Source organism: Oryza brachyantha, chromosome 3 (genome assembly GCF_000231095.2).
Source record: "Oryza brachyantha chromosome 3, ObraRS2, whole genome shotgun sequence".
In the NCBI taxonomy this organism is placed as follows: Eukaryota; Viridiplantae; Streptophyta; class Magnoliopsida; order Poales; family Poaceae; genus Oryza; species Oryza brachyantha.
Genome location: NC_023165.2, coordinates 20,451,421 through 20,593,128, shown reverse-complemented (window position 1 = coordinate 20,593,128; position 141,708 = coordinate 20,451,421). Strand labels below are relative to the sequence as shown.

At 41.1% G+C, this 141,708-nt stretch overlaps 13 protein-coding genes and 2 non-coding genes across 26 annotated transcripts; 10 read left to right on the top strand and 5 right to left on the bottom strand.

The window, feature by feature from the left end:
- Positions 1-6,850: 6,850 nt before the first annotated feature.
- LOC102700698 (probable translation initiation factor eIF-2B subunit delta) lies at positions 6,851-14,075 on the top strand. Its single transcript, XM_015834505.2, has 7 exons — positions 6,851-7,265; positions 9,692-9,832; positions 9,922-10,289; positions 11,181-11,925; positions 12,016-12,112; positions 12,197-12,251; positions 13,488-14,075. The coding sequence occupies exons 1-7, from the start codon at positions 6,920-6,922 to the stop codon at positions 13,548-13,550; spliced, it is 1,815 nt and encodes a 604-aa protein (XP_015689991.2). The 5' UTR covers positions 6,851-6,919; the 3' UTR covers positions 13,551-14,075.
- A 247-nt stretch (positions 14,076-14,322) lies between these two features.
- Positions 14,323-17,731, bottom strand: LOC102717415 (pyruvate dehydrogenase E1 component subunit beta-4, chloroplastic). Its single transcript, XM_006650279.3, has 4 exons — positions 17,452-17,731; positions 17,244-17,332; positions 17,057-17,103; positions 14,323-15,505 (listed from the first exon to the last, which is right to left on the bottom strand). The coding sequence occupies exons 1-4, from the start codon at positions 17,549-17,551 to the stop codon at positions 14,533-14,535; spliced, it is 1,209 nt and encodes a 402-aa protein (XP_006650342.2). The 5' UTR covers positions 17,552-17,731; the 3' UTR covers positions 14,323-14,532.
- Positions 17,732-20,783: 3,052 nt separating this feature from the next.
- Positions 20,784-24,964, bottom strand: LOC102717139 (expansin-B12). 3 transcript variants are annotated; one of them, XM_015834827.2, is made up of 7 exons: positions 24,106-24,399; positions 23,909-23,994; positions 23,717-23,760; positions 22,213-22,358; positions 22,007-22,119; positions 21,566-21,786; positions 20,784-21,393 (listed from the first exon to the last, which is right to left on the bottom strand). In XM_015834827.2, the coding sequence occupies exons 1-7, from the start codon at positions 24,161-24,163 to the stop codon at positions 20,955-20,957; spliced, it is 1,107 nt and encodes a 368-aa protein (XP_015690313.1). In that variant the 5' UTR covers positions 24,164-24,399; the 3' UTR covers positions 20,784-20,954. The 3 variants fall into 3 exon arrangements, with proteins under 3 accessions (XP_015690313.1, XP_040377976.1, XP_006650341.2); XM_040522042.1 differs by lacking the exons at positions 23,909-23,994; positions 24,106-24,399 and adding exons at positions 24,540-24,611; positions 24,716-24,964 and having other exon boundaries at positions 20,787-21,393; XM_006650278.2 differs by lacking the exon at positions 24,106-24,399 and having other exon boundaries at positions 20,787-21,393; positions 23,933-23,953.
- A 12,613-nt stretch (positions 24,965-37,577) lies between these two features.
- On the top strand, positions 37,578-37,716 carry LOC121054044. Its single transcript, XR_005811511.1, has one exon. It is a non-coding gene; the product is annotated as a small nucleolar RNA Z247 (small nucleolar RNA).
- A 5,727-nt stretch (positions 37,717-43,443) lies between these two features.
- On the top strand, positions 43,444-44,472 carry LOC102700419. Its single transcript, XM_006651568.2, has one exon. The coding sequence runs from the start codon at positions 43,444-43,446 to the stop codon at positions 44,302-44,304; it is 861 nt and encodes a 286-aa protein (XP_006651631.1). The 3' UTR covers positions 44,305-44,472.
- Positions 44,473-47,599: 3,127 nt separating this feature from the next.
- On the bottom strand, positions 47,600-51,597 carry LOC102700133 (proline transporter 1). The gene is made up of 8 exons (XM_015834803.2): positions 51,132-51,597; positions 50,530-50,719; positions 49,699-49,923; positions 49,356-49,450; positions 48,967-49,156; positions 48,737-48,861; positions 48,443-48,658; positions 47,600-48,274 (listed from the first exon to the last, which is right to left on the bottom strand). The coding sequence occupies exons 1-8, from the start codon at positions 51,135-51,137 to the stop codon at positions 47,894-47,896; spliced, it is 1,428 nt and encodes a 475-aa protein (XP_015690289.1). The 5' UTR covers positions 51,138-51,597; the 3' UTR covers positions 47,600-47,893.
- An 8,062-nt stretch (positions 51,598-59,659) lies between these two features.
- Positions 59,660-65,866, bottom strand: LOC102716581 (beclin-1-like protein). The gene is made up of 11 exons (XM_040522686.1): positions 65,665-65,866; positions 65,367-65,547; positions 64,732-65,084; positions 64,342-64,512; positions 63,642-63,766; positions 62,841-62,889; positions 62,259-62,417; positions 62,034-62,119; positions 61,350-61,421; positions 60,339-60,488; positions 59,660-60,003 (listed from the first exon to the last, which is right to left on the bottom strand). Exons 2-11 carry the CDS (start codon positions 65,521-65,523, stop codon positions 59,826-59,828), a joined length of 1,500 nt encoding a protein of 499 aa, XP_040378620.1. The 5' UTR covers positions 65,524-65,547; positions 65,665-65,866; the 3' UTR covers positions 59,660-59,825.
- Positions 65,867-70,825: 4,959 nt separating this feature from the next.
- LOC121053960 (probable glutathione S-transferase parA) lies at positions 70,826-71,946 on the top strand. Its single transcript, XM_040522665.1, has one exon. It carries the CDS (start codon positions 70,870-70,872, stop codon positions 71,572-71,574), a length of 705 nt encoding a protein of 234 aa, XP_040378599.1. The 5' UTR covers positions 70,826-70,869; the 3' UTR covers positions 71,575-71,946.
- A 3,765-nt stretch (positions 71,947-75,711) lies between these two features.
- LOC102716303 (ornithine aminotransferase, mitochondrial) lies at positions 75,712-79,725 on the top strand. Its single transcript, XM_006650276.3, has 10 exons — positions 75,712-75,863; positions 76,581-76,689; positions 76,843-77,073; positions 77,426-77,585; positions 77,668-77,723; positions 78,202-78,354; positions 78,528-78,625; positions 78,805-78,885; positions 79,003-79,236; positions 79,361-79,725. The coding sequence occupies exons 1-10, from the start codon at positions 75,712-75,714 to the stop codon at positions 79,503-79,505; spliced, it is 1,419 nt and encodes a 472-aa protein (XP_006650339.2). The 3' UTR covers positions 79,506-79,725.
- A 521-nt stretch (positions 79,726-80,246) lies between these two features.
- On the top strand, positions 80,247-85,150 carry LOC102699854 (putative hydrolase C777.06c). Its single transcript, XM_015834892.2, has 11 exons — positions 80,247-80,378; positions 81,216-81,604; positions 82,833-82,968; positions 83,073-83,200; positions 83,289-83,436; positions 83,525-83,630; positions 84,009-84,076; positions 84,183-84,218; positions 84,437-84,546; positions 84,634-84,730; positions 84,808-85,150. Exons 1-10 carry the CDS (start codon positions 80,247-80,249, stop codon positions 84,689-84,691), a joined length of 1,311 nt encoding a protein of 436 aa, XP_015690378.2. The 3' UTR covers positions 84,692-84,730; positions 84,808-85,150.
- A 2,495-nt stretch (positions 85,151-87,645) lies between these two features.
- On the top strand, positions 87,646-92,724 carry LOC107303790 (wall-associated receptor kinase 2-like). Its single transcript, XM_040522697.1, has 3 exons — positions 87,646-88,618; positions 89,538-89,720; positions 91,436-92,724. Exons 1-3 carry the CDS (start codon positions 87,646-87,648, stop codon positions 92,722-92,724), a joined length of 2,445 nt encoding a protein of 814 aa, XP_040378631.1.
- A 3,450-nt stretch (positions 92,725-96,174) lies between these two features.
- Positions 96,175-121,713, top strand: LOC102699578 (putative hydrolase C777.06c). 10 transcript variants are annotated; one of them, XM_015835583.2, is made up of 18 exons: positions 96,175-96,480; positions 98,647-98,739; positions 98,817-98,909; positions 99,027-99,153; positions 99,568-99,718; positions 99,808-99,942; positions 100,028-100,125; positions 100,196-100,265; positions 115,393-115,618; positions 115,999-116,134; positions 118,436-118,563; positions 118,655-118,793; positions 118,884-118,989; positions 120,259-120,326; positions 120,414-120,449; positions 121,093-121,202; positions 121,322-121,364; positions 121,496-121,713. In XM_015835583.2, exons 9-17 carry the CDS (start codon positions 115,446-115,448, stop codon positions 121,323-121,325), a joined length of 900 nt encoding a protein of 299 aa, XP_015691069.1. In that variant the 5' UTR covers positions 96,175-96,480; positions 98,647-98,739; positions 98,817-98,909; positions 99,027-99,153; positions 99,568-99,718; positions 99,808-99,942; positions 100,028-100,125; positions 100,196-100,265; positions 115,393-115,445; the 3' UTR covers positions 121,326-121,364; positions 121,496-121,713. The 10 variants fall into 10 exon arrangements, with proteins under 10 accessions (XP_015691069.1, XP_015691068.1, XP_015691067.1 ...); XM_015835582.2 differs by having other exon boundaries at positions 121,449-121,713; XM_015835579.2 differs by having other exon boundaries at positions 96,179-96,480; positions 121,303-121,364; positions 121,449-121,713.
- Positions 121,714-123,180: 1,467 nt separating this feature from the next.
- Positions 123,181-126,777, top strand: LOC107303789 (wall-associated receptor kinase 2-like). The gene is made up of 3 exons (XM_015834502.2): positions 123,181-124,175; positions 124,647-124,829; positions 125,289-126,777. Exons 1-3 carry the CDS (start codon positions 123,227-123,229, stop codon positions 126,527-126,529), a joined length of 2,373 nt encoding a protein of 790 aa, XP_015689988.2. The 5' UTR covers positions 123,181-123,226; the 3' UTR covers positions 126,530-126,777.
- An 818-nt stretch (positions 126,778-127,595) lies between these two features.
- Positions 127,596-127,692, top strand: LOC121054023. Its single transcript, XR_005811490.1, has one exon. It is a non-coding gene; the product is annotated as a U6 spliceosomal RNA (small nuclear RNA).
- Positions 127,693-137,199: 9,507 nt separating this feature from the next.
- On the bottom strand, positions 137,200-138,878 carry LOC121053903 (protein kinase PINOID-like). The gene has a single exon (XM_040522403.1). It carries the CDS (start codon positions 138,772-138,774, stop codon positions 137,386-137,388), a length of 1,389 nt encoding a protein of 462 aa, XP_040378337.1. The 5' UTR covers positions 138,775-138,878; the 3' UTR covers positions 137,200-137,385.
- Between the last annotated feature and the right edge of the window lie 2,830 nt (positions 138,879-141,708).

Genomic DNA, 141,708 nt, shown 5'->3' with positions numbered 1-141,708 from the left:
CCTTGTTTAGTTCCCAAAATTTTTTTCCAAAAACATCACATCAAATTTTTAGACACCTAAATAAAGCATTAAACATAAATGAACCAAAAAAAACTAATTATACAGTTATGAAAGAAATCTTGAGACGAATCTTTTGAGCCTAATTAGTCCATGATTAGTTATAAGTGCTACAGTAACCAACATGTGCTAATGACGGATTAATTAGGCTCAAAAGATTCGTCTCGTGGTTTCTAGGCTAGCCATGAAATTCGTTTTTTCATTCGTGTCCAAAAACCCCTTCCGACATCTGGTCAAACATTTGACGTGACACTTCTCCCAAATATTTTCTCAATCTAAACACCCCCTGATGTCGGAAGGGGTTTTCGGACACGAATGAAAAAAAAAATTTCAGATTCCGCCTGGAAACCGCGAGACGAATCTTTTGAGTCTAATTAATCCACCATTAGCACATGTTGGTTACTGTAGTACTTATGGCTAATCATGTTCTAATTAGGCTCAAAAGATTCGTCTCATAATTTTCCTCATAACTGTGTAATTAGTTTTAATGTTCATATATATTTAATGCTTTATTTATTTAGATGTGTAAAGATTCAATGTGATGTTTTTGAAAAAAAAAAATTGAGAAACAGGGCCTAAGAGAACAATAATCTTAATCCGGTACGTATAGACGGTACATATAGACCGAACAGTTCACTATTGATGATCAACGTCCAGCCGGAGGCCGGACGACTTTTAAGGACAGATCAGTATACATATATATAGACGAGGTGATGCACAATTTAGCTTTGGTCTAGGTTATTGCTCAAAATATAAATTTTTAGCTTTATATTTAGAGTTGATTTTATGGTTTTTTTCTAACTTTAGCATTTAGATCGATACAAGCACGTATATAAAAGTTTTATTTATAAATTGTTTTTCATTCTCAAATACATTCTTTTATTTTTTTTTTCTTCCCTCTTCTTCTAAACGCTCTAAAGATGACCCTGTTTGATTGACCGATCGATCCTGACAAAAGGGATCGAGACGCGGCACACATCTATCACGTACATTGTTCATGTCTGCTGTGCTGCGCGTGGACGCCGTACGTTGGTCCATCGGTCCAGTCGCTAGCAGCCTAGTCTTTAGACCGAGAAAATTTTAGAAAGAAGTGTCACGTCAAATGTTTGGAAGAAATTTTTGGACACGAATGAAAAAACGAATTTCACGGCTAGTCTGGAAACCACGAGATGAACCTTTTGAGCCTAATTAATTCATCATTAGCACATGTTGGTTACTGTAGCACTTATGGCTAATCATGGACTAATTAGGCTCAAAAGATTCGTCTCAAGATTTCTTTCATAACTGTGTAATTAGTTTTTTGATTCATCTATATTTAATGCTTTATTTAGGTGTCCAAAAATTCAATGTGATGTTTTTAGAAAAAAATTTAGGAACTAAACAACGCCTAAAATTGTTAGCCCGTTGCGCAATAAAAATATATAAAGCCAGTCGACCTCTGCTTCCAACTTGCAGCCTGTTGCAAGCATGCGTACATGCAAGTTGCTGTACCGGCAGCCAAAAGCTAGCCTTGTAACATTACCATCTCGCAGTACGCACGTACCACTACTTGCAGCTAGCACCACACTACAGTACTATGCTGTCCATGGCGATGGCCGGCCGGCCGAGCTGATCGAGACGACGGCCGGCCCTCTTGCCGTTAGAGGACACGGAGGAGTAAATGGGCGATGTGTACTGGCTGCATACATATATGCTGCTGGCACACATATGGTGAATACATGGCGACAAAGGCTAGATAGATAGATAGCTGCCGTAGTCCGGCCATCAGATGATAATTTTATCCATGAATATAGGTACCTATGGATACCCGACCCGACGGGTATGGACGTGGGCATAATTTTTTTGTCCATGGGCATATCCGCCTGTTACCTGACTATCTAATGGGTAGCGGCCGGGTTTTAATTTTTACCCGCGGGTAACTTGCGCCGACCCGAATATTTTTTTTCTCCAATTGGCCCATATAAAAAATCATATATATTTCATTGTGATACTATGGTTGGGTAGTAGTTCCCTATTTTTAAGTGTCATACTATAATTTTGATATCATTGTTCTTTTTATTTTTATTTATAATTTTAAGTTCATTGTTTCTTTTACTATTTTTTATGTATATTGGATAAGAAATTAAGGATATGTTTTATTTCAAAATATCCACCGGGTACCTGAGCGCCCGCCGGGTATGGATATGGGTATAATAATTTGCCTGCTAAGCAATTCGGGTACGGATCGGGTGTTTATGGGCGGGTATCGGGTCAGGCATGTTCTTGCTCCGCCCATACCCGACCCGACCCATTGTCATCCCTACACCAGACCCGGATAGAAGATGTGGTAATGAGCTTAACTTTTTTGTTTATAAAATTAAATTACCGGATTTAAAATAAATTAAAAATAAAATTTTAATAAGTTTTGAGCAAAAATTTTTTAGAGATTAAATATGATTAGGAAAGAACCCAAGCACCTTGGTATACTACCACACCTAGGCCTGGCCGGCCGGCATCATGATCGAGAGCGTAGCTTGTCTCCAGTTTATGTGGAATGTGAAAGGCAAGCAATGAGTTGAGTCCACTCACTACAAAAGGCTAATGTGATTCCACGCAGCCACGTTCTTTGGCAATCATTAATTAAATTTCTCGGACAACTCACACTCTTGTAGAGAGCATCGGACGTGAATGGGTTTCGCAATTGCGGATAGTTCCTTTCCAAATTTAAGGTCTTTTTGCAGGGCCAACCAATTCATATCACATAGATGACAACAAGATTGAATAGAGTTTTTAGATAACAGACTCATATGAGCCCTGCTTTTACTGAAAGCAAAATATTGAATAGAGTAGCAGGCTGATCAATGGCCAGTGAATCGAAACGGCCACTCTCAAGCTCCCACAAGAAGGGAGTGTCACATTCTAACACATATTTGTTATGCAGGTCTCTTTTTTTTTTCACACCCTAACCCTTCAGGGTTTTAAATCTCTCATATAATCTGCATATAAACACTTTTTAATTTCAATACAGGCCATGAGTTCGAAAAGAAGTGTGGAATTTCACATATATTAATTGCACGACATTTACAAATTTGCCACTTATTTCTATATTTTTACAATAATGCTATTTGAATGATAGTACTAGTGATATTTTATACTTTTCTAGTGGAACTTCCTGTGTTTTATTTTCAGTACTTGAGACTCGAGTCTATATACCTATATTAATTACACATCTTCTAGGAGCTTATATTTTAACTAGAAAATTCTAGCGTTGATTAGATGGATCATATTACCACATATATACATCGATATTTAATTTCGTAGGCTAACTTAAAATTCTATATATCTATTCTGCACAATACGGAAAGGCAATCCAAAATAAATTACAACAAGGGTTTTTAATTCTAAATATCCGACTTGTTAAAATCTATACTCCTTTAAAAGAAGGCAATGGTGGTGGTGGTGAATCTGTCACCCCACTACATATCTGTTTTTTTTACCAACTACTCCATGTCCTTTAGTGTCAAAAAATAGTCTTTCTACATATTATTAATATCTCTAGAATACAAGTTTACCGCTCTCAAAGAATCTATAAAACATTTGATGTACCATTGCAAAATATGAGTACGTTGCTAGTTAACATGAAAAGGCTACGAGACACCAAACCAAACAACTTTATATTTATTAAAGATGAAATTTGGAATCATTAACTCATGAAAATTCTTTTAATATTTTCATGCAACAATTAACAAATGTGCAACGCATGTGTTGGCAGCTTAGTATATATAAGTTATAATATAAACCAAGAGGTATTATATATTAACCTCAACATTTTAAATGAAAATACTAATATCAAACCATGAGTATACACCAATATGTGTAGTTACACACGAGTCCCAACGGCTTTGCTTTGCCTATCGACGAAAACCACGCGTCAAAGGAATATATATCTTCTAGCTTTTTTTTTCTTCTAGTTCTCTGTTGGTTGACAAGAAACATGTAGACTCTGATAGTGACTAATTTCCGGGAAAAAATACATGCCTTTTTAAAAGTTGATAGCACATATATATATACTGTATGCATATATAGCCAGATCTCATGAAAATAGCTAGCATTGGTATTGTATTTTTAATGCGAATTTCTATACGTTCTAGCAACGATGGGGACAGTGGATTAGAAATATCTCCGGGGCACTATGTTCTTCCAAAGATCAAGAAATAGACTAGCAGGCCATGTCAGCTGGGAGACACGTACGTACACTTGTGTATATATCATCTAGAAATTGGACAAACATATATATAGTGTGAGGCCCAAACAGCATAGGATATGACAGATTCTACCTTCCTGACGTAATTAATCTGGACAAAAATGATGCAATCGCAGCAGCATGGACCTGATGGGCTTTGGGCATGGGAGAAGCTTAATTCATACAGATGCAGACATGGCCGGTGACAAATAATGCAGACAGGCATGCCATCGAAACTTGCCAAGCTAGGCATATATTGCTGAGTTGTCATTCAAATTTATTTGCGTCCATTTAAAGGCCACTTTATCGGAACGTAGTGGAGCCCCCGAGGGTTAGATTCTAGAGTTTCACCATATATATACTTCTTATAAGAAGTCGTTTAGCGTTGTAACCTTATCCGATACAGTAAAGATATTTACTGGCCGGCACCCTTGGTTTTTTCTCTCCTGCTTTAGGAGGGTTTTTCACGTTATATCTCGTGTCTTCTATTATTAATATATCATTGTTCATTGTTTATTTGTCAATCGTTTTCTAACATATATATTTATTGTATCCGTCCCATGACAACTACTCCACTCCTTAATACTACCTCCGTTTCATAACGTAAGACTTTCTAGTATTGTCAAAATTCATATGGATGCTAATAAATCTAGATATATATATATAAATAATATACATTGATATATAAATAGATCTAGGTATAGCCAAAACGTGTTATAATATGAAATGGAGAGAATATTATAAGATGCGCGTTTTGATTATATTTTGATTTATCTGTTGATTGATCAATACATTTTATGCATGTGTCGAGTTTTATTTGGTGTCCCTGTGAATAATGTGAAACGGATATAATGAATGAATTAGAAAACTATAGTTACTTTGGGATGGAGTGAGTAGATAATTAACTCATATAGGTAGTGTTACATGTATGTGAGCAGTGTGTTTTCGTAACCGCTATGACTTTAGGGTTTATTGGGAACACAGAAATTAATATAATTTCATATGATCGAGTCAGTTTAATTCTCGGATTCGTCGGTACAGGGCAAGTCATATACTTACGTGTGCAAAGGTATATATGTACGTGCATGCACGAACAATGGCATGTGACATGCTGCACAAAATTGTGCGTGCGTATATCTGCACGTATGGCTATATATACTGCAGATCTCGATGGATTAATTGTTCACGAGTGCGTGCATGGACCATGCATTCTTGCACGCCTGATCAGAACCACATTCATTATCCATATGTAACTATGACTACACACCATTTGTTTCGTATCGTAAGTATTTCCAACTCATCGAAGGTTCGTCTATAAATCAATATTACATATATTTTGTATATATACGACTAGATTAGTTAATATTTATATAAATTTATTGACAGGTTCATCTATTTTTATGGCAAGACTTTCTAACTTCATTAACAAATCAATGTTGTATATATTTTATATGTGTGTCTAAGTAGATTCAATAGTATTCATATAAATTTAGATATATTAAAAAGTTTTATACCATAAAACGGATATCCATCGAGATTCGAGAGCTATATCTAGCTGGAGTAGATATGAATAGGATTATCCAATAGTAATGGCCAGCTATATCCATCGGAATTTTTTGAATTTTAAATTTTATTTATTAAATAATTTATAAATTTAATTTTGTATTTGAAAAAAATCACAAAACCAACCTCCTGCCGCCCTCTAGGAAAACGGAAAGGTTACGTAGCAAACGGCCACTCGATCACAAGCAACGGTCAGAAACGGCGACCCAGCAAATTTTGCATTGAGACCCTTTCCACCATCTGTAAGGGTGGCAAGGACCTAAGTGCAAAATTTACTGTGCCGTTTAGAAATTTTACGATTTAACTGTGGCTTGATAGATATATGGATAATGTATGTAATTATTTAATCAATGGTACTACTTAGCTCAATGGTCATTGTTCATCTCTTCCATCTAGGAAACCAGGGTCAAATCTCCTTATAAGAGCATACACTATTTTTGCCAACCCAAGAAAAAATCAAAGAAAATATGCTCTTGCAAGGATTTGAAACCAAGTCTCCTAGGTAGAATAGTGAGACAATAACCACTAAGCTAACATAATCTTTATGATTAAACAATTACAGAGGGCGGAAATGGCCTAAATGCAAAATTCGCCATGTCGCTGTTTTCGGCCGTTTGCCACGTTACCTTTCCGCCCTCCTAGAGGGCGGCAGGAGGTTAGTTTTATGATTTTTTGAAATGCAAAATTAAATTTATAAATTATTTAATAAATAAAATAAAAAAATAAAAAATTCATATCCATCGAGACGTTCACCGTGGCCCACTCTGTTCGGCCCAATAAAAACCGGGCCTATTGTCGGGCCAGCTACAAACTGGGCCCTGGCTCTCGTTGGGCCAAAACCGTACTGGGCCAAGCACTGGAGGCCCAGGCCCAGGCCCAGGCCCAGTGGCCTGCCAACGCAACGCAAGCACACGTCACCGACCACCTCCCATCCCCGAGCCGATCCCCACCCCGCCCTCTCTCTGCTCCAAAGCCCCGCAAACCCTCACGCGAGCTCGCCTCACCTCACCCGCCGGCGGCCGGCCGCCGCCGCAGCTCAGGTCAGCTCCCCTCCCCCCGCGGGCGCCCGGCCGATCGATGGATCTCCGCAGGCCGCCGCGCTCGTCGTCGGGAGGCGTGGAGCCGAAGATTCGGCAGGTGGGGTTCGTCACCCCCGACGTCCCCTCCTCGGGCCCGTCCGCCGAGCCCCACGCCGCCGCCGCCGCCACCGCTGCTGCTGCTGCTTCGGCGGCGTCCGCGGCGGCGCAGTCGGGGGCGTCTCCCCCGGCGTCGGACCTCTCCCCGGGCTCGCTCTCCCCCGTCATGATCCCACCCCCGCGCCACGCCGACCACCTCGCCCCCGGCTCGCCCTCCCCCGCCGCGTCCCCGTCCGAGCTCGGCGACGACGAGACCTGGTCGCGGGCGCCTTCTGCCCCGGAGCTCGGTATGCCCTCCCCCGACCTATCCGGTTGCAGTAATTTCGCCGCGCTTTCTGCGAATTGAGGTGGCGGCCGTTGTTAGGATGCTGTCTGTGAATTCGTGCAACGAACTGTTACGAAATGCTCTGCTTGAATTGTTTTGAGGAGAATTTCATATGGTGAAGCATAGAAAATTAGAAACTGAGCTCTTATAGCTCTGATGGATGAGAGGGTGCTGCATCTGCATAAATACCAACATGAGCTTTATGAAAGCATGACAGTTTAGTTCTACATAAACACATAGTATTCAACTCAGCTGATGTCCCGTTACTAGTACTAGGACGTTGGAATTCACCTGAACTGAAGTGTTACAGTAAACCACTGTTGGAAAGATGTAGTACCAAATATGTTTAGTATTTCATCATTTCAAACTCAGATGTGTCAAAACTATTGTTTCTGAAATACTATCTCCAGTATTTTTAATGACATTGGTTACTTCAAAGCTGAACTAACCAACGTCATTTAATTTAGAATGGAGGGAATACATGTTTTTTGAGGAATAAGCAGTGTAGCTTTGTTTTACTTTTCTGTGCCTAAACTCTGATGTGTCAAATCAATTGTTTCTGAAACATATGTTATTAAGGAATAAGCATTGTAGCTTTGTTTTACTTTTCTGTACTTTGCTACATCCTTCTATTTCACCAAGCTATAGTTATACTGCTACTTGCTAAATTTTTAACAAAGTCTTATGGTACATTAGATTGCATATATGTGGTCTGTCCAGATTTTTAGCAAGAAATAGCTACATTTTGGGACGGACAGAGTATATTATTATGAGTGAACTTCATATTGGAGTAATTATTTCCAAAGTTTCACTTTAGACCATGGCACAACCAATGTTTTCACTAGAGTCTTTTTACCTTCGGTTACACATTACATCATTGTATCCATCTCCACATTCCCTGCTTCCACCCATCCACTGTCTGCTCCTAGATCGAGCAGATGCCAATCATCTCCAGCTTCGGAACCGACATTGGGTCAAGCCAGTGGATTGGCACAGCACCACTAGCTTGGGCTTTTGGGAACTGCAGGAAAATGGTGCTGAAGAGGATCTTACATGTCATCATGCATCCCCATCAAGCTCAAGATCTCCCTACACCATCCTAGCACCTGGAGCTCTGTCTATGCTGCCCCCTGAGCTCAAGCTTGAGCTCCGCCTGCCCTACCTTTTAGCAACTGCATGCTTGCGCTCGAACTCCACCTTCCCTGCCCCATGCTTGAACTCCACATGCACCATCATGAAAGTGGCACCTCATCAGCCTACACCGGAGCTGCTCCTTTTCTCTCCATCCGCTGCACTCTTTATTCTTGCAGCAGTAGTGGCAGGATCTGGTCTGGTGCTCAATCTTATCATCAAGCTCGTGATTTAGGTGCTTGAGCTTGAGGGCAGCAAGAGATCGTGCAGCTAGACTACTAGAGGCAGACAGGGAAGGGAAGTGAAGAGAGAGATGGTGGGGATGGGGAGTCTTGAGGAAGAAGAGAGAAGATGAAGAAGGAGCACACCTAGTCTGGCTTACATGTGGGCCTCTAGTCCAAACTGCATGCTCAGGCAACAATGGCTGGTCTAAAGTGAAAATGCCTGTGACACCTAGTCCATTGTGAAACTTAGGTAAGAAACCTAGTCTAACATGCAATTCACTCTATTATTATTTTTATTAGTGACTGTTAGTGACAGGAAAGCCGCTTTTATGTTTTTTTGCACAAGGACTGCCAATCCATCACATGTGACACATCATTAATTCAAGAATCGGCATTGTTCCATATTGGCTATGTCCTGTGGGTTATATCTCGAATTTGGGTTCACTTCAAAACATTGTGTATATCCTCTATACAAAGTCACCATCTTTGTCATTGAGGCTAGAACCTAGAAGTTTATCCACACACTGTATATCTGTCTCCCTTTCCTTCGGCCTGAGCCATGTGGCCTCGTTCTCTGCAGACTGCAGTAATTGCAGACAAATATACTGATCTAAGATCAATTCACTGTATTGTTAGGTGATGTCTTTGTTGACTGCTAGTGATGTTTGGTTTTATTAGTTGACCGTTGTTAACAAAGGGAAAAGGTAACAACCTGACAGCTATGGACTGTTGAGTTCATCATGGAAATATGTGACTTTTAGTCACTTCATAGAGCTGTGATATTAAGCTGCTATGTGTGAAATGCGATTCATATGGATTCGCATGCACTATCTGGTCCATCCATAGAGTGCTTATATTTGTATATGATATGGGATATTGGTTTGATGTTCCAAAGCTTATATAATTCTCATGCCACGTGTGGGGAAATCAATTTTCCATACAGTGATTCTTTTTATTAATTGCCTCAAGATCTATTAAAATTTATGGGGAAATTTTATTTTCATATGCAATCTGTTGCTTAAATTTGTTTCAGAAGCAAACAAGGGGGATTTGGCTGAAATACGGAGTGACAATGTGCCAGATTCCATTCCACAAAAGCAGAAAACTTCTAAAGCTGAGAGGCGTGCAATTCAGGAGGCTCAGCGTGCTGCTAAAGCTGCTGCCAAGGAGGCAGGTAATTATCTAGTTTTCAGCTTCTGATCCCATTCCACTCTGTTTTTGGGTGTGCCAAATCATAATGAGCACATTATGTCGGAGCTGTAGGATTATCAGGGAAATCTGCAGGCACTGCTTCTGGGGCCAATCCTGCAATGTCCAAGCAAGCAAAGTCATCAAAAGCTTCTCAGAAGAAAGATGTGCCCCAAGCTGCATCTTCAGTTGCTTCTGAGAAGAAGGTTACTGAACGTCCTCCAGAAAGAGATAGGAAGAAAGATGTTCCTCACCCTCGCATGCAATTTGATGATGTGCACCGGGTGGAGAAAGCGAAAAAACGTGCAATTGTTAACCAATCTGAAGCTCGAAACAGAGTTGAATTGTTTAGGCATTTGCCTCAGTATGTGCATGGCACTCAACTTCCTGGCCTTGAATCAAAGTTTTTTCAACTTGAACCAATGCATCCTTCTGTGTACAAGGTAATTGATATGAATTCAACCTAAGTACCTAACAAGAAATGTTATCTATGTGCCATATAAATGCTTATGCCCCACGATTCCAAATTTATTAGATTGGATTGTTTGTTCGTTTGCTCTTTGTCCCACATACAGTTGTTTTGCATTGAAAAGTGAAGGTGTAGACAATGAAGGGTGTAGCATTTCATCTGTCATGAACATAACCAAATCTTGTAATTTTTTTGTGGTTTAGACACATTAAATTTATCTTTTATTTTTTGTCCTAAAAATTCTGTTAATTCTTGTTACGTTGCAATATTGCATGCATCCATCATGATGTGTTACCATTATTTTGAAGCATTTACTATATATATATGAGTGAATATTAGATGGGAGAGCATGGATGAAACAAATTCTCGTTTCTTCATTATTATAAAATGTTGGAACTATGATGCTCTCCTTGGAATAACTGCAGGGTTTTGGAGTTATTGGGTTCTTGACTGAAAATAGCAACCCTCAACCTTTTTCATAGCAACCCTTTGTTTTGGGCATGAACCAAAACAGCCCCATTTTCCTTTCTAGTATTAAAGCATAGCAAGATATCCATGAGATTGTTGAAGCGCTTTGTTACCAACTGCAGCTTCATATGTGATCCTGTGGCCATTGCATTGCAAATATATAATGGTTTATGATACCTGCTAATACCTCCCTGGGTATTATACTGGCCCTATTAAATAAGAAGCAACCCAACCAAAACATGTTATCAAACCCCACAATCTTGATTTTTTTTTTATTACTTTGATGTTTGGGTATTCAGGGAAGTGAATGGATTAGCTAATTTGAATTATACAAGCTCGTTTGCATTAATTTTAGTTTAATCTGAGTAACTCAAAACATGTGTTTGCTATGTTTCAGGTTGGGCTCCAATATTTGTCTGGTGAGGTATCTGGCGGCAATGGCCGTTGCATAGCAATGCTTCTTGCATTCAAAGAGGCAATAAAAGATTACTCTACACCTCCCAAAAAAACTCTGAGCAGAGACCTTACTGCAAAAATCAGCAGTTATGTGTCATTTCTTATTGAGTGCAGGCCTTTATCAATTAGCATGGGCAATGCAATAAGGTTTTTAAAGAACAGGATTGCCAAGTTACCACTCACACTGTCCGAGTCAGAAGCCAAAGCCAATCTTCAATCTGATATTGATCGTTTCATTAATGAAAAGATAGTTGTGGCAGATAAGGTTATTGTCAGTCATGCTATTACGAAAGTTAGAGATGATGATGTATTGCTAACATATGGGTCGTCATCAGTTGTTGAAATGATTTTGGATTATGCTCATGAACTCGGGAGGAAGTTCCGTGTTATAGTGGTAGATTCTCGTCCCAAGCTTGAGGGACAAGGATTACTACGTAGATTAGTGGAAAAGGGCATCAACTGCACATATACGCATATTAATGCCATCTCATACATCATGCATGAAGTTACAAGTGTTTTCTTGGGTGCCTCCTCAATACTATCAAATGGAACAGTCTATTCAAGAGTTGGGACAGCTTCTGTGGCAATGGTTGCTCATGCATTTGGAATTCCTGTTCTGGTATGCTGTGAGGCATACAAATTCCATGAGAGAGTGCAACTTGATTCCATATGCGCTAATGAGCTTGGTATGTGCTATTAACTTCATGCTATGAGAGAGTGCTACTTGATTACATTTTGACCATGCATAAGAATTGTAACGTGGGTTTTTACTCCAGGTGATCCGGATGTCATCTTGAAAGTTCCTGGGAAGGCAGATTTGGGCCATCTTAAGAACATGGCAGATAATGAAAATCTCCAACTGTTAAATCTTACGTACGTCCCTGAATTCCATGCATGACTTGTTTTCTTAGTTCTGTCAATATTCTCTTTGATTGAAATAATTTTGCACATTGATAGGTATGATGCCACCCCTTCTGACTATGTGTCGATGATCATAACAGATTATGGAATGGTAAAACCTTGCACCTTTAATTGCAGTTGTTGATATTCATACAAGATGCATCTGGCTTTTGGATTCTAGGTGCTAGCAATATGATACATGGTTTTTTCTTTGTATATATTTTAGTGACAAAGTACAGTTTGATACTTTTTTCCTCAAAAACTCAATCTTGCAAAAAACATTAATCGAGGCTGTTTGCATATCCTGAATTAATCTATTTGCCTTCTGCTGTTAGACCAATGCCTTCTTTATGTCAATTGCCTTCTGCTGTTAGACCAATGCCTTCTTTATGTCAATTTTGTTTAGATCTTTTGTAAATAGAAAAAAAGGTCTACTTGATCTCTTGAAGTATTATAGTTGGTTTGTTTACCCATGAAATATACTACCTCCGTTTCATAATGTAAGACTTTCTAGCCTTGCCTAAGTTCATTCGTGAATGAATGTATATAATTTATATATGTGTCTAGATTCATTTACATCCATATGAATCTAGGTAATGCTAAAAAGTCTTACATTACGAAACGGAGGGAGTAGAACATAGTACTCTATCCTTAAGTACAAAAGCCGGTTTTGCTATGTGAATGATGATATGGCAAGTGGTATTGTCTCCATCGCAGACAAGTCACACATCAACCCATGTTTCCAAAGAGGCCCAGCTGCTCCCTTCATCCGATTGTTTGGCCAGGGGGGGCACATGTCACCACTGTTGTGCTTCTCAGAGCCACCGTACTATAGTTTTAGCCAAATACAATGCCAAGCCATCCTACTTTCGCTAGTCTGATAATTTCAGTCGTTTTGGACAAGATATAGTCAAACTTTTAAAACCGACTATTAATAAGTTTTAAAATATTTAGTTTGAAGATACTAGGATAGCATGTATAGATGAATCTTAAAAAGTACTCCAATAAAAGCAAACATTTATTTATTTATTCTATATTTTAATAGAAAATCATAGTGAAATATATAGGTTTTGAAGACCGTGACGTTGTCCAAAACAACGGGAATTATCAATCTGGAGGAATTACTAGTTAAGAAAATATGTAATTGAATACATCACCATGCCATTGTCCTTGCCATAGTCCATCAGGACAAGAACGTTTCCAAAACCACTCCAGGGAATTATTTGACTTGTTTTTGATAGTTTAGAATACCTGGTTTTCTTTAAGGGGCTAAATAGACCATTTTAGGTGTGTTATCTGGTTATCTGGTTCATTGAATTGCTGACGGGATTGTTTTTGCTTGTTCCAGCTTCCACCCACAAGTGTACCTGTCATTGTGAGAGAATATCGTAAGGAACAGCTGTGGATATAGATATGTACTGCAGTATGACAACAATTTTGGTAACTGTTGCTGGCCTGCTGCCCTAAGTGCAGGATGCGTGAAACATGTAGTACTGTTTGAGAGCTGTCAGCCGCTGAACCGTTTTTTTTTTTTTTTGAGCCTATCAATTTGTTTGCCACAAGATGGTTCATCCAATTTTGATACCCACCGTGACTCCAATCCATGAAGATTGCACTCTGCGCCTCTTAGGGCTGAAGGGGTTATGTTGGTACTCGTCAAACGTTGTGATGTAACTATATGCCCTTATCAAACTTTCATGCCGTCGGGCAGCTCTTCTTCCGGTTAACCCACTGAACGTGCTCGTGAGTTCGTGACAGCAACGGATGTAACTGGAACCTGAGTTGAATTTGAGGCTGCAGCTGTGACAGTGCTGGCCTGTGGTAATGATAGATTTAATCGCAGCTTGATTTGACCATCGAGCTGTCGGGAACTTTGGTGATAATCTAGGGCATCTCATGGAGATTAAAGGGAAAAACGCAATTCAAGTTCTTGAAGAAATCATACGCTGCCTGAGCATAACTTCGCGATGCGTATAATTTTTTTGAAACTATGGGCACTAAGATAATCAAATACATGCTGATGTTAAAAATGGAGGGAACTTCGGTAATTAGTAGCGAATGATAAAACAGTTTAAATTTCGTAAATCATATTTTCACTCACTCCAGGCTAACATCGTGCAACTCGACCTCGGAACGATTGAGCCAAAGATAATTTGAACACATATATTGACCTGCCTTTTTTGAAAATCTTGGAGTAAACACATGTTTCAACCTAGCATTAAAATGATTCAGTGCACGAATGGATCCTGTTGAGCATATTCTCACAGCTATGGAGCTAAAGTATAACTCAATACGAATAAAAATGGCTACAGGCCTATACCACAATGGATACCTTGCTACATGGGCAAAATGGTGAACGAAAAACTTCCAAAATGGCAATATAAATGGCTGTCTTACTGGCATATTTGCTCAACGGCAGCCACAATCTGGGCAGGCTGCACGACAGTGGCGTCCTCCAGAGGTGCAGCATACGGCGTCGGCACATCCTGCGACGACAAGCACATTATGGGAGCATCAAGGTAGTCCCAGAAGTTGTCAATAATGGCTGATCTCAAACTGGCGCCAATGCCGCCTGTGCGCATGCACTCCTCCACAATCAGGACGCGGTGGGTCTTCTTGATAGAGTTACCTATGGTGTGCAGGTCAAATGGCTTCAATGACCTGATGTCAATAACCTCGGGATCGTACCCTTTGTTCACTAGGGTCTTTGCAGCCTGCATCACATGGTACCTCATCCGAGAGTATGTGAGGATGGTAACGTGCTCCCCGGGGCGCACCATCTCAGCCTCCTCCAGGCATAGCACATATTCCTCATCAGGAATTTTCTCCTTCAGGTTGTACAGAAGGACATGCTCAAATAGCACCACGGGATTTTCGCTCCTTATGGCAGCTTTCATCAGACCCTTAGCATTGTAGGGGGTAGAGCAAGCAACCATTTGGAGGCCTGGGATTGACTGAAAGTAAGACTCCAGACGTTGCGAGTGCTCAGCACCAAGCTGACGGCCAACACCACCAGGCCCTCGGATCACAATTGGGATTTTGAACTGGCCACCAGAGGTGTAATGAAGCATACCGCAATTGTTTGAGATTTGGTTGTAAGCAAGGAGAAGGAAACCCATGTTCATGCCTTCAACAACAGGCCTCAGCCCCTTCATCGCTGCTCCAACTCCCATGCCAGTGAATGAGTTCTCAGCAATGGGGGTATCAAGGACTCGAAGGTCTCCAAACATCTCAGCCAGACCCTTGGTCACCTTGTAAGAACCTCCATAGTGACCAACATCTTCACCAAAGACGCATACTGTTGGATCTTCTTTCATCTCTTCTATCAAGGCCTCACGAAGAGCCTCAAACAGCAAGACCTCATGACTGGAGAAAAAATGAATAAATTAGGAATTTGCAGTTGATTATGTATTCTTTGCACTGAAATGTTATTCATTGGGATAAGAGAATTAGCACAACACATGTCAGAATGGTAATGAATCAGAAAAAATACTACATTGTGAATACCAGTGGCAACTGTCTAGTTATAGGTATCATCCAACAATCCTACAGTAATCGTTACAAAGTAAATGTAAACCAAGCAGAAAATATCTTTTACAATGGTAATTGACAGCTTGAAGCAATTGTCTTATTAGTTTATGTTTCTATATAACAGCATTGTCAGTGACTCAGCTGTAAAATCTGGGCTGCGAACTACAGAACAGTTTGTCACCCTGTGAGAAGCATATTCCACTGAGTTCAATGTCAAAATTTTTGAATGGCTAGAAGGTAGAAACTATCAATTTCCTTCTGCAACCAACATAAATCAAGGCTTAACAATCTAATATGAGTATAAACAAGGAATAGAGCCAGGCATCCACATGGCTTTCCCATGACAAATCCAGTAAAATTATCTTCATTTCTGTAAAAGATATATGTTCTCCAACCAACCTTACATTATTTGTAGTGGCATAGACTAAGCATTAAGAATAGTTAAGCCTTTCAGTGCCAGACCCCCAAGGCATCATTTGCTCAATGTAGTTTGTGTTTATATCTTCAGGTGTATATCAGAACAGGTTACTAGTTATATTCTTCTTTTTCTCCAAAAATAGTTACATTCCAAGAATGAGAAATTGCAAGCTATGGGTGGATTAGATCTATACCGCAGCATCTTTTTGGACAGGTCCTAGTGATATAAATTCTTTCCACCTTTTAAATTTGTATTTTTCAGTCACCAAGTCCATTGCTTAGGTTAGAAATAACCAAAGGGAAAAAACATTAACCATCCTAAAGTCTGAAGAGCAAAGAACTAACTTTTTATAATAAAGCTATAGGGCGTATTTACAGTACAGGCAGGAGTATAAAACAGTAGGCAAGACCAATCAGTCTTTTAAAACGATGCTTCCAAAGTCATTTCCTACTCATTTCTAACAAAAATAAGTCAAGTTATGAATGCAGCCAGCTTCAGAAGTGATAGCTGAAAGCTGATGCGCAAGTCAATTGAAAGTTGTACTTTGTTGATTGAAGTTCACTTGAATACTTGTTTTGATTCTTGAATACTTGTTTTGTTTCTTGAATACTCTAAACAATTCTTCATGACCTGGTTTCAAGCTATATCACTTCTCTAAATTACTTCAATATTTCATACAAGCTTACAGTGAAATTAAACTAACCCATGTATCGGCTTTCAACGAGCAGAAAGGTTGCAAAATAACATTTCATCAGCGGCAGTAATACCACGGTAAGAGCAAGTGCCGCACAACAACACTAAGCCCCTAACCAAATCCTAAATTAAACTGGAGTATAGACCAGCGCACGCACACTAGACTAAAACCAACACAATTCAGCCAAATCAAACCTAGATCAAGCCCAATTCGGTCGAAACTTGTAATAATACAATTACATGTCACAGTAGGTGGTAAGGCGTGGCGCTCTTACCCGTCAGACTTGGAGGAGGCCGCGCTCGCCGGCGAATCCGCCTTGGCCTGCACACAAACAGCACACACACACACACACACACACACACACACACACACAGAGCAGTTCAGTGAAACCAGCAGAGGCCAGCAAGCATCGCAGCAAACGGAAAGTATCAGCTGAGAGGGAGAAGAACATAGCACGCAACTGCAACGGCAGCCCGCGCCACCACCCTGCGCCCCGCCCGCGCCGCTCCCGATCCGGCCGCCGCCGCCACGCGCACGCTCCTCGCCGCCGCTGCAGAGCGGAACGAACAGACACACACAAACACAAACAATTCCCACGGGATCAGCAGAGATCCAGCGCCGCAGACGAACCCCTCTTCTCGCAGGCAAGGCAATCACAAAACACCTTACCCGAGGCGGATCTGTAGCCGGCGGCGGAGGAGGAGGAGAACCCCACCCGCGGGGTGGCGACCGGGGCCGCCGCGACGTGAAGGGAGGTAGCGGCCGCCATTGCTGAAATCGCTGCTGCCGTCGAAGCCGCGGGACGCGCGCTGGCGCTTGTGGATGGATGCTCCGCTTTTTATAAGGGAGAGCGCGTGGAGTGTGGTCTTGGGTGGGTGGCGGCGGCGGAACGGCAGCGGCGGAGAGAACGAGGGAGGGAGGGAGGCGGAGGGTGGAGGCGATGGGCTTGTGGACCGGGTCTGTGGACGGACGGAGGGACGGAGATGGGGGACTTTGGATGATGATTTGCCATGCAGATTCCCAAATACCATTTACTTCGTAAATTTTAACTATTTGTTACTAGTCAGTCTTATAGTTTTTTGTTGTTATTTTTACCTAGTTTTATAGGATTATAACTATACAGGATCTTTTATCTTAATAATAATTATTTTTTAATTGTTAATTTGAATTTAAAATTTTCTAAATTATGTTTTTACATGGAACTTATTTACCTATATTCTAAATTATACTTGTTCATAAAGTCTTTTCTACATAATATTTAATTTATAATTTAAATTCTAGATACTTCTAAATTGTATTTGTATATTGACATTTTCTCTTAATTTACACATGGACCTTTTTTATTTTCAAATCCTAAATTGTATTTCTAATCTGATTCACTGAAATTTTAGTTGTTTACAAATTGTATTTATAGATGAACTCTTCCCTCAATATCAATTTTAATATCAATTGTTTTATTTGTAATAATTTTTAATATTTTTAATATATAAATATAATTTAGAAGTATATGGAATTTGAATTATAAATTAAATATTATGTAGAAAAGAGTTTATAAACAAGTACAATTTATAATATAGGTAAATGGTTTCCATGTAAAAATATATTATAAAATTTTAAATTCAAATTAATAATTAGAAAATAATTATTATCAAAATAAGAGATTCTATATAGCTGTAATCCTACAAAACTAGATAAAAGTGGCACCCAATCAATAAAACCTATAGTACGAGTGGCAAATAGTTAAAGTTCACGACGAAAGTGGCATTTAGGAATGCACCATCCGGAAGGATGGCAAATCATCCAGAGACCCGGAGATGGGTGGATTTTGGTTTCGATCTCAGCCGCTGGATTCCAATCCAACGTTTGGGAATAGCAACAGTGCAAGGACTTGGGATTAAACGTTGTCCCATGTATTTTGCTAGTTGTCACTTGTCACTCGCTCGAAAATTTTGATAATTTAATCATTTTTCCGTCCATTGTGTTTGCTTCAATATATGTGTTTGTTGTCCATGTGCTATTTTTTTTTTGTTACCATTCGATTATAATCAAACGTCTCCCAATAAATCTATCCGATGGATTTAATTTTTTTAAGCGATTGACCAATATAAGCTAGGTTTCTATAATCACGAGTTGAGGAAAAAAAACGGTTTCTATTTTTTAGACAATAGACTTCTGGTCTTTACTTAAAGGAAGATACAACCAATTACGAAGGTCAATTACGGAGGTTACAGTTCAAAAGGCTGCAATTTACAAATCCAAAACTTATTAAAAATAAAAAAAACTACAACTAAGAACATATGGTAATATATATAGCCACATACTAGTACATTATACATGCATGGAAAAATTGAGCGTTTGTACACATGTATCCATTGAACACGTGTGTACGTGCGTACCCTAAAATTGTTGGATGTTCATGTTCGGTTGGATAATGGTTTATTAGTTTGACTCAGAGTTTTGGGATGTCTTAGGTCCTGTTTATTTCGGTTTAAGATTATTATAATCTAGATTATTGAGTCAGGTTATTATAAACTAGATTGTTATAATCTGTAGTAGAATAAACTATGAGTTGTTTCTTTTCTAGATTATTCGAGCCTAGATTATTGGCTTTGTAAGTCCAAAGATAGAGTGGGGTGACATGGTGGGTAATTTTTTATCCAATAAGCTAGAAAAAGCTCGTCTAAGTGAGCTTATCAGATTATAATAAGCTTGGCTCCAGATTATAATAAGCTACTTCAATAAATTGTCTATTTCTTTCAGCTTACTTCTAATAATCTGGATTATAATAATCTTAAGCTGAAAAAAACAGGGCCTTAAATGTTGAAGTTTAGACTCACAAGGTCACATGTTATTAAAACACATATGCCATTACCCTTTACTCATACATACATACGTAGTACGTACGTACGTACATATATATAACTATTTGTTCATATTGCAAAAGTTACCATGAAAAACATATCAAACATATAATATTTATGATAACCTAAAGGTACCTTCTCCGTACGCATACGATGGTTAAAACCGAGTTTATGATAATTATCTGGGTGTGAAAAAAAGACTAAATATTAACAAGTTGATAAGTTAGTTTTCTAAGAAATACCAATAAAGATATTGTTTATAAACAACATATCCTTTTGGAGTTTTTAAAGCATGAGTGCAATCATTCATAATCCTCACCGGCGGCCAAGAAAGTTTGACGGTAAGAACCGTGGGTCAGGAAAAAAAAACCGATGATCCGCATGAAACCCAATAGCTATGGCAGGCGAGGCTATGTTTCTTAATACTTTTCAAGAGCTATATACCACCATAGTCCTTGTGATATGTATCTATGGACCGGGTGCAGGTAAATTCGGTCAGCATGTGAGGGCCTCGGTGTCATCGAAGCTAAGCTGCTAACCTTTTTGGGTCTCATCCAATCCACCCAAGCCAAGTGGCACTTAAGAAAGTATTGTTGAATATTTCCAGTTTTTTCTTAGTGATTTTCTTCTTGCAAAACTGGGAAAGACAGGCATGGGTGCAGTTCTTTCTGTGAAGGGGAAATGGTACAATCTGTCACCGGTAGCCGGCTGTAAAATAGAATTGGTTAGATACTTAGATGAAGGCTATTTTTCATCCAATTCTGTGCAGTTTGCAGTCAGCACTAGACAAATGAACATGGTCAAACGGACAAATAGAAACTTCTCAAGAAAAAACTGAATATATTTCTTCCTAAACATGTGTTTCAGAATTCAGATATGCACTCAAAAAGTTAAATCTTAATCCAGAGATAAATATTTAACACTGTCGAACAAATACTGGTATATTTTTCACCAAAGCATCTCACTGTTTTTCTACTAACGAATTAATACACAGATCTAAAAATGGCAACCTGGTGCTGAAAGAAAAGACCAAAAAACATACCTTCAGAGTTCAGACTTCAGGAAAGAGTAGCTTGAACATAACAGTTCCTTGAACATATTTACAGAGACTGTCAAACCTGAACTACAATAACGGGAAACAAGAATAGTGGAATACTACCTACTCCATTAATCGAGCACATGATCAATCGAAAATGTCTCCAATGCTACGGGCAATACATCATCTGAGCTACAGAGAAAGCACACACGGACTAATCCAACCATGGCTAATCCTACAGAAAGCACCCAAGTTACAGCACATGCCGGTGCACATCACAACTCGAACACCATAAACAACAGCAGCAGAAGAAGGTGACACAGGCCAGCGAGCATCCCGACGGCCTCGGAGCCCCGGCGGCCGCCACTTCTTCTCCTGGCCCCCACAGCCACGCCACCGGGCAGGTACGCCATGCCGGGGCTCCACCCGGCCGGTATGGCGTTGCTGGCGACAAACATCTGGCCGGAGCTGAACGTCAGGCGGACAGAGAACGGGCCCTGCAGGGGGGAGCCGGAGTTGAGCCTCCACACAGCGCCCCATGACTGCTGCATTGGGATCCATGACCCCGGCGCACCAGCGCCAATCTGCATGATGTCGACGGCTGCAAGGTCGCTGTCGCTGTCCTCGTACTCCACCAGCAGGGCAAGGTAGTTTGGATTGGAGCCGGAGTCCACGACGAAGGTTAGTCCAACTCCACTCCAGTCACACTCCACACTGCACTTCAGAAAAGCTAGCAGAGAGTTAACGGACGATTTGTTGCGGTGATGACTATACAAAGGGAAACCAACACAACAATCTAACTAGGGAGTAATCAAATTATTACAATGTTGTGTGAAGCCATGCATGATAGTGTAGCTGTGTCATATGTCAATCCATTGATGCGTACCGGGTGTACTGAATTTGGAGAAGGCCAGCACCACGGAGTTGGTCAGCCTGACCAGGCTTCGCCATTGCACCAAATGCTGTCCCACTCATGTCAAAGTGAGCTGCTTCATTCATGCATTGACCGTCAACTAGCTCTTCCATGCACGGGCCACCAGGCCCTTGGTCAGTGATGACAACTGTTACAGGGATACCGGAACAAGCTTCGTTGCCAGCACACACCACCTGATGAATCAATATTTCAAATGTCAAATGATTAGGAACACAAATGGTGCTCCCTCCGTTTCACAATGTAAAATTTTGTCTAAATTCATATGGATGCTAATGAATCTAAACATATATAAGAATTATATATATTCATCAATGAATGAATCTAGACAAGGCTATAAAATATTACAATATAAAATGGAGGTAATACATTGCTTCAATATTAATGGATACGCACCCGGTAGCATGAACCACATCCCTTGCCTGAGTCATAGATGTATGGGCTACCGGCAGCGATCCTGGATGAGAATGGTGGCCGGTCAACAGCATACTGGTATCCACATGCACCACCTAGAACAAATTTACACGAGACATTTCATACCACATGCCGCTCTGAGTAGACTGAGTATATGTATAGATTTGTTGTGTATCTATTATATATACCTTCACTTCCTGCGCCATTAGGGTCACCATACCATGTAGCAATCCCATTTGACCAACCAGAGAGCTCGCGGCGGAGCTCAATGGATTCGCAAGGTTGGAGGACTGGAGCGAGCACTGTAATGGCAATGAAGTAGAAGAGCTGAAACCTGGAAGACATATGCTGCACTCTGTCACATTATGGCTGATAAGGACTAACACACTTTGGTTTCCAAGGAGAACAAGTAGACAACGAATGCTAGATCATGTGATATGTATTCAATGGGTACTTTGTGCAGGAGGTAATGAAGAACAGGGATCAAGCGAGCTTATATTTTTGGCTTCAGGGTACATCAGAACATAATTCACAGCATTTAGAATTTCACCATACAAACTCTTGACAGGCAAAAATGAAAATGCCATAAATGGGTACCTATTTTCCACAGAAAGTTAGAATGTAAAATGGGCATTAAGGAGATGATAGACTGGAATGGCAATGTGCTCTGAATTAAAGAAAAAGTTAGTGAGTTATGGACTACGGCAGACATGTAAAGCCGTAAAGGAGGTGTGTAGAAAATTTTCAATTACTGATGAACATTGTCAGCTGTTTAACTTGTAGTTCCTATTTTACAACTTTTCACCAATACCCAAGCATAGCACATTAGCACCTACCTTCTAATCCAAAGTACAAAACAAAACACATGCCCAACCGTAATCATGTCTGGAAAGAGGTTTCCAGACCATACTGTTTAAGCCAAAAGGCATACTGATCATGTTATGTTCAAATTATTTTCTCAATAGAAAGATAGAAATGCTTAACCTGCAACACTTTGTTCACTATATGTCCTACAAAATGAACTACGAAACACTATTTACAAAGAACATCAACAAAAGTAACCAAGTAGCAAATCTGGTATAATTAACTCATCTTACATACAAAGCACTGCAAATGTTTAAGAAAACAAGTATGATCAGTGAGTGGACCTAACCAAGACCAAACAACCATGCCTGGCATCATCAGTTTCTTGTTTTCCAGTTGAAGTGACTATGACAAAGGAATAAAGTGCATCCAACCATTGATGCAACCAAATTGCTTCCTAGCAAAAATCAGTTCTATAACAAGCCAAGGACAAGCTCAAAGGTAACTGCATATCTGCCACATTCAGAGTTTCAGACTAAATAACATGCACTATGTAGTCTCCCCCCCCCCCCCCCCCCCTTCTCTGGCAACTTTAGTTGTGCAATGTTAGTGTAGAATTACGCAAAGAAAGATTTGCCTATGAAAGCCATGTGCATAGAAGCTCTCCCAAACAAACAGAAGAGAGAACGAAAACAATATTATTCCACATCCTGATGGATCATGATTTGTCCTGTGACTAGCTGCATACAAGCCTACACAAGGTTCTAGCTAGATACTTATGGACCATAAAGCATCGCTAAGTACATAATTATAATGCAGTCACATATCACCATATATACACCAAACATTTCACATCCACATGACTGAGAAGGCATGCTACATTCTTACCTGTGGGACTCGGAGGCTGCCATGAGCATCGAGCCCACCTTCACCTGCGCACGACAAACACGAAAACGAAAAGGGTTCAGCACACAAGCAGATACAGCTACCTACACAAAACACACATTCACATTGCAGTAGCCAAAGCTAGCAGGAGATTCAGCGAGCGCGGGAACGGAGAGCGCAAAGAAAGGACGAAACTGCAACAGGCGTCCGCTCCACCACCTTCCTGCTGCCGCCGCCACCGCCACCGCCGCCGTCCAGCGCCACCCGCACGCCCCTCGCCGCTACAAAAGTGCAGAGACCACAGAGGGGGGAGCAAAATAAAACCGGCTGGATCCTCGAAAAAAAAAAGAACAGAAAAAAAGAACAGCGAAGAATGGATGTGGAGAGCATACCTGAGCCGGATCCGTGGGCGGAGGCGGCGGAGCTCAGGCTAGGGGCGGCGGACGGCATTGGGGGGAGGCGGGGGAGCCGCGGGGCGAGGGGAGTGTGAGCGGTGGGTTTTTGGCGGCGGTCGAGGGAGCGAGACTGCAGCGTCGAGAGGGAGTGGGATAGAGTTGGACCGTGGTCGGTTGGTCACATTCTTCTCACGTGTCTAAACAAAACAGCATACGAGCTAAAAGGGCTATTTCGCGCACACGTTTTTCTACGAATAAAATATTTTTCATTTTATCTATATAAAGTTTATATGTTTATTTTATATAAATAAATTTTGTATGTATAAACTTATATGTATAAATATTTTTATATTAAATTTATATCTATAATATTTATGTATATATAATAGTGATATCTATATAGATTTTTATATAAAGAATTTGTTCCTAACAAATTTTCGTCCGCCCCGCTAGCCGATGACGATGCCACGGCTGCCCCGCGCTTCCCAGTTGCTCTGCGCCATCTGCAAACAGATTAAACCGACCAAACGCAGCACAAAATTAGCGGCGAATCCAGACGAATCGGGCTCAAACTCGCGTGAAACGAAGGGATCATGGCCGGCATTACCGATTGGGAGCGATCCCGCAACTCAGAGAACCCCCCGAAAGAAAAAGCACCAAAAGGTGCCGAACAGGGTTGAGGGAGGATCCGCGCCCCTGTGGGGGGAGGGAAGGACGGAATGTGCAGTCTATGGTGAGCACGGACGGGGGACGGAGGAGCCGCGCCGCCGGTGGCGTACGGGAGTTGAGCGCTTGCTAGCTCGCCCGCCCGCCGCTGCCCTGAGGGAGGAGGTCCCGCTGCTTTCCGGAGAAACGAGGAGGAGCAGATGACTAGATGAGAGAGAGATTGTTAAGGGAAGAGAGAGAAAGAGGGAGAGATATGTATTGTGAATCGATCTCTTTAGTTACTGTCTGGATGTAAAGATTTTTTTTATCGAGTATTAAATATAGATTGATAACAAAATAAATTGTATAAATAAAGGTTATTTTAAAAAATTTTAAGCCTAATTAATTCACGAGTAGCAAATGTTTAGTGTAACATCACATTTGCTAATCATAAACTAATTAGGCTTAGGGCCTGTTTGTTTCCCAGGGACTTTTTTTTGTCCATGTCATATCGAATGTTTAGACACTTATTAGAAGTATTAAATATAGATATTAATAAAACTCACTCTATATTCTGGTCTATTTCACGAGACAAATCTATTAGGCCTAATTAGTCCATAATTAGCAAATGTGATGCTACAGTAAATATTTACTAATCGTAGACTAATTAGGCTTAAATTTGTCTAATGAAATAGCATTTATTTATGTAATTAGTTTTGTTATCAGTTTATACTTAATATTCCTAATTAACGTCCAAACATCCGATATGATAAGGGACTACAGAAAAGTCTCTGGATCCAAACAGCCACTTAATAGATTCATCTCGCGAAATAGTCCAGAGTATGGAGTGAGTTTTATTAATTATATAATTAATACTTCTAATTAGTATCTCCAAATTTGATGTGAAAGTGAATTAAAAAAAGTTAGAGGGAAATAAACGAGGTCTTAGCACCTATTAACGTGACAGGGAAAGGAATCAACTGAAATATTGTTGATTAAACAAAGAGTTCAAGATGAATTTTGCTTAGCCTAAGCATGCGTAGGCACTCGTATAAATCGAGCATGTAACTAGGATGATTGTTGATTGTATAATTAGGATTTTGTTTACGTTTTCTACTCCCTTCGTTCTTTTACCCGACGTTATTGATTTTTTTCTACGTTTGATCATTTATCTTATTTAAAAAATTATATAATTATTAATTATTTGTTATGATTTAATATATTACTTTATAAATTTTAAACATGACTTATTTATATATTTAGATAAAATTATGAAATATACGGACGATCAAGCGTAAATCCAAAAATCAATAGGATCAAATAAAAAACAGATAGAGTACTTAGAGCATCTCAACAGCTCATCTAAATTTGGTCATCCATATCTTTATTTGGATGACCATCTAAAACAGTTTCATCCATCATATCTCTTTATACTCCACCAGATCATCTATATATGAAATCCTCCCTATCGTAGGATGGAAAGAGAACATTCAAATATGAATTTTTTTCTCTCCTAATATCGATAACATCCAAAAATAGATGATGAGATAAATATTCTGTTAAAGCTCAATTTTTACTCTTCATCCTGTATTTCTAGGATTACATGCTATTTTCCTAAAGCATTGAGTTTTACACCATGATGGAAGGAAAGCATAAGTTTATACTCCCTCTTTTTTTTGACTTTTTGATTTATGATTGACTCTTCGTCTTATTCAAAAATTTTATCCAAACATACAAAATTATAAATCATACTTAAAGTTATTTTAGTAATAAACCAAATCATAATAAAATATGCAGTAATTATATAAATTTTTGAATAAGACGAAGAGTCAAATATAGATAAAAAGTCAACATCGTTATAAAAAATAATCAGACGAAGTATTTAGATTTTGGACAACCATCAGGAGTGGTGAAGCTAGGCCGCTGGACGATCTACCCTCTACCCCACAATCTTCGGTGGCTCCTCAACTTGTGTCTTTAAACTGCCTCGCTCGTCTTGTCTGAGAGTCAGGTTTCTACAATGTGCTACACCATTAATAAGATATAACTTTAAAACAATAACATACAACATCATTATATAAATCTTTTAGTAATCTACGCATTTGTTTTTTTTCAAGTGTTTCATCCATCTAACACTATCGCATGGTCGCTAATTTATTATCCGTTGTAATTTTTTTTATAAGACGAATGGTCAAATGTAAATTCAAAAGTCAACGGTATCAACTAAAAAACCCAGAAAGAGGATATATATATATATATATATATATATATATATATATATATATATATATATCCCTCGTATTTTAATAAATGATGCCACTGATTTTTTTAAGCGTTTGACCATACGTATTTTTTAAAAACTGATGTATTTATTATTTATTGAATTTATTACTAAATATATTTAATTATAATTTAAATTTCGTATATTTGCAAAATATATCAATAGGATGAGTGGTAACAGGTTATTTATTAAGATACATATGGAGTCTTTACATCTCTATTTTACTTAGTGCCTATATGTATATTAAGGGGCCATCTAGTTTTTGGTCACCTGAAACTACATATAAATTTTAGTTACTTTTAGATGGTTTAGATTGCTCCAAGATTCGTGAAAAGAATTATAACCTAATTCCACCTGGCCTCCCTCTTTTCTCCTTGCTTCCTTCGTTGAGACTCACCAAAGCAATTGTGAGTGCTACTACGCTCCGTAATATGCCGCCACCGTCTCACCTGCAACGAAACCATACTTGCGAGGAAGGCCACATAAAACTGTGATGCATGCTCAGTATACTCCTTCCGTTTCTAAATTTGACAAACTTTCAGTTTTTAGCATTTAACCATCTGTTTTATTTAATTTTTAAAAAACTACAAAAAATAGTCACACGTAAAACACTATTCATAATTTATCGTTAAAAAACAAAAAAAATTAATCATATATTTTTTAAATAAGACAAAGAGGATTGGTTTATTTTAAAACAAAGTGTGATCACCGGTCCACTGTTAGAAAACCAGGCGTGTACTATACATATCACACTGCTACTAGTACTATGTGGCAGCAGTACTGCAGTAGCGTACAGTAGAGCAGCACAAGAGCTCTTTCTCGCTCTGGCGTGGACTGGACTGACAGTGGTCAAAGCGTGAAACATGCATGTGCGTGAAAAGACGCAGGGTGAAAACGGGACGGATATTTTCCGCCTATCTACTTATATTTATTCGGAACAAATCGAGTCAGATATTCGGGTATCTAGGATTTTATATGGATTCGAAGTCAAATCTAGATATTTTTTTGATAGATATGAGATCAGGTTCAGGAGAGCAATACTCGACTGATACGGATTATCCTGGATAAAATACGGGTACTACCCGGATTAATACCCGGTTTAGGGGTGACAAGCCGACAATTGCTACTACTGTATGTCAATCACACGTGGAATAGGCCAACCATCTTTAGACTGGGCCGAGCTTGAACAACGTTAGTGTGAAATTTAGGGGCCCGTGGATGTATATTTTCTCTTCGCTTTAGGGGCTGTTTGGGTTGAGAAAATTTTTAAGAGAAGTGTCATGGTAAATGTCTGATCAGATGTCGGAAGAGATTTTCGGACACGAATGAAAAACGAATTTCACGGCTAGTCTGGAAACCGCGAGACGAATCTTTTGAGCCTAATTAATCCGTCATTAGCACATGTTGGTTACTGTAGCACTTATGGCTAATCATAGACTAATTAGGCTCAAAAGATTCGTTTCAAGATTTCTTCCGTAACTGTATAATTAGTTTTTTTAGTTTATCTATATTTAATATTTTATTTAGATGTCTAAAAATTCGATCTAATGTTTTTTTTAAAAAAATTGAAAACTAAACAAGGTCTTAGGCCCATACCCCTCTGTCGCCGAATGCTTGACTGTGTCTGTGTGTACTATTAAAGTATCGATACTTTTGCTAGTTGCTGCTATTTTGGTACTGTTACACGTTACTATGCTGTTGGCCCTGATACAATCGTATTTTGGGTATATATAAATGTTCAATAGCTATTGCATTTGTGGTACGTATAGTTGTTTTGACTTGATATCCGTATAAATATTCGTACCTGTGAGTGTTTGTATCTGTCTTGGTATATATTTGTACCCGTAATTGTATCCGTATTTGATAATATCCGTATTAGATCTGAATTCGATGATAAAATATGGGTTAGGATATGAAAAAGGTGAAATCCGATCGAACCTGACCGTTTTCACCACTAAGTGCAGGTGCAGAGAGAGCAGGCAGAGGAGCCGGTTTCAAGCTTGGCTGGGCGCGTGCAGACCCGCGGAGAGGCCCAACAGCCCGTGTGCTGCTGCGGCTGCTGCTGCAGAGTCCAGAGAGCAAGTGGGCATGGGCTCCATCCATGTACTTGCTGCTCCGTGCTCTCCCCGTCCCACCGCCCGCCGTCGCTGCAGCGCGAGCCATCCAGCGCCGGAGCGGACCATCCATGCGCGCGGTGGCGACTGCCCTCTCTGAGAGCAAGTGTTCAATAGCATAGCTAACTTTTGGCTATAAATTATCTATAGTCAACTTAATAACTAGTTCATACAATAGCATAGACTATCCAACTAATATTCGGTCTCACCTATTATATATATATATGTCTTGAAGTTCATGCTGCAGCTAGCGGCCCTTCTGTCTCCTCTCCTATCTTCTTAAAAATATACTTATAGCTGACTTATAGCCTGCTATTGTACCTGCTCTAAAGTGTGTTTGGTTGGGTGTGCATATGCCTCAATAAAATATGGCTACCAGGTTTTCGATACGTTTGGTTCGTAGACGAAACTAGAGATGATTATCTAGAAAGGGAATATTTGATTAAGATGCCGACAAATTGGCCGGATGATCTCATCCACTTTCACTAACTGGGATTATTAGTGCTTGTTTAGTGATAATTAACATGTTTTTGTCATTAATTAGTAATTTTCCAATAGTGATTGTTTAGTGATAATTAACTTATTTTGTCATTAATTAGTAATTCCAGTTTATATTAGTGTTAATTAATAATGATAGTTCTGTTGTTAATTTATACTAATTATGATAAGATATATGATGACTAATTTATAATATTATTTATAGTAATACAATATGTGTATCTCATACGTCCTCATCCATCCAACCCAACAAAAAATTAGATCATACTATTATCCAATTAAACATAAAACTAGATTACCATATCCCTAAAAATATGGATGATCATATCCTATATTACCTTATCCATAAACCAAACGCATCCTAAACTGTTGCCACCGAAACTGGTGGTGGAGCTGTCATGGTTACCGTGATTATCATGCCAACAAATAGTCAAAAACCGTTAAAAAAAACACTAACCGTGATTATCATGCCCGTCAGAAACCGTAAAAAAAAACACGACAGCCACATATTCCTTTTCTGTTGGGCGATGGTTTCAAAAGCATCCGCGCGATAACACAGACCCTGCTCCACTACACGTATGCGGTGCAGTCCGGCCAGGGCCAGTGTAACGTGTTCGCGCGGAAGGAAGGTTGGATATATGCGACAATTAATGACGACGGTTGACCACGGTGGAAGAGTACGTACCACCAGCCGGCCGTTACAAGAGGGAGAGCGCGTGCACAACGATACTCTCTCCTTGATAAAAAAGATACTTCGTTTTTTTAACTAGTCTAGCACATATTAATACAAAACTAAAATATTAAAATACCATTTATCTTTTTTAAACTTTAATGTAATCGTTTCTGCAAATAGTTATCTCCACTTTAACAAACTCCGATACAATCTAAAATCTTTGTGAGATAAATAAGGTATGCTAAAATAAACAATTTCCGAAATATATCTATCTTGCATGAGATATTACACATTTTAAAATTATGAATATAAATATATGTATGTTCATATTTGAAGACTTAGCGTGTATTCTAAGGCCATCCTGATAGCTATATTTTATGATCCAGAATACAGTGAGTACGTTCTTAATGAAACACGTATGGCAACGAGTAGCAACCTGCGTGCATCCTGCTTCGCACGGTACCGTGGCTAGGGGCCGATAGAGAAAAGCTGGAGTGCAACTAGTCCTACGGCCAAAAGGTTTGCACACGCGTTGGGGGTGAGTATTATACTCCATGTGTGTTAAGTATGTGTGTCCAAGTATGACTACCAAACTATTTTTGCATAAACTCAATATTCCCTCGTTTTTCACGCCCCATCCCGAACTGCTAAACGGTGTATTTTTTGTGAAAATTTTCTATAGCGAAATTGTTTTAAAAATTCAGATTAATCTATTTTTCTATTTTTTATAGTTAATAATTAATTAATTATGTATTAATATATTACCACATTTTCTGTGTCGGTTAAAAACACAGCAGCTAGCGAACCCAGCCTAAGTAGCCCAATCTATCTCCTCGCTCCCTCTCATATCTCCCTACTCACGTTCCTCACTCCTAGACTCATAGTGGTTGCCATGTTGCCAAACCATCCCAATGGTGCTACGCTCTCCCTTTCCCCAGTGTTGGCCAACGCCTACTCTCCCTCCTTAGTCCCTTAGTAAGACTTGGTAGATATTTATCTGGCAGCTTTTGCTGTTTCACACTCCCATAAGCTCGTTTGTATTCAGTTTCTTGAGAAGTTTCATGTTCTCATTGTCAACACATGAGGATGGATCCAAATGAGGCAGCGGATGGCCAAAATGGTGGCAATGGAAGGGAAGGGGGCTGCCACGACAGTGGAAGGGGAGCGGTGCTAGTAATTAAGGAGGAGGAGGAGGCGTGTGGTTCAAGATACGATGGTGGTGGTCCTTAGAACGCCAAATCTAGTCGCGGCTCAGCACTACCAACAACTAATGTGATGAGGGTTGTGGCTTGCTTTGAGTGCAATGGAGGATATCAACACAGAGGGGTAATGGGCAAGCCCCAACATCGATGATTGGATCAAGTTCGTCCAGGATGGAAGTGCTGCATGAAAGGTGGATCAAGTTCGTCCACAACGGAAGCTATGATGGCCAAGCCTCAACAATGACGATTGTAATGGCCTCACCACCATTCTTCTTCATCTATGGCAACCTCTTCACCCTTGCCTTCTTTGCTCTATTCTTCTTTTTTCATGTGCTAATTCTTCTTGTGGATTGAGGGAAAGTCAATATGACAATGTTCCTTGTGGATTTGGGACATTTTAAATGTAAAATTTTGGGAGTTTATTTTTGAATTATAGGAATTTTTAGGATGGAAATGTATACCACAAGCGGCCAATCTAGATTTTTACATTGTTTAATAGCATCACATGCATAAATGATTTTGATAGGCAATTGTTTTAAGACACCCATTTATGAAAATCCTTTCTGTATGGGGCTATTCACCTACCTATGAAAATGCGTTCTTTTCATATTCCTTTAGAGGCGGTTCGCCCAACCGCCTATGAAAAATTGTTTTGAACACAGTAAAAACGGTTATCATAGTGGCATGTGGCCTCTTAACACAAGTTATAATATGTCACCTACGATTAAATGCATATGGGAGGAGAGAAGGATAAAGAGAGAGGAGGATCACCCCTTGCAAGAGATAACCTTTATAGAAGCTTCAAGAGAAAATGAGAGAGAAAGAGTCAATTGGGCAAACAAAAGCTTAAATGCGTGTATTAGAGCCGGTGCAGAGGTGGTGTGTTTACATATGTCATCTCTTATTTAATGAGTTGCTTAACTAAATAAAATTAGAGATAACACTCTATTATTAAACTTGCTCTAACTAAAATTATGGGTATAGGTTATATGTGCGTTAAAAGAAGCTACTACATTCGTTCCATAATATAATCATTTTTAGGTTCTTTAGCATAGACTAAATATGCGAAAAAGATTTTCCTTTAATCACTTCAGTGGTAATTTTTAATTTTGTTTTGATTAGATTCTCTTTCTAAATACCTAATTAGCTCTAAAATCATCGGAATGATTAAAATTATAAGAGTAGAAATTAATACGTATATTGCGGTATGAAATTTGGATCCTAGAAACACTTATATTTAGTGAGAAAGTGCATGTTATATTCATTAAAAAACATTGAAATTACCTAAGGCTGGATTCTATTATTTGAAGGGAAGGCGGGATTTTACATGATTTTACACGGGGGTGCCCGATCAGATTCCATTTCAGCCGTCCGATCGAAATCGCAGCCAAAGGGATGGGGATGACGCAAAGCCAACGATGAAATGACGCAGGCGATCTAACAGCAACAGCAAAGTGCCGAACACAATCATGAAGAGTGGCATGCGACCCAGAGGTTTCAGGCTTTCTTTCAAACCACTCCAAAGTCCAACCGAACACTACCGCTCGGTAGCCATTTACACATGTATTCGTCACTGATAAGCACGTAATACCACGTACTCGCGCAAAATCACGTTTCAGGCTGCGGCAGATCAGGGAACACGGATAGACACGCCAAGAGAAGCCGGGACAAATCGCAACTTTGCAAGCAGAGAGTCTCTAAACTCCGTCTTTTCGTTTCTATTTATGCTTATAATTAAGCTAAAATTTCAATTTTCATTTTCAATGTTGAAGTTGATTTAAAGATTTTTTTTAATCAAAGTTTGTTTTTTAGCCTTGGCTTTTAGATCACTAAAAATACATATATAAATATTTATTCACAAATTATTTTTTATTTATAAATATGCGGCAATCACACTTTTATTTAATTATCTTTTGGTAAAGGCGTAGTCGTGTCTTCCTGACCATGGCATGGTCAGGCAGTGGAAGTTAATTATTGCTTTGTCAGGTGACTAGATCATCTCAGTGAGTACGTCTAGTTCTGTCTTCCTGTACGATCTCCGTCCTAAAATAAACAAATTTCTGAGTTTTTATAGAATTTTTAACTCATCATCTTATTTAAATTTTTTTTATGATTAATATTTTTATTGCTACTACATGTAATAATACTTTACATATGATTAATGTTTTTGATTTTTAATAAAATTTTCAAATAAGACGGAGGATTAAACGCTAAATCTAGAAAACCCAGAAATTGTCTTTTTTGGACGGAGTAATTGGAAAAGAACTGGACTTGGTATTGTTGGGAATCAGGTATTGTCAATCAAGCCTTGATGGTCACTATCTTCAATTTCTTGGTCCAATCCATTATTAATAGAGTGCAGTGTACAGTTTAGTTTTAATACTCCTTCGAGAAAACCAAATTCTAGGTCCGATCTGAATCTTGACATACAGTACGGAACGGCGGAGCGAGTACTAGTCAAGGTTAGTTTTTTTTTCCTGAAAATTGTTTACCTTCCAGTTAATTAAATAATTAATATCCTCAGTTTGGCCCCTCAATAATTTGCCAGGAATTCAGCTTCTACCTTTTCTTAAAAATAGCAAAAATAACGATGAATTATCCATGCATGTCTTTTTTCTCTGTGCATGCCCTGTCGTTTTGTAGTTAACGCCAGCTTACTTAATTGGTCGTCAAACTGTAATCATGTCAGTTCATAGTAGCTCCTCATGTAGCCTTTTACACTTGTAGGAAAAGGAAATTAACCACGAAACCCCAGTAATAATACATGTCTATTAGTCTATACCTTCTAGTTACAAAACGGACTGATTAGTCTCGCAGGAAGATATATAAAGCAAATGAAATGGATTGGCCACAGTTCGATCTACCTGGCTTTGTTCCTTTTTCCGACACTTGATCGATCTTGTTTTTGGTCACTTCCAAAGCTTGGATTTGACCAAGTGTAAATCCCTTGCAACTTTACTACACCACATGTCTAGGTCTGGTGAAAAGTTCAATGGATTAAAGATGAAAGATAATCAGCAAGAGCATGGATAATTATGCATGCGTACTGCTTCAACAAGAGAACAAACCCCTACAACCACAAGTCTAGCTACGGATGGTTAATTCCTTAATAACTGGAAATTAACTATGAGTAGCCGGCTAAGTCTCGGAGCTGTTATTTTTTTCAGCCCGATAAATTCACATTTAGCCACCAACGATCTTCACCGATTTTTTTTTTTACCCTCCATACATAGATCGAATTTCATCTTTACTTGTTTGTGTGTTGGACGTAATACTTTATTCTTAAGTTTTCTCAGTACTTTTGACATTTATATGTTTGAATTGTACTATATAATCCTTCGTTCCTACGTGTTTAGTAAATATTAAAGTTAACGAAGAAATATTCTCCTTCAAACGTCACATTGATTAAACTTTGTATTTTAAATTACTTCGATCGCTCCCAAGCACCGTTTGGCTAAAAATGGTAGGATTGATATGCTAAATGCTTGGATTCTCGTGTATGAAAATTTATGTCTCAAATACTTATATTATGGATAAAATTTAAATTTTAAAATATTTATTTTTAGAGAGAGGGAGTAGACGAGAGAGACGCACATGAATCCGGAGCACAAAAGAAAGTCGACCGTGGAGTGAAAGTGAAACAAGGCATAGAGCTAGCTCTTGTGGTTGGGCATACTGTTGTCCTAGTAGGATGGAACACGTGGCCATACATGAAGATCATTCTGAATTCATGATTCACACATTACAACTACTGTGGGTGACCCCCAATTATTGATGAAGATCGGAAATTTATGAATTTTCGAACATATATATATATCAAGGCATCATGTTTCCATCTCTCTCCGATGCATTTTACTATAGTATTATATTACCAGTAGAACTAATCTCATCCATTAATTTAAAAGGGTATTTTGATAATTTGTTAATTAATTGATTAGTAGTATTTTGTATTTTACTTTTTTGGCAATAAAGATCACAATAAAAAGGACTTCAAATTTCTACTACACCTAATATCATTGGTAGTATAATTTAATCATAGTCGTCCAATAAAATAGATCAAACGATGTGAATTAAATTCTACTGCCTGAGCCTGAGTATTTCTGGTGACTGAATGGTGAGCTGGCTAGCAATCATAGTGAAATAAAAACCATTCTTAGCTGGCAGGGTATATCTCAGAGTAAAGCCTGATGCTTTCAATCAGCTTCGCAAATTCCGTGGAAACAGGAATGTTTTTAAGTTGCTGTGTGCCAGGTGCTGCCATTTAGCACCGTCAGTACGGTGGTGTGTGGGCGATTGATTAAACCGTACAAGGTTTTGATTGGTGATCACCAATTAATTAATGCCCATTGTTGCATTGTTCAGAGCTGGGTATAGTACACACTTGATCACTCCTATGTAGCTGCAATGGTACAAGTATAATTTTCTTATCTAGAAACTACACTAAGGCGAGTCTCATGTAATACACAATAAATGAAGACATTTGAAATTAGGGGAGTTTAATTGTTAGCCACCTAAGAAATACAAAAAATTTTAGTTACTCTTTAGACGATCTAGATTGCCAGATTCATACATAAACAATAACTTTATCTTCTCTTTATCGTTTTCTCCTCTCTATTTGATACGCTTTTGACATACATTCTAGCGAGAGAGCTCATGCGCGAGCACTTCTCCTTATCCCGCAAGCCGCACCCTAGCCTCATTGACCATTGAGCCTCGACCAATCGGCCTCCTCCCCCCCCCCCCTTCCTCTTACCCCTCCCTCCGCCATTATTTTTCCAACTTTAGTGACATGAAGCCCTTGGTCGTCTATTCTTCCTCACCTGCGGTGACTTATATCACTGAGTTTATCTCCACCTTTGCTACCCCTAAATATAACCATTCTTGTTATTGTCTCTCCTGATACTAATCTTGCCCATTATCGAGTGTCCCCGGCAATGACGAAGATAAAGCTACCATAAAGAAGCTCGTTGTCACTGTCGTTGCCAATAAACGGTAGCTGCCACCTCTCTCTTCTCTCTTCTTGCCCTCCTATCGAGCTTTAAGGTATAGCTTGGTGACTAAAATTTCTATCAATTTTACTATCTAAAAAACCTAGTAATCCCCTTTAAATGATATCCGTTCCCAATTAGAAATGCATGGATAAATCTTTTAGCATAGCGTAACATTCTCGAGAGAATTTTAAGAACTATTTACTTAATTACCATGCTCATATATGAGTAATTGCAAAGTGGACAAATTGCACAACAATTGCAAAGAAAAAAAACTTTGCAACACTGTTCCTACTGTTAAACAATATGTTCAGATATATACGCGTATAGTATGCTAACGATCTAATGGCTGTTATGTTGTCTAGAGATATTGATAGATAAACGTTGTAATCAGGTTTAGTTAGAGATATATCAGCCCAAGGTTGTTAGCTTGCGATACATATCATGTACGCCATGATGTCGGCTATTGGCATCACGTATAAATACATGCGGGCGCACCAAGATCGGTGACGACTCTGCTTCTGTACCTCTGATTTCTTTCATGGTATCAGAGCACCACATATCTCTCTCAATCTAATCTACGCAATGGCAAGTTCGTCACAACCTCCGGCCGCCGGTTCACTTGGAGGAATCACGGTCACAGAGAAACTAAGCAAGAACAACTATCTGATCTAGAAAGTTCAGGTTCTTGCGGTAATGCGAGGAGCACGTCTTGATGGCTTTCTTACTGGCGCCACGAAGAGGCCATCAGCAACCATCCTCGTCAAGAAAGATGACAAGGAGGTTGAAGCTCCAAATCCAGCGGTCGATGAATGGATCGCCAATGATCAACAGGTACTTGGTTATTTACTAACCACTTTGAGCAGAGATGTTCTCTGTCAGGTTGCGACCTGCAGCACTGCTGTGTCGCTGTGGAGCATGGTTGAAGGAATGTTTTCTTCGGCAACACGAGCTCGCTCCATCAACACAAAGATTGCCTTGACAAATACAAAGAAAGGTGATCTGGGCATAGCTGAATATGTCAGCAAGATGAGAGTGTTGGCCGATGAGCTAGCAATCTCCGGCAAGCCCATTGATGAAGAAGATCTGATCTCGTATATAATTGCGGGATTAGATGAAGATTTTGAACCAATTATTTCTTCTTTGGTGTCAAAATCTGAATAGGTAAACCTAGGAGAGGTTTACTCACAGCTACTCAGCTTTGAGCAACAAATGAAGCTTCGACAAGAACATTCGGCCAACCTCGTCAACCGTGGTCTTGGCCGCGGCAATCAAAACAAGGGACGCACAGGAAATCAGCAAGCTCAGCAGCAGCAGCCGCGTGGACGTGGAGGCAACAGTCGCGGTAGAGGGGGCCGCAGCAGCAACAACAGCTTCAACCAGCGCCAAGGCAACAACAACATTGATACACGTCCTAAGTGCCAACTTTGTTATAAAAGGGGGCACACAGTGATTGATTGCTGGTATAGGTATGATGAGGACTTTGTGCCTGATGAGAAATATGCAGGTTCAGCTGCTCCTTATGGACAAGATTCAAACTGGTATGTCGACATGGGTGCTACAGACCACATCACCGGGGAACTTGAAAAGCTCACCATCAAAGATAAATACAAGGGACAAGATCAAGTGCAAACAGCCAACGGTGCAGGTATGGTAATAACTCACATAGGCCATTCAGTTGTTAATACTTCATCTCGTCCTCTCTATCTGAAAAACATCTTACATGTTCCCAATGCTAGTAAAAATCTAGTCTCAGCATATCGTCTCATGGTTGATAATGGTGCTTTCCTTGAATTGTATCCTAAACATTTTTCTCTTAAGGATCAACTCACGAAGGAGACAATTCTTAGAGGACGGTGTCGTGGCCGGCTGTTCCCTCTTCCATCTCCATCTACAACAGACCGGCATGACAAGGAAGTCCTAGCAGCCATCACACCATCCCTCGAGCAGTGGCATTGCCGCTTTGGTCATCCATCTTATGCTATCGTAGAAAAGGTAGTTTATAATCATAGTTTACCAGTTTCAGCAGAGTCAAATAAATCTTTAGTTTGTGATGCCTATCAAAAAGGGAAAAGCCATCAGCTACCCTTTCCCAAGTCGTCCAGTGTGTTTAGCAACCCGCTTGAGTTAGTTTACTCTGATGTGTGGGGTCCCGCTCCTGTTGCCGGGAGTGGTAAAAGATATTATGTAAGTTTCATTGATGCTTTTAGTAGATTCACTTGGATTTATTTTCTCAAATCTAAATCCGAAGTCTTTCAAAAGTTTCAAGAATTTCAATGTCTTGTTGAACGTATGTTCAATCAAAAAATTATATCCATGCAAACTGATTGGGGTGGCGAGTATCAAAAGCTAAATGCTTTCTTTAACAAACTTGGCATCTCGCATCACGTCTCATGCCCTCATACCCACCAACAAAATGGCTCTGTTGAATGAAAACATCGTCATATTGTTGAAATCGGTCTATCTTTGTTGGCTCATTCTTCCATTTAAATTTTGGAAATGAGGCCTATCAAACAGCTGTATTTTTGATCAATCGCATGCCCACAAAGATACTTGGCCATACCTCTCCACTTGAACGATTGTTCAAACAAACACCGGACTACAAATCCCTCCGCACTTTTGGTTGTGCATGTTGGCCCAACCTTCGGCCATATAACACTCACAAAATGCAGTTTCGTTCCAAGAAATGCACCTTCCTTGGTTACAGCTCCCTTCATAAAGGATTTCGCTGCCTAGATCAGTTCTCTGGGCGCATCTATATCTCCCGAGATGTAGTATTTGATGAAACTGTCTTCCCGTTTGCTGACCTCAATCCCAATGCTAGTCCCCATCTTCGCAAGGAAATTAGTCTTCTCCCTTTTGATATGCAAAACCCTGAAGATGCACAACTGAATGGTCATGTGAATTATTTCCCTGTTGTTGGTACTAACCTGTCTTCTACAGCAAATTCCAGCGAAAATGCAGGAGGACACATCGATATTTCATGTGAACACACAGCGTCTAGCAACGAGGAGGTCTCCGGCGTCTTTCCTGATGGTGTCCCGACGGCTCACGACATCGGCGCTGACTCCCACGAGGATTCGGTGCCCAGTAGTGGCAGCATCCCGACATCACCGTCTGAGGAATCACCATCCCCTACGCACCAGTCACCCAGTGCCACGCCATCTGCTTCCTCGATCGATGATTTGCCGCACCAGACTGCGCACACGCATCCCCCACCACCGGTGCCGCGATCGTCTGCGCCAGGGAGCGAAGGGAGCCGTCCTGTTACTCGCCTGCAAACAGGTATTCGCAAGGTGAAAGTTTATACTGATGGTACCGTTAAATATGGTTGTCTCACCACTACAGGGGAACCCAGAGATCTATCTGATGCTTTAAATGATTCCAACTGGAAACATGCTATGGATGTTGAGTTTACAGTTTTATTACATAACAAAACTTGGCATCTGGTTCCCCCACAGAAAGGAAGAAATGTAATAGACTGCAAATGGGTCTATAAAATTAAAAGAAAGTAAGATGGCACTCTCGACAGGTATAAAGCTCGGTTGGTCGCCAAAGGATTTAAACAAAGGTATGGAATAGATTATGAGGACACCTTCAGTCCCGTTGTAAAGGCTGCTACAATTAGGATTGTTCTGTCAATTGCTGTTTCTAGAGGATGGACCTTGAGACAGTTAGATGTTCAGAATGCCTTTCTTCATGGCACTCTTGAAGAAGAGGTTTATATGAAACAAACACCTGGTTATGAGGACAAAGTTTATCCTAATTATGTATGTAAACTTGATAAGGCCCTCTATGGTCTAAAACAAGCGCCAAGAGCGTGGTATGCTAAGCTAAGTCAGAAACTCCAACAACTTGGCTTTCAGGGATCCAAAGCAGACACCTCCCTATTCTTTTATAATAAAAATGGACTGACCATCTTTGTGCTTGTTTATGTTGATGACATAATTGTGGCCAATTCTAGGCAAGATGCTGTTCCAGCCCTATTGCAGGATCTGCAAAAAGACTTTGCATTAAAGGACCTGGGTGATCTGCACTACTTCCTTGGTATAGAGGTAAACAAAGTATCCAGTGGCATTATCTTAACCCAGGAGAAATATGTCACTGACCTCTTAAGGAGAGTAGGCATGACTGACTGCAAGCCTGTTAGTACACCTTTGCGAACTAGTGAGAAACTCACTTTACATGAAGGAGAGGCACTCAGCCCCAATGATGCCTCAAACTACAGGAGCGTAGTAGGAGCACTTCAATATTTGACTCTGACTAGACCAGATATTTTCTTCCCGGTAAACAAGGTATGTCAGTTTTTACATGCTCCTACCACTATACGCTGGGCAGTAGTAAAGAGAATACTAAGGTATTTGAAACAATGTACTAATCTTAGTTTAAGCATCAGTAAGTCAAAGTCCATGCTTGTTAGTGGCTATTCAGATGCAGACTGGGCAAGAAATGTAGATGATAGAAGATCAACAGGTGGCTTTGCTATATTTTTCGGAAACAATCTAATTTCCTGGAACGCAAAAAAACAAGCTACTGTTTCAAGATCTAGCACTGAGTCAGAATATAAGGCTCTAGCTAATGCTATAGCAGAAATCATGTGGATACAAACTCTGCTACAGGAACTCAGTGTATCTAGTCCTCCTATGGCCAGACTATGGTGTGACAATCTGGGTGCAAAATATCTGTCATCTAATCCAGTATTTCATGCCAGAACTAAGCATATTGAAGTGGATTATCACTTCGTGCGTGAGAGTACAACGCAGACTGCTTGAAATTGAGTTTGTACCAACAGGTGATTAGGTGGCTGATGGATTCACTAAGGTGCTGCCGGTAAGACAGCTTGAAAATTTTAAATACAATCTTAATCTAGGTAGATTATGATTGAGGGGAGTGTTAAACAATATGTTCAGATATATACGCGTATAGTATGCTAACGATCTAGTGGTTGTTATGTTGTCTAAAGATATTGATAGATAAACGTTGTAATCAGGTTTAGTTAGAGATATATCAGCCCAAGGTTGTTAGCTTGCGATACGTATCATGTACGCCATGATGCCGGCTATTGGTATCACGTATAAATACATGCGGGCGCACCAAGATCGGTGACGACTCCGCTTCCGTACCTCTGATTTCTTTCACCTACTCTACATCAACTTATAATCATCATAAATGAGGCTGGCTCTATGTTTTTTTATTCTCTTCCTCCTTGGGTATTTTCAACTAATTTTCACCGATAGAGTAGTTGCAAAGTTTTTTTCCTCATCTTAGCCTCTGCTTAGTTCCCAAAAACTTTTTCCAATCACATTGAATCTTTGGATATTTAAATAAAGCATTAAATATACATAAACATTAAAACTAATTACACAATTATGGGAGAAATCGTAAGACGAATCTTTGGAGCCTAATTAGGACATAATTAACCACTGTGCTAATGACGAATTGATTAGACTCAAAAGATTCGTCTCGCGGTTTCCAGGCAGAATCTAAAATTTATTTTTTCATTCATGTCTAAAAACTCCTTCCGACATCCGGTCAAACGTTCGACGTGACCCTTTTGCTAAAAATTTTTGACAACTAAACAAGGCTTTAGGTTCATAGGCTGGCTCTAAGTTTTTTTCTTTGCAATTGCACAACACCCCTCCTCGGCTATAAGGCTGGTTCTATTTTTTTCCCATCTTACTCCAAACCATACCGATAGAGTAATTGCAAAGTTTTTATTTCCTTCGTCCTTAATCTCTCCTAAAGAAAAGTTAAGAATTGTTTATATTTGGGGATCATGGCATGCAATAATGCACTTTAATAGCACTTGTTGTTTAATGGATAATGTCGTTGACTTTAAAATATTGGCTATTTATTTAATTTATTAAAAAATAAGTAATGATCATTTATTTTATTGTCAATTGTTTTGCGATTAAATATACTCTAAACCAAGGTTTTAAATCTCTATTTATATGTGTTATCTCCGAATAATGGATATAGCTGCTTGGGGAGGGTCTTACTGTTTACTCTCATATAATTAGCCATGTGAGAGGCTAATTGTTAAATATGGTAGCTACCGATTTAAAATACTGTTTGCATATGCCCTACATTTTTTTACATATCCACATAAATTTTTTAATCAAAATGAACGTTGAAATATGTATTTAAAAATCATCTGCGACAGGAGCGGAGCATGTTTTTTCTTGCTTACGCACTCCGTCTTTTTCTTCAACTTATGTTTATAAATTAAATATTGAATTTTTAGTTTTAAATTTGAGTTGATTTTAAGAGTTTTTCATCGAATTTTATCTTTCAGCATTGGTTTTTTGGTTTTTAGATCACTAAGAATTCGTATATAAAAGTTTTATTCATTAATTAATTTTTTCTTTTATAAACGTACCAAAAACAATCACCCGTACAATTATATATGCTATAGACGTACTTTTTAAGGGTATAACTCAGGACGTACGAGAACACACGCCACACCATAACTGTGTTCCTGCCACACGCTTAGGATTTTGAATGCGCACACGTATGAGAAAAAAAAATCCTCGAGTGAGATACGTGAGTTGCGATCTTATAATCGAAGTCGCGTGGGCTGCTAGTACGCCCGCGTGGCTAGCTACCAAGCAACGCTCGATTCTCACTGTAGCTGTACTTGACGGGGTCAGGATGCAAAATGAACGGCCGCGCCTTGCTCTGCACGCCGCAGCACAGAGCTGCAACGTACTAGTGTCACTAGTACTCTCTAGACTCCAGATGCACACGCGCCAATCACTAACCACTCACACGCCACAAACCACACCATCAATGTCATCTCACTACTACTTCACTAAACGTAGCCAGATAGAGCGAGCTCTGCGGCTATAAAAATGGCAGACGCAGCCGGAGATCGATTGCACGTACACACATCGATCGATCGGCCGGCCGGAAGAACCGAAGAAGCTAACGATCGATGCGGCAGCCGCAGGAGAAGGTGGCCTCCGCGTCGGCGGCCGCGCTGGCGGTGTCGCTGCCCATCCTCTACGCTTCCCTGCTCCACCTCCCGCCGGCCGCGCTCGCCAGGGACACCACGTTCTGGTTCCTCCTGTCCAACTCCATCATCGCCGTCATCGCCGCCGCCGACTTCGCCGCTGATGCCTCGTCGCGCCGCCGCCACGATGAGATGCCCTCCCTCCTCGCCGCCGTCGTCCCTGCTGCTCCTCCAGCGGTTGATCAGCTCCCGGCAGCAGCGGCGCCGGTGGTGGCCGTAGCACGAGATGATGAGATCAGCCGTGACACGCCGCCGACGCCGGTGGTGGCGACGCAGTCCCCGGACGACGTGCCGGCGGTGGCGACGTCGTTAGTTGCCCCGTCCTCTGACGACCCGCCGGCGGTTAACACCTCCTCCGACGTCACAGTCGAGGGTGAGAGACCAGGTCGGCAGCCACAAGACGCAGCAAAGACCACCGTCACGGACAACGGCGGCCACGGAGAAGCTTCCCAAGGAGACGATGAAGACGAAGCAGCAGCAAGAGAGGCCACGACGGAAAAGAAGGAGGAGGAGACGCTGCTGGTCGTCGTAAGTCCCTCGTCCTCCTCAGAGCACCTTGCAATTGTTACCTACGACGCCGCCGACGACGACGACTCTTGGTCGTTTGGCGTGGAAGACGAAGGGACAGCAGTGCCGTGGGGAGGGCCGCCGGCGCCGACAGGCAGCGGCAGCAAGCAGTACTGGAAGCTGAGCGACGAGGAGCTGAACAGGAAGGTGGAGGAGTTCATCACGCGGTTCAACCGAGAGATGAGGCTGCAGGTCCTGCAGGGAGCCGGAGTCTGATATACTCGCTCCCTCCCTCGCACTACGGCTTCACCCCCGGCCCTTTATACGACAATACGTGCATAGCCATAATAGCATTATATACATCCATGCTCTATATGTATATATATACACACCTACATATATACATGTATATGCAAGCTAGCTCATTATGTTATTATTGAGTTTTAGTTTGTGGTTGAGCTGAGTGCAGTTTAGGGCTGTGTTCGGTTTGCAAAATAATTTTGTAAAAACATCACATCGATGCATATAGTCACACGTTTAAAGTATTAACTATAGTCTAATTAAAACAATAAATTTTAGATTCCGCCTTAAAACCGCGAGACGAATCTTTTGAGTCTAATTAATCCGTCATTAGCACATGTTGGTTACTGTAGCACTTATGGCTAATCACGTACTTAATTAGGCTCAAAAGATTCGCCTTACGATTTTCCCTATAAGTGTGTGGTTAGTTTTAATATTCATGTATATTTAATGTTTTATTTAGGTGTTCAAATATTCAATGCGATGTTTTTAGAAAAAGTTCTTGGGAACTAAACATAACCTTACATGCATTCTTGTTTCATGTTATATATACATATTATTTATGTCGACGAGATGAACATATTAGATATGACATGATAAGACATGGGTCGACGTAGAAGCCTCTTTCGATATGCATAGATCATACGTACAGTCGTGGTGATATTAAATTAATAATATTGATAACACCCAGGGATCGGGATCATGTGCAGTCGCTACAGCGACTTCAACTTTAGCTGTAGCCGATCTAAGTCGCTCGAAATAGATCGAACGGTTATCTGTAAAGGATTCATCACGACCCCACCTGGCAGAGTAGCTAGCGCTCAAAGTGACAAAGTCGTCTTCTTCCTCTAGCTATTTTTCTTCTTCCCGTCATAAAAATCCTTATAAATTATATCTATCTCTTATCTTAATAATAATTATTTTAATTCTTAATTCAAATTTAAAATTTTCTAAATTATATTTTATATGAACCTCATTTATGCGTATTCTAAATTATACTCGTACATAAACTTTTTTCTGCATAATATTTAATTTATAATTCTAATTTTAGATACTTCTAAAATTTGAATTTATATGTTGACGCTTTCTCTTAATTTTACTTATTTAACGGGAATTTTCAATGTTTCTAAATTGTATTTCTAGATAGACTCTTCTCTCAATGTCAATTATATTAAAAGTTTAAATTCAAATTTTAGATTTTTTTAAACTGTATTTGCACATGGACTCTTTTTTCTAAGGAAAAATTGCATGGATGCCATTATAATTTTGTAAAATTAGAGATATGTCATCCTAACCTACATGTCATTGAATCATGCGGACTACATATATCATTGAGATACCAATTGCATATCTCTAATTTTGCAAAATTATAATGACACGTTTGCAAATTTCCTTTTTCTAACCATGGAGCACCGCTTGCTCCTTACCTTAAATACCAAAAAAAAAAAGTTTATTTCTAGCTTTCTCCGGCAGTCCGGAGTAACCTCTGCGGCAATGGAGATAGAGAAACAGGGCCTGTTAATTTGTGGACGTCCGTTGCTCCTTGGATGGCCAGATGAGGTGCTAGTGCTAAACGTGCAGTCGCTATAACGACAGCACCTGATCTCAATCCAACACCCAGTGCTTCTTTTGTTTTTTTATACGACTTATAGAAGTTTAATTTAAACTTATAGATTTATGAAGTGATATAACTCATATTAATCTATCTTTTTATTTTTTTTATATTTTTATGACTATTTACATAACATGCAAAGACGGATGTGCTAAAAAGAGTTTTCCTCTAAGTTGGGAGTTGATTGAAGTTGTAAAGTTGTGCAGCTATATAACCTCTCCATTATATGGAGTAAGACTTTTTTTAATCTTCGCTAAATTTACATAGATAAGAGTGTCTCTAACAAACTACCTATTTGACTTGCCATAAGAGCAAATCCAACAGCTTATCTAAATTTTATCATCCATATTATCATTTGAATACTCATCCAAAATAGATTTTTCATTCATATCATGCATCACTCCGACAGAATATTTATATTGCATCATCCATATATATTTTATTAATATTTTGCAACCACCTGCTCTCATGTTGATGTTGCTCTCTACTCTTGTGATTGGATGGTAAGATATGGATAGAAAAGAGAATATCCATATTTGGAGTTTATTTTTCTAATATGGATGATATTCTATTTTTGGATGATAGAATAGATGATCCACTGAAACCTCTTTTCCCTCTCGTATCATCTATATTCAAGATGGATGATGGGATAGATGATCTGTTAGGTTTGCTCTAACAAAATTTAGCAATTATGTTAAAAAAAATTGTCCCCCAAGAGACTACCTATTTGACTTATCATACTATTTGGATGACTAAACATGTCTTCTGAATGACTAAATTTGGCAAGCCATCTTCTCATGCGGCAGGATTGCTACTTGCGTGCCCCACATGGTTAGGCCCACAAGTTACCATCACGACCGTTAGGATTTAGGGAGTGGGGAGGTAATCTTTTGATATGAATGGCTAAATTAAGATTTGTATAGTTAAATTTTAGTCATTCTCTTAAACATGCTCTAATAAAATCGTCTCTATATATACACCATATATATTCATTAATACATGAATCAACTATGGCTATTGATAGAGGAAATACAAGGGAAAGATCATTAGGCTAACCGTTGATGATGCATCGAAATACGGAGAGCCATTCGTTTTTCACGCTCAGCAAAATCATGTCCAAATAGTTTGTAGCGAGGCAGCATCTGTCAATCAGTCTAAGCAAGCTCGTCCACTGATCATCAAGTGGTTCATCTTACAAGTTTCTCTCTATTTTTTTTAGATAAGTTTGATTTACTAGTCTCAACTAATACAAAAGTACCTTGCATGCCTGCACAAAAATCACCATACTCCTAGTGGTGATGGACGGTGCATCTGCCACTGCCTCACCACCAATTTCCTCATGTTTTAAAATAAAAAATAACTAGTATTTACATATCAATTCACTTTTATTAACTCTACTTTTATAATATACTAATACTCCCTCCGTTTAATGGTGTAATTCACTTTTATTAACTCTACTTTTATAATATGCTAATACTCCCTCCGTTTAATGGTGTAAGATGATTGATTTTTTTGCTTACAATTTTGATAATTTATCTTATTCAAAAAATTATGAAAACATGACTTGTATTTTTATATTTGTAGTTGAATAAGACGAATGGTCAAACATTGTAATAAAAAAGTCAAACATCTTACATTATAAAATGAAGAAGATGGAGAAGAAGATGAAGGTAGTAATATTTTTTTAATAAAATTTCATTGCAACAAAGAGACAATATACTATTCTATGCAAAAAGACGTAGCAGTACCGTTACAGTTCTTAAAAAGTGAAACCATAGCGGTACGTTCTGGGGGCAAGGCATCTTGCACCTCAAATAACCAAATTTGGACATTTGAACCCAAGTTATTTATTGTAATCTCCATCTCTACCGACCTAACTGGACCACCTAACCAAAAAAGAAGAGGAATTTACTGTTGATCAAGGGGCTGCATATTTGCACAGGAAATTCAACCTCACAGATCAGCAAACAAATGGTATGTACTGGAGTCGACCGTGATTAGCCTCAGCGCAGCAACCGCAGCTGCGATGGACAAGCAGCTGAACCCAACAACGTTCAGCCAGTGCCAGCATTTCTGCAAGGTGGGCAGCTTGTGCTGCTTCACCATCAGGTACATGTGATTCGCAAGAACGAACGTCAGCGGGAAGGTGCTGAGAGCTCCTGTCAGACTCATGAAGTCACCAAGGAACGGGAGCATCGCAGCCACCAAGGTGTTGATGGTGAGGTAACCTCCTCTGACGCCCACTCTGAACATTATGTTGTGGATTGCAAAAGGGCCACCATGTCCACTGCCAAATCTCGTGTCCAGAAACTCATACATCGGACTTGCAAATATCTGGCATATGCAGGGAAAAAAGACTCGTGTTACCTCACTGATGGGAAATTTATTATAAATAAATTTTAGAACACATAATTGTGAATTCAAAGAAAAATTCAACCATAAAGCCTGTGAATAATTGAAAATAAATGCAATTTGGAATAAATATACAGTAAGGTAACCTACATGTAATGCTATGACGGTCTGAAGAAACGCCGATAAATTTGCCACGGTTTTTATCCAAATTGGTCCCTTGACACTATTCAGTAGATAGCTTGATGTTGAGGATCCGTAAGCCCAATATCCCATAAAGGTCACTGCATAAAGAGGCAGTGAACCAATAGTGAACTGGAACCACAGAGCCTTCTCCATGTTCTTGACCACAGGAGGCCTTATGGTTGCCTGCAATATATAATAATACGCATAAGAATATCATGGCATATAAACTAGTCGCCGGTCATATATGTTATACCGACTTACTTGAATTTCTGGCAGCATTCCAGTGTTGTAAGCAAACACTAGATTTGCTACAGCACCTATTGTAGTGAAGATTTTATCTGAATGTGATCCAGGAATAGTATAATCCTTTGCAGGTGTGGTTATCCCTTCAAAAAAAAATCAGTAATGAAAATTTATAGAAAGTTATGCCAACAAATGGAAATATATTTGAAATTACGGACAGATGAATCAAAGGAACCAAAGTATCCTACCATCTCTGAGCGACAGCACAAATGCTATCACAATATAGATGAGACTGAAAAGTGTGGACAGTCCCAACCAAATCCTGAGAGCAGAGAGATATGGGATTCCGAAGGCAAAAAGAGCACAGACAAAGCCAGATAATGCTATGCAGTAGGGGAGCTTTAGAAGTCCATCATCCCTAAATAGTACATATATTGCCTGCACAAAGGAAGTTGGCAAGTGAGTCGAGTAAAAGGGATTTCCCCAGAGTATGGCATCAACTAATTTGTTCTCCCTGGAGGGAAATTCAACGTATGGATTCTGAAAAAAGTTCTAACTTGCTGGGAAGATAGAAAGGCGAGTCATTGCAGGTGATACAGATGGAGAGAATAGCTGGATGCTAGTGATTACTCTGTACCTTCAGGGCTTGACCAGCTAAGATGATAAAGCCAGTGTTGATCATGAACAGATTAACATACTGAAGAGCCCATGTAAGCGAATACATTTTTTTACCTGTAGTTACCAAAATAAAGGTAATTCAATTATACTGCAAAAGCAAAACTATCATTATTTTATTGATAAAATACACAGAAAGTAAATTCCATATCCAATTCAAAAAGAATGAATATCACAAATATGATGCAAGGGGAACACATTAGGAAAAAAAATCCAGTTACAGAAAAAAGGAAATAATGAAATTCTGCCTTATCACCCCAATTCATCTTATAGAATGCGGGGGGACTGAGCATAGGAATATTTACCATATATGTGCCCAGCAAGATCTCTGTATCTGATATGGCGTTTGCCACCAACTTCATGAAGGCGAGCAAGAAGAGCATTTGCATACATGGATATTGCCGCAGCTAGAATCAAGCCACATGTCCCACCAATCCAGCCTAAAGGGACCATGATTGATGCAGAGTATCCCAGAACATATGCACTATTTACCCCAGTTGTCAGAATGAATCCAACTTGATACCAAGGATCTGAAAGTGAAATAATGATTCAGGAGTTAAATAATAATAACAATATGTGCTACTTTGAGACTGAAATGTGCTATAGTAAGCCATGGTGACTGAAATGCAGGCAGCATCAAAGATTGTGATGTGAATCATAAGACCGTTGGTTTTGCTATATTTTTGTTTGAGGACTAAGTGACAATCCATGCTTTCTATCATATTTGTAAGTTCGGGTAGATGAAACAGCTAAGCAGTAAGAAGAGATATCTAATTTCGAGTTGAGGAAACAGCTAAGCAGTAATAAGACATATCTAATTTTGCGTACAGCAAACAACTAAGCAGTAAGAAGAGACATCAATGATAATTATATAAAATTAAAAAACGAATTGCTTCATGCCTTCATGTTTCAATCTTTTGGTGAATAGGCCCCAAGATGATAAGCATGATTGTACATTTTCCTAGCTGTGGACAATGAAAAAGAAGTGTCTATTTATTCAACAAGTTATAAGGACACTTATGAAACAAAAGGAGATATGTATCACAGGTTCATCCATCAGCCACATTGGAAATTCCAGGAAACGTCTGGTACAAAAGTTTGGCTGCATGAACAAACAAGAGTGGACGAAAAATTACCAATGCTAATCTGGTGCGCCGTGTCCTCGGATACCTGGACGCTCTCAATCTTGTCGTCAACCATCTTGTAGGACAAAAGCGGCGCTGTGCTGCTCTCCTCCCCGTGCCCTGACCAAGAGGAAGAGGGTGCAGAAGAGTGGGAGGATGCAGCCCTCTGGTTCTCCTCGTCGCACTGGTGGTGCTGCTGCTGCTGCTTAGCGCAAGAATAGACATATATAAGCAAAAGCAACCCCCACAAAAGTAGAATCTAATCTATTGCTTTGCATTCCAGATCGCACAAAATAAATGTGCAAGCTTTTTTCCCCCTTGTCCTTTTCCCTACTTATTAATCATTAGAAAATAGAAATAATCAACTGATGACAGCTTTTCATTCTGCTAGCACCGTATCAATCTACTCTAATAAATGCGATCGATTGGCGACAGCGGCATGGCTGAGGCCGTTCATGCCGTATCATATCCCACGGGTATTATACTAGGTGAGGCATAATGCCACATGCTCCTTGTTCAGTCGTTCTATTAAAAAAAATTCCTTTTTTGTTTGTGAGACAAATAAATAAATTATGAAAAAAAGGACGAGAAAGAGGAAGGAGGAGAGGCCTCACATCCATCGGGAGTGGCGGGTCCTTCCCTGCGATGCGATGCGATGCGTCGAACCGCTCCAATATTTGCTTCGGCGGGGGCCAAGCAGGAGGGGGTAGGGGGGCGACCGATCAACGGGGTCAGAATCAGATTCGACGTAGGGGGGGAATCCGGGGAGGAGGGAAAAGGAGAGGCCGAGAGAGAGCGCGCCTAGCGGCGGGCGGCTCGCTGGCTCCTCCGCCGCGGCCGCCGCCGGTGCTTTCCTGTGCCGAAATCGGCAGCAGATTGGAGCAGGGGCTCGATCGGGGCGCGGCGGCGATGGCGTGGGGGGGAGAGTGGGGGCGAGGCGGAGGCGGAGGAAGCGGACGGAACCCATATAGGCGGGAGGGTCGTTGAGGAGGATGGGGAGGCGTGAGGGGAGGGCCATCGGTCGGGTGGTGGTGGTGGAGCTGCGGAGAATTCGGCGGCGACGCTGGAGATTTTCAGATTTTCTCGTTACGATCCGACATGCCTCCTCCCAGGCTCCCACCCATCTCGATTATTCTTTGCACGATCGTACGCCGATTTTTTAAAAGACGTTTTTAATAACTAATTTTTTTGCTAAACTGAAAGGAAAATATTTTTATCATCTAAATCTTTTTGGTAGACAGCGTTACGTGACCAAAAGGTTTATATGGTGTTAATATTTACCTTCGAGGTTTAACAATAAAATTATTTATTAAAAAGTTTTAAAAAAATCTCGTACGCCTCACAAACCTATTTCTCTCTACTTTTACGGTTAGAACATTTTTTTCTTCTGTTTAAATTTTATACTAACTCACTTTTATAGCTAATAATATACGTATATATTACAGCATACTTACCCAATTGATGATGGACGGTACAATCTCATACGGAAAGAAAACCACTTTATTTTTTTTTTCAGATATTGGTGGGAGCGACGGTTTTTGCGGAACATGTGGTGAGATGCAGGACGAACGATGTTTTCAACTAGCAGAGATAAGACCAGAGGCTCCCTTTATTCGAAGAAAATTTATAGAAATTTTAGTGGATTTCATTTTTTAAGATTTTTCCTACAAAACTCTTTGAATCAAAGAGATGAACCCTATGAAATCCTATGAAATTTCTATGGAATGTCTCTTTTCATACAAGTTTTGGAGAAAATTTAACAAGAGGTAGAAACTCGTGGAAAAAATCCTTTTAATTTTTTATCTCTCCTCAGATTCTTGTGTTTTTCTATGGTCTAATCAAACGGTCATTCCTACGTTTTTTCTATATTTTGCAATTCTTTGTTTTATACTTACATTTACATTTCCCGTTAGAATCCTATCCTTTTTTCCCTGCACTTGTTAGGGGATGAAGGTAATACTCCCGTTATTTTAATAATTAATAATTCCATAACAAATACTCAAGATACTTTGAAAAACTCTAAATAATTCAAAAATTAAAAAGTTACATATTTGTAAATAAAAAAGTATTTATGAATAAAAATTTTATATATGTGTTTATCGACCTAAAAGTCAAGACTGAAAAATAAACTATGATAAAATATCTAAAATCTACTTCAAATTTATAGTTAAATATTCAAAATTTGTCAAACAAATATAAGCATGGGTGTGACGTTAGTATCTTTCATAATAAAGTAGAGAAGAATCAAGTGATATCAGTAGTTAGCGTGCACGTAAAGTCCTTGTCGGCGAAAAAAATTTAAATCAAGTCCATTTTGGTGTTGTTTGTTTTTATGCGTCACTGCCATTCGGCCAATGCAAGTTGTTTGTGTGATTGTCGTGCCGGGAAAAGGACCAAAATATCTGAGCTGGGCGACCCTACTCTACTGTAGGACGACGATGGGTCCCTCGGGGCCCGTTCGGTTGGCGGCTAGTTATTTAATACATGATTAATTAATTTTTAGTTATAAAAATTTAAAATAGATTAATATAATTTTTAAATTGTTTCTATAGAAATTTTTTATAAAAAATATATTGTTAGGTAGTTTGAGAAGTATGTGTACGGAAAACAAGAGAATCAGTTAGAACGCGTTTGGGGTAAGAAGTGGTAAAGTTAAATTATCTGGCATGGAAAATATAGTAATAAATCAGTACATTATTAATTAATTATTAATTATCAAAAATACAAAATAGATTAATATGATTTTTTAAAACAAATTTTCTAAAAAATTTTTATACAAAATATATCGTTTAGCAGTTCAAGGAACCTACACATGAAAAACAATTAAGATAAGTTAACTTACCTATCCATCTTACCTGAAAGCGGCCTTAGTACGAGGGGGAGAAGAACATGGCTCACCGTAGTTGCTTACCAGGAAACGTCTCGGGTCACTCCTTCCTATTTCTTTTATTCTGAAGTTGGTTTCAACTTTTATGGGACCATTCATCTTATAAATCTTTTACATAATTATTAATTATTTTATGGTTTAGTAAAAAAATTTAAGTATGTTTTATCATTTTATATGTTTACATAATATTTTTTAAATCAGAAAATGATTAAATATAGATCTAAAATTATGTTAATAACATCAAATAACAAAGAGCAAGTGCTTAGAGCAGATACAATAGGACTATAAGTCAGTCAGCTATAAACATATTTTAAAGAGACAAGAGAGAAGAGAGAAGAGAGATGTGCTACTAATTTATAGCCAGCTGTACACGGGCTCCAAGATAAAATATGTGTATGCTATATGGGACCATATATTAATGTTTTGTATATAACTATTATATGAATTAGCTATTAGATTAACTATAGATGAATTAAAATTAATAGTTGGCTATACTATTGAACTTGCTCTTAGGTCCCAAATATCTGAGCTGGGTGACCCTAGTCTACTGTGGGATGACGATGGTCAGGCCACGTTCGGCTGGTGGTTAGTTATCCTGCACGTAATAGATTAATATATAATTAATTAATTTTTAGTTATAAAAATTAAAAATAGATTAATATAATTTTTTGAAAACTTTTCTAAATAATTTTTTTGCAAAAATATAAGCTTCAAATAGCTTAAGAAGCGTGCATATGAAAACTAAGAGAATCAATAGTAAGAGGGGGAGAAGAACATGGTTCACCGTAGTTGCTTACCAGGTAACGTCTCGGGTCACTCCTTCCTCGTTTCTTTTATTCTGAAGTTGGTTTCAACTTTTATGGGATCATTCATCTTATTTAAATCTTTTACATAATTATTAATTATTTTCTTATTTATTAAAGATAATTTAAGTATGTTTTATCATTTTATATATTTACATAATATTTTTTAAATCAGACAAATGATTAAATGTAGATCTAAAATTATGTTAATAACATCAAATAAAAAGAGCAAGTGATTAGGAAATAATGACAGGATTTGCAAGATTCCACCCGCTTGGAAATATATAAGTTTTCGTTCATCCAAAATTACACATTACTAAGTCTTAAATTATACTGATATGCAAGTATCCAACGTGCAATTTTATCTCCATTTTATGAAAAAATAGCATATTGGTTATATATGGTTCTAATGTATGTTGTTTGATTTATTTTCATGTAATTTGTAAATTTGTATGTATGATTAGTTTATTTTATGTAGTTTTGTATTTTGTGTGTGTGTGTGTTGGAATAGTTTATTGTTCAGCCATTAGGGATTGGTAAGTTGGTAACAGGTAACAGGGGAATGGTGAAAACCATTAGATTGTCCAAGGGACGTGAAAAGTGATTTTCTAACATGTATTTAGAGGAATTATTAAGGTTAAGAACTTCCTCATCAATACATCATTCTTTCGTGTCTCCACGGTTATTTTCTTTTAGCAAGATTATTTCTTGGTTTTTACGCACTATTTCTAAACTGACAAATGGTGTAATATTTTAAAATAATTTTAAATGAAATACATCAATATATGTCATACATGTTCGTTCTTGTCTAGCATTACTCACGATCTTCTGCTGGTGTTCCCTAGGACTAGCAATCTTCCAAGACTACCAATAGCCGATGGTCCACAACTCCACATCAACCAACACCGTGACTCCGTGAGCCTGTAGCATAGGAATAAGTACAGCTCGTTGGCCTACCTAAATACTCTCTATAGTATAAAAAAAATATTTATCGTTTCGAACAAGATTTGATCAAATTTTTAAAATTTTATAAAGCAACTACCCTATATTATGTAGGGTATCATCTTCTCTTTAAAAGTACTCCTGCACGGCTACACGTATTCGTTATATTTTGAGTCCTAACTTTAAATTATTAGTCTCAACACGATATCAATGAAGCTGTTGTTCTGGAGACAAATTTTCTTGCTGCAATTAAATCTAAAATTGGGACCTGATCACAGATCAGCTTCACATACTAATCATTAACTCCACTGTTGAAACTCGTCTATGCTGAATATTAACCGAAACAGTTAGGCGACTCACGAGGTTCTCCAGGTGAGGGTTCAGATGTGGACACGGTTAAATATAGTGTCTACATCTTAGACTATAGGTGTAATATTACGAGAAAATTAATAATACGCCAGTTAGTACAGATGTCTTTTACAAAATAACCCAATGCAATCATAAAAATATCACTCCTTATCTAACACTTCTCAATAGAATGCCATTATAGAGTACTTGAAGTTATATTTTATTATTTTTGCATCAAACAGACATGTCAAAGGACTAAAATACCCCTGCTCATTTCTAAATAGAACAGGCAGCATCTGCGGTGCAAAAGGGCACTCAGCCGGTCAGAGCACCCAGTTAACCGGCGCTCAGGACTGCATGAACTCAAAATGAGCACAAAAACATGGACATCACTCAGAAATAATCAATCCCAAACATTCGTCATCACATAATAAACATCAGTTCATAACCAACAAAATATATCTCCATCTCAGCTAACAAATACATCATATAATCAATTTCCAACACTAATAACCAATGAAGTGTCTTTCTCACTATCATTATCTTGAAAAATCCTTAAGATTTGCATTAATCGATGATAGCATGCCGGAGAGAAATGAAATCCCAGAGAGGGGACCCGTACTCATTCTTGTAGAAGGGCAGAGTACACTTTATATGTGGATCTGCACGACGGACACTCTATATGTGGATCTTTACGATGGATGAAAACGGCTCGAAAACGGATAGAAACCACCTCTACTGTTTCCATTTCCATATTATTTTTAGAACCAGAACTAGAATCGGAAACCGTGGATACAAAAACAAAATCGGGTAATATCGAATACGAAAACGGAATGAATACGAAGCAGAGCGAATATGGTATCGAAAATTTATCGGAATATAAAAACACATCAAAATAAGTATTCAAATAATTTCTAAAACAACATATCAAATTCACAAACTAAAATTGAGAACAACACAACATAATGTTGGAGTCAATGGCCGGGAGCCCAGGAGGTGGTGAGGCAGGGGGCGGTGTGGCAGCGTCGGTTGCTCTGGCAGTGAGGCAGGTGGTGGTGTTGGGGGTGGCGAGGTGGCGTTGGCCGATTAGTTGCAGTAATGCAAAGGAGTGGCCAGGCAGCATTGGTGGCAGTGAGGCAAGGGATGGCGGTAGCACACACGACATGGTAGCGGGATGCGGATGTAGGAGCTCGCGGTGAGAATGGAGGTTGGGCAGGTGGACATGGGGGCCAGACGCAGACCTGCCAGGAGCGGCGTCGGCACGAGACAGGGGCCATGCACTGACACATGAACGAGCTGGAGATTAGGGTTGAAATTTAGGTCAGCCTGGCCACTTGGGTTAATGGATTGGGCCATTGGGCCAATTTCTCTTTAGTCTATTACATGCTTCCAAACGGTTATTGTTTCGGCGGACAGTAATTCTACTGTATCTGATTCCGTTTCCGAAAAAATTCCGATTTCAATTCCGTTTCCGAATATTTTCGAAAAAATTCCGTCTGATTGTTTCCGTTTCCGAAAACAGGTTCGAAATCCGAAAAGATTCCAAACCGTTTTCAACCCTATGCACGGCCGGCACGATACTTACCCCCGCAGCCATGCACTGGCGCACGGACGAGTTGGGAATTAGGGTTGAAATTTGGGCCAGCCTGGCCACTTGGGGTTAGTGGATTAGGCCGTTGGGCCAATTTCTCTTTAGTCTATTATATGCTTTCGAATTCCAACAAATTTTCCAGAAATGTTCTGACTAATTCTGTGTTTCGACGGATAGTAATCCTACCGTATCCGATTCCGTTTCTAAAAAATTCTGATTTCAATACCGTTTCCGAATATTTTCAAAAAAACTTATGACCGATTGTTTTCGTTTTTAAAAACAGGTGCAGAATCCAGCAAGATTCCGAACCGTTTTTAATCCTAATGTGCACACTCACACAAAAATATTAGGTCATATTGGTTATATTCATTGTTGGTATATTCTTTGTCAATAATAAAAGAGTATTGGTCGTTTACCTGTTGTAGCTCCTCGACTGTGGAACCGGAGTCCACCCTCACGGTCGCCGCCTAGTTGATGTGCACCGCACGGAGGCCAGCGAGATCGACCACAGACATGCCAGGCCTTGGTGGGCATCACGACGCAGAGTGACCGCACCATGCCCGGCGTCAGGAACCTTGGGTTCCTCTCGGACAATGCCAGCACCGACGTGAACAATGGCGGCGAGGCGTCCCGCGCGACCATGAGCTGGCTAGGCGAATTGGCCAGGGGATGCGGCAGCACCCAGGGGAGAAGAGAAGGCGGCGGTAGCTAATGTGAACTAGGGTTACCGATCTTTCAATATGGTCTGATAATCTCTTGATTTGATGGAGTCGTTATACAACTCGATCCAGCTTTTGAATAAGCATGGCCTTAAGCCCCGCAATCGCAGCACCATGTCTCCTCTGGTTATCAACCATATTGAAATCCGGTTGATCTCACCGAGAAGGCTAATCCCTGCTTGCGAATCGAAGAACACAAACAAGAACAATAAAGAACACAACCAAATTACAGATGAATGATTAAACTCACAAGTTACGGTCTCACAAACCGAACGAACGGTGAAACATTTCTAGATAGATTATTCTAAGCAGAACCCAAGCCCTAACTATGGTGGCGGCTACTAATATATAGAGTTTAGGGTCGTGTAACCCCCCTTACCTAACCCTAATGAACTCCAATATGATACATGACCTAAGGGCCCAAAATTTGGTGACGCAACACCGGGACAGATTCTGAATGTCAACTTGTTTAGACAATTCCTGTCGACTCATAATGAATTTGAACGTGGGACCAGAACCACTAGAAATATTATCTTCTTAGCTTTCCATCCATATAAAGAACGCCTCAATCCGAGTTCATATACGAATTGAGCACCCATTTTAGTGTAGATTGGTTCTGGACTCCGAACCATACTAGAAGTTGACTTAGTTTGGGCCTTCATTTTGAGTTGGACACCTCCTGCTAGTCCTCCACGTCTCTAAGTCCCTCCCTAAGTATCTTCTCCACGCCTCTAAATCCCTCCCTAAGTGTCTTCTTGTAATCTCTATGGTTCCTAACAATAATTAATTTATTAGGTATCAATCTATTTTTAAAATAACTAAAAAGAATACATAGGAATAAGCTCACCTTATCTTTGCAACGAATGAATGATTGCATGCAAGAATGTCATGTTCTCATCCTCCTCTTATTCTTGATAAAATTTCATCCTCGGCGTCAACGGTGCTTCAATGGTCATATTTAAGCATGTCGTGTCCTCGTCAGATTTCCTCTAATTGATATAACTCTTGGATAGATACCACTAAAATTAATTAGCATACAACGGTAAATAAAATTAGCTCTAAAAGTTGCAAAGTATTAAGAGGCGGTCAGGCGGTGCCTAGACAGAAAAGTGCCACACGGAGGCTGGGGGTGAAAACTGAGCGGGCAAAGACGAGTTGGGAGAAAGAGAATCTATGTGTGGGCTGCTATTTTTGCACAAAGAAGCTCATATATTTTTAAGTTCACTGTGATATCACTGTAAACGTAGTTTTTCCTTTAATATATCGTATTTCGTGAAATGATAAGGGCCATTAGAAAAAAACCCTAATGTGCCATCAAGTGGCTAGAAGTCATTTTAGAGATTATATAGATAAATAAGAGTGTTTTGCATATAAAAATAGTTGAAAGCGACCCGTGAGCGGGGTGGTAATATACCCAATCATTTTGTCAACAAATTTTAAGGGTTAGGTTTAAAACAAGTTAAAAATAGATTTATATCGAGTTTTAAGCTAAAAAAATTTTAAGAGTTAAATATGGTTGTGAAAGAACCCAGGCCTTGACCCATTCCCACCCCCTACACATGAGTAGCTGAGAACTGGAAATCCACGGGAAAGTAGTAGTGCAGTATTGTTTTGTTTATTTTCCACGAGGACCTCTTCGTTGATCAACACTTTACACTTAGCTGGTGATCATCGATCGAGCTGCGGAGACCAATCATTTTTCACCCACGGCGAAATCATATGGAAGCAATAAAGTCCTAACCTAGCAAAATTGAACCCACAAACAATCAAACATCAAGCCATCAAAACATGCAAACCTGTTCCTCTTTGTGTGCACTTTGAAGTGGGAACTTATACAAGGGAAATTCTGTTGCCATCCAAACCTGTCTGCACAACTAGATACTGTGCATTCCGATGTTAATCATATATACAACTGCAAAGCTAGCTAGCTGTATCTACTACTTCTGTACATTGTAAACGGGTCTACCCAATGCAATTTGTCAATATGCGGCTACGATCAGCTCCAGAAGCCAGTGACTTCATCTCTTGGAAGACTGCGCTAAAGATCCCGAGGGAAGGGCGAAACTTGTATTGCCGATGAACCAGTAGAGAACCCACTTCAGGTTGCACAGCGTGTATTTTAGTGCCTTCGTCCAGTTGTCGAGTTTATTAAAACTTAAGAAGATTGTATGGCTCCCTACCTTGTCACCTTCAATCCTGCAAACGAAGTTTTTTTTTTTTTTGAATGATACAAGCGAGGTAATTTAAATCAAGAGTGCTGCAAACAACATTGTTTAGCACAAATATCTTCATATGAACCAAAGGAAGAAGTCACAACCACATGATAACCTATATGTTTTAAGTATTTATATGATTGCTATTGAAACCTAAAGCATTTAAATATTTTTTTACTTCCGGTGGAGATGTTCAGTGATAGCTGATGAATATTTTAGTTCAAGTAGAATGCAAAAGGAAGTTGTGCCCTAAGCACGAATCATGCAATTCATATGGTAAACAATTATTCCAACACTATTATGGTACAAGAAACTTACTTATATGGGAGATTCAATGACTTCTCAGGTGGTACATTGTTCTCTTTATCCAAACTAATAGCAAACTCGGCAAATTCTTGCAGGCAAGTCAGAAACCATGTCATGGCTTTGTCAAATCGGCTACTCCAGAATAAATTCACAGGACCAAACCTGAACATAAATGGTGCAGCCTGTTAACTTAGCGTGGCATAATTCTAGTAGTCTACTACTCCACATAAGAACAAATATACAAAATAAACCCCCAGAGGCAATTGTCGAGAAACAGAAGGGCAGCCAATGACAATATTATCATTATAGTATCTATACTTATTTAAAAGAAGGTACAGGTGGTGGTAGTGGATCTGTCACCCCACCTACCTAGTCGTATATTTTTTCAAATTACCCATTGAACATACTAATATTAAGAAACAATCAAATCTAAATAAAATATTATCTATACTTCTTTAAAAGAAGATAGTGGTGATGACACCCCACCTACCTATATTGTAAAATTAACAAATTACTCATTGAACTTACTAATATTAATAAACAATCAAATCTAAATGGATAGCTAGATATAAAATCAAATTAAGGTGAATATTCCCTATAAAAAGATGTATAAAACATTTCATGGAAAATATTTTATTTATTTATTTTAGACAGCAATCACTATATTTTTATCCATAGCAAAAGCACAAACATTCAGCTAATAGTCCCAAAAAAATGCACCACCCAACATAAAATGTGTTCAGTGAAGAGAATTGATAACATGATTCATTTATAAGTCTGGATGAATCAATCATGTCAAAGAAAATTATTACCACTAGATAAGTAATCACTTATGATAAAAGAAGTATAATTTACTTATTATTTCATAAGGGATATCCTAGATTGCTTACTAGCATCAGAATTTTTTGTTCAGAATAATATATTATACCTTTGGAAAAATAAGGAACATTACAAAAACCAATCTTCTACAAGCTTTTTAGAAGAGAATAATAAAGGGAATACATTTTTCAACAGGAAGCTTACAGTTCATATGTATTGTCGTCGATGTCTGTCACTTTTGGATAGCTTCCCATAGGGTGAATCTTAATCCGGTATCTAGATGAATGTTCAGGTCCCCAAAACATAATATAATTTTTGTCAACAACTGTAGTGTACTAAGATTTGTCCTTCTCAATGTATACATCCGATTTAAGTTAAAAATCAACTTAGCAGTATTTGGCACACATGCTTGTTAATGCTACTTATGAGAGAGAACTGCTAAAAACAAATCAAGCAATCCAATAAAAGAGGACTATAATATCCATTCACCCTTAACATCCAACAATATCTTTGCAATTCCTTAACACATACACTCATACCAACTCGATCTCATTTATGCTTGACAATTCTCATAAATGCACAAACTTGTAACCTAAGTAATCATAATACACTCCATAGTAACAAAGGATAATTTGAACACGCGTAGCCATAAAATTCATAGTAACAAAAGGATAAGTCTCATGTGTAGGACTTCTTGAAGAAGAGACATATTTTGAACACCCATAGCCATATAGAAAGAAAAAGCAAACAACTGAATGGAGTAAGAACTAACAACTAAAATGCACTGAAAGTTGCTGGAGGGAAATATCCTGTATGAATTACATCGCAAGAGAATGACCAGAAAACAAATTATAGCAAAAAAACAATTTCATTATGTGTCAAGGATACTGAAATTTTGGCGTGAAGTGCTGGGCCATGGTATGCAACAGTAGAGCAGCCTGTCCCCAAGCAGCATTTATCTCATCCCACTCAACCTAGGAAAAGAGTAACAGAGGGTTGTGTCATTAACACAAAGCATCAACATGAGCATCCCATATACATCTTAAACAGAACTCAAGCAAGGCACTAAAATATAGTGAATGGACTTGATATCTGCACATTTTGTATAATTACCTGTACATTAGGAAGGCGGCCAAGACGAAAGTTGTTTATTGTTCCAATCAATCCATCATGTGAAATATAGAATGCATCATTGAGAACATTTGTACGCTTCAACAATTCTAGATGAACCTGTGAAACTTCTATCTTGGCCAAAACTGCGTCTCTTTCTTCCTGAATAGCGGAGTAAGTGGAAAAAAAATTAGTTATTGGCGCGCAAATGTTTGCAAACAGCCCATAGATAATGAAGTGTGTGTATAAGGAACCAATATATACTATAATATTATTTTCAAGCATGAAGGCAGTGTGAAACATGATAAAACAAACAGTGTGCATTATTCATAAACAATGCTAATTTTTAAAGTGGTTTATCTGTACAAACAAAACATGGGAGCTATAGATTTTATTTATATTGCTTTAGCTATTGAGCATATGACAAATCTGGAATACAGTGCATTTGGTTGTTCTATGTTCTTCTAGAAAATAGCAATGTTTCTAGGTTTTGGTACTAACAAGAAGTTGAAATATCGCATCAAGAAAATAGTGGGCTGTTATTATGATAAGTAAATATTTATAGGTCCTGTAGTAGGTACATACCTGGTGAGATGTCAACTGAAACTGAAAGCTATTGAGATCATGGCAATACCTGTTTCAAAAATATGGTACATCAGATTTGTTTAACAAGTAACTGGAGCTTTACAAATAACATGAGCTAACCAAATAGTCCAGATTACACAAAGCTACGAGAGCAATTGTTGTAGTAATATAGCAAAAATGTGTATGGGATGTATTATGTTATTATTCCCATATAGTGACATATTCTGATGCCAAATTTCCAATCATATTGAATGGCACACTGACACTAATTGAATAATTGAAACAACATGTCTAGCTTCAGGTGACAGATATGGTTATTACCTCCGTTCCAAAATATAAGCATTTCTAGTATCCAAATTTTGTACCACAATATAAGCATTTATGCGTTGATTCCCATAGTTCCAATCATTTGAATGATTGCCAAGCCAATAAGGTCTTGGAAAAGGAATCTAAGCAATTCAAAATTCAAAATTGATCACTGAAATGGCTGGAAATGAATCTTTTGATCCCCTTAGTATTTGCTAAACAACCTAGAAATGCTTATATTTTGGAAAGTACTGAGTATATACTAATGTTTTCAATATAACAGTTGTATTCATAGTCTATAACAATGTAACAACTCATCAGAACCAAAAAGAAGAATGTTCAGGTCGAGAGCACCCTGCAAGTATGCACATGCACACCCAAATGTGATTTATAACAATTTAAGACTGCATCCTGATTATTGTAATGAAACTTCAGAATTAATAATAAGGTCATTCAATAAAGGATAATATGGAAAGGTTAATTAAAAAAGCTAACCTTTCTTCCAGTTCTTCGAACTGTTTAGATTTTGTTTCAAGACCCTTCATCTCAGAACAAATTTCTGAATATTTCTTTTCAGCTTCCTCAATAGCAGATTTAAGTTTCCTTTCTTCTTCCTCAATCTGAAATGGCAGAACACAGAGTTGTATATTTAGTTCCATGAAAATCATGAATGCTGACCAATCAGAGGTACTTATTCTACCTTTTCACTTAAGAAAGGTTTTCTGTTCCCATCGTTTCGCATTTTATAGGAAAAAGCGAAAACGCGTTTTTACAAACAAAAAATAATTTGCAGGTAAAACTAAATGTCGATAGCGACTCAAAAGCGAAATGTGTAAAATAAATCATAATAAAAAAACCACAAAATCAAGTCTAAAATTAGGTTCTAAAATTTAAACTTTGGTTTATAAACAGTTGCAATTGCGAAACGATGGGAGCCTTCTACAGAACAAGTAGGCAACTTCTTCAGGAACTGTAAGTCTTTATAAGTATGAAAGGATTCTCTTACACTGAAGTTAAAAAGGAATTATTTTTTTCATTTAAAACATTGTGTCTATGTGTTTAATCTTTCAAAAGAAATTAATCATCTAGTACCTTAATTATTTTTCTTAGAGAAGCAATCTGTTTGTCATGCATTTTATGATGTCATTATCACTATTTGAGTATCTGACCATAAATATATAAGAAAGACTATCACCTTTTGTTTCTCCTTCTGAAAGTCAGCTTCACTGAGGATATTGTAGGTTTCCTCCTCCAGACGTTGAAGACATGCCTCATAAGCTTTAATGTCAGTATTAACATCTTCAATTTCCTTATCCATTTTATCAGACAGTACCCTCATACAGTCCAGACAGAGTGGCTGTTCAATCTACAAGTATGTTCCAGATTATCACCAGTGTTGACATTGTCTCTCAAAATTTACTACTAACATATGGCAATGAACCCTCAACATACAGTAGAAAAAACATGTAATCAGATGCAATAATTGCATAAGCTGGTAAATGGAAAATTAGGTAAAATGACAGAAATGGCAAAAGTACATGTGCTCATTGAATACAGAGACATCTTAGACAAGTCATTGTAGTACCTGTGTTTGTGATGTAGCAATCTCAAATGCCCGTTTTAATACAGTCACGCTAGAGTGGAAATTATTTCCTGGCAACGGGCTACTGGAGTTCATGCTTGTTGGTGACAACTGCGCACTGCCTCCTTCAGAGCCAGAAATCTTGTATATGGATGCGGCAGCAGGTGGAAGCACTATATATGACCCCTCCATCGCCCTTGTGGGCCGGTTAGGTTCGGTACGAGGGACTGCTGCACTTGGTGGCCGTGGGGGAATTCCATGGCCGTGTGATCTATTTTGCTTAGACAGCACTACATAAGAATTGTCCATCCTGCTAGCCCCCATAACGCCGCCTTGAAAAGAAGACGCATTCATACCTGCATTGATAAACTTCTCATGGTAAGTAACACGGTAGTACTTCATAGCATTTCAACCATGCCCCCCCCCCCCCAAAAAAAAAAAAAAAAATCCCCCCAGATAATGCGATGTTGATACCATAACATAATCTCTCCCAATTTCCTGGCTAATGAGATGTTGGTGCAAATCACAAAACCTCCCTCTACACAGCGTCGACAGCGATTCCAATTCGAATCGGTGGAGTCACGAAGGCTCAGTAAAGGGAAAGGAAGCGAATCAATCAGTTTGAGGTAAGGGTATACCAGAGACGGCGTGAGCGGGGAGCTTATCGGTGAAGGACTCCACGCCGACGACGACGAGCGCGCGGTGGCACTCCTGGCACTTGAACCGCGGCAGCGACGGGTCCACCGCCGCCGCACCGCCCTTATCGCCCGCAGCGGCGGGCGCAGGGGGCTTCATCTCGCCGCGGCAGGCAACCGCACCCTGCAATCATCCACGAATCCGCACCATTCACACAACCAGGGAGTTGTCCAAACAAAAATCAATCCCTCCAACCAAAAAGCTCCGAAATAGCCGACGAGCTGCAATCCCCACGCTTACCCGATCCGAAGAGCCGGCAGGAACTCCCTGGAGAGAAGTACCCGCGGGAAAAATCGTGCGACAGCAGCCTCCCGCGTCGGCGGCGAGGAGCGAGGGGGGGGGGGGCTTGCGCGCAGGAGAGAAGGAGCAGAAGCCGCGGCCGCGGTTGCGAGGAAGGCAACGGCGGCCGGAGCGGCGGAATCGCCGGTAGGGGTAGCGTGCGTGCGTGCGTGCGTGCGGTTCGTTCGACGGTTTCGTGACGTGAAAGCTGTGAAGTCTGTGCGGGGAGGGCTTGGACGTGGGCCCGTGCATGACGACGCGGGCTGTGCGCGTGTGTGGGCTGCGTGGGCCGGGAAATGAAGAGAGGCCGAGATGGTTAGCTTGTGTGTCTGGAGTTTTATCGCTACATCCGTCAAAAAACATCATTTTCGGTTTATACGTTCACCATCCGTCTCATTTAAAAAAGTATAAAAAACTTTTTTAAAAAAATCATATGTAAATTATTATTTATGTTTTATCATCTAATAAATAAAAATATTAATTGCAGAAAATTTTAAAAGACGAAGAGTCAAATATCGTATCCAAAAACTAAAAATGAACTTTATCAAGGGAGTATATCTTACATAGTTTCGTAGCTACTCTCTCTTTTTTTATCTGACTAGGATATTGCCGATGCGTTGCAATATAGTTATAGATGAAAAATAAACATTTGACTAGTATATTGCTCATACGTAACAAAATAATTAATAATTATATAATTTTTAGTAAGACAAATGGTCAGCAAAAATCGATGGTCTCATTAAATATGAAGAGGAATATAGTAATTGATTAGCATTAATCAGCCATCATCCATCATCCACTACTTCACCATTAACCAATCATCATTAGTTGTTATTGAGGGTGTTATCATTCTAACACCATTATCTTTCCGTTGATAACCCATGAACTAATGACATAGTTAATTCTTTTGGTAAGCACATTATTTAATGACTATGTTAAATTGACAATTCGAATGATGATCTCTATAGAAATCTTTTTTGTGCATCCAGGCAAAGTCAAAGGATCGCAATCCCCTACATGTGTTGTGCAATCAATCCCCTATATTTGTTGTGTAGTGCTGTCAGTCGAGCGACATCAGATAGCATGAAGTGGCAGCTAAAATATGATGAATACTTATTTTCTGCAAGCTCTAAAGATAATTGATATTTTTTTCCAATAGGAAAGTTACTTAGAAAGATATGCAAATATCAGGAAACCTAGGTATTGCAAAAACTGAAATAACAAGTTTGTTTTGTACTCCACAAATTTCTTTGTGTATACCCCTATGCAAAAGGCAAATATACAACAAAAAAGTCCACATGTGTTACATGCCAGCAAATATACAATCGAAGCTTCCTAGTCTCTTTTGTTTGAGAGTTGCAACATATAAATTATTGTTAATATGACATAGTTTTATTTTATTTTCCTGACTCAGTTGTTAGTAAGTTGCAAAAACCTTGCCAAAAAAATGACAAGAGTAATCTTTACATATTTAGAATTCCGAAAATTCACAATGGGCCACATCGTCACCCGTAACTTTGTATGCTACAACAAAAACAGAAGTGCATGTACTAAACAGTATGTGCATATAATAAAGTTCTAAAGGTTATACAATGCGCAGAGCCCTTGAAAATTATGAGCTCAGACTTCCAGAGAGAGTGGCACTTCCATGGAACCTGCATGCACAAATAAATCAGGAGTAAGTTTCCAGTAGAATCAATACTACAAGAACTAAATTTTACAAGCTAAACAAAGTTATATAAACATAGAACTGGTAAAGAAAGCACACATCCAGTAGACCAGCAAAAAATGCATCCAATTTATCCTGAATGCATGGGAATTACATTCAGCATAACAGAATTAATGCATACATCTAGTATCACCAGGCCATCAAGATCTGTAGCTCGGACCAAAATTTAGCCCTGCACAGTTATATGATCTTCCTTATCAATGAAAATGCATGCTAGTTAAACATATATATCTATCTCAATGTGACATCCATCCTGCCCAAAAAAATAGTTTATGCATACAAACCTTGAAACTTCAAAGTAGCTACAGGGATTGGAGTTGGGCAAAACTTTGTTGAATTTAGTTCATAGCTTCTCCCAAGAAAAGATCCAAAATATCAATTAAGTTAGTTCACTTTAGTTATGCCAGTTATAACTAAATTTGTTGCTTTAAAATGTCAAATTCATGAGCAAAGACACAACTCTAAATTTGTTGCTTTAAAAGGGAGGAAAGCGACAAAGTGCAGGTGATACCGGCTTCATGATAGGTCTGTAAAATTTTGGATAATAATAATAACTTCCTAAGTAAGAGCTAATTAATTTTGTATTCGTAAAATATTGACCTAAAGTAGCATCTCTGCAAGCGTGAAGTCCTGGGGAATTGGCAGTACATGACCAATTGACCAAAGCACCATTCACATCCATCGGTGATGTGCAGCATCTGACGTTGTCGAAAGGGATCTCTTCTTGTTGATAATGTTGTGGCTATAGAAAATATATGATTCATAGGTGCAGCAAAATGATTGTTAGTTCAAAAAAATTTAGTTTGTTAAAAATAATACAATCACTGCGTTTGTTAATCAATCTATATGGATGTAGAATGTAACACTTTTAAGTATTTGAACAATACATACAGATCAATTCTTATTGAACTTAATTGAACAATCAGCCACTATTTGGCCACTGGATACAGTAATTTGAAGGAATTCCCTGTTTATTAGCAAGGAAGTTATGAGTAGACATCACTAATTTGTAAATTTGTTGAAGCAAAATAACCGATAAACTCAAAAAAAAAACCAGCTGTCAATCCTAATAGGCCACACAGCTCTATTTCTTGAATATGACTCAACAATATAGGTAGCAGCATATTCCTTCTATACCCCTAGAAGATCAAGAAAGAAAATATATTTTCTTTGGCATGACATCACTGGTCTAACAACCTAATAAAACAATAAAATGAGATCACATTTCTTACAGTAGATCCATGTAAATGGTTCAGAAACCTAAAAACGATTCGATGAAAGAATAAAATGGTTCAGAAACCTTGATTGCATCCTTGACCTCACAACCTGAAAAAGATCCATGTAAATAAAGGAAAATGAACACATGAATAAAGTAGAAGGCAAGTTACTAATAGGTCGGTGGGATGCACCAGTACTTAAGTACATATAATTTGATCCAACCATTGATATAAATCTTACCATTTGAATTACCAAACTACATAGAACAAAATTCCTACCTTCAGATATTACCTGTCATCGGCATTCGAACAAAAATACATAGTTCCACCTACACCCATATATTTTGTTATATGAAGTGGAACATACATTACGAAGATAATAATTTCCAGCTTAAATAGAATAACCATAGAGTTAAGCAATTTTTAATCTGCTAGACATCATAGCTAACAACACCGCATTCAGATATGAGTCTTACACATAAATGTTTTAATCATTATTTATCGTGTAACAAAGAAAGTAACCTGGTGGAGCTACGAACGTCGTATACATACATCAGTGGGTACATGTGCTTCTCCCTTTTGTGCAAATATACTGACAAATGGTCAAATGTTCAGGTTATAGTATTGGATTCCACGGCTCCAGAACCCCCTAGCCTTACTATCTACACAACAAAGTACATTAATCAAAATTAAAAATACCTGCTAACATGCGGCATAATCTTACCTTGTGAATTCGTTTGTGATCTCAACAGAGAAAACAATAAAGGTACCAACAGAAGATTAGGAACTATACTTACACTTTGTTTATTCTCTACCAAATCAGTGTGACATTCTGCAAATCGTAAGAACGCAGGGCCATCAAATCAGCTAGCTAACCGATTGCAGGCTCTGGATAAAGCTTACTGACATTTGCCTCCTGCGGAGTGAACCCCTCTACCATTTCCTCCATCCGGGCGTGCAACGGTTAGGGTGCCATCTTGGAGCGGAGGTTCAACTCGGGGGCGGTCGATGGAGCACTGAGGGCGACCACCATGCAGCGACTTGGTTGGAACGGCGAGGAAACATTGGAGCAGAGGAGGGGCGATGATTGTGTCGATGGATTGGAGTGGGGTTCGGTGGCAGTTTGGATGATTGGATCAACATAGATTTAAGACGACGGAATTTGTGGGAGCTGTTTGTGGGGATTTTGTTTGCTAGGAGCTGTCACCGGGTGTGGGCCACACATAGATCGGAGGTATATCCTGCGTAGGATTGCTAGAGAGAAACATAGTAAGAAGATTTGAACTGTGACAATCCCATGGTTGTGGATTGATAAGTAAAAGTTTGTGTAGATTTTGCTGGGTGTGCGTAGAAAAAATATAACTCACGCTTTTTATATTAGTATAGATATAGATAAATGCACATCACTCATAGTATCATGAGTCTTGGATTTTATTCGACTTAATTGATTTAAATGGATCAATTAATCAATTACATCTAATAGCTAGTAAGATTTACTCGACTATGGTTTAGTCTTAGAACCATACATCATCGTTCACATGTGCATTGGGTTAGTGTTGGTCTGATGTTTAAACTTTAACAATTAGGAGCTTGTTTACGTTTTTTTTAAAAAAAATTGGAGCATACCTGGGGCTTTGATGATGGGCATGTAGGAAAGCACGGCGTTCATCGGACGGACGGACGGACGTCGATCTGGACCGTCCACAGTCAGATGGACGTCCAGAATCCATCGAGCCGTACCCCGTGACGTAGGCGGTGACTAAGCGGACCTCAGCTCCCGAACGCGTGCGGCGCCGCCGTCCAGTAGCCTACCGTGCGGCGAAGGACAAAACAAAACACGCAGCTTAGCCACAAGGCGCGCACACCAACACACACAAAGGCCACATCGAGCGGCGCCGTAGAAACCAAAGTCCTTCCAGATTAGCAACTTTAAAAATCAATGGAATTGTCAACGGTGCAACCAATGGGTTCAGATCGATGACACCAATTAGCATATGCTAATACAGTAATACCAAGCAAAAAGAAAAACAAAATTCGAATACAAAGCCACAAGAAAATTTTACGTCTCTTACGAGGAAGATATATATCTGTTATTATATATAAAAACAAATCGTAATACGTTTGTATAAATACGGGCTGGCCAAGCGCCAAGAGAAGCGCCCAATTAACCCTTTAATTAGGAGGTAATTAGCTAAGCAAGCTCAAGGGAGGGAGGCGGCAATGGAGGGAGAGAAGAAGAAGAAGCAGAGCGAGGTGGTGCTGCTGAACTGCAAGTGGAGCATGTTCGGCAACCGCGTCCGCATCGCGCTGAAGAGGAAGGGCGTCGCCTACGAGGAGAGGCCGGAGAACCTCGCCGCCAAGAGCGCGCTGCTGCTCTCCTCCAACCCCGTCCACGGCAAGATCCCCGTCCTCATCGTCGACGGCAGGGCGGTGTGCGAGTCGCTCGTCATCCTCGAGTTCATCGATGAGGCCTTCGCCGGGGCCGGCGAATCGCTGCTCCCCGCCGGCGCGCACGACCGCGCGCAGGCCAGGTTCTGGGCGTCGTACGTCGACACCAAGCTGGCGGAGTGCGCCGGGAGGGTGTGGAGGTCGCCGGCGGGCGCGGCGGGGGCGGCGGCGGTGGAGGAGGCGAGGGAGGGGCTGGTGGCGGCGCTGAGGACGCTGGAGGCGGAGCTCGGCGGGAAGGCGTACTTCGGCGGCGAGGCGCTCGGGTACGTGGACGTGGCGCTGGCGCCCTTCACGCCGTGGTTCCTGACGTACGAGCGGTTCGGCCGGTTCGCCGTGGCGGAGGAGTGCCCGGCGCTGGCGGCGTGGGCGGAGCGGTGCCTCCGGGAGAACGCGTGCGTGGCGGCGTCGCTGCCGGAGCCCGAGCACGTGTACCAGTTCGCCTGTGCCATGAGGAAGCACTTCGGTCTCGACGGCTAACAAGCTCGCCGGCGATCACCCGACCGGCCGGCCGGCCAGCCGGTGCAAATAAACAACATATGTGCTCTGCATGCATACGCCATCGTGGATGCATGCGTGCATGTATATTGTTTCCTCGATCATTTTCGCATCTCATCATCAGAGTCGTTTCATTGTTTTTGGTGTTATAAGTTTGCGCATTCTAATTTACTTGGCTATTCGACACATATTTATCGGTGTGTTCTTAAATTTGTGGTGGTGGTGTAACTTAAATCTCTGAGTTTGTTTTTCGGGTCTTGTTGGATGCTGGATCAAGGATGTGATCATCTGAAGATGTTGTACTGTAGGTGTATCTGGTGTTTTCATTTTCAAATTTCAAAATAATAAAAAGTCGGCGTTCAAATTGTTACGTTACTGTCTGGTTGATGCCGGATATTCATGCATATTACGGAGTATTTTGTTTTAGCTAAGCATATCGCCGAGTGATGATGACAAGTAAACAACAATTAATGGCCAAATTATAGTCCCTATCAGCATGGCCAGTACACAAAAGTCTACACGACGGAATTTTGTCCTGGATGGCATGCGTACGTCCGCCTCCGCTCGTCTGCTCGCTGGCGCCGTTCCTCCATGTTGCTTCGTGCACCAACGCCGGCAGGCGCCACGCACTGCTCGCCGGCGTCGTCTTCTTCATGCTCCTCCACGCTGCTTGCCGGCGGTGATCTCTCGCCCGCGCTATCCCTCGCCATGCAGCGCCAATAGTATCATCTAATTTATAGCGTACATATTCTATTTGAACGTTCCCGTAGTCGTAATGTTGCCAGTATGTTACCGAATTTAATAGGCAAATCAACGGCCCATGACTAGCTGGGCCAAGCCGAAGTCCCAAACAAGCAATTTAATTTTGTCCTACTCGTTCTTTTTTTTTTTTTTGTGAACTTCTCCTACTCGTTTCTTTTCGAGTGCAGTTAGGAGAAAAAGGACTGACATACTACTCCCGTAGACTGTATAGTCTTTCGATTGCACATCGACTTAGGGATTATTTAGTTTGCAAATTTTTTAAAAAACATCTTATCAAGTTTTTAACACACGTTTGAAGTATTAAACGTAGTCTAATTACCAAATAAATTTCAGATTCTGCCTGGAAACCACGAGACGAATCTTTTGAGTCTAATTAATCTATTATTAGCATATGTTGGTTACTGTAGCACTTATGGCTAATCATGCACTAATTAGTCTTAAAAAATTCGTCTCGCGATTTTTACATAACTGTGCAATTAGTATTTTGGTTCATCTATGTTTAATGCTTTATTTAGATATCCAAAAATTCGATATGATGTTTTTGGAGAAACTTTTTGGAAACTAAACATGGCCTTATCGAGCAGACGAGCACCATAGACTGCTGGACCTAGGGTTAGGATTAATCCCCTCGATCAGCTCTCCTACCAGGTGATTAGAGCATTATAAGAGCAAGTTTAATATTATAGCCAACTACTGGTTCTAATTTTTTTATAGTCAATCTAATAGCCAACTCATATAATAGTTACCTCCAAAACATCAATACATGGTCTCACATGTCATATACATATTTTGTCCTGGAGCCCGTGTACAGCTGGCTATAAATTAGTAGCTCACTTCTTTTCTCTCTCCCCTCTTATCTCTTTAAAATATGCTTATAGCTGGCTTATAGCATGTTATTGTACCTGCTCTAAGTAGCTCAACCAAATTTAATTATCTATGTTGCTATTTAGATAGTCATCTAATATCTAATATAGATATTCTCTTGATATTAGTTATCACTTTAAGGTAACATCTATATCGTATTATCCATATATATTTTATTAATATTTTATCACCATTTCATCTTATATTGTTTTTATATAGAATAAGATAAAGTATCTGTAATTGCACCTTTTTCCTTATATACAATATTTTTTGAACGGAGAATGAGATTGAGTATCTAATGCTCAACATGCTACTGCAGATTTTTTTAATTTTTAAACTATTTTAATAAATAATTTTATTACTAAACCTTAGAAAAAAATATTTTCACCGTATTAACCTTTTGGTCACGCCACCAATATTAGTGTGGCAGGATAACGCTGTCACACAGAGTATTTGGTGTGACAGGCTTGCCATGCCATTGTCACCGGTATGGCAAGACAATGCTACCACGCCTGTGTCGATGGCGTGGCAAGCCTGCCACGCCAAATACTCTGTGTGTAATATTATCTTGCCACGTCATCAACATTGGCGTGGCCAAAATATTCATAGAGTAAAAATATTTTTCTCCGAGGTTTAGTAATAAAATTATTTATTAAAACAGTTTTAAAAAAATTTGATACTGCACACTTAGGCTCTGTTTAGTTTGCAAAAAGAAAATTTTTAGGTGTCATTTTTAGACACAAATGAAAAAACGAATTTCATAGCTCGTCGGAAAAACGCGAGATGAATCTTTTAAGTCTATTCAATCCGTCATTAGCACATGTAAGTTACTGTAACACTTATGACTAATCATGGACTAGTTAGGTTCAAAAGATTTGTCTCACAATTTTCCTCCTAATTATGCAATTAGTTTTTTCATCTATGTTTAATGCTCCATTTAAGTGTCCAAAGAGTCGATGTGATGTTTTTGTAAAAAAATTTAGGAAATAAACATGCCCTTGTTTTAGATAATGGTCTTTGTCATGTTCCTCTCTACTATCATTGACTAGAAAAAAGTAAAGGGGACCGCTACCATACGAGATCCTGTTTTAAAACGGGATGATTCAAACAAGGTATCAAACATGATATCTCGTTGGTATCAGATCTGATACTAGAAACGAGATGATTTCAATGAGGTATCAAACACGATACCTTATCAGTATCAGATCTGATACTGAAAACGAGATGATTATGACGAGGTATCAAATAAGATACCAAATCGGTATTAAATATGATACTGGAAACGAGATGATTCTGATAAGGTATCAAACATGATACCTCCTAAGTACCAGATTTGATACTGAACAGGGTAATTTTAACGAGATATTAAACATGATATCTCATCGGTATCAGATTTGATACCACATCAGTACCATGTGATATCAGTACGGTAACATCTGATACTCGGGTTAGTAAAATTCAAAAGCTGCTGAATCCACGTCGCCGCGGCCGACACCGCAGTTGTCGTCGACCGTCGCTAGCTGCTCCTAGCCACCGCTGTTGTCATCGTCGCTACCGCATCCACCATCAACCGCTGCTGGCTACTCTGGTCGTCGTCGTCATCGTCCTCGCTGCCGTAGTCGTCACCACCGTCATCGTCATCGCGTGGCCTACACCGACCACGTGTCGGCCGATGGCTAGCCCCTGGTGCTCTTTTTCTTGTCTTTTTTGTCATGCATGCCATGCACATGCACGGATGCACCTGTTCAACTTTTGCGGTTTTGCCTCCTTGTGACATGAACACGACGCCGTGCTACAAGCTGCAGGAAGGGGGAGGAGGTGGAGATGGCGGGGGAGGATCGGCTAGAGCGGATCTTGGTGTCAGTGCGGCTACGGCCGGTAAACGCTTGTGGTCGTCGTTATAGTCGGATTTCGTCAAAGCGGGATCCTGCATTATGGTACAGGGGCAGAGCTAGCCTCATTTCATGGTGTCAGATGACACCAATGATCTTTGGTTATCTTTATTATAAATTTATATTTTCTAATGTGTATTTATAAAATAGTTCAATGATATACTTGAGATAATATCAATGGTGTTAAATCCTACCTCCGCTCTCGCTACAGTATTTACGAAAAGTAAAGAGTTTGCCAGAGTACAGTGTGACGTTGTTGTGAGCTGTGGGCACAGGACCAACCAAAGCACATGGTGATGGCTGCCAGTGCCACGGCTACTGAAAAAGGTATGCAACTGCGGTGGGGGCCACCTGTCATAGACAAAATCTCGCCGCGTCCCGTGATCCCGTCGCGACGAGACGGGCAGGCGCGGCGGCGCGTGTGTGGAGAGAGAGAGAAGCGTGTGAGTTGGAGTTTGAGTCCCACACGCGCACGCCGCGGCTTCCCGTGGAGTAGTAGAGTTAAAACCCCATTTCCATTCCGTTCCGTTGCGATTTTGCTAGCGAGCTCGCGAACCCCAACGCCGCCGCGGAAACGGGAGGGAGGTCGGGTGGGCGTACGATGGCGGCGGCGCTGGCGAGGCGGGGCGGCGCGGGGCTGGCCCTGGCGCGGCGGAGGGGGATGTGCTCGGCCGGGGCGCCGGCGTCGGAGCGCGCCGCGGCGCTGACGTCCGACGAGCTCATGCGGATGGAGCGCGAGCGGAGCGCGCACAAGTACGGTTTGCCGCCCCCTTCCCCCCTCTCTCTCCATTCCCTTCACGGCTTCACCTTCCCCGCTCTCTCTTGTGCTGCTGCTACGACCGCCGTGTGCCTGCCTAAATGCCTCAGCGGTTCAGTTTTCCCCGACCTCCGCCGAAAGGATCGTAGATACTCGGATCGCGTCGCGTAGTGGGTGTGTCGCCGCTTGCGATGATCGATTTTCTTGCCGCGGAATTTCCCCCCTTCGTCGGTTAGTGTTTTCTGTCCGTGTAGAATTGCTTGGTCTTGCAACGGGCCGAGGCACACGCAGATCGTGGGATTGCTTGCTCCATTTTTTGTGCAGATGGTGTCGAACTTCCTGCACGCGTGGGAGACTGGATTCAACTCACTCGCTGGATATTGACTAAGTATTGTTTATAAAAAATTATACATGCCATGTCAGCGACATGACTCTGGTATGTCCCAGGGAGTGCCTGTTGTTGCATTTGATCGGGATAAATACTTCTCTAGTACTTGTCTTTGTCTTATTGGTTGGAAATTCAGAAGTTCAGTTAATAATCATAGAGCAAGTAAACCTCTGGGTACATTTTCTCACTATTTGTGCAATCTATTGGTTGAAACACATGCATATGTTTTGGGGCACATGGAACTTTCACTTTTCACTGCAAGCCTTTTTTTTTTCAATATTCCGATTGCTTCCTAACTTTTTGTTTCAACATTTACTTCCTGCAGCTACCATCCAATTCCAGTGGTGTTCTCCAAGGGAGAAGGTTCACATATATTGGATCCTGAAGGCAACAAATACATTGATTTCTTGTCGGCTTATTCCGCAGTCAATCAGGTGATTTTTCTTTTACCTGCCTTATTAGGTCCTATAAATGAATGTGTTTTTGGTAAAAGCACGTATTGGAAGACAAAAATGTTGTCATGCATTGTATCAGGAAGATTGTCTCTTTTTTTTACAGAAATGATGTAGTTCTTGCAATTGTTGTAGGGGCATTGCCATCCAAAAGTCCTCAGAGCATTGACAGAACAGGCCGAAAGGCTTACACTGAGTTCCAGAGCTTTCTACAATGACAAATTCCCAATCTTCGCGGAATATCTGACAAGCATGTTTGGATATGACATGATGTTGCCGATGAATACTGGAGCTGAAGGAGTGGAGACAGCTATCAAACTGGCAAGGAAATGGGGTTATGAGAAGAAAAATATACCAAAAAACGAGGTATGCTTTGACTAGATGACGTTGTACATGTCAGTGATAGCATACCCGTGCTGATGCTGATTCCAGACTTCAGTTAATACTTGCTCTTCATAATGGTTCTATTCTAAATATATTGCTCATTTATTTGGGTATCATTAAAGATATCATCATGAATAAATGAAAACAAAGTTCACTGAAAGAACAAAAAGTTCACAGAGGCGCTCAATATTTTTCCTTACTCATAATTGTTTGATTGCTTTCATGTACATTTTTTTCAAGAACAGTTTCATGTAAAGTATAACTATATGACATTTGCAATAGTCCATATTTTAGTATTTGCACCTGCTTTTGTGAAACGTTCGGTGTTTTGCAGGCTTTGATTGTCTCTTGCTGTGGATGTTTTCATGGTCGAACATTAGGTGCCATCTCTATGAGTTGTGACAATGATGCGACTCGTGGTTTTGGTCCTTTGGTTCCTGGTCATCTTAAAGTTGATTTTGGAGACATTGATGGGTTGGAGAAAATCTTTAAAGGTATTTCACGTATTTATTATTAGCAATCATATTCTACACTATTTTTGAGTATTTGCATGTTCATAAACTCTATTTGGTTCAGAGCATGGCGATAAGATATGTGGGTTTTTGTTTGAACCAATCCAAGGAGAAGCTGGGGTATGTATTTTTTTATGTTACTCTGTATTTATTTTTCAAAATTTCCAAATCTGATTTATGGTTTGTTATTTCCTTCGCTTTTGTGTTGCATAGCAATATGCTGTACATGATTATACATCTCTAGCACATTTTGAGAAAATTTAGTTGACTGGAAGACCTCGTTAGCCCTGCATGATAATTATTTTATCTACACTGCATCAAAGAGTATCGCTAAGAAATGGTACACATGGTTTGGCACCTGTTCCAGCCTAATTACCAAGATTGTCTTTAAACCATTTGCAGATATTTAGGGAATTTGATTAATTCAGTTAAGAAACATGGAACTATAAATTAGTCCTAAATCACATTTTTGGAGCTAAATTGCTGAACTAGAGAAGGGCTAATTTGACAACTAACACATGCCACTTGTATCCATATTTATTGTTATTCTTGTCAGTTTGTCATATCCTCATGTTAAAATTTCGCATACTACTTGCAGGTAATAATCCCACCAGATGGCTATTTGAAAACTGTCAGAGACCTTTGTTCTAGGCACAACATTTTGATGATTGCAGATGAGATCCAAACAGGCGTAGCTCGAACAGGCAAAATGCTGGCATGTGATTGGGAAAACATACGGCCTGATGTGGTGGTAAGTTCCTATTTTCTGTTTATATAAAAGTTCTATTTCTGCTACACGCTGCTTAACTGCTATAACCTCTTGTGACTGCACAATGACACAAGTATCATCAACTGGTGAAGTTTTTATTTGCTGGAGCATATCAAGCTACAATGTTGATCAAGTATCTCAACTCCTTTTTTCAGATTTTAGGCAAGGCACTTGGTGCTGGAGTAGTTCCTGTCAGTGCAGTTCTTGCAGATAAGGACATCATGCTGTGTATCAAACCAGGAGAACATGGAAGGTATGGGCCATTGTCAATCAAGTTAAATTGCTAACTGATTCAGTTGTTTAATGATATCAATGTCTCTGTACAATGCCCCATAGTTTTTTTTCCAGCATATAAATTTTTTGTTACTTTTAGATAAGAAAGTTTTTTATTTTTTCCCCTTTCTGATCAGTCTTATATTTGATTACTGGCAGCACATTTGGTGGGAACCCACTGGCAAGTGCTGTGGCAGTTGCATCACTGAAAATCGTTAGAGATGAAGGACTCGTTGAAAGGTACATTCTTCCGTTGCAAGGGAAATAATTTTTTTGCTTATATATCATCAGCTGTTCACGATTCAGTTGTATGATTATTGTTCATCTCTGTTCTTCTAAACATCTACTGAACTACAGGGCTGCAAAGTTGGGAGAAGAGTTCAGAGGTCAGCTACAGAAGGTTCAGCAGAGATTCCCGCAAGTCATAAGAGAAGTACGTGGGAAGGGTTTGCTGAACGCGGTGGATTTAAGCAACGAAGCTTTATCTCCTGCTTCTGCCTATGATATCTGCATCAAGCTGAAGGAGAGAGGTGTTCTGGCGAAGCCCACACATAACACCATAATCAGATTAGCACCTCCTCTGTCAATCAGGTATATCCTTTGCTATCTGTGTCTTTATGGAACATGACTTTCGTGTTTTAGCATCATATTGTTCAATAAAGCTCTTTTTTCTTTGGTGCTAATGGTTAACGATCCTCTTATATTTCATTTTCAGTCCTGAGGATCTTGCAGAAGCATCCAAGGCGTTCAGTGATGTGCTTGAGCATGATCTGCCACAGATGCAGAAGCAGATCAAGAAGACAGAATCCGCAGCAGAGAAACAAGTCTGTGACAGATGCGGCAGAGATTTGTATGGATAGAGCGATGCCGAAACGTTTCCAGAGGCACCCATTTCGCCGAATAAACAACAGAACATGTCGTGAATTGATAGCTCATTGTAGAAGTAAATACAACTCCTTGTTGCATTGTCTGGGCGACGGTCCAGGGATTTGTCGCCTAATCGCCTTGGTTGCAAATAAAACTGGGTAGTATTATGTTAGTCTATCGTATTATGCAGAAGAATTCATTTTGAGGACACAAGATTTTTAGCACGTGTGTGCAACTGTGGATATCCACATTGCTTGCATATCTCCTAAATAATTATTTAAAAATATAAATAAATTTAAATAAATTAATATGGGATATATTACTATATATATATTTAAATTCGAGTACAACCATGAATGTGTGTATGATATTTTCAATTTAATTTGTTTTTTCGTTAAATTTAAATGTTTGTGGAATAATATAACTTATATTAATCTATTTTATTAAATTTGTTTATATTTTAATAATTATTTAGATGACATGTATGTCCATCTTTGTGCTAAAAGGAGTTCCCCTTCATTTTGAACGGATCAAATCGATCGATTTTTATCTACATCTTTATTTGCATATGCTGCGCGCCTGCGCCTGCACGGCTGCACCTGACGAACCAGTCAAGCAGAAGAGCCGGCGCCGGAGGAATAGCTCCGGAGGATAACTAACATTCAATCTCACTAGATTAGTTGTTATCTCGTGAGACCAGATTAGCCTTGTTCTATTAGCGGCGGCTCCGGACGATGGACGCTTGCGTCGTGCAAGTTCCGGAGGCAGCGTCGACGCCGCGCGCCGTCTGGTCGAGGCTGTCGAGCTCGAGCAGGAGCCAGCAGCAGCAGCAGCTGGTCAAGGCTGTCGTCGAGCACCAGCAGCGAGTACGCTAGCCCCCGGGACGTGCTCGCGGACGACGGCGGCGGCGGCGGCGGCGCCGGCACCGGGGGCGACGTCCACGACCTCGACACGTTCATCGTCGACATCCGCGACCAGCTGCTGAGGCACGCCGCGTCGGCGTACCTCCAGTCGGCCGGCCGTCGTCATCGACGCCAGCCCCGCCGCGCCGCCGGGGCTGGCTGCCTCGGCCGCCTGCGGCGGTGGCTCCTCCACCGGTGCCCGCGTCGCGTCGTCGTTCGCCGCCGGCCGTCCGACCGGGCACGGTCCCCTCCGGGACCGTCCTAGGCTGCGTGACTTGCATGTGGGCATAGCCGCGTAGCTGTCTTAACTCTCTCTTGGAACATAAGTTGCAGCAAAGATCAAGCAAAAATGGTGCAGAATTTTTTGATGAGCTGACCTTGCCTGTGTAAGGAAAGGTGTCATCTTGCTGTATGTGTTCTTGCATTTGATGTAGGGTGAAAATTGTATGAACAAAATTTCGATAGTATTGAGATATATAATATCGTTTTCCACTGTTTTCGTTTCTAGCCATGCACATCAATTTAATTTCTCTCATTTCTACCAGTGCTTAATAATTAAATTCATAAACTCCTGTAAAAATGATATCCTTGTGAGTATTTTCTTCAATGAAAAGACTATATTAAAATGTGGTTATTCCGAAAATTATCCTTGATTACATAAAACCCACTTTAGTGAGTGCGAGTATCTAGTGAGTTATTTGATTAGAGTAGAAGCAATTTACCAAATTACGCAATAAACTCAATCACAAGTACGAAACTTCCGAGGAATTCTATAATATAACAAGTTCATGTTGCCCATAGGAAAAAAAGAAATCTCTGAAAAGGAAAACCTCCTTCCCGCCCACTGCACCATCGCCGACGCGAGTTTGCGGCGGCGGCGGCGGCGACATCACCAACTCCAAATTAAACAAAGCAGAGCAAGAGGAGAAGCAGAGAACGAAATCTGAGCCCCCCAAAAAAAAATTCTTCCCCAATTACGTACCGAGATCTAGTCCAAATTTTTCCCACCAGCGAAGGATCGATCCAGCCATGGACGCCGCGCCGCCGCCATCGTCGTCGGTCATCTTCCTGGGGACGGGCTGCTCCGGGGCGCTCCCCGACGCCCGGTGCCTCATCCACCCGTCCACGCCGCCGTGCCCCGTCTGCTCTCAGGCCCTCTCCCTCCCGCCCGAGCGGAACCCCAATTACAGGTGCGCCCTACCCTACGCGCTCGCTGCTGCAGTCCACCGCCGCCCATGCTTTTGGAGAAAATCGATCGATCGTTTGTTTCGTCTCTGAATTGACCGATTAATTATCGACCAACCTGCAGCCTCTCCCAGTGCTGTTCTGTACTCCAGTTCGTGCTGCATTTCTTTCTCTTCGTTTTTAAGTGTCAATTTACCATTGTTATGTCTTTCTACAGAATGTTGTTATCCACAGTAAATTTAGTTCAGTAATGCTGTTTGTATGACTTCAAATATGCGTCCAAAATCAGTTCTTTTTTAGATAATGGATCAAAATTCGCTCTCTACGTCCAACATGGATGTACACAACCAAATGCCTAGGTATTAAATTTATATTTGAATTTTGGTACATCAAGAACACAAAATAACTAGAGGTTTCAAATTTTATCCTAGAAAATACAGTACCTTCTGTTACTTTCTTAAAGATGATAAAATTACTCGTATGGTATATATATATGTGTGTCTGGATCCATTAGTCTTCATATTAATCTAGACGCTAGAAAATCTTATATTATGAAGCGGATGTAGTAATACATAGAAAAGAGTAAACTAAAATACACGGTACTTAAACTTAGGAGCGGATGTCATCTAGGTTTTTGCACTTTAAAAATACACGTCTCGGTCCTTAAACTTGGGATTTGATTTCATTTAGGTCCGTAAACTTTTAAATTATGCATCTAGTTCCACTATCTCGGTTTAATGAATCATAGTCAGTCTAAACCTCATTTGACTGAAGTTGACTATTGATGTGGCATTTCATGTAGGTACTATTTTTGCAAATAATCCCGTACGTGGTCAATTTTGGTCAAATAAGATTTGGACTGGCTATAATACTGTGCGTGGTCAATTTTGATCAAATAAGATTTAGACCGACTATGATTCATTAAACCAAGACGATGGATCTATATGTGCAAATAAAAAGTTTATGGACCTAAATAAAATCTGTATCAAGTTTAAGAACCTAGATGCGTAATTTTTAAGTTTATGGATCTAGATTACATCCGCTCTCAAGTTTATGAATCTAAATGTGTATTTTTAAGTTTACAGAACTAGATGACATCCACTCCCAAATTTAAGGACCGGCTACCTATTTTACTCCATTGAAAAATATAAATAAACAAAATAAAATTGCACTTTAAAGTCGTCATGTCGATGGCTAAACAAAGCCTTAATGCAGCTATACTTTTGTTTTCAGGTGTAACACCTCCCTCTTGATAGATTACTGTCAGGACGATGGATCCCATAACTACATTCTAATCGATGTGGGCAAGACCTTCAGAGAACAAGTTCTCCGATGGTTTTCTCAACACAAGATCCCTTACGTTCACTCGGTGAGATCTCCATTGCTGCATTGTCCATATCCAATCTGTTATAGTTGATGGTGATTATTTCATTCATAAAGGTGGTATGACTAATAAGATTCAGCTCAGCTCAGATTATTCTCACTCATGAGCACGCAGACGCCGTCTTAGGTCTGGACGATGTTTGGGTTGTACAACCAAGTGGTTGTAGAAATGGTTTTAGCCAAGTTCCTATTTTTCTCACCAAATTCACAATGGACAGGTCATTCTAGCACTCAAAATGTACTGACAACAGATAGAACATTAGTTTTTATTACCGTGTATGATAACATCAGCTATTAATTTTACAGTGTTGCAGCAAGATTCCCCTATTTAATGAAAAACAAGCTAGAGGAAGATGATGAAATTTCCCAAATCATTCAACTCGACTGGAAGATAATTGAGGGTGATATTGACAAACCATTTGTATCATCAGGGCTAGAGTTTGTTCCCCTGCCAGTGAGAGCCACTGTTGTCAATTTGAAGTGCTGCTTTGGTTTCTCTGTATTTGCTCTTTGAACTCACTAACTCGCTGTTCTTTTTTCAGGTCATGCATGGAGAGGATTATGTTTGTTTAGGATTCCTATTTGGAAGGAAAGCGAGAATCGCATATTTATCTGATGTCTCAAGAATTCTACCTAGAACTGAGCATGGTACGATTTTACTGTCCTCCATCGTTCCTCATCAAAATTTAATCCTTAAATTCTTGGCAATACATTTGAGTGTTAGAGATGAAAATAGTTAGTGACTTATTTTTATACTCTTGCTAAACCTATATATCTCTTTTTTTTATTTATGGAATCTTGAAAATGCATAGACTTAATAAAAACTTCAGCTTATCAAAGTGTACAATTTTCTGAAGACTGTAGTCATAGCATCTGTCGTTATGCCAATGATTAAATAGCATTATACTGGCTGAAAATCATGCATAATCTGTAGATATACATGTCCTGGCCTCCTGGGTTCTCTTTGTTGCCTCTTTTGGTTGTGGTTTTACTGGAACACATTGCTGATGCAATCCTCCTCCGCAGCAATTTCGAAGTCTGGTGCTGGACAACTTGATCTTCTTGTACTAGAAACAAACACGTTACACGGGGAGGTAATTAAGTCTGTGCCACATGCTTGTTATCTGAAATAGTGTGTTTGCAGTTCTTTCACACAAAATCTACTGATAATCTCATACATGTTTCGCCCTCTGTGAACAGGGAGATCCTGGCAGTTGCCACCTTACCCTGACTCAGGTTACTTTCATTAAGACGTTTTAGATATCTTATGATTTTTTTAACATTACTTAGAGTGGTATATTTAATGGTTCAAAATCCATGTGCTTTACATGAAACCACCCTAGAACTGGCTATTATCAAACAAAGCGATATTTGACCTAGTATGGCCTTCAAACATCCCTTCAGATGGTTCATTTCAATGTTTTTTTTTATCCCTGATGTCATAATGTTTTCAGACCCTTAATGCTGTCAAAAGGATAAGTCCTAAGAGAGCTCTATTAATTGGAATGAACCATGAATTTGAACATCACAAGGAAAATCAGACGCTGGCAGAATGGTCTAGCAGGTAAGCATAGTTGGTGAATCATTTATGCTCTACGCTCCTACTATTTCCTGAAAGAGATGCTTAGGTTGTAAAATTATGTGATCGTAGAGAAGGAATACCGGTACAACTAGCTCATGATGGCCTCCGCGTGTTTATTGACCTGTAGCTCATAGCACATAAAGAAATTCAGAACATAATGTTTCAGGTATGTTTAAACATTTTCAGTGAAATCATTGTAGATCATAACCTGTTTTAAAAGGAAACGAAGTTTCACTTGTGCAGGAATTTGGCGATTACTTGATGCTATTGCTTATATATGCACCTGGATGTAATAGCTCTGCTAGTACTGTTTACCTAGAATAATGAAGCCCTTTGTCTCTGTACATGTTCACTCCTTTACTCAGCTACCAACTTGTCTCATTGTATACTTATGTTCCTTGCGGATGTTTTAAAATGGTAAATTATGACAATAATGTACAGATTAAAAATAATATAGTGTTGCATTCACCTAGACTTTGAAACTGGTAGTACATGAGAATGGTTCAAACCTTTCTATTCGAACGAAATAATGATGAGTGCAAAGGGCTGGCATTGGCAGTTTGGCACTGAATGACAACATCCGTTAATATTATTTTATTGCTTGGTTAAGACATTTCACCACTTCATTCTTCATGTGGAGACTTTGTGTGTGGATTTCGTCAACGACGGAACGGATTGTGTACTTCAAATCTATTAATGCTCAAGGTCACCTGACCTTAATACAACCATTTAGATTTGCCTTTTTTTTTGTTACTGAAGGAACCTGTAGAGTTTCATCACAATTCTCAAAATAGAAGGAAATTAGGAATGTTACACTATTATATGATCTTGTGTATTCCTTTTGTTGGAACACATACTCTGTATCGATGAGACTATTCTGGAAGGAGTAAAATTACAAGCACACAGTCCGGAAACATGAAGCACATGTGTAGTGTACTCAGTGGCGGATCTAGCCAGCGAGATTAGGGGAGGTATAAATAGATTAGATAGAGTTTTAGCCCCTTTCTATTGATCTTTGCCATAAAATTTTAGGAGAGTTTTCGTGAGGGCTCCAATAGTTTTAATGGGGCAGTGGGGACTCGAGGCCTCGCCCCCATGTTAAATCTGCGATTATCATATAAACAATTCAACATCTATGTAATACATAAAAAACACTAGATAGAAAAGAAAGGGCTCTCATGTCGATACTTATTAAGGGAGAGTAAGACTCGAACCTAGGTCTAATAAGCCACCACTTTATGGTGTTAGCAAGAAGACCTGTAGCTTTTTTTTATTTGTGTAATACATCAAACATGATGGTTAGAAATATCTATTCCTTTCTAAAAGATAAGATACTCTCGTGGATCTAGATTTGCAGCTAGATATGCTTATATTTTAAAACAAAGAAAGTAAGTTTATAAACATGGTTATGATGATGACAATTAATACACATGAGTTTTCAATGATAAATATATCTCCAAGAAATATATATAGGCTCGTGTGTACTTATACAGTTCTTACATCCATCTCTACCTATCTTCCCGAGGAGGGTTAGTCCCTTACCATGAGTACCTAGGTGTTTTTCATAGTCAGGAAGAAGGTATAGCGGGATATCTAAATTTATATGCATGTTAATGAATTTGACGACATATTTAAAACATATACACTGATTAATAGATAAATCTAGTTAGAACCATAAAGTCTTACAATATAAATAAATGAGTATTAATTTGTGTTAAATGAAAGCAGTTGGAAAAATGCTCAGCTCATTTCCATAACCATGCCATTTTTCTCATAAACAAAAAAAAAGGTAGAGCTAGAACCAAAACAATACTGGAACCATTGAAACATCCGAAAATATCGGAAACAAAACAATTGGAACCTAACCTCGAATACACCGTATTACAATAGCGAGTAATTCAGTCGTATTTTAAATGATAAATTTACATAATATATATGTAACTACGAGTGAAGATTGAAAGCATGAAATAACTAATTTAAATACTTTTATAATGATTACAACACATAAGGGATTAAGGGTTATGGCTAAGGTTTTTTTTCTCATTCTGATGGGTTGTTGATGCAAGTCTTTTTTTTTTTTGGGGGGGGGGGGGGGGGATGCGATACCTCCTGAAAGACCTTAGGAAAGCCTATTAGTTTTCACTCGTCGGCTGCTGTCAATACTGGGTTAACTTAATCTTCTTTATCAAGAACCAAGTCAGAGAAACTTTAGGAGATATAAAATGATAGGACAACAAAGTCGCCTAGCTCATTCTAGCTAGTTATGCATTCCCTTGGCAATTAAACTACAGCAACCAATAAACGTGTGCTTCCTTTTCACAGTTAGCTCACTCCAGGTTAACACATGGATATAATTTAATATAATCGAATAACTCCTATAGTCCTATCACAACTCAATTTCTGTCGGAAAGAAATTCATAACATCATGTATACAAAACCAACTACACAAGAAATTTTGTTAACACAATTGGGCCTATTCGGTAGGGAAAAAAATTGAATTCCTAAGAAAAACATTCGGTTCGTGGTAATAAAGTATATGAAAACCAAAGATAATCATATAAGTTGTAGAGAGAAAATATATGATTGATGCGTGCATGCATTCTTATTCCTCTATTTTTTTCCCTATTCTAATGGGTTAACTGCTCTTGTAATTTGCTCCCCATAGTTTTAACAGTGGAGCTCCCTAGCTACCAGCTATTTGTTAAGTGTAAAAACAGTAAAACGTTCATAATTTTGGAAGCAATTTTATCATCGTCGAGAAAGTATCGATGTATATCATATTTTCTACTATAAAATTTAGTATCCCATTACTTTGTATCTTGAAATACAAAATTGATTGTAAATTTCGGTACTTTTGTAAAATTGCCAATATTTTAGATGAAAATCACCTAATATGTGTGCATCACTACATATGATTTTTTTTTCTCTTCCCACTTTCTCTACCAGTGGACTTGCATTTTTATGGAGTAGATGCACATTATATATTGCCAGCCTAACCATACAAATGTGATACTCTCTCTAAGTGCTAATGAAGGACATAGCCAGATAATTAGTAAGCCAGATACTGTCTCTCACTGAATCATGGAAGATGCCTCGTCGTCATCTCGATTCCTCCTACGAGTCTCTCTTGTGATCATGGCAACGACGACGATGCTAGCTGGAGCCTCGTCGTCGTCGACGGCCGGGCGCGCCATCTCGCTGCCGGGGTGCCCGGACAAGTGCGGCGACGTCTTCATCCCCTACCCGTTCGGCGTCGGCGACCGCTGCGCCGCCGTCCACCTGAACCCCTACTTCAACATCACCTGCAACGACACCGTGTCGCCACCGGTGCCCATGCTGGGCGACCCTGGCCTGCAGGCCGTCGTCCTCAACATCTCCCTGGAGCGCGGCGAGCTTCGCCTCAACGGGTTCGTGAGCTATGTCTGCTACACGTCCAACGCTAGCTCGTACGCCAGCCTCCCCGGCGGCATCTACGTCAGCGTCACGCAGCTCCGCGTGTCGCCGTCGCGCAACCAGCTCACGGTGATCGGGTGCAACGCTCTGGGGTTGATGGGCGGCGCCCACGTGGCCCGCCCCGACGACGGCGGCGGCGACGAGTACGCGACCGGGTGCTACACCCACTGCGCCGGCCTGAACAGCACGGACCCCGACGGCTCGCCGTGCGCCGGTTCGGGGTGCTGCCAGGTCCCCATCTCGCCGAACCTCGCCAGGGTCGGCACGGCGTTCCCCAGGAACTGGACGAACAGCGCGTGGAGTTTCAACCCGTGCTTCTACGCCGTGATCGCGGAGGCCGGGTGGTACAGCTTCCGGCGGCGCCACCTCGCCGGCGTGCTTGGTTTCGTCAACGAGACCAACCTCAGGGACATCCCCGTGGTCCTGGACTGGGCCGTGAGGGACGGGGGGTGCCCGGTGACGGCGGAGGAGAAGGCGCGGCGGGCGTACGCGTGCAAGAGCGCAAACAGCGAGTGCGTGAACTCCACCAACAGCGTGGGGTACTCCTGCTACTGCTCCCATGGCTACCAGGGCAACCCCTATCTTGAAGACGGTTGCCAAGGTAATTTTTTTTATAGATTTCATGTAATAATGATTATTATCTTTTTGCAGGTCATGTAATTAAGTAAATTTTTAATTATATAGTTAAATCATGGGTTAATAGGATTATGCCATTATAAATTTGATTGCAATAAAAAATATCATTACTATTTGACTAATTAGAACTATATTATTATAATTTCACAACTATTTGAAATATGCCAGCATGTACCCTGTCAATGCAATTAGAATTTTTGAGATCAAATTGCCCTCTGTATTTATATCAGTCTTTTGGAGGAGCGATGAACAACATAGAGCACAATTTAGTCTAAAAAAATTTCTAAATGCATTGAAGGAGTACATAGTGACCTATCTTGAATAGCTGTGAAATTTCTAGCTGCAGTATAGCAACCTGTACTTGATGATGACTCATAATATATCCAAATTTTAGATTTATTATCAGTGATATTGAGAATGAAATATCATCATGTTGTAACTGGTTTGGAGTATTTATTTTCACCCATAAAGATATTTGTGTACAGATCAATTTTCTATACATAATTTTATATTCAATTTTTATATATTACTAATTCCGAATTTAGATTGCTTGATGAAATAATAATTACAAAGGTATGGAATTACATAATTCATAGCTATTCCAGCAAAAAAAAAAGTTCATAGCCATTATTTCATTATCAACAAGTGTTGATAAATTTTAGAATCAATAATTTGTATAGGTTGGACTATTTCTTTAAATACTGTTCATGCTGGATTTCCATATTTTTCTTGATGTGGATTAGACTAAAATGAAATACCCCATGGGCAATTCAGGGTCATTCTACAATGAGCAATTAAAAATTATATCTTGCGCTTAAGACAAATTAATTAAGCTATCATCCTTAAGTGCTAGTTAATTACTATGGATCTCTGCTTGTGTTTAGATGTAGATGAATGTGCGTTGCGAAGGCAGAGTAGGTACTACGAGGATATGTATCCTTGCAAGCACGGTATCTGCATCAATACACCAGGGAGCTACCGCTGCAGATGCAAGGCAGGAACAAAACCAGATGGCACAAATTTCGGATGCCAACAAGTGCTCCCCATGGCTGCAAAAGTGATCATAGGTAAGACTACTATACTCCCATGTCACATTTATGCTTGCTGGAACATTAGAAAAATTAGATTTAGCCCGGTCCTTTGAGGAATGTTCCATTTGAAATTTGTGCTAAAATCCCATGGAATTTGTGTGTTCCAAACATTGCATTTAATCACACATGTGTGAATTGATTTCGTGCAGATGCTAACGTTGCAATATCCTCCAAACTTTTTTGCTTGACGCTGGCCAGTTTATTTTTAAACTAACCAACGTCAGATATTTTCATACACAGGGAGTATGTATTGAGTGATGAAGCCCTAACTTTAATTACATAGACGTACTGCTATGTGCCAGTGTCAGTAATTGGCCAAAATATTTGATTGGACGTACAAAATGGTTACAGGCAATTCTTATAAATACATTCTTTGCAACATTACACTCATAATTTTCTTTAGAATGGATTAAGATGGAATTTAGTCGTCAGAGTTGCATCTTTTGTATACCTCGAAAAGTAAAGAAACGTCATTGCCCACTAGACAAGTGTGAGTTATAGTATTGACTGTGTTTTGAACCCTTCCATCACTTACCATAACCCCACTAGCTTGAACTGGTCTTAACTAGGTAGATAAGATGTGTGACATCTCAAATATATAGATGTAGTAAATGAAAATAAAAAATGGAGTAGATGTGATAAGGAGATCCATTGATCCAATTATTTATGCATGGCTGATTTTCTTTAGAATGGTTATGGGCTAGCTAGTTAACACTATACACCAAGTACCACCTTCATTGATCTTTACACTGCAAATTTTGATTTTAAAAAATTTTCAAGATTAAATTTTCACCACTGATTTCTCATAAAAATTTTTTTCATAGCTGTAAACCAATATTAGAGAAAGCATATTGAAACACAAATATATCTATGTATATTCAGTTTAGAATTTCTAATTATTGATCAAATCTACTAAGCGTGACTTTTTTAAAGATTAAAATAAGCCCTAGAAAAACAAATGGAGAGTACTTCCACAGGCAAGTTCACTTTATGTAATCATTTTATTTTTTTGTATGTTGTGGTGTTTCAGATCTGGATGCTTTCACTTATTTAAGAATATATTGCCCTTTAATTTTCATCAGGTAAAGGGTGCCTTTTTATTTTACATTGAGTTTAGTACATGTTTTTGAAATGCATTTGGGTTTATCAAAAAAGAAGTTTTACTTTCCACTGGATTGCGTCATACAATTGAAGAAAATCTTATAACATAATACTAACTTATGAAACCTTTTGAATTTAGATCACATTTCATGAAGTTCCATTCATATTTCTATAAAATTTCGTCAAATTTCTATATATGAGTTTGACGACGTATCCTGGTGCTAAGTGAAAATTATTTCAATATAACCTGGTGTAAAGTAAAAAATACGTGCTAAACCTAGTGCAGAACAAACTTTGCTATGTTTTACACGGTGCAAAATGCAATTTACTCTTCTGTTTAATGAAAATATGAAATGTTTATTTTTTTGAATGAAAAATATGAAATGTTTATTATCTAAAAGCTTCCACAGACAACTAAATTCTCTAGACACTGGACCAATTTCCTGTTTGCAACCTAGTAATTTCCACACTGACGAATACTGGAAATCAATTCTAACTTTCTAGAGGGAAATGTGAAATGATCAAAATATGGATGCACAAATCCATCTTAATTAATTTGTAACTGAATTCTGCTGTGTTTTAAATTGCAGGCCTGAGTGTCTGTTCCATCTTCATCATGGCCCTGTCATGCTTGCTGGTGATCCAATTTCAGAGAAGGAAGCACATCATCGAGAAAGAGGAGTACTTCAGGCGAAACGGGGGCCTGAGGCTGTACGACGAGATGATGTCGCGGCAGGTCGACACGGTGCGCGTGCTCACCGTCGACGAGATCAAGAAAGCCACCGACAACTTCAGCGACGACCGCGTCCTCGGCCGCGGCGGCCACGGCACGGTGTACCGGGGCACGCTGGACGATCTCCGGGAGGTCGCCATCAAGAGGTCCAAGGCGGCGGTCGACGACGACGGCGGCGACGGCGGTGGCTGCAAGGAGGAGTTCGTCAACGAGATCATCGTCCTGTCGCAGATCAACCACCGCCACGTCGTTCGGCTGCTCGGCTGCTGCCTGGAGGTGCACGTCCCGATGCTCGTCTACGAGTTCGTCCCCAACGGCACCCTGTTCGAGCTGCTCCACGGCGGCGCCGGCGATGGCAGTCGCCGCAGGACGCGCACGCCGGTGTCACTTGGCCTCCGTCTCAAGATCGCGGCGCAGTCCGCGGAGGCGCTGGCGTACCTGCACTCCTCGGCGTCGCGCGCGATCCTGCACGGCGACGTGAAGTCCCTCAACATCCTGCTCGACGACGGGCTCGACGCCAAGGTCGCCGACTTCGGCGCGTCGGCGCTGAGGTCGATGGGCGAGGGCGAGTTCATCGAGTTCGTGCAGGGCACCCTCGGCTACCTCGACCCGGAGAGCTTCGTCAACCGGGAGCTCACCGACAAGAGCGACGTGTACAGCTTCGGCGTCGTCCTCGTGGAGCTCGTCACGCGCAGGAAGGCGGTGTACGACGACGGCTCCGGCGAGAAGCGGTCGCTGTCCTCCACGTTCCTCGCAGCCTCCGGCCGCGGCGAGCTCTGGAGAGTGTTCGACCGTGAGATCATGGACGGCGTCGACGACGACGCCGTGGCCGTGGCCGTGGACGTGCTCCGCGAGGTCGCCGGGCTCGCCGCGCAGTGCCTGAGCCCGAGAGGCGGTGAGAGGCCGGCGATGAAGGAGGTGGCGGAGCGGCTGCAGGCGGCGAGGAGGGTGGAGATGCAGGTGGCGGGAAGAAAGAGCTCCAGCAGCACCACCGGTGACGACATGGATGGCTTCTATGGAGGCTCAGCCGTGCAGCAGCAGCAGCAGCAGCATGGCCATGGCCATGGCCATTGGGACGCGGTGTCGTCTTGTTACTACAGCGTGGAGACGGAGAAGCTGCAGCTGGATGTTGATCTTGTACGCTGATCGATCTGATGCTTCTTTTTACTGTATTTCCTTCTTCTGATCTACAGTAGTATAACATAGCGCATATGAGATTATGTAAATATGAACAGTTGAACCTGCAGGCCGAAATGTAAAGAAAAAAGGCAAGAAGAAAAAAGGCCCATCGAGATGTCAGGTTCTCATGTGTATTATGTCTAAGTTCGTTTCTACCGTCTTAGTGCCACAATGTGGCCGCATTTATCTTATATTTTCACCGGTTTTTTTATTTGACGTTTCTGAGTTTTGAATCTGACTATTTCTATTATTTAAATTTTTATATAAATATATAAAATTATAAGTCATGCTTAAAATATATTTAGTAATAAATCAAATCACAATAAAATAATATATAATTATATATATATTTTTTATTAAAACCTATGGTCAAATGTAGACCCAAATATCCATAACGTCAAATAAAAAACAGTGGAGCGATACATCTAAATAAGTTTGATATCTATGTCTGATTGAATATAGAGACACAACATTTACCCTTTTCTAAAAAATGAATATATGGATAAGTGCATGTCCTCGTGCACCACTACGGAGGACCTTGCAAATTAAAAGCATAGGACAGATAAGTGACCTATTTGACTGGCTACCATATATTCTAATGTCTAATGTTTGATGTGTCATATATTACAAGGCTATAAACGAATTTGCTTTATTCATTAGACAATCTACATTAAATTGGATGGTCCATGTTCCATTGCCCCTCCTTCCCTCGCGCCGCCGGCATCCGGCCTCACCGCCGGCATCCGGCCTCAGCTCCCGCTGCCACCCCGGTGGCCCGGCCTCAGTCGCGCGTGGAAGCACGCGTCGTCTTCGCGCGTCTCACGCCGCCGGCGCGACCCCTCAGCCTCGCTGCCACCGTAGCCGCCTCCGGCCGCGTGCGGCATTAGCCCCGGCGCACGTGCGCACCGCCGCCGCCAGTATTGTCGCCTGAGAAATTGGGAGGAAGGGGTGAAAATAGCCTCGTGCCGCGCCGCCCGGCCACCGAGCCATCGCCGCCACCCCGTGGACAAGGTGGGAGGAGGACTACCATTGGAGAGGGAGTGACGCCAGGCCGTTGCCGCCAGCCCGCCCCGTCGCCATGCGCCCGCCGCGCCGCCGCCACCGCCACCCCGCTGGTGCGCGGGTCACCCTCGTGTCGCGCCGCCCCTCCATCGCTAGCCGCCACTCCGCCCCGCCATCTTGCGCGCGCCGCGCTACCCCTTCGCCGTCGGCCACCGGGACACCGCCGGCCGCCCTCTTTACTGGCGTGCCTGCCACGCCGCCATCGCCGCAGGAGAGGGAGGAGGAAGGGAGTGAGTGAGGGAAGATAGAGTGAGAGTAGGGTTAGGATTTTTAAATGGGCTTTTATTTTTAGTGGGCTTTTAAAGTTGATAATGTCTCATTTTTTTATTCTGTTTTTTAATAAAAAAATAACCAAGGATTATATATGTCAACTACTCTCACTTAATGATATTTTTAAAATATAAAATCTCGCTGCAAAGCACGGTATTTGCTAGTATACTTTAAAGCAAAAAAACAATTGTTTATATACTAGTATATCCATGACAGGTGGGGTGTCCGCCCACTGATTTCATGGGCCTGGAATTGGGCCCATGACTGACCAAGCATCCCGGCTTTTGACAGTGTTTGCGCGCAAAAGAATTTGATATAAGCCGATGCAACATAAATAACTACCGATCTAATAGATCGAATCGAACAGAGACAATATCAGATTGAATATGTCAAATAACAAATATCAAACCAATGTAAATCATCCAAAGTGGTCGACCAGATCGATACAAAAGTAACTCAAACTGAAACTGATACGATAACTAGCAGTCGTACAAGCAAATCAGAATATCGGACTGAACCGAGATAGTTCTAATATAGTCGATAAGTTTACCGTGGTCGGCGGAACATGGGACCTATCCCTCCGTCGGAGATCGAGACGATGCAACCCCGTGTCAGGTGCCAAGTTCCGTCGTTGTTGAAACCTCGGTGAAAAGAGTGGCAATGTGCCGAGAGTAATTAATCTATATTATGATCTAGATGATTTACAATGATCTCGGACATACATATTTATACCCTCAGGTGGATAGTTGTCCATGTTGGACATAACACATGACTCCTAATAGATAAAAGGAAATAATAAACTCTATCTCCAACACAACACACGTCTTCTAATAGATAAAAAGAAATAACAAGTCTCAATCGAACTCTAACTCTCTTAGAGATAAAGGAAAAATCCTAAACTAACTCTAATTAATAGATAAAATTATGCCATCATGCCTTGGTCTTCACGATTCCCTGTTGGATTCGAACTCCTTCGGGTAAAATTTTTATTTATGATTGCACCTTTTCTTATCCAAATCCAATAAGAAAATTTACCAAATTTTGGTGTTAACAGCAGCTGGTGACGGGGTGGCGGTGGCGTGGTGGCAACGACGATGTGGCAGAGCAACAGAGGACGGCGACGGGTCGCTGTAGCGGCTGATGCGGTGTGGTGGCGTGGTGGCAACGCGCGCGGGTGGGGGCAGTGACGGCGACGCATCGGGCTGGCGGATGGCGACGGGGCAAGGGGGAAGGAGCTGACAGAGGGGATGGTTCAGGGCAGCAGCGAAAATTCCAGCCATGACGCTGGCACAGATAGAGGTGGTAGAGGGAGCGCGGCGGTCCGTTGGCGCAAATGGAGGTGGTAGAGGGAGCACGACGGTCCGCTGGTGACGCAACGGCTCGTCGGACTGACAGAAGCGGTGGCGACGCTAACATGGTGACGGGACAGGAAGGGGGGCAATGTGGTGGGCATTGAGGGGTGGCAGCGGCGTGCGTGCGTCGCATGGAACCGGTGACGTGACTGGTCGGGGCATGTGCGATGGCGCGATTTGCCCCAATGAATCCTTGCAATCAAAACTCTATCAAAGGAGAACTGTCGCCTACTATGTCTACTAGGGTTGCGTTCCTTGTTTTTCGTTAGCACGTTTTTCAAACTATTTTATGTAAAAATTTACTATATAAAAATTGTTTTAAAAGATAAAATAAATTTATTTTTCAAATTTTAATAGGTACTCCCTCCGTTTTATAATATAAGATGTTTGATTTTTTCGGTTGCAATGATTGATCATTTGTATTCAAAAAATTATGAAAATTTCATTTATTTTACTTGTGACTTACTTGGTTATCGAAAGAACTTCAAGTACAACTTATCATTTTTCATATTTGTACTAAATTTTTAAATAAGATAAATTGTCAAACTTTATAAAAAAAGTCAAACATTTTACAAACGGAGGTAGTAATACTTAATTAATTATATGCTAATTACATTTATCATTTTCGGCGGCTAATCGGCTTTAAGTAACTCTCACGTTCGAAGCCAGACCAGATAGCCTCGTTCGGAAAAAAAAGAGCCGTTTGCCTCCACCGCCACCGCCTCTACTCAAGCCTCCTTCCCCATCCCCCTCCGCCTCTCCTTGAGCCCCCGGGTTTGGCGAGGCGCCATCACGGTGGTGCTGTGCTGTCGCCGTGGTCGAGTCGCCGGAGAGCCATCCGCCGCCGCCCACCTCTCCCCCCGGCCGCCGCCCAGCTCTCCCACCGGACCGCTGCCATCTCTCCCTCCCCCCTTCCGCGGCCCACCTCTCTTCCCGGCCGCCGCCCATCTCTCCCACCGTCTGCCAAGGAAATCGGGGGATTAGGAAGCTCGATTCCTCGCCGCCTTCCATGGAATTGCTCCCCCAAGAACAATCTGAGGTGGGTTCAGGTTCTTGCGGTTCTTGGTTTACCGTTCATGGTCAGGCTCCAGTTCTTGGTTAATTTGGTCCTCCGCCACCAAGAATCTGATACGTGATTCCTCTCTGGGTTCTTGGTTAATTTTTTTGCCTAATCTGCTGGTTTCTTGCCAATGCATTTCATCGCTTGTTTCAGCTCTTCGGCCCGCAATCCTACGATCGTACAAACTGAGGTGGGTTCTTGGTTTGGTGTTCATGATCGGGTTGCAGTGAAGAATCTGATACGAGATTGTCTCTGAGTTCTTGGTTTTGTTGCCATATTCGATGACTTGATGCTAATGCATTTCCTGCGTTCTTTGTTTCAGCAAGATTTTGCCTCTCCTGACGAATTTGATCTCGCTTTGCTAATTCGATAGAACACCCACATATAAATTGATCTCTCTCTCTCTCTCCCCCCTATAAATTGTGTTGTTTACTCCTACTGTTTGCCTGTAAAAAAAGTTATTTTGTATACCATGCAATGATCTATGTGGTATTTTGTTCTATTGTCTGAAAAATTGAAAACTCGTAAGTGCTGTTCCCCATCGGTTTCCTTGGTTCTAATCTAGGTTACAGTCAAATTCCAACATGGTGCTTTTTTAGTGACAAATTATATGAAATGTTCAGATCAAAAGCATAGCCAGCCCATTTCAGTTTGTTTTACATCACAAGAAGAACCTAGTTTCTTATTGTTTTTAGAACTGAGCTAATGCTTGCAAAGTTGCAATGCCAGACATAGCTAGTTGTGTAGTAGGCAAAAACCCATGAATGCCACTAAAAACTATCCTGGTAGATATTTTGGTAGTTATTTTACTTGGCAATTTTGAAAGATGTAACCTCACCCAAGATGTGTCTAAACCCAACCAAACAACATCTCCTCCATGCAACCATTTTGTGCAGGCAACCAAACAACATCTGCCATATCCGGGCTCATTCAATATGGACAACCAAATAGCTGCATCTATATCTCCAGAGACTAGCCAAATCTAGCCTGAATATAAGAAATGAGCCAGGCTAGAGTAATATGGGCAACCAAACAAACCCTTAAGCATCATTCGTGTGCAGTTATAGTGGTATACAATTGCTTAGAGAATTTCTCTAGTTCTGTAACACAAATTCACCTTTTTTTGGTCTCATATACACATATCTTGTCATTAATCAGTACCATTGTTGATTAAGAATATTCCTCATGTTGGATTTTCTTTCCATACACGACGAGAAAAGCACATTTACCAAGAGAATGGCAAAAAGTGATTCTCAAGAGATCAGATTATTTTGCAAGAAGTAAGATTCTTCGTCAGATCATACAAGTCAGAATTGTGTGGTGTAGACTAGTTTCTGCAATATTATTCAACTCCTGAACCCAAACCAAATTGTAAATTTATTGTCAGAATGAGGTCCTTTTAACCTGTTAGTTAGAGCGGTTGTGGCCTGCCTTTCAAGTGAAAATGCATGAATTAACTTGTGTGAAGTAAATTTTAATCTATGCTCCTTTTACAAATAGGTAGTGAATCTGCCATTTCACTACTCAACCCTACAGTATGTTGAAGTGTTTTGCAATTACGTAATATCCTACCACATTGTTATATTCTTATTTAACCTTCTAATTTGTGAATTTAACATGGAAATGTTCAAAGATAACTGGATTGTCACACTCATATATATATAGGCAATCTAATTTTATAACAAGAGTATACAATTTTGTAAACCTTGTCAGGATTCACTGTAACAAAAACCAGAACTGTGTGTTCAATGAATCTTTCATTTGTTTAGAAAAATCTTAGGACATGTATAATTCATTTTTATCTACAGAAAATGAATGGGAATTTGTCCAGTATACTCTGTTACAGATCAAAGTTGCATTGTCTGCGGTGTTTAATGTTCGTAGTCTTCCATTTTCTAACACCAAGGATCATAAAAATCAAACAGATATTTTTCTATGGATTCAAAGTTGGTTTGGTTCCAGGTAGACTTGTTATTTTTCTTGGTATTTAATTCTCAATTTAGTACCAAGTATTGTTCCCTTGCAAGTTTTTTTTTTCTTTTGACTCAAAGGCAGAGACTACCTTTTAACCATTATATTAAATGGCGGTCAAGATTTTACAATTCATTAATTTGGTTTTGTTTTTTTTTTCCTTTGAGGGGTTAGAAAGGAAATGTTACTAATCAAAGGGAGGATCTCATTCTTTTGCTTGCAAATATGCACGCACACTTTAGCCCGAAGTCATCCTCTGAAACAATGGTATCCATACGTGAATATTTTGCTTTGCCTATCTCATTTCCTCCATATAGAATAATATTCTGATATGTCCGTTTTAGCTTGATGACAGGGCAGCAGATGAATTATTGGCGAAAACATTTGAAAACTATCTGACCTGGTGCAAACTTTTGGGGGAGAAAAAGCAACATATGGTAGACCTGCATAATGTTTCATTTCTCAAAATACTTGCAAAATAACTAAAAATCAGCTGATTTGGATGTTTACGAAGTATTTATTAACAATGCTATGCCTTTATACTGTATCCACAGGTTACCCTCTGTGAAACAGGAGATCTAGCAACATAAACTTCTGTACATAGCTCTTTATCTTCCTATATGGGGAGAAGCATCAAATTTACGACTTATGCCAGAATGTTTATGCTACATATTTCATCATGTAAATCTTTGCCCTTCATATTTTGTTGTGCTCTACGTACTAGCGATTCCAAACCATGGTTTATATCGGTATTTTCTTTGAATCATTTCTGTGCAACAGATCTATGATAAAGTTGCCTTGTCTGTCTAGCTAAAGTTGCATTGGTGGGCAATAAATCTACCATGTAATGTAGTTTTTCTTTTTGTTCTATCTTGTTTTATGTAGTACTACTTTGTCGATAAGGATTTCTTTTAGCAAAATCTTAACATCTGGTTAGTGCTTTATGTGTTTCTAACTAGGGAAGCAAAAGTACTTCACTTACCTTTGGTTATAAGTAATTTCTGTTTCTCAGTAGTATACTTGGGTTCTCGAGTAACAATGAAGCACAACGTGTTTGGCTTGGTGTTCTCGCTCTAAGAGATAAGATATCCACAGTTCCTGTTTCAGATGTCATATGAGTTATATGAAGTACTCTCAGGAGCTGTAAGCTTAATTACTGGTGAAAAAGTCAAGACTTGCATATGGAAGAGATGATGAATCATTTTTGAACAAAGTAGTGACACCAATATACAGAGAGATATATGAGGTATAACGGCACTTTCTTTTCCACTTTTGAACTCAGCTTTGCAATTTATTTCAGGAGTTTATGCATTCTTATTTGTAATACTCATCTAGATCCGTACAATGGGAATGGTGAGAAGTCGATTCTGTACCTTACCAGAAGCACTCACTACCTATCTCGTTCCTCATTCATCAATGACAAAGAAAAAGAGAATGTTGCCTAGTTTCTTGGAAAATAAAATATTTAAGGTGACAACTGTCCATACCACCCTCTTTACTTCTTGTGTCGCATTTCTTCCTTATTGCACTTTTCTCATATGATGCTCTATTCCAGAATTTAGGTAAAGCTGAAAGACATGATCTGACAAAGTTTGCTCTTGTTTGGAACTAGATAATAAATAGCTTCCTCATAGAGGATCTAATAAGTAATAGGTAAGGCCTGATCTTTCTACTGCAACTTAAACCTCATACTCTTTGTTAATTGTTTTTGTTGATTCTGCAGAGAGATGCCCATGTCACTAGAGCATAAATCTGGTTCTATTCGTTGGCCCATGTTTGTACTCGCCAAAAAGGTATGCTGGCATCTAGCATGGCAATATACTCACCTTTTTTTTTTGGGCTCATGTTCTATTCACGCCCATATTCTATTTGTTGCCATGGAAATATACTCACCTTTTTTTGAGATGCCACATAAGTTTATCCAGTTCCAATAAACTATGGGCATCCAGTAGAAGTTTTGTGTATTTGATAGTGAATCATAAAAGACATACATCTTCAAATATAATTTTGTTTTGCACACAAGCTGCCATGACTTTTTATCCTGTAATTTTTATATGTGTAAGTACTTGAAAATTGTATTTCAGCTTAGCAAAAAAACTTAAGGATAATGCAAATATTGGATTTATTTTTTAGTTAGTCACAAGCACTAGGTAATTCTTTATCACTAATGAGTTAGCAGTAGCCACTAATGTATTGTATTATCAATCACAACCATGTTGGAAATAATTATTTTATCATTAGCTGTCATTTAGAAACTATTAAAAGTATTTACTAATTTCTCCCTAGCATATATGTCCTGGACTATTTATTGTAATATGTCTATGTATCAAATCTACTAATAGAACATATCATCTTATGCTTGTTTCCAGTGGTAGTTTTCAAAAGTAGTGGATATGGTAGCCCACTGGAAAAAGTGTGCAACTCTTTAGGAAATTAAGGATAATTACATGCTTTGCATGATCAATTATTTCTATGAATTGACATAAAGTATTTTGGAGTTTTTGGTTATGGGTGAGGTAGAGAGGTAATTATTTTACTTCATCATTGCATGTACTATAACATTTTTCTTGTTTCAAAGTTTTTGCGGTGCATGTCCCTGTGAATGTTATTATGATGTTCTATAGATTTATTCAGGATCATAGCTGTCATCTATATTGAAATCCAATCCCCTAATCCTGTCCCATTTCTTTCCTCTTTTCTACCCTACCATCTTTAAGCCAATCTCTGGTCGTCGTTGCAACCAATCAAGCCCCGTCACAGCCACGATCTAGGCTGCCGTTGCAGCCACGATCTAGGCCGTGTCGCAGCCCGTGTTTTGGTCGTCGTCCAGGCCCCCTGTTACAGATCCTCAAGTCCTTTTCCATCTGCAGCTGCTGCCATCGAAGATCCATCTCGATGTTTCCTGTCTTCTACCCAAGAGCACGTTCATGTCTTCCTCCACCTACTGCTCGTCTTAGCGCCAGCCGCCCTCTTTCAGGTGCCGACCCTATCGCCCCGGTCTCCTAGTCCAGCTGGCACTGCCCTAGCTCGCCACCTCTCCTAGCCGATTGCTTCCTCCTTACCGCCTCCTGTCCTCACTGCCGCTGGCCCCGACTGTCCTTGTGCTGCCCCCACTCGGTTGCGCCCTCCCTGCCACCTTCTTTTGCCCTAGCCATCGCTTGCCTCCCATCTTCGCGCCGCCCGTGTTGGCTTGCTGCCGCCGCCCTCCTTGTCGCCTCCTCGTTGCCGGCTAGAGAAAAGGAAGAAAGAAAAGAGATAGAGAGTCACGAGGAGAAAGAGGGAAGAGAGAGAAGAATGAGTGGACCCCATCTATGGGACCCACCCATGTCGACCCACCATCCTTTTCATCCACCATATAAAAGAAGTCTAATGTGCATCCTTCATATTTCTTTCATGGGCTGAATCCAGAGCTTCATATTTCCTCCATTATTCATCCCTTATGCTTTGTTGGACAAAAATCCACATTTCGTTCCTCTGACCACAGTAATAAGATGTTTATTCGCTTGAAAACTATTTGAAAACTATGTTCGCAAAACCATTTGAAAAATATTGTGGCAAAACTATTTGATTGTGAAAAGCAATTGAAAAAAATTCAAATACTGGATTAAAAACTTCATCTATTTAAAAGTTTCAAATGTTTTACCTGTTTCGGTGGAAAAGATTGCAAAATCCTTATGTTTCAAATCCTATGAGAACACTATTGGTTTTCCGAAAAGAACCATGCCTTTTTTGTGAAAAAAAAACTTATTTTGGAAATTTTATTTTACGGTTGTTTCTTGTCCTTGGAATTACCCTTTGGAATAAAAATAAGGCTGATAAAACATCATGTACTTGCGAAAACATACTTTCAAAAGGTGGGTTTAGATTTTTATTTGGTTTTGGTTTCCGAAAATATTTGAGACTCAGAAATAAGGTGTTTAGTCCAATGACAACTATTTTCGCAAAACCATTGAAAAACTATTGTTGCAAAACCATTTGATTGTGAAAAGCAGTTGCGAAAATTTCAAAGGTGGTTTAAAAACTTCATCTATTTAAAAGTTTCAAATGTTTTACCCCTTTCGGTGGAAAAGTTTGCAAAATCCTGTTGTTTCAAATCCTATGACAACACTATTGGTTTTCCCGAAAGAACCATGCCTTTTTGTGAAAAAAAAACTTATTTTGGAAATCTTATTTTCGGGTTGTTTCTTGGCCTTTGAATTACCCTTTGGAATAAAAATAGTTTCTAAAGAGTGTGGCTTTTAAAACATCATGTACTTGCGAAAACATACTTTCAAAAGGTGGGTTTAGATTTTTATTTGGTTTTGGTTTCCGAACATATTTGAGACTCAGAAATAAGGTGTTTAGTCCATTGAAAACTATTTTCGCAAAACCATTGAAAAACTATTGTTGCAAAACCTTTTGATTGTGAAAAGCAATTGCGAAAATTTCAAAAGTTGGTTTAAAAACTTCATCTATTTAAAAGTTTCAAATGTTTTACCCGTTTTGGTGGAAAAGTTTGCAAAATCCTTATGTTTCAAATCCTATGGGAACACTATTGGTTTTCCCAAAAGAACCATGCCTTTTTGTGGAAAAAAACTTATTTTGGAAATCTTATTTTAGGGTTGTTTCTTGGCCTTCGAATTACCCTTTGGAATAAAAATAATTTCTAAAGAGTGTGGCTTTTAAAACATCATGTAGTTGCGAAAACATACTTTCAAAAGGTTGGTTTAGATTTTTATTTGGTTTTGGTTTCCGAAAATACTTGAGACTCAGAAATAAGGTGTTTAGTCCAGTGAAAACTATTTTCGCAAAACCATTGAAAAACTATTGTTGCAAAACCTTTTGATTGTCAAAAGCAATTGCGGAAATTTCAAAAGCTGGTTTAAAAACTTCATCTATTTAAAAGTTTCAAATGTTTAACCCGTTTTGGTGGAAAAGTTTGCAAAATCCTTATGTTTCAAATCCTATGACAACACTATTGGTTTTCCCTAAAGAACCATGCCTTTTCGTGAAAAAAAACTTATTTTGGAAATTTTATTTTACGACTGTTTCTTGTCCTTGTAATTTCCCTTTGGAATAAAAATAATTTCTAAAGTGTGTGGCTGATAAAACATCATGTACTTGCGAAAACATACTTTCAAAAGGTCGGTTTAGATTTTTATTTGGTTTCGGTTTCCGAAAATAGTTGAGACTCAGAAATAAGGTGTTTAGTCCATTGAAAACTATTTTTGCAAAACCATTGAAAAACTATTGTTGCAAAACCTTTTGATTGTCAAAAGCAATTGCGGAAATTTCAAAAGCTGGTTTAAAAACTTCATCTATTTAAACACCTTCATCTATTTAAAAGTTTAAAATGTTTTACCCGTTTTGGTGGAAAAGTTTGCAAAATCCTTATGTTTCAAATCCTATGACAACACTATTGTTTTTCCCGAAAGAACCATGCCTTTTTGTAGAAAAAACTTATTATGGAAATATTATTTTAGGGTTGTTTCTTGGCCTTCGAATTACCCTTTGGAATAAAAATAATTTCTAAAGAGTGTGGCTTTTAAAACATCATGTACTTGCGAAAACATACTTTCAAAAGGTGGGTTTAGATTTTTATTTGGTTTTGGTTTTCGAAAATATTTGAGACTCAGAAATAAGGTGTTTAGTCCAATGAAAACTATTTTCGCAAAACCATTGAAAAACTATTGTTGCAAAACCTTTTGATTATGAAAAGCAATTGCGGAAATTTCAAAAGCTGGTTTAAAACTTCATCTATTTAAAAGTTTCAAATGTTAAAATCCTTATGTTTCAAATCCTATGAGAACATAATTGGTTTTCCCAAAAGAACTTGCCTTTTTGTGAAAAAAACATATTTTGGAAATCTTATTTTCGGGTTATTTCTTGGCCTTCGAATTACCCTTTGGAATAAAAATAATTTCTAAAAAGTGTGGCTTTTAAAACATCATGTACTTGCGAAAACATACTTTCAAAAGGTGGGTTTAGATTTTTATTTGGTTTTGGTTTCCGAACATATTTGAGACTCACAAATAAGGTGTTTAGTCCATTGAAAACTATTTTCGCAAAACCATTGAAAAACTATTGTTGCAAAACCTTTTGATTGTGAAAAGCAATTGCGAAAATTTCAAAAGCTGGTTTAAAAACTTCATCTATTTAAATGTTTCAAATGTTTTACCCGTTTTGGTGGAAAAGTTTGCAAAATCCTTATGTTTCAAATCCTATGACAACACTATTGGTTTTCTCGAAAGAACCATGCCTTTTTGTAGAAAAAAACTTATTTTGGAAATATTATTTTAGGGTTGTTTCTTGGCCTTCGAATTACCCTTTGGAATAAAAATAATTTCTAAAGAGTGTGGCTTTTAAAACATCATGTACTTGCGAAAACATACTTTCAAAAGGTGGGTTTAGATTTTTATTTGGTTTTGGTTTTCGAAAATATTTGAGACTCAAAAATAAGGTGTTTAGTCCAATGAAAACTATTTTCGCAAAACCATTGAAAAACTATTGTTGCAAAACCTTTTGATTGTGAAAAGCAATTGCGGAAATTTCAAAAGCTGGTTTAAAAACTTCATCTATTTAAAAGTTTCAAATGTTAAAATCCTTATGTTTCAAATCCTATGAGAACACTATTGTTTTTCCCAAAAGAACCATGGCTTTTTGTGAAAAAAGACGTATTTTGGAAATCTTATTTTCGGGTTATTTCTTGGCCTTCGAATTATCCTTTGGAATAGAAATAATTTCTAAAGAGTATGGCCTTTAAATCATCATGTACTTGCGAAAACATACTTTCAAAAGGTGGGTTTAGATTTTTATTTGGTTTTGGTTTCCAAAAATACTTGAGACTCAGAAATAAGGTGTTTAGTCCAGTGAAAACTATTTTTGCTTGGTTTTGGTTTAAATTATTACTTGGTTTTGGTTTTCGACAATATTTGAGACTCAGAATAAGATGTTTATTCCCTTGAAAATTATTTTTGCAAAGCCATTTGAAAACTATTGTTGCAAAACTATTTGATTGTGAAAAGGAATTGCGAAAATTTCAAATGGTGGTTTAAAAACTTCATCTATTAAAAGTTTCAAATGCTTTACCCGTTTTGGTTGAAAATTTTGCAAAATCCATATGTTTCAAACTAATAGTGTAAGCGCGAAGAGTTTTAAGGCCGTTATTGGAATTCCATTGATTGATCGAGACCCTGTTCACACGAATAGACGACTTTCGAAAAAATATCCTTTTGCAAAAACTACTTTTAAAGGTCTTTACAAAAAAAGCTGACTTTCATGCAAATAGGAGATTTGGGAAATTATTTTCAAAAGGTGTAACAAAACTTTTCTGTGTAGTTTGAAACAAAACTTTCTGCGAAATGAATTTTCAATTGCCACCCAGCTTTAATGAAAAGTTTTCAAAACAACTGTTTTTAAACGGCTGCTTAAGATATTATTTGCTAAGGGGATCTTGAGGTTTTGAAATCTTTCCTTGCAAATCCTACGAGAACATTGTTAGTTTTCCCAAAACAATAATGCCTTTTTGTGAAAAAGAACTTATTTTGGAATTTTTGTTTTAGGGTTGTTTCAGAAAAACATTTGCAGGGACAAACTATCTTTGGCCTTCAAATTACTCTTTCAAAAAAAATTCCAAAGAGTGGTTTGGTTTCTGAAAATATGAGACTCGAAAATAAGATGTTTATTCCCTTCAAAACCATTTTTGCAAAACCATTTGAAAACTATTGTTGCAAAACTATTTGATTGGGAAAAGTTATTGTGAAATTTCAAATGGTGGTTTAAAAACTTCATCTAGTTAAAAATCATTTAAAATCTTCATCGATTTAAATGTTTCAAATGTTTTACCCGTTTTGGTTGAAAATTTTGCAAAAATCCGTAGGTTTATAAACTAATAGTGTAAGTGCGAAGAAGTTTAATGCTATTATAGGAATACCAACGATTGGTCGAGACCCTGTTTGCATGAATAGACGGCCTGTGAAAAAACCATTTGCAAAATTTATTTTAAAAACTATTTTAAAATTTAAAGTCCTTTGCGAAAAAAGCTTTACAAAAACTATTGTAAAGATCTTTGCCAAAAATGGAGACTTTCGTGCAAAAAATGGTGACTTGCATTTGTAGTTTGAAACAAATCTTCATGCGAAATGAATTTTCAATTACCACCTAGCTTTATTGTAAAGATTTGAAAATTGTTCGTTTAAAACGGTTGCTTAAGATTTTATTTCCTAGGGGGACCTTGAGGTTTTGAGCAACTTTTCTTGCAAATCCTATGAGAACACAATTGGTAGGATTCATTAAGGATCTAGTCTATCAGAGTGAATAAGTCATGCATAGATCCCAGAAGGCCTGGAAAGTGTGGCTTTTCCTCCACTTCCAAGGTGAAGGAAAGGAATTGATCGCTTTGGAGAATCGCCACCCCTAGACCACACTAGAAGCTGCCAGCAGGCACATGTTCCATGAAGTACTCTGCGGTTTTCTGGGATTAATGTTCCTTTGGGGATAGCCAGTAACTTTTGCTTGCACCGCCACCGGTGACTCTGAACTTGCCTACGCCACCGAAAATGCCTACAACCAAGCCGTTGTAGATCTGGCAGACCTCCGGCGTCACTACACCGACCTGGAAGATCGATATCGAAAGCTGTCCGAAGGGTTCCACCTATGTGCTTGCCTCTGCATAAAAAATCGGCCACCGTATCTAGACAGAGAATGACAAGACTTCGTAGGAAGGCCCTGTTAGAGTTTGATCCCTTGTCAACTCCCCTATCGCCTTGAGTTGAAGTTTGTTTGTGGTACAATTACTTGTACCTCAGCGGTGATAGTCCCTTCCTCCTAAAAATTTATAGGGTTTGCAAGGGGCGGGGCCGAGTTGGGCAAGAACAACCTCGACCCTGACCCCAAATCCATCCCCGACCCCAGCCCCGAAATCAAAATCTAAGGTGAAATTCTCACCTGGCCCTGACCCCGACGGATTCCCAGAGCTAGACAGGGCCTCGACGCCCCCGAGCATCCATGCGCATACAGAGCAAAAGAGAGCGACTCACCAGCGTCACCATCGCCCATCCGTTGCTCCGTGGAGCTACGGCCCCACCGTCGCCCCGGCCACCACACATCGTCGAGCCGTCCCCGCCGTTGCGCCTAGCCATTGCCTTCGCCGCTCCTGCCATCGTGCCTCGCCACCGTCGTCGCCGATGTACTGGTGTGAGCGCGAGAGAGTGAGGGAGAGAGAAGATAGTGTTTTGTTGGGCCTTAGTCTATTGGGCCTTACCTTCACAAGTCTAATTTGACTCCTCAGGTTCCGACAGGTAGAAAGCTTCCCCCGCCCCCACGGGGGAAATTGCCAACCCTAAAAATGTACCCCTATACGCTGTTGCAATGGAATGTGAACCTTTGCTCTTTTGAGTGATGTTCGGACGTGTGCATAGTGAAGATTGGTTCTGCACTATATTTAGATCTTCCCTTTCTACGATCCGGAATTCAGAGTAAAGCCTTGACGACTCTAATACGATGGGATTTCACACTTGGTGAATCTTTTCAGACCTGGCGAATCTTTCACTCTACCTCCTCTGACTAAGACTATAGAGTTCCTGCAAATTATGACCCTCGCCTAGAATGTGAGCAAATATATCATGTCGATTGCTCAACCGTACTTTTGCTATCTGAGATGCATACCCTTATGGCTTGCTTGCTCCAGCACCGTTGCCGCAGCACCACCTCTATCTTCAGCTGCGACGACTGTTGCTTGTGGATCCATCGCCCTCGACTCTGCAAACCTCGGCCGCCGATAGATCCCTCCATCGCAGGTCCCATCCTGCTCCACACCGCTCGTCATGCCATCGCCACCTGAGTCGTGCTTGCCACCGCGCTCGCTGCCGTTGCCACTGCCACCTCCAAATCTTTGCTTCATTCCCGCACACGTGAGCTAGACTACCTCCACTGTTGTCCCCTCGTTGTGCGATTGTGCTCCACTCAGAGGTCGTTTAGCCTGTTTAAAAGGAGAGGGTCCACTCAAGCAACCCGTACTCGAGGGCCCGAGGAGATCTAAGAGGTGACCATGGTTTTATAAAGACTAAAAGTACCGCTTATGAAGGCTAAAAAGTACCGCTTATGATGGCTAAAAAGTACTGCTTATAAAGAGTAGAAGTATAGCTCATGAGATTCTTTTAAGGGGGTAGATTTGCAATATCCCGACTTTTGCGCGTCTAAAAATCCTAATTTCAAAAATCTTGACCTTAGTGTTAAAATTCTTGAGTTCTTTTGTTTCGAAAAATCGATAAATCCTTTTTCCTTTTTCCCTGCATCCTTAATTCTCCAAAAATCGGTGCGACTAAAATTCTTTTTAGCGAATTTAATCGTACGGATAGAGTTTCCCTATCATCGTTCAGAATCTATTTTAATCGCTTCGGTGAATTTTACTTGCCTCATCCAATATATTCATTTTGGAATTCCAATTTTTTCAAACGTCGTTCATTTGGTATAAATCAATCGTTCGTCTTATCTAAATATTTTATGCCCAATAAATTACTTCCCTCCATTTATTTTTCTCGTCTCTATCAATCCACCATGCGCTGCAAGCAAAAGTGCACGCATGCAATGTCCTACCACCAGCTGCATGCATGATCTATCTCCATCAAAACCAAATGCAATGGTCGCCGTCATCACCCCTGTGCACAGTGGAGTGCGCATCCATAGCCATCCAAACATGCATGCCTACATTTGTTCACCACCTTTCTCCTTGCCTCAAGAACACAATCAATGCCTTGGCATGGAAGCAAGTTTGCCTGTGTCGTCTAGTATGGCGTCATCGTCGTCAGTCGAGCCAGCCGAGCACCAGCCCCATGACAGGCATTCGCCACCTAGCATGCCGCCGTCGCGTTCCATCTTCAGCCCATGCCAACCATCGCCGGTCCGATGTATCGTCGTCGAGTCGTTGTCGTGTCGCTGTCACCACCTACGCCAGTCGTCGCCTGTCGGTCGCCCAGCCTAGCCTATAAAAGGCAGGTTGACCCCGTCACCGTCACCGTCGCCTCCCTGCTTCGACGTCGCCCGTCCCAGCATCGGTCGCCCTTTTTTCGTGCTGACCATGCCACCCCTCTCTCCTAGTCCAGCCAGCACCGCCCCCTCCCTCGGCCGGCTGCTTCTCCCCACCCTTGTCGCCTCTGACCGTCGTCAGCCCTGGTCGCCCTCCTCCCGACACCACCTCCCCTTGTTGCGCCCTCCCTATCGTCTTCTTCCGTCCCGGCCACCGCCTGCCTCCCCTCCTCGACCTACCCATGCCACCGCTCTCCCTGCCGCCTCCCCCTTGCCGGCCAAAGAGGAGAGAGGCAGAGCAGAAAAGAAAGGAAAAAAACATGATTTTCTTCCATTCCTTGTCCAATCCAAAAAATCATTATCTTTTTTTCTATTCCAAAAAATCACGTTCTTTTTTCTCCTAAAAAATTCCTTGTCCGATCAAAAAATCATTATCTTTTCCTTTTTTCTCTTATTTTCTTTTAATTAATGTGGAATTTTCTAGCCCGTAAGAGTAAACATAGTGACTCTGTACCTGATCTTTTATTTTTATCTTTTATAGAAACACATAGACGAGATGTCACGTGTAAATAAACCTGATTTGTCCGATCAAATTAACGTGCAGTGAATAAGCCTGATCTGTCCGTCCAATCAAATTGACGTACCCGTTGCAATATGTCCCTAGGCTGGCTAGTTCTCAAAAATTTTTACCCAAAAACATCTTATTGAATCTTTAAACACCTAAATAGAGCATTAAATATACATAAAACGGAAAACTAATTGTACAGTTATGTGAGAAATCGTAAGAAGAATCTTTTGAGCTTAATTAGTACGTGATTTGCTATAAGTGCTAAAGTATCCACATGCGTTAATGACAGATTAATTAGGATAAAAATTTATCTCGCAGTTTACAGGCTAGCGGTGAAATTTGTTTTCTCATTCGTGCCCGAAAACCCTTTCCGATATCCGATCGAACGTCTGATGTGACATTCAAAAATTTTCATTTGACCAACTAAACACTCCCCTCACTCGAAAATTTTACACCTACATCTTTTCCTATTCGAATTTTGATTTTAAAACTGACATCATGATGTCGTGCGGTAGATTTTAACTTATAGATTGCGTTCAGTTCAAAATCGAGTCAAACACCTTTATATAAACTCTAACTAAATCTATACCATTATAATTTATAATTTAGATCCACTGTGGTAATCTTATGATCTTTTTGGTTATCAGTGTTTTTCTTTGGTTGATGGGAGAATCTATTTATTGCCATGGGATAGAAATGTATAAACCAATACTGATACAGGGCATACACGACTGTATGTTTCTCATCGCTGTCTCACACGTTTTCAATAATTAGTTATATGCTCATCCTTCGCAACGAAACTATATTTTTATAAAAAAATAGTTACATACTCGTACTTCGCAATGGAACTATATTTACTAAGGAAATAGTTCCCTCCAAGGACAAATTTTATTTCTAATGGACCAACAATAAGTAAACTTTAAAAAGAGTAAAGTGCATGGCCGATTCTTAAACTTATGGTGCGGTACCACTTAGGTCCATAAACTTAGAAAGTGCACGTTTAGGTCCATGAACTCGTTTTAATGTCTAAAATCATAAACCTAGATTGTACATTAAAATGAGTTCATGGACCTAAATAGTACCTGACAGCGGGGAGCCGTGCGTCGGTTGCGGGGGTGCGTGCGTCTTTTAGTTTTTTTTCTTTGTTTCTTTTTTCTATGTGTACGTGCATGATTTTTTTATTTTCTTTTCTCCGTGCGACAACGTGGGGAGGGAGGGGTGGATGTGCGACGTGGGGAGGGGAGGGGAGAGGTGAACGGACGAAGGACGAACGAACCTCTCAACCTTAGTAAAGATTATTTGTTTGTCTTTTTTTGTTTTTCTCTTTTTTATTAATGTGAGATTTTCTAGCACATGAGAACTTCCGATAATTTTTATCTATATAGAGCCTCTTATCTTTATAATAATTACTTTTAAATTATTAATTCAAATATTAGTTTTTTTAGTTATATTTTTATATGGAACCTCATTTGACTGTATTGTAAACTGTACTTGTGCATTAACTCTTTTATGCATAATATTTAATTTGTAATTCAAATTTTATACACTTCTAAATTCTATTTATATTTTGACTCTTTCTCTTAATTTTTTCCTATTTCTAACTAAAGTTTTAGATCTTTTTAAATTATATTTATAGATAGACTCATCTCTCAATATCAATTATTTTAAAATTTTTAATTCAAGATTTAGATTTTTCTAAACTTTATTACGCATGTACTCTTTTATTTTTTTTCTTATTTTTAATCGATCTGTCAAATTAAAAATATCTTTTTTCTCTTTTTTTTCTTTGATTTTCCTTGCCCGATTAAAAAAACCCGTTATTTTCTCTTTTTTCAGTCAGATTCTATTAACGTGGATATCATTTCCGATTGACCAAAATTTTAGGTCTATGTAAATTGTATTTATAAATAGACTCTTCCCTCAATATCAATTATTTTAAAATTTTTAATTCAAGATTTGTATTTTTCTAAACTTTATTACACATGGACTCTTTTATTATTTTTCCTTATTTTTAATAGATCTGTCAAATATAAAAAATATCTTTTCTTTTTTTCTCTTATTTTCCTTTGACTTTTCTTGTCTGATTAAAAAAGCGTTATTTTCTCTTTTTTCAGTCTGATTCCTATTAACGTGATATCGTTTCCTACAGTTTCTATGTTTACCAAGTCCGATCCAATTAATGTGGGATTTGTCGTGGCTTGCAAGTGGGCTCCACCTCCGAGAGCCCACTTAACGATCTCAGCGCACGCGCCTAACAATCTCCGGCCGGAGAGGTCTGATTTTCTTTGATTCTTTTCCAATTGTTTATCTGTTTTCTTTTTTTTTTCTCTTTTTTTTCTCTCGATTAATGTGAGATTTTTTAGTTCGTGAGAGCGAACGTAAAGGTTTTTTTTCTATTATTTTATATATATAATAGATCTTGACTTATAAGCATAAACAACAAATGTGAATGTCCTTACATTAAGTGTGACGTGGTGGCTAATATATGGACATGGACTTGTAGGCAGTGAGTCTCACATGTTAGTAAGCATGCAACTATAAACATAAAAATGTTAACAAATGCTAAAATTATATTGTTCCTGCGACAGGATTACGAAGCCCTTTGGGGACATTGCAGCTGGCCTGTTTGCTTGGCACACTTAAAATTCACGTACCTATTGTATGAAATTTGTATTTTGTATGTAATACCAGGATAAAAACAGATAAAAGCTAATTTATCGAGTGAACTCTCAAGTCTCAACTCCACCGTGTGCAAGCAGTACGGCTGAAATAAGAAAATTAAGCCGACAGCAAAACGATGAAAAATGATCCCTGAATATATTGTTGTTGATTTCACTTTTCAAAATTTGAAACGGAAAAACACCTACGTACTGAATGGAGAAAGGAGATATCTGGACTAATTTCACTCATAACATATATAACTATAATGGAAATAGCCTAGACTAATTTCACTCATACCAAAAGGCTAGTATCACTATGATAAGACTTACACATGAAAGGACGTCAAGTGGTCAAAATATGTCAAGTGATTATATGATTCATTTAAAGCTTCAGATCCAAATTTGAAGATCAGATATCCCTACAACAGAAAAAGAAGAACAGAATACACATGAGTTTGACGGAGATATTAGGTTTAAAAACAAATTAATGGAATGTGCCTACAAATAGATTCAGCCAAATGGATAGCCTCATCAGAAAGAAGTCACAAGCATTAAAACATAGAATGAGTAATACGAGAATTCATGCGCTGGAACTCTAAAAAAAATTATCTGCTAACAGAAAAACAAAGAAACATTCGTAGCCTATGCCAGCGGAAACATCCAAATTAATTGGCTAGTTTCAGGGCAGGAGACACCAACCACCACGACATAGCTACAAAATTCTCAAATATCAACTTTTAAGTATCAATTGCCTGACAACACAACTGAAGGTAGTGAATCCAAAGTTCCAAACTGATGCTAGTGTGAATAGTAGAACTAGAAACTTAGTTCAAGAATTTATATTTCTTGAGTACAGAAAAAACATTTTGGAATATGCTTGACAACAGGGTACCATTAAACTAGACGCAATTGATTTTGTTCATGGAGGAGCAAATCTGCACCATGTACAGAAAACATGGTGTGTTGAAGTATTTGAAGTCATACCAACAGCATTACTGAACTGCTCAAAATTTACCGTACATAACAGCGTTCTGTAGAACGACATAACAAGGGTAAATTGACACCTAAAAACCAAAAAATGATGCAGCACGAACAGCACCGGGAGAGGCTGCAGATTTGTCGATAACTCGTGGGTCAATTCAGAGACAAAAACAAACGAAACGATCAATCATTTTTCTCCAAAAGCAAGGGCGGCGGTGGACTGAAGCAGCGAGCGCGTAGGGTAGGGCGCACCTGTAATTTGGGTTCCGCTCGGGTGGGAGGGGGAGGGCCTGGGAGCAGACGGGCCACGGCGGCGTGGACGGGTGCATGAGGCACCGGGAGTCGGGGAGCGCCCCGGAGCAGCCCGTGCCCAGGAAGATGACCGACGACGATGGCGGCGGCGCGGCGTCCATGGCTGGATCGACCCCTCGCTGTTGGGAAAATTTTGGACTAGATTTCGGTGCGGAATCGGGGAAGAAGATTTTTCTTTTTTTTGGCTCAGATTTCGTTCTCCAGAGTTTGAAATTCCGGAACGAAATTTAATTTCCGAAATTTCGGCCGTTTCGGTGGGTCCCGATACCAGGTGTCTCCGGTCAAAAATTTCAGTTAAAAAAAATTGACCGTGGAAACCCTGAGGAGCCGCACGCCTCCCTCCCTCACGCACGCAACGCGCGGCCGCTGGAAATCAAAACAGATCGGAAAAATTCACAGCTCGCCGGATCGCCCACCACCCACGTCCGCTGCCGGCGTCGGCACCCGGCCTCCCCCTGCGGCCATCGCCTCCCCTAGCCGCCGGATCGTCGCGCGGCGCGACCTAGCTTCCTCCAGCAGCCGTGCGCCGTCGCCCGGCCTCCCCAGCTGGCCGGCTTCTCCAGCTACCGGAGCGCCGCACGCCGCCGCCCTGCCTCCCCGGCTCCCCCAGCCGCCGGAGCATTGCGCGCCGCGGCTGGGCCTCCTCCAGCAGCCCCACGCCGCTGCCAAGCTCTGTGACGCTCGTCATAATCGATGGGTCTATTCTGAACTTGTGACTGTTGCATCTGTCGCATCTGTCGGCGATTCACGGTGTGTTCTTGAATGTTGAAGCTGAGGGTTCCCTTTACCATTTGTTTTTCGTTCATTGCTTCGATGCTAATGAAGATGAGTAAGATTGTTTGCTCACAGCCTCACACACTCTCTTGTCATAGCTGAGGGCTATTTGAAATGTATTTTTGCCATATTTCTTTTTCTTGTGAAATTTTGGTTGAAATTTTAAATTTAAATCTAAATTTAAATATTGTTTAAACAAATTTCGTCCGAAATTATTTCGAAATTTCCGAAATTTCGGTGACCCCCGATACAAAATGCAATTCCGATACTCCGAACCCTGTCGTTCTCTGCCTCTCCTCTGGCTCTGCTTTGTTTATTTTGGAGTTGGGGGCGCCGCCGCCGCCGCCGGCGTCGGCGATGGTGCAGTGGGCGGGAAGAGGTTTTTCCTTAAATGATCAAAGAGTAAAACTATTTCATCCTTGAGTCACAAGTATTACTCAAAAGAAACAGGGAAAACGACTTCCCGTCCTCGGAACCATCGCGGAGGATGCAAGGCAAAAGAACCACCACCAACTCCACTAAACAAAGCGGAGCAAGAAGAGGAAAGACGAGAAGCAGAGCAAGAAAAATGGAGCCAGAGAATGACCGCACCGCACTAACCAAGCCTCCTCCATTCCGCAGCAAAATTCCAGCCCAAAGTCCAAGCTCCCGGCAAAGAAGCGATCCAGCGCGCGATGGAGCAGCTTCCAGCCGGAGACGCCGCGTCGTCGTCGTCGGTCATCTTCCTCGGCACGGGCTGCTCCGGCGCGCTCCCGGACACGCGGTGCCTCATCAGGCCGACGGCGCCGCCGTGCGCCGTCTGCTCCCTCGGCGTCTCCCTCCCGCCGGAGCGGAACCCCAACTACAGGTGGGTGCGCCGCTCGCCGCTGGCGGTGAGCCGTGAACCTTAACGCCCCTTTCCAAAAAAAAAAAAAGGATATTTTTGCGTTGCATTCAGAGACGACGGATCGTATCAAAATTCAGAGCATCTTCCTATGCCGTTCTGTGACCTGTTCAAGTTTCAGCGACCTCCTCTATCTCCAAGTGTCAAATATTTTTTTTTCCCATTCTTATGCTCTGCTACAGAATGCTGTTATCTGCAGAATCCTTTGTGTATATGACTTCAAAGGTGCTTTCAAAGTAGTTATTCTATCTAACAATACAAAATAAAATTGCATTTTTTACAGTCACCTTGATGCTAAATACAAAGACTTAATGCAGGGAGCTGATCATTCTGTTTGTTTTCAGGTGTAACACCTCCCTCTTGATAGATTACTGTGGCGACGATGGAACACATAACTACATTATAATCGATGTCGGCAAGACCTTCAGAGAACAGGTTCTCCGGTGGTTTGTTCATCACAAGATCCCTTGGGTTAACTCGGTGAGATCTCCAATACCGCATTCTCCACTGTTTCAATCTATTTTTCTCTGAATCGACTGGTAGATGGCTGCAATCCTCAGGCCAAATTACATGGCACCCGATCTATCTATTATCCCTAAGTAAAAGATATCATTTGTTAGTAGCAAGAGCCCTCAAATGCAACCGCTGAATGATCAGATTTGCGTATCAATAGATAGGGCCCTATAGTTTTTGAAAAAACCCACGGAATGACTGTCGGTTGATTTCATTTAGAAGAAGTAAAAACCATAGACGGGTTACAGAAAAAAAAAAAACTCATGGCCAGAGCAACTCACAGCACATGAGCTGCACCGCAACTCTACAACAACCACTCAAAGACGAAGGCGGGGCCCAAGGCGAGGTGATGTGGTTTAGTTTGGATGCAAGCTACATCGAGACTCTGATTTAACGATACCCATGTCATCGTTACCGAGCTTGCCGCCACGCGACACAGCAGCTCCGACTGCATGGCTATCATGTCATCAATGTCAAGATGTAACCAAAACAAACCAAACCAACAACAGCGTCACAACTTGGACCTCAGCCCTAACTACCAAGCACCAGAACCTAGACCTAGTAAGCACCAGCACCCTTGGAGGAAAACTGCAACGCGTTATCGTTGCCAAGCCTCACCGCACTCCCAACAGCAAGACAGCTCCAACTCTACCTAACAGCAACCAAACTTGAGCGCGCTGATCGTTCACTAGGGACAGGGAGGGGCTAGGGCAGCGAGAGCCTCGCCGAATAACCTAGGCTACCTGAATGACGCAAGGGAGGCAGAAGACCGACACTGCATAGGTAAGTTTCTCCTAAGACGGTGCCCCCAAGGAGGACGCGACGTGAACGCCGCCACCGCTCGTCCAAAGAGGACAAGGTTTTCACCTGGAGAAGAGACTGGTGGACAGACGCTAAAACGACGCCTCCAAGGAGGGTAACGGCACCTAAGGCGTCATCATCGTCAGGTTGGTTACCGACCATGGCTTTCGCCAGCGAGTTCCACCTAGACGTAAACCATTACCGGCACACCCCCGGTCATTGCCAGCCACTCACGATGTCCTAGTACCCCGCATCCACGCGCCATCACCATCAAAGCCGGCAAAGGCGGCCACAGCCCCCAGCCGTTCGGCGACGTCCAGTGTCGTCCCCAGCCAGCGTCGTCGTCAGATCTGCCACCGAAGTGGATCTGCACAGCCTCCGGCGGCGTTGGCAGTGCTCCTCCGGGCAGCACTGCTGTTCTGGTCCCCTCCGTCACACGCCGCCGAAACGTCGTCTCCAGGCCCTGTGGGGCGCGGCCCACCGCTCCCCTCCGCTGTGAGCCGCTGGGCGCCGCCGCGCGCCACCACGAGGCCACGCGCCCCTGGGTGCAGCGGCTGCCACGCGCCGCCGGCCGTCGTGAGGTCGCACGCTGCCGCAAGCCGCCCCTCGGCGCGAGCCTTCGCGCGCCAGTCGCCGCCGCTCGCCGTGAGCCTACCCGCCCGTCGCGAGGCCGCGTGCCGCCGCCGGCCGTCGCGACGCCGCGCGCCGCTTAGAGCCGCCGCTTGGAGCCGGCCGTCGTGAGGCCGCACGCTGCCGCCAGGCATGAGCCTCCGCGCGCCATTCGCGCTAGTTGCCGCCACCCGCCTGTCGGCGTCGCTGTTCGCTGCTGCCGACCTACACCGCACACCCTCCGCCGCGGACGCTCCGGTTCCCCCTGCCGGGCGCCTGTGGAGGAGTTAGAGAGCGTCGCCGCCGTCGTCATTGTGGCCGGCCGGCTTGCCGGCGGCCACTCGGGCGACGGCGAGGGAGGGAGAGGATGGAAGGGGCGGCGGCGGGGAGGATTTGGTCGCCCCTGCTGCCCTAGGATTCGGGCGGCAGGGGTCACCATAGGGCCCTATAGTTGCCGGCAACATTGCTGATCATCACGAATCACCGAACTTCATGTGAATGGTGGGAAAAGGCCACAAGTGCAATGCCATAGAAAAAAAAGGTTTTTTTTACCATCCTTAAAAATACCTTGAGGTACTAAAAATTTCAGTGTTAAATTTTGCTACCTTAAGATACTTTGTATCTCAAGGTATTAAATTTTTATACTAAAAAGTATAATACTTTAAATACTTTTTCACGGATGGTAAAAAAGCACTAAAAAAAAGCCCTCGAGATATCAATGGTCTCGTAACCAAAAAACAGCATCCTTCTCTCCTCTTTCTCTTGTCTCCACAGCACAAAAACTCCTACATGGCAATCTCTCCTAGATGGTGACTTCACATCATTGTTCATGCCGTAATAAGGTCGTGTGTGGTGCAGATCATTCTCACTCATGAGCACGCAGATGCTGTCTTAGGTCTTGACGACGTTTGGATGGTTCAGCCAAAGGATTGCAGCAATGATCTTCGCCGAGTTCCTGTTTTTCTCACACAATTCACAATGGACAGGTCACTTCATCACTACAAGACAGCAGATGTCATATTAATTGGTTATCATCTGCATTCATTATCTTGTAACACCGGCCACTAATTTTTGCAGTGTTGCAGCCAGATTCCCCTACTTGGTGAAAAATGAGGTAGAGGAAGGTGACGAAGTTTCCCAACTCGATTGGACGATAATTGAGGGTGATGTTGACAAGCCATTCGTATCATCAGGGCTTGAGTTTGTGTCTTTGCCTGTGAGAGGCCACTGTTGTTGATTTGAAGTGCTGCATGCTTTGGTTTCTCGTTTTCTCTTTGAAGTCACTAACTTGATGTTCTTTCTTCAGGTCATGCATGGAGTGGATTATGTTTGTTTAGGCTTCCTGTTTGGGAGGAAAGCGAGAGTTGCATATTTATCTGACGTCTCAAGTTTTCTACCCCAAACTGAGTATGGTATGATTTTTTCTGTCATCAATAGTTTCTCACCAAATTTGACATAAATGATTTTTTTATTCAACTAATGTTCATGGTCAGTGTTATTTGTGTATTCATTATAATAATATATGAATGTTGAAGATCATAATAGTATGCAGGTTGTTTCTTTCTTGCTAAACATGTTTATCAATTCCTTTTCTTTGTAGAACCTTGAAAATTGAAAAAAAATATCTTTGGTTTGCCAATATGATTTTGCTACTGGAAATCCATTTTTGACATCATTTTCTGAAATTGGTCATTTTTATGAAACCGAAGGGTGGGAGTGGGAGCTCATTCTGTTTGACTTAGAAGAGAACTGGGTCAGTTTATTATGCAAAACCAGGGCCAAAAACCTCACAACAGCTTGGCTATTTTGAAGGAAAGCTAGGAAAACCCACGTATACCACCCAACACAACAATTAGAGATGACATCTGTCATAAGGCCATGCTTAGTTTCAAAAACATCACATCGAATCTTTAGACACCTAAATAAAACATTAAATATACATGAACATTAAAACTAATTACATAGTTATGAAGAAAATCGTGAGGAGAATCTTTTGAGCCTAATTAGAATGTCATGAGCCATAAGTGCTACAGTAACCAACATGTGCTAATGACGGATTAATTAGACTCAAAAGATTCGTCTCGCGGTTTTCAGACGGAATCTAAAATTTATTTTGTAATTAGACTACATTTAATACTTTAAATATGTGTTAAAAACTAGATATGATGTTTTTACAAAAAGTTTTAAAAGGGCCTTCGTGAACCACATGTTGTCGTCATCCAGCTTGCAACCTACCTACACATCAGTTCCGACTTGACGGCGATCTCGTCATTGCTGTCAAACATGTCGCTCCACATGAAAAACAATTAAAATAACATTTTTAACAGAGTTGGACTGTTACATTGAGAAAATTGTGTAGATGACTCTAATGGCCTTACCATCTTCTGCCCTTTGCTGCTCGCTGAATAATGATTTCATGGTGTGTTTTAACGATGCCACATGGCCATGTAGAAATGCTTCCACAAGTCATTAAAGGAATTCAGCAATATCTGATTCAATATTTTTTCAGGAATAGAGGGTTAGCAACTAGCATCACATCAGTGGTGAACTAGCATTAACTTGGCTGAAAATCATGTGTACTCGTAGAAATTTTATTTGTTTGTAGTTGGGTTCTTCTGAATCCTATTTGGTTGTTCGAATTTTACTGGAACACAGTTAATTAATGCCATCTTCTCCTGCAGCCATTTCAAAGTCTGGTGCTGGACAACTCGATCTTCTTATACTAGAAGCAAACACTTTGCATGGGGAGGTAAGTCTGTGCCACATGATTCTCATTTGAAACAGCATCCTTTCACACAATCTGTTGATATATGATACGCACTCCGTCTGTAAACAGGGAGATGATCGCAGTACCCATCTCACTTTGAGTCAGGTTAAATTTGTTAAGACCCTTGAGATATTCTCATTTGTTTTACAGTAACTAAGATAAGTTGGTATACGATCTGTTCTTTACTCTTCGTGAAAGCACCCCAGGACTGGATAGCTCAAACAACGTAATCTAGTAAAAACTGTATCCATACATACCAACGGAGCAATCAGCACAATATTTTTTCCCTTGAGTTATGGTGCTCTCTACCACCAGTAAAAATAAATCTGAATCATTGATCTATTTTTATCGAATGTTTTAGATCTATTTCTAACTCACTTGAAAGTAGTAGAACATGGAATGATATGATTGTAAAAAAATATGGGCTTAGAGGAGTAAAATCGTATATTTGCGCCGGAAGGATATGATTGTCAAAAAAAATATGGGCTTAAAGGAGTAAAATCGTATATTTGCGCCAGAAGGATGCAGCATCGAATACGTGCTTGGTAGTGATGCAATCTGATAGATGGATAAAACCTCTTACGAAGAATTGATAAAATCATAAATACAAAAATTACCCCTAATTATTGAGTTAGTAAAATACTAGAATTCATCAATTATACCGATATATCAGTAGAGAGCAACATAGTATTTCTCTTTTCCCTTGCCCTAAAAAATATATATTCTCCCAACATTACATATTTTCCAGACTCTTGCTGCTGTGAAGAGGATAAGACCTAAAAGAGCTCTGTTGATTGGAATGAGACATGACTTCGAACATTACACAGAAAATAAAAATCTGGCAAAATGGTCTAGCAGGTATGCATGGACGCATGATTCCTGAAACATTTATACTATTTATCTGCGTACTTTTATTGTTTGACAAAACTGTCTAATTTGTAAAATCGGCTGATCATAGCGAGGGAATACCTGTACAGCTAGCTCACGACGGCCTCCGCGTGTTTATTGACCTGTGATTTGGTATGCATCATAGTACCCATTACAAATATGAGCAACATTGTTTTTCCCAATTTTTATTAAACAGTTTCAGTGGTGTCATTGTAGAATATTGCAAGAATACTGAATCCCTGTCTCAATTGCTTTTTGAAAAGGAAACAAATTAAGTTTCAAGTGGCAAAGGATTTGGTCGTTAACTGTTCCTGTTTGGTGGTATCTGCCCCTGGACCTATCTGTAATAGCTCCATTGATACTATGACAGAATCAGTGAGAGATAATAATGAATAAACTTGGTTTCTTGGGATTATGATTATCTTTGTCATGACATGTTTTCACTTCTTTACTCGGTCAAGTTGTTGAAGATATATGTACATGCCCCTTTCACATCATAGGTTGCCATCTTTTGGTTTTTTTAGTCAAACGGCGTATCAATTTCTATATACATGTTCTCGGTGATATAAAAGCAATGCTAAAAAATAAATACAATGAAAAACTTTAAAATCAACTCTAAATTTAAGGCTAAAACTTTAAATTTTGACTTAGGGGGTGTTTAGTTGGAGAAATGGAAATTTTTAGGTGTCACACCAGACGTTTGACCAGACGTCGGAAGGGGTTTTCGAACACGAATGAAAAAACGAATTTCACGGCTCGCCTAGAAACCGTGAGACGAATCTTTTGAATCTAATTAATCCGTCATTAGCGCATATCGGTTACTGTAGCACTTATGGCTAATCATAGACTAATTAGGCTCAAAAGATTCGTCTCACGATTTCTCATATAACTGTGTAATTAGGTTTTTTTTCATTTATGTTTAATGCTTTATTTAGGTGTCCAAAGATTCGATGTGATGTTTTTGAAAAAAAATTAGGAACTAAACATGAACTCATAAGTATAAGAAAAAAAAAGAGTAGGTTGATTATAAAATATATGTAGTGTTGACCTCTAGACTTTGGAGTTAGTCGTCAATTTGACTGACTCAAACCATATTCTAAACATCGCTGTTCCTGTGGGATTTTTTGTTGTTGACCTTTTCACCTTACACATGTATTCAGATTTTCACTTCGTCACTCCCTCGAAGGGAAGTTGCTATCCAAGGCTCCAAGCATGTTTCCTATGTGCATATGCATGACTACTATTTATGAAAAAAAAAATTGCAGCGAGACAACAATTGGGTCTTTAGACTTATAACATCAATCAGATCATTCCAAGGAAGTAATGTTATAGATGTGACCATGAGATTATTACATTATAACTAACAATCCAACATTTGGAGTAAAACAAAATCAGTAAGGACAAAACAACAAAATAACTATCGTTTTAGTCAAGCATTTGAAAGTGAGTTAATTAATGCAACATTATTGTGATGATGACGACATGGATGACACTTTGGATTGGTGACAAATGGATCTCGAAGAACTCGTCATAGCCTGCCTGTAATTTTGTACCAGGTCCTCGGAAAAATGAAGTAATTTTGTACGGTCCGCTAGTGATCAAATGTTTGAAAATTTTAATTCAATCAATCAAATCCAGTCACTGTCGTTGGATGATAATCTAAATACATACACGCAAGTCAAAAATCTCATACACATTCTCCCCTCGTAGCCCATATATATTGCGCGCGTATTTAACAAATAAAAAAAATTGATCATCGTGCACCAGTTCGTGCAACAATTAATGTCCGAGGAAGCTTGGCTCCTAGCCATTTCTTCTGCGAGTACATTTTGTACTGAACACGCCAGGTGAGGTGCTGTCATGACTGAGTCAACTCTTCTTAGTGAGAATCAAGTCAGTACAAAACTTATATTAGGCGATACTTAAAAGATTGAGCAATTTTGCAAGTTAGATACCGTCTCATCATCTCTCTCATTGCGTACCCAGCAACCACCATGCATGAAGAAGCGCAGTCTCGGTTACTCCTCCTAGCCCTCCTCCTCCTTTCGCCGGCAACAGCGTCGTCGTCGTCGGCGGCCGGCGTCTCGCTGCCTGGCTGCCCGGACAAGTGCGGCAACGTCTCCATCCCCTACCCTTTCGGCATCGGCGACCGATGCGCTGCCTCCGGCCTGGGCAGCCTCTTCAACCTCACCTGCGACGACACCGGCGGGGCGCCGCCGGTGCCCCTGGTGGGTGATCCCGGCTTGCAGGCGGAGATCATCGAATTCTCGCTGGAGCGCGGCGAGCTGCGGGTGTACGCCGGACTCAGCTACGTGTGCTACGCGTCGGCGACCTCCCAGTCCAGCAACTTCACGTTCGTCTTCTCCCTCGTGGACACCCCGTTCCGCGTCTCGCCGTCGCGTAACCAGCTCACGGTGGTCGGGTGCAGCACGCTGGGCCTGGTGGTCGGCACGGGCGGCGGCGCGGGCCGCTCCGAGGACGACGTGTACGCCACCGGCTGCTACTCCTACTGCGCGAGGCTCAACAGCACGAACGCCGACGGCGCGCCGTGCGACGGGACGGGGTGCTGCCAGGTGCCCATCTCGCCGGACATCCCCTTCCTCGGCGCGGCGTTCCGTACCGGCAACTGGACGAACACCGCCTGGCGGTTCAACCCGTGCTTCTACGCCATGGTCGCCGAGGACGGGTGGTACAGCTTCCGGCGAAGCGACCTCGCCGGCGGCCTCGCGTACTACAACGAGACCGTGGGCACCGTCCCCGTGGTGCTGGACTGGGCGGTGAGGGACGGGTGGTGCCCGGCGACGGCGGAGGAGAAGGCGCGGCGGAAGTACGCGTGCAAGAGCGCAAACAGCGAGTGCGTGAACTCCACCAACGGCATGGGGTACTCGTGCAACTGCTCCCATGGCTACCAGGGCAACCCCTATCTTCAAGACGGTTGCCAAGGTAAACAAAATTATTGTTATAGATTTCACATAATAATAATAATAATTATTATCTTTTTGCACCTGAAGTAATTATAATTAGGAAAAATAATACATGTACAAACAAATTCCTGCATACTCTTTTAGAAAAATGATGTGACAAACTATAATTGCATCTTGACTTTCAGTATCTACTAGTTGACTGCATCACATGAGATGCATATAATTTATATTTGAGATATAAATAAATCACTTTTTTATTAGACGTTGTTGACTTTTACGTCTACATTTACCATTTGTCTTATTGTAAAAATTATTTATTTGTTATAATTTGATTTATTATTTACAGAAACTTTAAATACGACGTAAAATTTATATATTTGAAGAAAATTTTTTAATACAATGAACGGTTAAATGTAGATTAAAAATCAACTGAGTTGAATAAAAAATCAACAAGAGTAAGTGCTAATTATCTATATCTGCGTGTATTTAGACATAAACGAATGTGCTCTACGGAAGCAAGACGCCAGGTACGAGGAGATGTACCCATGCAGGGATGGCGTCTGCATCAACACACCAGGGAGCTACCGCTGCAAATGCAGGGTTGGAACAAAAAAAGACGGCACAAATTTTGGGTGCCAACAAGTGCTTCCCATGGCTGCAAAAGTGGTCGTTGGTAAGACCCCAGCGACAAGAGTAATTTTAAGAGTTAATTTCTAGACAATATCTACTTTGATAAATTTATCGTAGAACTACATTTTAAGCCACAGATATAATAGAACTATAAATTTTCAGCAGAAATTATTACGAAACTATAGAACTAAACCATGGTACCAAATAAGCTATATACACATGCTTCAAAATGAATTTACAATAAAATTGTATATTTAAGTTCATAGAAGAATTATAGATTTAAGATTATACATATATTAGTGCTATTGTCAGGATGGAGCTTCAGAATACGAGTACATTTGTGATAAGCTTGGTGATAAAATATGTAGTTTTACGATATTGTGTCTTAAATATGTAAATTAATTTATGATATGATTCCATGACTCCAAATCATAAGTCCTACCATTAATTAAATGCAGATTTTATCTCATCTTGTGACAAAATTCTTATGCTTTTTCGTCAGGCCTGAGTGGTTGTGCTATACTGGCAATGGCTCTGTCATGCTTGCTAGTTATAAAGCTTCAGAGAAGGAAACACATACTGGAGAAGCAGCAATACTTCAACCAAAACGGAGGCCTCAGGCTGTTCGAGGAGATGGTGTCGAGGCAGGTCGACACGGTGCGCGTGCTCACCGAAGACGAGCTCAAGAAAGCCACCAACAACTTCAGCGACGATCGGGTCATCGGCTGCGGCGGCCATGGCACGGTGTACCGGGGCACGCTCGACGACCACCGGGAGGTCGCCATCAAGAGGTCCAAGGCGGCGATCGACGGCGACGACGGCGGCTGCGAGGAGGAGTTCGTCAACGAGATCATCGTCCTGTCGCAGATCAACCACCGCCGCGTCGTGCGGCTGCTCGGCTGCTGCCTGGAGGTGCACGTCCCGATGCTCGTCTACGAGTTCGTCCCCAACGGCACCCTGTTCGAGCTCCTCCACGGCGGCGGCGGCGGTCGACGCGGCGGGGCGCGCACGCCGGCGGTGCCGTCGTTGGGCCTCCGGCTCAAGATCGCGGCGCAGTCCGCGGACGCGCTGGCGTACCTGCACTCGTCGGCGTCGCGCGCGATCCTGCACGGCGACGTGAAGTCCCTCAACATCCTGCTCGACGACGGGCTCGACGCCAAGGTCGCCGACTTCGGCGCGTCGGCGCTCAAGTCCATGGACGAGGGCGAGTTCATCGAGTACGTGCAGGGCACCCTCGGCTACCTCGACCCGGAGAGCTTCGTCAACCGCCACCTCACCGACAAGAGCGACGTCTACAGCTTCGGCGTCGTCCTCGTGGAGCTCGCCACCAGGAAGAAGGCGGTCTACGACGACGGCTCCGGCAGCAAGCGTTCCCTGTCCACCGTGTTCCTCGCCGCGCTCCGCCGGGGCGAGCTCTGGAGCGTGCTCGACCGTGACCTCGCGGCGGTCGACGACAAGGCGGCCGTGGACGTGCTCCAGGGGCTCGCGCAGCTCGCCGCGCAGTGCCTGAGCCCGACCGGGGACGAGAGGCCGGCGATGAAGGAGGTGGCGGAGCGGCTGCAGGTGCTGAGGCGCGCCGAGATGCAGGTGGCGGCCGGAGCCGGAAGGGACAGCGACGATGGTCAGGTGGATCAGTGGATGCATGGAGGAGGATCGGTGGGGTGCGGCCATTTGGACACGACGGCTTCTTACACGACCACGGAGACGGAAAGGCTTCCGCTCAGTGCTGATCTTGCACGCTGAAACTTGTGAAAACGTCCTCTCTCTAAAGTAAAATTGTCTATTTGAAATTATGAATAGGGGTGGTGCTTGTAAGTGTGTATTTTAGGAGCAGTAGATACTACACCGAAACCGGGAGGACATAATAAGGCGATAATCATAATTATTACCTAAAAATCACCTAAATTTGAATGAAACTACCATGGTTTTGGAAGAGAAATCACACGATATGCAACGATTATTGTAATATTCTTTGTGATAATCATGGTGTTTTTTTAATATATGCAATGATTATTGTAATATTCTTTTTGGTATATGTTGATCATGGTGATACAATCAATATCGATAATTGTAGTTTGGATGAGAAAACCACATGATATAGTCATGATGAAGCTAAAAACTATAGATTCTTCCATTCCTATACGCAGTCACTTATTCACAGCTCCACTTTTTTTATTTGACGTGGTTAATTTTTAGGTTTATGTTTTATCATTCTTCTTATTTAAAAAATTTATGTAATTATAAATTATTTTGTTATAATTTGATTTAGTACTAAGCGAACTTAAGAATAACTTATAATTTTGCATAGTTGCATAAAATTTTTAAATAAGATAAACGGTCAAACACGGATTAAAAAAACCAAAGACATCAAATAAAAAATTCAAAAGGATTACTAGAAAGTTCTTGTACCAACTTCCTTTGAAGAAATCTTCTACCAAAACTCTTAAGAGTGAAGAAAAAATAATGGTACATCGCGTGGAGCTCAATCAGCCACTCGATCAGTAAGCAACGGTGTGGATGGAAGATAGAGCTCAAGTGCTTACAGAGTGACACAGTTTGCATGTGACGTGGGCCGGGAGGGGGAGAACGAAACGTAGAGAGTAGGTATAGTGGGCCGTACCATAATTCAGGCCGGATCGGAAGGTGCAGGCCCACGCACTTCCCACCCCGATGCTGGCGCTGGCCAATGTTGTTCGTTCGATGGGAATCTGACGGTTCGGGACATGGCGCTGCGGGCGGAGTTTAGTACCATACCGGAACACAACGAAATTTTCTTTCAGCTTTTAAACCCGCGCGGTGTAACTGAGCTGTCTCTTCGGAGACATCCGATAAAATTGGAACGATACAGAGAAGATCGCCCCTGCGCAAGGATGACACGCACAAATCGAGAAATGGTCCAAATTTTTTGGATATTCTGCCCAGGTCCCTGGCTGATGTAAAGTTCCTTACAGATATGCCCCTGGTTCATCTTTTGTAGACCCTCGCCTATTCTGATTTCTTACAAACAGATCCTTTCATCTTTGCAGATTTTCCCTGTCTCTCCATTACATACACACGAAGCCCCTGACACTTTTTGGCACATTTGGTTCAATATCGTCCCTGATATCTTACAAAAATGCCCCTGCTGTTTTACACACTCTCTTGTTATGCAAATATCTTGCAGTTAGGTCCTTTTGGTTCTTGCTGCTTTCAGTCTTCATCTTCACCCATCTGTTATTATTATTCTCGTTGTCTTTGTTAAACCTTTAGTCTGTTCCACAGAGGTCTGTGAAGTATTACTTCAGGTGACTAAACACTATATATATTCTGGTCTATAATGTTTGTTCAGCAATTCAGAAGCAAGGCAACATAAAGGCTCCCATCCAGATTAATGAAAACCTGACCTGAAAGCTGTAAAATATCGAAGTTAAATAAATATTAAAGTTGAACATTAGTTTCCCTCTAACCAGGATCGAGTAATTTTTTTTGAAAAAAATACACCAGTTCATTTTTATTTTCTCATGTGTTACTTTTTTTCATATATGTTGAGAGGATCCAGCAAAGGTTTTCTATTCACCAAATTTTGTTTATTTGTGAGCTCTGCAAATGAACATGTATGGGATATATATTACTGTCTTCATATTTTGATAGATGACGAATGATTATAGACGTGTTAAAAAATCAATAACGTCATCTAGAGCAGTATATAGATCTTTTGATGTAGAGGCCGATTTAATCCATTTTCTAAAAAATTCAAAGGCGCATCGCATCTCAGATTATTGATTCAGTCACTAACTGTTGAAATAATCTCACATTAAAAATTAAATTAAGCGTGGGTTACAACAACTTAAAAGTAGGGGAAGTACTTTACCCCTTGAGCTAACTTTGAGGTGTATTATGATTTCTCACCCGTTCGATCGTCTGGTCGCTCTAACCATGGGCTAACGGTCACAGAATGGTTTATCAATCTTTGTTTTATTGAATTAATTAGGTTGGTCCATCTGAAAGTATAGAAGCCCAAGCCAGTTTATATTATCAAATTTGAATTAAAATATTATTTATAATATCATATTTAGCTTGGAACAGATCAGGTAGTAGATGCTACAACAGTACTAGTATTTAGCTCCCGCCAATTCGAAGGAGCGATAAAACAATATATATTAGTAAATAAAAACTCTAAATAAAAGTTTTATATATGTATTTTTAATGAATTGGAAATAAAACTTCAATAAAAAAATTAAAAATAACTCTAATAGTAAGCATAAGAAAAAAAAATAACGTGATGCATGTTCGTGTAATATGTCGCAATCATTCGTGGTGTATGAAAGACATGATGTGATCGATCCTCGGGATTGACAATTGATGGGGATCAGTCGATCGGTTTATCAAGCTGCCACTCCGGATAATGATGAGCAGAGTGCAGTGAAGCCCATTTGAGTTGATGGAATAATAAAGCTGTGAGCTTATCATTGTTGGATATAGGACTCGAAGCCGATCGATAGAATCGACGAGAGGTACAAGCTAACTAGCTAGCTAAGAGCAAGTAATAAGGACAAGTGTGTTAGACTGTTAACTGGAGTAGTAAGGATGTCACCTAGAATTGAGTGTCTAGGTGAAGGAGAGAAGTATGGAGTATATAAGTTAGCTACTAGCTGTATACGAGCTCTAAAATAATAAGGTTCTACTCTCAATACATCGATATATATAAATGCATGATTAAAAATATATTAATAAAATATATCTCTTATTTATTATGACAATAGCTAACTATTATATGCTCTATGATATAACATATGTATATGGCCGGATAGTTAGCTATACTATTAAACTTGCTGTAAAAGAGTGAATGTTTGGTCTTTTCCAGAAAAAGTCAAACGACATATTTATAAATATAAAATAATTTATTAATAAAATTTATATATATATGTGTGTTTTCTTATCATCTAAAAGCCCAGGCAAAAAAACCACAATAAAAAACTCAAAATCTACTATAAATTTATAAATTTAAGATTAAAAGTTTAAATTGCGAATACTTTGTAAAGGTAGTTCTAGTCAAATTCGGAGAGGACTGGGAAGTGAACTGGCAGAGAAGAAGCAGACATGCGTAAAGGTCGGGTGGGCCTCGGGGGGCTTGAATGATTGATAGATGAGACGACGACATCCCAATAGGGGCAGCCATGCCCATGCACCGGCAACCTTTTTCTCAACAGTGGCTTGGCGCAGTATATATACGTCCAACGGCAGTGTACATGCGTGTGCACCACGAGCAGCAACAGCTCAGCTCTGGACCCCCCCTGCCCGGAGAACAGGAGAGGACCAGCCTCAGCAGGGGAAGCAGCTATAGCTTGCCCCCTTTATTCACTTCTGAGTCCTACGATAAATTTAATTTAGACATATATATTTATCCATAGATTAATATAAATCATATAAGAAAGTCTTATATATTTGGTTTGGTTTGGTTCGCTATATATAACCTGCTGTAGCATGTCCCGAGTGCTCTTTTGCCTTTTGGGGTTAGGAGAGGCAAACACTATATTTATAAATAAGAAATAGTTTATGAGGTATATATATGTTCTTAATTACCGATGTAAAAGAATAGACTAAAAAACCAACTATGATAAAAAAATCCCAAAATCAATTTCAAATTTAAAGTCAAAAATTTAAATTTTAACTTATAAACATAAGTAAGAGCGAAAAGATAAGGTTAACAATATTTACATGGAACATTTTCTTAAGGTCAATTCTGATCTCAAGCTAAATCGGCTTATAATATGGCACGGAGGAAGTAGCCAGCTGCCGAGCGCATACCGCATATTGGATCGGATGCTACGTCCCACGCCACGAAGCCTGATCAACACAAAACTTCTCTAGGCAGTCAGGTCATCTTCCTATGCCAACATGTCGTGCAAGTCGAAGTCTAGCCACAACGTACGATCGATGAGTTGAGAAGGGTGAGAGATCGGCACCACTCGTTAGTCAGGGAGAGATCGAGGAGGGGGCCAACAACCTCTCAACTACAGTCAAAAGATGAGGAGGGAGGACATGTTTGTCGACGAGAGAGAGAGGAGAGCGGGTACACTGCATGAAAGAGAAGTAGGTGAGACAGAAGATGAGGGAGAATCTCTCTCTCTCTGCTAATGCCTAAGCTAGCTTTTTAGAGAGAAGGAAGCAATATCTACAATGAGAGCTAGGAGAAGGGTTTTTTTTTTTGCGTCGTCGGTTTTTCAAACCAGCACCTATAACATGGTATTAAGTTTAAAAAAACATGGTATAAATTCTATTTTCCAAATTAAACCACCGATAGCAGTATAATATACACACACCTGATAATTCTTTAATAAACCAACGCGTATAATAATATATCATCACAATATATATACGTCGATTTCAGCAATAATCCTGTGAAGTGTTTTGGTCCCTCCATGGTGGGCTCGCGCGCTAGCTGGATCTGTCGATCACATGTCGATCACATGCGTACGTACGTTGCGGCGGCCGCGTGCCGCGTCGTCGATCTGGAAGCAGGGAATGCAAGCCTGCAAAAAATATGTAAATATACCTGCGGCGGCAAAGGCAAAGAGAATATTATCTAGCTGTGTCCTTCCGTGGTCCATCATGGATTGTCCATGGATCCGTCCTTTCTCTCTTTATTTGGTGTAATTATTTGGGTTCTTATTAAATGCCAAACAATATAATTGTAAAAAAAAATAATTTACAAATAAAACTTTTATATACATATTCTTAGTGATATAAAAGTCAATGCTGAAAAATAAATTAACTTCGATGAAAAAACTCAAAATCAACTTCATATTAAAAATTAAAATTTTAAATTTTAGCATATAAATAAAAGCAATAGCAAAAAGTCAGAGGTGTATATATTTCTTTTCCTCCTCTTGCTTCCTTGGATTCATCGGTGTGCTTTGATTGGTTGTGACTTGTCAAGTTCGATCGCTTTGTGATTTGTGAAGTTCTAGTCAAGAGTACTACAGTGCAATCCAGGAGACCACGTCACAACACGAGATGGGTGCATGGTCTGTGACACAGCGAGGGGTGATGTTTCTACGTATTTATATAGCATCAATGCCCAATAGTGTTTGTCGCAAGAATGCCCTTTATTCCTCTATATGGAGAAGAAAATAATCAACCTCCTAACTATTTCAAGATCAAGTTTAAATTACATCGTACGTTAAGTACCAAATACTTACCCATTTCTTTTAACTAGCTAGACAAATTACAACCACCACCCCTCCTTCCAAAAAAAACCAATGTTTTGGGTGGTTGGACTGAGCTGGCATATGTACTTGATAATCCCATTATCAAAAAAGAAAAGAACATCATAAGACCTAAATGTCATCGACCTCCCCTCTCTCTCATCTATCTATCTATCCTTCCTTCCTTCTCTCATTGCTCCGACACATCATAGATAGGATGCTAGAGTACGTAGGCAACCAATGGCCAAGCTCAAGCGGTGCTAGAGGCAACAATTGGAAGCCGAGCTTGACCTTGCTCGATGGGGGCACTGGATGCGCTGACCGTGGTGGAGCTCGAGCTTACTTTGGGAGTGTCGCCCAACAAAGCTCGAACTTGCCTTAGGGAGGGCGTCACAGGTGGCAGGGTTTGATCTCCTAGATGAAGGGGTTGGAGGTGGCCACCAGCAGCGAAAATCAACACCGCACAAAGAACATGCTAGAGGTGGTGGCTAGAAGTGGAGCTCAATCTAGCTTAGAGAAGGTGTCACAGTGGAGCTAGAGCTCCTCTAGGGGTGGGGGATTGGGGTTGGAGAGGACAGGTGGCAACAAGGTTTGATCTCTTCTTGGGGGAGGGGATGCTAGAGGCGACAACCATCAGTTGAGCTCGACCTAGCTTGGGGAGGGCAGCGGTCGAGGTTGAGCTTTCTCTCAGACACTAGAGGCAGTAGTAGGTGACAAAGCTCGAGATCACAAAGGGAGGGCATCAGACCTTAGGTTGGTAGTGGCAACAAACTTCAGAGCTCAAGTCACTAGTGGATCTAATCAGAGCTTGAACCATCATTGTTGTCGTCGATGACATTTGGTAAAGAGGGATAAGATCTAACTAGTGGACCATATCGATTTGAGATATTCTATTGATTGGACCGCCACGTGTATGCCATGTAGGACTAAAACCACTAATTGGATCGTGGGGAAAATCATCCTGTTTAAAAATTTGAGGTGTCACATGCTTAGTATTATACTTTATGAGGGTATTTCAGACTTTTTCAATGAAGATTAGGAATGCCTCACTTTATCTTGAGCTGATGTATAAGATGGAGGGGCATACTAATTGTAGCAAAAGGAGTTCCATATCTAGGGATTAATTGATCTCGTACGTAGCTGGCAAACGAAATTGAGTTATACTAATTCATAGTTGACAGTAGGAAAAATCGGTGAAATTGTTATTTTACAATTCGACCATGTCTCTTTCGTCAACACAAACGACAGCTCTAATTTGGATCCACAATAAGCGACCAGGACATATGCGTACTGCTGCAACCAGCTTGCGTCCTTTATGGCTAATCTTCAGATAAGATGTTATGGGCGTGTTGGAGAGGTTCTTATCCGTCACTAAAGGAGAGGCTGTTTTTCTTAGACGAAAGAGAGGCCCTTATAACTCCACTTGGTCCGTGTAAAAAATAATATTATTCCTTTTCTTAGATTATTGACCCCTAAAGCATTTATTAGCACAGAAAATTTTTTTGGAAGTGGAATTTTATATATAAAAAGATAAATGTAGATTATTACGTAGTATTGGATATTCTCCGTAAGCATAGAATTCAATCTACACATGGAGAAATGATAGCAGCATACTTGACCACGAATTTCCCGCGCAAATACTATTCATGTCTGGTTTGTTATTTCGTTTAATGTGTCTAAATAACGCAAAAGTTAGTAACATGTTTATGAATGCATTACATGGGTAATCATATTACAGTTTATTTTCTAAGAAGAAAGATTACTCCCTCCATTATTTTTTACATGGCATCATTAATTGACTTTCGAATTTACGTTTGACCATTTATCTTATTTTTTTATTAAAATATATAAAATTATAAGTCATATTTATAGTTTCTATAATAATAAATTATATTATAATAAAATAATCAATAGTTATATTTTTTTTAACAAGACGAATAGTCAAACGCGGACTAAAAATCAACAACATCAATTTTTTCGAAAAAATGAGAGGTAACTCACTCGAGAGGGCTAAAATTAGTTATTCCACTAAGTTGACTCATAAACAAGGTTCCCCTCTGTTCTTAGATAATAATTACTATCTTCATTTCATAATGGAAAATGTTTGACTTTTTTTATAACGTCTGACCATTCGTCTTATTTAAAAATTTAGTATTTGTACTACTTTAAAATAAGGTAATGGTGGTGGCAGTGAATCTGCCACCCCACCATCTATCTTTTCTTTACGGACTATCTATGTCTTTTATCGTTAAAAAATAGTCTTTCTATATGTTATTAATATCTTATTTCATCTCTAGAATATAAGTTTACCCCTCCTAAAGAATCAATAAAATATTTGATGTACCATTGTAAAGCATGAGTATTTTGCTAGTAAATATAAAAAATGATAAGTCATGCTTAAAGTTCTTTTGATAATAAAGTAAGTCACAAGTAAAATAAATAATATTTTCATATTTTTTTTGAATAATACAAATGATAAAACATTACAAGCAAAAAAAGTCAAACGTCTTGCATTATGAAACGGAGGAAGTACCACATATATAGTGTATTTAAGACTGAGATCAACTATATATTTTTAATATCAACTATATCTTTTTAATACTACCTAATTAGTTTCTACTGTTTTGGCCACCAAATCAATAATGCTTCCTCATTCTTCTTGATTTCTCTACGCGTTAATGGATGTCACATGCAGTAATCTCTTAACTTGATGTTTAATTTGTCTTTGACCAGCTGTTAAAACCACAACTCTTTTGAAAACGAAGGGAGTACCAGCAAACACAGGCTGCATGCACCCACCTAAACGGACGAAACACCCAACTATTTATCGGCGATTCCTGCAAGAAAACCTGTGGAGCCGGCGCTTACCGATGAGGCGTCGTCGTGTGTGGCTACGCGGACAACCCAACGACCCAGAAAGACAGCCGGCCGCCTCCATCCTAGCGACAGCTCAACTGAGATCGATCCATCCATTGCCATCATTGTACACGCGAACAGAAAAGAAAAAAAAATGCTCTCTCTCTTAGGGCATGCATAAGGACAAGGCTACACATAAGCCACATATACCACTGTGTACGGATCTCTAGGTGGGTCCCACAAAACTGTGCACTTTACTTTTTTTTTACTTTTTCTCTGTTCTCTCCTCTCTCTACTCTCCCCTCTCTGTTTCCTCTCCCTCTCCCTCTCCGATAGCCGGCGGCGGCTCTCCACGACAGCGGCGCACCGGAGCTGGCGCGTGGCGGAGTTCGACGGCGCACCGGAGCACAGCGCGCGGCGGAGGCGGCCCCCGGCGACAAAGTTCGAGGGCTCAGCGTCGCGACGGAGGCGGCCCCTAGCTCAGCTCGGCACATTCCGATGGCTGCGCGGCGGAGCGGCCGCGCGGCGGAGGTGGCCCGAGGGCACGACGACGCGGCGGAGCTAGCACATGGCGGAGGCGGCACGATGGCGTGGCCGCGCGACGGAGGCGACCCGAGGGCACAGCAGCGTGGCGGAGGCTGCTCGAGGGCTCGGCGGCGCGGCAGAGCCGACGCGCCGTGGAGGCGACTCGAGGTCACGACGGCGTGGCGGCAGAGGCGGCCCGAGGGCATGGCGGCGCGGCGGAGTTGGCGCGTGGCGGAGGCGGCTCGAGGGCGCCGCAGCCGTGCGGCAGAGGCGACCCGAGGGCACAGCGGCGCGGCGGCGCTCGGCAGCGCGGCAGAGCTGGCGCGGCGGCGCTCGGCTCGAGGTCACGGTGGCACGGTGGCGTGGCGGTGGTGGAGCTCGTCGGCAGAGGCGGCTCAAGGTCACGGCGTCCCGACGGCGGAGGAGCTCGGTCGCCATGCGCTCTCCCCTCACCTCGCCTCTCTGCACGGTTTGTCTGACATATTCGCCAGCTTTTTGCAAAAGCTTTGACGAGGAGCCCGTCCCTGCAGAAGACGCGAGAAGCTCGGTTGAGGCACGCCATGTCCGAGCTAGAAAGAAATATGGGCTGGAGCTACATGGCATATCATTGCACTGTGTATGGCCTTAGGGCCAGCGCATGGCGCATGCCACATGCCATGCATGCTGCTGATTAATTGCCCGGTCCTCGCTAATTTTCTTATTAGAATACTACTCTCTCCGATTTTTAATGTTGTTGAGTTTTTTATCTATATTTGACTCTTCATCTTATTCAAAAAATTTATATAATTATTGACTATTTGGTTATGATTTGATTTATTACTAAATTAACTTTAAGTGTGATTTATAATTTTGTATATTTTGACAAAAAATTTTAAATAAAACGAATGATCAAACGTAAATAAAGAAAAAGTCAACGGTCTCAGATAAACGGGGAGTAATAATCAAATAGTTAAAACTTTTGTTTGGAGATCGTACCCTTATAGTTATATTTATACTTATAAGCCTTTAAATTTTAAACCTTAAATATTAATTTTGAAGTTTTTTTATCGTTGTTTGTTTTTTAACATTAATTGGCTTTTAGATCGTTAAGAATATATATATATATATATATAAGTTTTATTTATAAATTATATTTTATTTATAAATACGTCGTTTCACTTATTACTCGGACACCCGTTTCATAACTGTACCACAGAAACCGTATTTCCTTAGTGTTAATTTAAACATTTTTCTTTCCGGTTATGCAGAAGCACCCGAGCACAGCACACTCACATCCGTGACCGTGAATACGTCGTCTTATACACGCTTGAAAAGACAACTAGCGAATCTAGCTTTAGTCTCCCAAAATCCATATATTGCACTTAAATTATACTCAGTTTGATATTTCCTATTATTTTACATAATGTTGAAATCAAATTTTTAAAACTTTGGTTATTAAGCTTTTAAAATATTTAGTTTGAAGACACTAAAATAACATGTAGAGAAAAACCTTAAAAGTATTTAAATAAAAATAAAATTTTGATTTATTTATCATATACATTAGAATTATATATCGTAATCAAAGATAGGTTTTGGAGACTACCTTTATAATAATAAAAATTATCAAACTATATGGAGGAGCAGTAGTATTATTACGTATGATGACTATCTAAATATTTCTAAACGTATTGCAAAGTTAAAATACTCTTCTACTGCAGATAAAGAATGCAAGGGCACACAAAGCTGGATGAGTTTCATGGCCGGTAAGACGCGTTTAGTGACAGCTAATTACGCATTCCTCGATACTGTAAGTTAACAGATCAGGATGACTCATCAGGTGGTATCATGCCGACATTGAGAGCTGTTATTTCACTAATTAGTTAATAATTAACTAATTGACAGTGTTGTACAGCAGTTCTAATATGGAGAGTAATTAGTCAACCGGATTCTAGCCAGCTAGCTCTGGTCAATTCGTGCCTCGATTAATTAATTAACAGCAACAAAAAAAAATTCCTTGCTTTGGACTTTGGAGACGCGCCGAGCAGGTACGTGTCAGAAGAGGTCGAACAGCTGGGGCACGTCGGCCGCCTTGCTGCACTGGTGCTGCAGCGCGGCCGCGACGGCCGGCGGCGGCACGACGGGCGGCGACGACGACCGGAGCAGCGCGAAGTTGAGGCCCTTGAAGAAGGCGTGGGACTTGACGTCGGCGGCGCCGCGCCGGGACCCGAGGCGCGACCGGGGGTCCTTGTCCAGCAGCCGCGCGATCAGGTCGCGCGCCGCGGCGTCGTGCGGCGAGGCGGCGGCGGAGGCGGAGGAGGGGAACTCGAGCGGGCGGCGCACGATGTTGCGGAGCGTGGCCTCGTTGGTGGCGCCGACGAACGGGGTGCGGCCGTAGAGCAGCTCGTAGAGGAAGACGCCGTACGCCCACCAGTCCACGCCGGCGCCGTGGCCGCCGCCGCGCGCGACCTCAGGCGCCACGTACTCGTGCGTGCCGACGAACGACGACGACCGCGCGTCCACCGGCTCCGCCACGAACCGCGGCCGCGGCCGCGGCGCGGCGCGGCGCCTCCACCTCCTGAGCCTGAACAGCTGCACCTCCGGGAGGCAGGTCGGCATCACCGTGTCGTCCTCCTCGGCACCGGTCCTCGCCTCCTCGAGCGCCGGCGACGCCGTTGACTCGAGCGACAGGTCGAAGTCGGTGAGCATGATGTGGCCGTCGGCGCGTATGAGCACGTTCTCCGGCTTGAGGTCGCGATACACGATGCCCATCATGTGCAGGTACTCGAGCGCGAGGAGCACCTCGGCGGCGTAGAACCTTGCGGACGCGACGGGGAAGCGGCGGCCGGGCATCCGGTGGCGGAGCGAGTGGAGGTCGCCGCCGGGGCAGAACTCCATGACGATGCAGGAGTAGTCCTGGCCGGCGTCGAAGTCGGCGAACATGGTGGGCAGGAACGGGTGGTCGAGCCGGCGCAGGACCCGCTTCTCCGCGGCGGCGCGGCCCAGCTTGCCCTTCTTGGCGAGCGCGCGGCGGTCGACCACCTTCATGGCGTAGTGGCACGACGACGTGGAGGCGGCGCTCTTCTCCTCGAGGCGGCAGAGGTAGACGGTCCCGATGTCCCCCGCGCCGACGCGGCGGACGAGGGTGAAGTCCCGCGGGCCGAGGGGCGCGGCGGCGGCTCGGATGGGCGCCCAGGCGACGTCGGCCGCGCGGTGCGGGCGCGGCGGGGAGGAGGAGGGCGTCGGCGGGTCGAGCGAGAACGTGGAGGAGCGGCCCGCGACGCTCGCCGTGCTGCTGCTGCTACTACTGACGCTGGAGCTGGGCGTGGCGGCGCCGGCGTCCACGTCGTGGTAGGGCGGCTGGTCGAGCACGGCCACCACGGCCGTGGCGGCGGCGGCGCAGTTGGGAGGCTTGGGCGGGAGGGAAGAGGAGGCGGCGGCCATGACCGGCGATCGATCGAGCAGCAGGCGGTTGGGTGGACAGATAGATCGGCGGGTGGCGTTGGGGGAAGGTGGTGGCGGTTTTTATAGCGCCGGAAAGAGCGCGAGACGGAGGGAGACAGTGGTGAGCACTAGCAGGTAGCAGCCGAGGGGACGTGGATTAATATCGTAACGTGATATTCTCGGTAACATTTTATCATAATATGTAGGTTTTGTGTAGATTAGATACATGTAAGATTTAATAGAATATCACCGAAAATATCATATTGAATCTGAACCGCAGCGAAGGCAGCGTCGCCGCCATGGCTGGCTGGCCACGTGGACCTGCCACGTCGCACGAACGCCCCTCCTCTGCGTCATGGTAACACGGAAGGTTCCTCTGCTCTCAAAGGGAACTATCCGTGGCTCGGTACATGCTAGGAGCACGTACAGAGTTGTGTATTAACGGACGCTCTTAATTATCACATAATTAAATTTAGTGATAACGAAGAAAAGAGAGGAAAGTACCAAGAGAAACTATTATTATGCATGATAATAATTTAGAGTCGACTCTTGATATTTATTAAATGAATTTTGTTGTATAAATACGGATGAACATGAAAGTAGTGTAATAAAAAGTATTTTGTGGTATTACTGAAGAAACCATATCTGATTTTAATTTGCATATTCAATTATAAAATATATTCTTATTACTGACGTGAATCAGACAACAGACCAAAATAAACTTTATCTTTGAACATTGTTAACACCAAAATTTGGTAAATTCCCGTATTGGATTCGGATAAGAAAAGGTGCAATCGCCGATAGAAATTTTATCCGGAAGAGTTCGAATCCGTCAGGAAATCGTGAAGACCAAGGCTTGGCGGCGTAAATTTATCTGTTAATTAGAGTTAGTTAGGATTTTATTTTATCTCTAAGAGATTAGAATCTGATCGGGACTTGTGTGTTTTAGGAGTTAGAGATAGAGTCTGCATAGGACTAGTTTGTTATTTTTTTATCTACTAGGAGTTGTATGTCGTGTTCAACACGGCTTAACCTCAACCCGAGGGTATAAATATGTATGCCCGAGGTCATTGTTTTTACCCACCAATCAATTAGATCAACTTCTTTCGGCACATCGCCACCCTCCTAACCGAGGTTTCAACTCCGACGGAACTTGGCACCTGACGTGGGGCTGCATCGTCTCGATCTCCGACGGAGGGGTAAGTCCTACGTTCCGCCGGGCCACGGTAATCGTTCGACTAAATTAGAACTGTCTCGGTTATGTTCGATCTTCTAATCTAGTTGCGCGATTGCTAGTTATCGTGTCAGTTTCAACTTAGATCACTTTTGTGTTTTGAGTTGATCTGGTCGACCACTTTAGGTTGTCACGCCCGGAGTTTTATCCCAAGCCTAAATCGTAAAAAGAAATCCGTAAATAACAATTGGCTTAATTAACTCAGGAAAAATCCCTCTAAAAGGAATTAATTCAATTAAATCGAGGCTCGCAAATCGACTAACAGGATTTGAATTTAAATTGCAGAAGTATAAAATTTGGCCAAACAAATTAATTTAAAACTCGGCAAAAGTGGGGTTTTCCTTTTTCCCTCCTTTTTCCTTTCTTTTTCCCTTCCTTCTCAAATTGGGCCGAAGTCCAATTTTCCTCCCTTCCTTTTCTTTTTCCTTTTTCTTTTTCCTCTCCTCCTTCCCGGGCCGGCCCAGCCGAGCCGGCCCACCTCTCCCCGCCCGGCCGGCCCAGCCGAGCCGGCCTTCCGCTCCGTCCCCGCGCGCGCGCGCTCCTCCCGCCTGGGCCGCCTCGGCCCAGCTCGCCCGCTCGTCCGCCCGCGCCGCGGCGAAGTCCGTCTCGCCTCCCTCCTCCCCTCGCGCCACTGACAAGTGGGGCCCACCTGTCAGCGACCAGGTTTCGCCAGCGCCCCCGCCTCCGCGTCGCGCCAGCCGAGTCCGCCGCCGCCCCGAGTCCTCCGCCGCGCCGCCGCTGCAACCACCGCCGCAACCGCCGCCGCCGAGTTCGCCGCATCGTCGACTCGGTCTCCACCGGCCGCTCCGCCCTAGCCGGCGCCACCACCTATAAAATCCTCACGCCGCCGCCCCGCCGCCACTTTCTCCTCTCCGCCCGAAGCTCCCCTCCGTCGCCGTCAGCCGCCGATCTTCTTGTCGGCCGTCGGACGTCGCCGCCCACCCGCGTCACCACCGCCGCCTCGTCTTCGCTGATCTCCCGCCGGCCTCCGTCGCTGCCGGTGTGCACCCGAGCGTCGTCGCCGCCCCTTCGTCCCTCCCGCCGCCGTGCTCGTCGTCTCGACGCCGTCGGCCGATCTCGTCACCGCGCGTCGTCAGCCGCCGCGCGTCTGCGTCATCACCGCCGCCTCGCCCTCGCCGACGCGCCGCCTTCTTTGTCGCCGCCGGTGAGCGTTTCTCCTCTCCCTCTCCCGTTTCCCTCATCATCACCCCTGAGCTCACCCCCGCGCCGTCGTCGTTGGACTCCGCCGGTCGCCAGCGGCCCCTGCCAGACCGTCGCCCAGCTCCGCCGTCGTCACGCTGTCCTCGCGCCACCCACGCCTTCCCGCATGGCCGCTTCCCGCGCCCGCCCGCCGTCGCCGTGCCGCTCTGCCGTCGTCCCCGTGCGCCGCGCTCGGTCGCGCGCCACGCGCTGTCGTCGTCGCGCCGTCGTCGCCGTCGCCGCCCGCTTGTCGCCGCCCGACGTCGTCGTCGACGCCGTCGTTGCTGCGCCGTCGCCGCCTCCCCGGCTGAACGCCGCATCTCATCCCCCTCTCCCTCGCGACGCCGTCGCTGAGCTCCCTCCTCCGCTCTGCTCCGCTGCCACCCGATCCCTCGCGCCGTCACTGGGTGTCGTGCGCTGCCGGCGCTCGTCGTCGCCCCTCCACCTGCCGTCTTCGTCCGCGCCGACTCGTCGTCGCCGTTCTCGTCACCACCTTCGCC

Excerpts from the sequence above, each read along its gene's own strand:
- LOC102700698 (XM_015834505.2), top strand. The coding sequence starts at position 6,920 with ATGGATCTCCGCAGGCCGCCGCGCTCGTCGTCGGGAGGCGTGGAGCCG. Across the intron at positions 10,290-11,180 it reads TGCATCCTTCTGTGTACAAG|GTTGGGCTCCAATATTTGTC; the intron begins GTAATTGATATG and ends GCTATGTTTCAG. Across the intron at positions 12,252-13,487 it reads TCATAACAGATTATGGAATG|CTTCCACCCACAAGTGTACC; the intron begins GTAAAACCTTGC and ends TGCTTGTTCCAG.
- LOC102717415 (XM_006650279.3), bottom strand. The coding sequence starts at position 17,551 with ATGGCGGCCGCTACCTCCCTTCACGTCGCGGCGGCCCCGGTCGCCACC. Across the intron at positions 17,333-17,451 it reads CGGCTACAGATCCGCCTCGG|CGGCGGCGAGGAGCGTGCGC; the intron begins GTAAGGTGTTTT and ends TCCGCTCTGCAG. Across the intron at positions 15,506-17,056 it reads GCCTCCTCCAAGTCTGACGG|TCATGAGGTCTTGCTGTTTG; the intron begins GTAAGAGCGCCA and ends TTTTTTCTCCAG.
- LOC102717139 (XM_015834827.2), bottom strand. The coding sequence starts at position 24,163 with ATGCCGTCCGCCGCCCCTAGCCTGAGCTCCGCCGCCTCCGCCCACGGA. Across the intron at positions 23,995-24,105 it reads CGCCCACGGATCCGGCTCAG|CGGCGAGGGGCGTGCGGGTG; the intron begins GTATGCTCTCCA and ends GCACTTTTGTAG. Across the intron at positions 22,120-22,212 it reads TAATGGCGCAGGAAGTGAAG|GTGGTGCATGTGGATACCAG; the intron begins GTATATATAATA and ends AATTTGTTCTAG.
- LOC102700419 (XM_006651568.2), top strand. The coding sequence starts at position 43,444 with ATGCGGCAGCCGCAGGAGAAGGTGGCCTCCGCGTCGGCGGCCGCGCTG.
- LOC102700133 (XM_015834803.2), bottom strand. Across the intron at positions 49,451-49,698 it reads TCTTGCTGGGCACATATATG|GTAAAAAAATGTATTCGCTT; the intron begins GTAAATATTCCT and ends TGGTAACTACAG. Across the intron at positions 49,157-49,355 it reads TAGCTGGTCAAGCCCTGAAG|GCAATATATGTACTATTTAG; the intron begins GTACAGAGTAAT and ends TCCTTTGTGCAG.
- LOC102716581 (XM_040522686.1), bottom strand. The coding sequence starts at position 65,523 with ATGAAGCCCCCTGCGCCCGCCGCTGCGGGCGATAAGGGCGGTGCGGCG. Across the intron at positions 64,513-64,731 it reads TTGCTACATCACAAACACAG|ATTGAACAGCCACTCTGTCT; the intron begins GTACTACAATGA and ends ACATACTTGTAG. Across the intron at positions 62,418-62,840 it reads TTCAGTTGACATCTCACCAG|GAAGAAAGAGACGCAGTTTT; the intron begins GTATGTACCTAC and ends TCCGCTATTCAG.
- LOC121053960 (XM_040522665.1), top strand. The coding sequence starts at position 70,870 with ATGGAGGGAGAGAAGAAGAAGAAGCAGAGCGAGGTGGTGCTGCTGAAC.
- LOC102716303 (XM_006650276.3), top strand. The coding sequence starts at position 75,712 with ATGGCGGCGGCGCTGGCGAGGCGGGGCGGCGCGGGGCTGGCCCTGGCG. Across the intron at positions 76,690-76,842 it reads CTTATTCCGCAGTCAATCAG|GGGCATTGCCATCCAAAAGT; the intron begins GTGATTTTTCTT and ends CAATTGTTGTAG. Across the intron at positions 77,586-77,667 it reads GTTGGAGAAAATCTTTAAAG|AGCATGGCGATAAGATATGT; the intron begins GTATTTCACGTA and ends TATTTGGTTCAG.
- LOC102699854 (XM_015834892.2), top strand. The coding sequence starts at position 80,247 with ATGGACGCTTGCGTCGTGCAAGTTCCGGAGGCAGCGTCGACGCCGCGC. Across the intron at positions 80,379-81,215 it reads TCGTCGAGCACCAGCAGCGA|GAAAAAAAGAAATCTCTGAA; the intron begins GTACGCTAGCCC and ends TGTTGCCCATAG. Across the intron at positions 83,201-83,288 it reads ACCAAATTCACAATGGACAG|TGTTGCAGCAAGATTCCCCT; the intron begins GTCATTCTAGCA and ends TTAATTTTACAG.
- LOC107303790 (XM_040522697.1), top strand. The coding sequence starts at position 87,646 with ATGGAAGATGCCTCGTCGTCATCTCGATTCCTCCTACGAGTCTCTCTT. Across the intron at positions 88,619-89,537 it reads TCTTGAAGACGGTTGCCAAG|ATGTAGATGAATGTGCGTTG; the intron begins GTAATTTTTTTT and ends GCTTGTGTTTAG. Across the intron at positions 89,721-91,435 it reads GGCTGCAAAAGTGATCATAG|GCCTGAGTGTCTGTTCCATC; the intron begins GTAAGACTACTA and ends TTTAAATTGCAG.
- LOC102699578 (XM_015835579.2), top strand. The coding sequence starts at position 115,446 with ATGGAGCAGCTTCCAGCCGGAGACGCCGCGTCGTCGTCGTCGGTCATC. Across the intron at positions 116,135-118,435 it reads AGATCCCTTGGGTTAACTCG|ATCATTCTCACTCATGAGCA; the intron begins GTGAGATCTCCA and ends TGTGTGGTGCAG. Across the intron at positions 121,203-121,302 it reads CTGGCAAAATGGTCTAGCAG|CGAGGGAATACCTGTACAGC; the intron begins GTATGCATGGAC and ends GGCTGATCATAG.
- LOC107303789 (XM_015834502.2), top strand. The coding sequence starts at position 123,227 with ATGCATGAAGAAGCGCAGTCTCGGTTACTCCTCCTAGCCCTCCTCCTC. Across the intron at positions 124,176-124,646 it reads TCTTCAAGACGGTTGCCAAG|ACATAAACGAATGTGCTCTA; the intron begins GTAAACAAAATT and ends GCGTGTATTTAG. Across the intron at positions 124,830-125,288 it reads GGCTGCAAAAGTGGTCGTTG|GCCTGAGTGGTTGTGCTATA; the intron begins GTAAGACCCCAG and ends CTTTTTCGTCAG.
- LOC121053903 (XM_040522403.1), bottom strand. The coding sequence starts at position 138,774 with ATGGCCGCCGCCTCCTCTTCCCTCCCGCCCAAGCCTCCCAACTGCGCC.